Below are 128,803 nucleotides of genomic sequence, written 5' to 3' on the forward strand. Positions count from 1 at the left end.
TGAGGTGATCTCCCAACTTTTATGAAGGCTGTAATTTCAATTCCAAACAGATGGAAAACTTTTCAGAGACATTCAGTCCAGCCCTCCTAGCTCACCACCTGCCTCTGCCTGCCACACAGACATTTTACCTACTGTTCTTTGTGGTGTATTTTCCTGTCCTCTTTTCCATCTCTACTTTCCTTCCTTTCTGAATAGTCTGTGCATCCTGGGTGCAGAGCCCAGAGTCTCTTAAGGATGACTGGAAGAGGAAACATAGCAGACAAGCAAGAAAGAGAACAGGTTCTATTTTCCCCTAGTTTAAATACAAGTAATGTTCTGATTACTTCTGTGGTCTCTTCCCCATATTAAAACAACTGGAATTTTAAAAGTTCATTCTCTTGCTAAAACTGCCATGAGACAGCTGGAGATGGTAGGTTTACAAAAAATCCAGTTCTAGATGGCTAACTTTCAAAGTAAGATGACAGTGAAAAATGTGTTTCTTAATATCCTTTGCACTTTTACACACACACGTTAAAGTTTCATTCTTCGTGACCATTAGAAAAATGAATTATAAAATATAATGAAATACATGTTGATTTTGATAAGTGATCAAACAAGTTCTTCCTTGGATGGAGGATGAATTGAAGAAAGCTGGTGAAGCATATAGCCTAACAGTAGTAATAAACAGATTTTTTATTGTTTTTTAGACAGAGTCTTGCTCTATTGCTGAGGCTGCAGTGCAATAGCACAATATTGGCTCACTGCAACCTCTGCCTCCCCGGTTCAAGTGATTCTCCTGCCTTAGTTTCATGAATAGCTGGGATTACAGGCACTCACCATCATACCTAGCCAATTTTTGTGTTTTTTGTAGAGACAGGGTTTCACAATGTTGCCCTGGCTGGTCTCAAACTCCACAGTGCCTGGCCATTACATTACAGTGAGAGAGAGAGAGAGAGAGAGAGGAGAGGGGAAGAGGGAGAGGAAGGGGGGAGGGAAAGGAAAGAGGGGAGAGAGAAGGAGGGAGGCAGGAGGAGAGAGACAGACAAGAGAGATAAAGAAAACATATATACAGAGGCTGGGCGCAGTGGCTCAAGCCTGTAATCCCATAACTTTGGGAGGCTGAGGTGGGTGGATCATTTGAGGTCAGGAGTTCGAGACCAGCCTGGCCAATATGGTGAAACCCTGTCTCTGCTAAAAATACAAATTAGTCAGCCATGGTGGCACAAACCAGTAATCCCAGCTACTCGGGAGGCTGAGGCAGGAGAACTTCGTGAACCCAGGAAGTGGAGGTTGCAGTAAACCGAGATTGTGCCACTGCACTCCAGCCTGGGTGACAAAGCAAGACTCCATCTCAAAAACAAACAAACAACAAATATATATAGAGAGAGGGTGTTCAAATCTGTTCAAGTGCTTTCACGTACATATCATCTCTTTTTAAAATCCCACCCAGCTCTGTTGAGATGAGAAAACTGAAGCTCAGAGAGGTTGAGTAACTTGCCCACGCCCCCGCAAAGATAAAAGAACTGCCAACAGCCCATATTAATTTCCCTGAGATGAGATGTGATAGGGAAAGATACCTTGAAATTAAAGAAATGGAGAGCTGCGAGAATCATCTTTCATCTCCGCTGAGTCCCCCAGGATCTTCGCCCGGAGTCTTAAGGCTGCCCCCTCCTGATCCCGCACCAGTGCGGCTCCACACCCTGGAAGTGGCGCACGGAGCGTCCCGGTCCCCAGCAACAGCCAGCGATGGAGTGGGCAGGGCTGGAGATGGCAGCCTTTGGGCCCGGGGAAGCCGGACTCTGCGGAGGGGCTGGGAAGCGGGGAGGAGGAGGGGGCGGGGGCGGGAATTGTTCCGCCCCCTCCCCTCTGTCCACTTTCATTGGCCAAGGGCTTCCTGGTCCCGTACCACCTCCCGCCTCCAGGACGCCGCTTAAAGTGTGCGGAGCAGGTGCCTTGGGTGGAGCAGCAACTTTCCGAGAGTGACTTGGCTGAGCGCGGCGCTCATTCATTGCCCGCGGGCGTCCCTCCATCTGTCCAGCCAGCGGTCCAGCGAAAGGGGCTCCAGGCCGGACGCAGCCGCCACCCAGGGCACCGAGGCCAGCAGAGGGGCCGAAAGCGCGGCTCAGCCTTGAGGACTGGGGCAGGCGACGGTGGCTGCGGCCATGCAGTCCTGTGCCAGGGCGTGGGGGCTGCGCCTGGGCCGCGGGGTCGGGGGCTGCCGCCGCCTGGCTGGGGGATCGGGGCCGTGCTGGGCGCCGCGGGGCCGGGACAGCAGCAGTGGCGGCGGGGACGACGCCGCGGCTGGGGCCTCGCGCCTCCTAGAGCGCCTTCTGCCCAGACACGACGACTTCGCTCGGAGGCACATCGGCCCTGGGGACAAAGACCAGAAAGAGATGCTGCAGACCTTGGGGCTGGCGGTAAGGACCTCCACTGGCCCTCCGCGGCCTCCCCTCCGCCTGGCCCGGGTTCTGCCCGCGCGGCCTCCTGGCTCCCGCCCTGAGCCCTGCTGCGCTCCGCGTGCTCCCCGAACCCTGGATCCCGGGCCGTGGCGTGGAAGCGAATTCGTGCCTTTGGTCCTCGTGCCTTCTCTCACCCGCTTACTTTCTCCTGCACCCAGTCTTCGTGCCTCAAAAGTGTACATTTTTGAACCGCCCCAGCCCAAGTAGCCCTGTGGATGGGCCCTAACTTTGCAAGAGGAGGAAGACCCGCTGGTTAAGGTTAAGAGAGTGGGCTTACCGGCTAGCTCCGGTTGCAACTGAAATGCCACCCTGAGTGGCTGAATCGCTGCCCCGCTTTATGATTTTCTTTCCTCCAAGTGATTCTGGTTTGCTCAAAGTTTTCCTTTTCTCTTAAAAAGAACCCTAATTAGGCGATTTAAATGAGGTTCCCACAAGCCTTTGTAGTCGCAAAACACAGAAGTGACTCTTTTAACTCAGAGGCACTTTCCCCTGTCTTGCGTTTTAATTTTAGAGCATTGATGAACTGATCGAGAAGACGGTCCCTGCCAGCATCCGTTTGAAAAGACCCTTGAAAATGGAAGACCCTGTTTGTAAGCGACTCGGCTTATTCTACTTATTCTGGCCTGTTTGCCTTTTGTGGTCTCTTGAAGGTCCAGCTCTGGGGTTAGAATTGCTCAGGACTGGGAATATGTGGATTAAAGTAAAACAGTGGTGGGTACCTCCGGAGCCGCGAGAGGGTGGGATATTTGGTTCTAGAAGCAGACAGTTAGACAGTTCGGTGCTGTAGAAGGGAGTCGATGTTGTGTGGTTCCTGGTCTTTATCCGAAGGTCCCTGCCAGCTTCCCTAGGGTTTTGTAGCAAGCAGACTCCCCACTTCCCAGGTACCCTCTCACCAGCCATGGTTCTCTCCTACTTTGGGTTGAGAGGTGTCATCACCTTCGCAGATCTGTATAGACTCATAAAGGATCTAGGAAATGCATAAGTTCGTGTAACTGGGGAAGTGACCAGACATCTGGCCTCCCTTCCCCAGGGCTTCTTTAGATTTCAGTAGCTTCCAATTGTTTTCTTATCTCATGTCCAAATTTTATTATTTACCACTTGAAAGGCAGCAGTACTTTTCGGATCTGAATGGTTTTTCTTTTCTTCTCCTTTTTTTTTTTTTTTTTTTGGAGACAGTGTCTCTCTGTCGCTCAGGCTGGAGTGCTGTGGCATGATCTTGGCTCACTGCAACCTCTGCCTCCTGGTTCAAGCGATTCTCCTGCTTCAGCCTCTTGAGTAGTTGGGATTACAGGCATGTGCCACCACACCTGGCTAATTTTTATATTTTTAGTAGAAAAAGGGTTTCTTCATGTTGGCTAGGCTGGTCTTGAACCCCTGACCTCGTGATCCAATGGCCTCGGCCTCCCAAAGTGCTTGGATTACAGGCACCAGCCACTGTGACTGGCTTCGAATGGTTTTTTTCAGAAAAACACACAAATAAGATTTACATTTGGTTAAGAAAGGTCAGCTTAGTCATAGACTTTCTTAGAATTTTATTTTAGGTTTAAAATATTTTAGAGTCTCGCTGTGTTGCCCAGGCTGGAGTGCAGTGGTGCAATCTTGGCTCATTGCAGCCTCCTCCTCCCAGGTTCAAGCAATTCTCTGCCTCAGCCTCCTGAGTAGCTGGGATTACAGGTGCCCGCCACCATGCCCTGCTAAATTTTGTATTTTTTTTTTAGTAGAGATGGGGTTTCACCATCTTGGCCAGGCTGTTCTTGAATTCCTGACCTCGTGATCCACCAGCCTCCCAAAGTGCTGGGATTATAGGTGTGAGCCACTGGGCCCAGCCTCACAGGTATTTTTATGTGGATTTTTGACTTCCATGGAATGGGGAGACAATCCATAAGTCAAGGGCAAAGGCAGAGCTCTTTAAAAAAAAAAAAAATTAATCTGGTTATCTCACTTTCAATCATAAAGATACTTATATCTTTTTCTTCTAGAATCAAATGAAGAGAGAGCAGCTGTTTTGTTGCTATGATAGAAAGGATAGGCTGGGCGCGGTGGCTCACGCCTGTAATCCCAGCACTTAGGGAGACCGAGGCGGGTGGATCACGAGGTCAAGAGATCGAGACCATCCTGGTCAACATGGCGAAACCCCGTCTCTACTAAAAATAAAAAAAATTAGCTGGGCATGGTGGCGCGTGCCTGTAATCCCAGCTACTCGGGAGGCTGAGGCAGGAAAATTGCCTGAACCCAGGAGGCGGAGGTTGCGATGAGCCGAGATCGCGCCATTGCACTCCACCCTGGGTAATGAGCGAAACTCCGTCTCAAAAAAAAAAAAAAGAAAAAGAAAGGATATAGTGTGCAGATGGCAAACTTTATTTTGTTTGAAAGTGGACGTTTGCGGTATAGCGCCTATCTGCTTCTGGTTGGCTAATGCTCAGGCTATACTGAGGGCTGCTGCTTTGTTGGTTTCAAATCTGATAGTCATTGAAGAAAATCTGCATGTTTTGTTAAATTGAGCTAGTTGAGATCTAGGGATAGCGAAAGAAGCGTTATCTATTTTCATTTTAAAAAATCAGAATCCTAGCTGGAGAAGGTGGCTCATGCCTATAATCTCAGCATTTTGGGAGGCCTAGGCAGGTGGTTTGCTTGAGGCCAAGAGTTTTGAGAACAGCTTAGACAACATGGCCACACCCCACCTCTACAAAAAATACAAAAATTAGCCGGGCGTGGTGGTGTGCACCTATAATCCCACCTGCTCTGGAGGCTAAAGTGGGAGGAACACTTAAGCTGGGCAGTGAAGGTTGCAGTGAGCCAAGAGGGCTCCATTGCACTTCAGCCTGAGCAACAGAGTGAGACCCTGTCTTAAAAAAAAAAAAAGACCATGTGTGGTGGCTCATGCCTATAATCCCAGCACTTTGGGAGGCCAAGGTCGCAGATCACATGAGGTGGGGAGTTCAAGACCAGCCTGACCAACATGAAGAAACCTCGTCTCTATTAAAAATGCAAAAAATTAGCTGGGCATGGTGATTCCAGCTACTTGGGAGGCTGAGGCAGGAGAATCGCTTGATCCCAGGAGGCAGAGGTTGCAGTGAGCTGAGATCGTGCCATTGCACTCTAGTCTGGGCAACAATAGTGAAACTCCATCTCAAAAAACGAAAAAAGAAAAGAAAAGAAAATCAGAATCTGATTTATTGGATGTGTGAAGGGTGAAGAGCTATGTATCTTTAAAGCAGGATATTTTAGGTGCATATTTGAACAAGTGAATTCCTTCTTGAGACTTTCAAAGTCAGGCAACGTTTAGGTTAGCTATTTTTATAATATATATGCTCTAAAATATAATGTTCTTTTCGGAGCGTTAGAGCCTGGGAAACGTGGCAAAGTTGTGTATCCATTTTTAGTTCAGTTCTTGGTTCCAGCTGAATAATTTGAACATCAAGGGATTCTGATTCTTCACTCTGGAGGTGGATTCCTGAAAAGTAATTTGCAACTTGAGTATAAACGTTATTATCTTTTGAGACAGATTCTTGCCCTGTTGTCCAGGCTGGAGTGCAGTGGCACGATCTCGGCTCACTACAACTTCTGACTTCCCTGCTCAAGCGATTCTCCTGCCTCAGCCTCCCAAGTAGCCGGGATTAGAGACGTGCGCCACCACTCCTGGCTAATTTTTTTTGTTTGTTTGTTTGTGTTTTGAGACAGAGTATCTTGCTCTGTTGCCAGGCGCCAGGCTGGAGTGCAGTGGCGCAATCTCGGCTCACTGCAATCTCCACCTCCTGGGTTCAAGCAATTCTCCTGCCTCAGCCTCCTGAGTAGCTGGGACTACAGGCGCGCGCCACCATGCCCGGCTAATTTTTGTATTTTTTAGTAGAGACGGAGTTTCACCATGTTGGCCACGATGGTCTTGATCTCTTGACCTCGTGATCCGCCCGCCTCGGCCTCCCAAAGTGCTGGGATTATAGGCGTGAGCCACTGCGCCCGGCAGTTTTTTGTATTTTTAGTAGAAATGGGGTTTCTCCATGTTGGCCGGGTTGGTCTCAAACTGCCGACCTCAAGCGATCCACCCACCTCAGCCTCCCAAAGTACTGGGATTACAGGCATGAGACACCACACCCGGCCTGTATAAACTTTAAACCTAGCAGCTTCTGTGACGTTTTGGGCTTGTTCCATCTAGTTAGTCTGAGATGATTCACACAGAAAATATTGCACCATCAGGAGTCTCCCCATGCCCTGAAATGGACCAGCTCTTCAACAAAGCTTGCTTCTTGGAATAATGAGCTGGGGGTGTTGGGAGAGTGGCAGAGGATGCAAAGGATGAATTTTGACTCTGAGGTGTGTGTGTGTCATGGTGAATGAATGTTCTCTAGGTGGGGAGAGCAAATGGGTTCATGTAAGCTCTGGCAGTAGCATTTCCATTGAATAGCAGAGCACCATTACTCAAACTTTGCTTCATGGGAATGCCCCGGTTCTAGTGTAGAGAGGAATTCTGGATTAAATATTTGTGCCGGGCGCGGTGGCTCACGCCTGTAATCCCAGCACTTTGGGAGGCCGAGGCGGGAGGATCACGAGGTCAAGAGATCGAGACCATCCTGGTCAACATGGTGAAACCCCGTCTCTACTAAAAATACAAAAAAAAATTAGCTGGGCACGGTGGCGTGTGCCTGTAATCCCAGCTACTCAGGAGGTTGAGGCAGGAGAATTGCCTGAACCCAGGAGGCGGAGGTTGTGGTGAGCCGAGATCGCGCCATTGCACTCCAGTCTGGGTAACAAGAGCGAAACTCCGTCTCAAAAAAAAAAAAAAAAAAAATTGTTTACCATGTACAGAGATAACTGTAGTGAGAGCTAGTTATAGGAGTCTTAAATATCCTCAATGCAGAGTAAAGATTGTGAGGGTTGTAATCAGTGTGGAAATACCTGGGTTACTTATTACACATAACTCAGTAATCTCAGACATTTACATAGTGCTTACCATGTACTGGGAACTCTTTAACATGCTCTTGTGTATTAATGTATATTACAACCCTATGAGGAAACCACCATTAATACTTCTGTTTTAAAAATGAAGAAACCGGCGGGGCGTGGTGGCTCACACGTATAATCCCAGCACCATGGGAGGCTGAGGCGGGATGATCATGAGGTCAGGAGATTGAGCAACCTGGCCAACATGGTGATACCCTGTTTCTACTAAAAGTACAAAACAATTAGCTGGGCTGTAATACCAGCTATTTAGGAGGCTGAGGCAGGAGCATGACTTGAACTCGGGAGGCGGAGATTGCGAAGATCAGGGGTCGAACCATTGCACTCCAGCCTGGTGACAGAGTGAGACCCTGTCTCAAAAAAATAGAATAAGATAAATAAGTAAATAGATAAAAATGAAGAAACCATGATATACAGAGGATGCGTGACTTGCCCAAGGTCATAGCTGGTAAGCGGTGGAGGCAGAATTCAAACCCGGGCAGCCCAACTCCACTGTCCACACTCCATCCACTACTTTGCTCTTTTTTCATTTTGTCTTCTGCAAGGTAGTGGGTGTACAAAGTGGAAAACTTCTGTCCTGACTCATCTGGGGTGTCCAGTTACAGATCTGCACACACCTAGTTGCGCTGGAATCGCGCTGCCATATGCCAACTGCTCCAGCAGAAAAGCGGCAGCTTCCTGGCGCACAGATGTGGGAGCACTCAGGCCTGCTGACGGGGCGAGGGAAGGGGTCACGGAAGTGCAGTACGGAGGCTGCACGTTGAAGAATGAGCAGTGACGCTCTGCTAGGTAAATCTAGGGGAGGCTGCTGCAGGCAGTGGACTAACATGTTCAGGACAGAATGGCTAGACAGAACCAGGGAAGGACGGGTGGTCCATCAGTCAAGAAGCATGCTCCCCCTCTTCTTGGACAATTCAGGAAGTGCCTTGAAGAGATACCTTGATAATGAACTGGCCGATAAGTCAGTCATTATTCAAATAAACAAGCAAAACTACTCAGTTAAATCCTGTCCTGCTCAAGTGAATCCCCCATTCTCCGTCCACATGCACTCAACAACAACAAAAGGACTAGAAGGGTGTGTGTCAGTGGGGATACTGGTTTCTCTAAATGGTGCCCTCATTAGTGGTTTTAGCTTTCCTAATTACTTTGCAGTTTGTGGATTTTCTGCAGTGTAGGTATTCATTTTATAATTAATTCAAAGTTAAAAATTACTTTATGACCAAAGCCAGTTACTTTTAGCTTTCGTGTGCCCAGCTGTGTAGTCTTTTCAGCGCATTCATCTCAAGATAACTAGTCTGAACTGGACTGAACTAATCTTAGATAAACTGCAGGGCTTCACATTTACACAAAATTGCACATTGCTCGTGGAAGAGAGGGGAGAAATTAAACCCTCTAACATTCACATTATTCAACTAGAGCCGAGGAGCTGAGTTGTCAGAATGATGGACTTGTGCCAGCTGAATGTTCCAGAGTGATTTCTATTAAATGGTTAATGGAAGGCAGGGGGCAGGGAGCAGAGGGGGAGGGAATGTTGTGTAATGTAACTGCAGGTGTTGGCTTTGTCACCCCACTTGGGTTGAACGCTCTCCTGAACTGACCCCAGGGGCAACTAGGCCGGGGCAGCTGTTCCCCAGGCCGAGGCCATGACTTGTCTTTAGCCATGTGGTGCCCATTGCCAGGTCCTGCCTGTAGGCCCCTCAGTCTGTGACAAGGCTTTCCTTTGGACATTCCTGGCTCATTTGATTCCCAGCTTTTATGAATTATGATTTCTTCTTTAGGATGATTCCAATAGATTTTCATTAAATGACTGTGGAAGTAAAGACCAGCTAAATGAGAGATGCAAAGGCTATTTATTTATAATGAACTTGCTATAGCAAGGGAGTCAGACTTGCATTTTGACAGTGGAGAGGAAAGCTTTATTGTGGAAAAAAGGGAAGGGTTTTGACTGGAGGTTGTTTACAATGAAAGTTGTCTTAGGGTTAACTAGAAGTTGGACATCCGATGTGATTGGTTATGGATACATATTTGGCTTTACCTGGTTGGTCCTATGTTGGATATGGGACAAAAATTGGGGAAGCTATCAGTTATTAATTAGGTTCTAGCCCTTTGGGGCCAATTGTTAGGGAAGTTATTGTTCAGTTTTCTGGATTGTCACTAGAGATAGCAATCTGGCTTTCTCTGTAAGTCTAAGTTGTAGCAGGCTGGCTTCCTCCATTGTTTATTGTAAGTAAGCGTGTTAGTTTTCTGGACAGGTGTGGGTGAAGGCTCTATTTTAAAACATGGTCTGGTAATTGCCCATTTGTGTATGTAGTTAGTCCCTCACAGCAGAATCTGTCTTGTCCTTATGTTTTCGTCATTAATTGCTCATTAGGCAGATACTTGACTGATAACCTTGGACAGTCACCCTGTTGCCTAAATTGTTAAATGTTTACTGACTACTATTGGAAGACATTCTGAAGATATACATTTTCTTTTTCTTTTTTGAAATGGAGTCTCACACTGTTGCTCAAGCCAGAATCTAGTGGTGTGATCTCAGCTCACTACAATCTCTGCCTCCCAGGTTCAAGTGATTCTCCTGTCTCAGCCTCCCAAGTAGCTGGGACTACATGCATGTGCCACCATGCCTAGCTAATTTTTTTTTTTTTTTTTTTGAGACAGAGTTTCACTCTTGTTTCCTAGGCTGGAGTGCAATGGCTCGATCTTGGCTCACTGCAACCTCTGCCTCCTGGGTTGGAGCGATTTCTCCTGCCTCAGCCTCCGGAGTAGCTGGGATTACTGGCATGCGTTGCCATGCCTGGCTAATTTTGTATTTTTAGTAGAGATGGGGTTTCTCCATGTTGGTCAAGCTTGTCTTGAACTCATGGCCTCAGATGATCCACCTGCCTTGGCCTCCCAAAGTGCTGGGATTACAGGCGTGAGCCACTATGCCTGATCAATTTTTGTATTTTTAATAGAGACGGAGTTTCACTATGTTGGCCAGGCTGATCTCAAACTCCTGACCTAGTGATCTGCCCACCTCTGCCTCCCAAAGTTCTGAGATTACAGTTGTGAGCCACTGCACCCGGCGAGACCATACATTTGAATAAACATAGTCACTATCTCCAAGGAGCTTACATCTTAACCTTCTTTATAAAATAGGTCAGACAGTGAAAAAGTTCCAGGTGCCATGAGAGCTGTGGATAAAATGTCATGAGTGTTCAGAATTACGTGAAATGGGACAGAAAGACAGAGTTAAGAGTTGGAACATATCTTCTCAATGTAAAGAAGCAAAGATGTAAAGCAGAGATGTACAGAAGCAAAGATGAGGCTGGGTGCAGTCATGAGCCACGGTGCCTGTCCTGTTTTGGGATTTTTAATTTTATTTTTGAGACAGGGTCTCACTCTGTTGCCCAGGTTGGATTGCAGTGGTGCAATCACAGCTTACTGCAGCCTTGACCTCTTGGATTCAAGTGGTCCCTCACCTCAGCCTCCCGAGCAGCTAGAACTACAGATGCATGCCACCAGGCCTGGCTAATTTTTTGTATTTTTTGTAGAGACAGTCTTACTGTGTTGCCCATGCTGGTCTCGAACTCCTGGGCTCAAGAAATCCTTCCGACTCTGCCTCCCAAGATACTGGGATTATAGGTGTGAGCCATCTTGCTGGGCCAACTTTATTTTTTAGAGCAGTTTTAGGTTCACGGCAAAACTGAGTGGAAGGTACAGAGATTTCCCATTAAACCCACCTCACAAGCATAGTGTTCTCTAATTATCAGCATTGCCTACCAGAGAGGTACATTTGCTACAATTGAACCTAATTAATGCATCATTATCACCCAAAGTTTTTTTTTTTTTTGAGATGGAGTCTCACTCTATCACCCACGCTGGAGTGCAGTGGTGTGACCTCGGATCACTGCAACCTCCACCTCCTGGGTTCAAGCGATTCTCCTGCCTCCGCCTCTCGAGTAGCTGAGACTATAGGCATGAACCACCATGACTGGCTATTTTTGTATTTTTAGTAGAGATGGGATTTCATCATGTTGGCCAGGCTGGTCTTGAAATCCTGACCTCAGGTGATCTGCCCACCTCAGCCTACCTAAATGCTGGGATTACAGGTGAGCCACTGTGCCTGACCTAACCCAAAGTGAAGATTATTTACATTAGAATTCAGTCTTGGTGTTGTACCTTCTAGGGGTTTAGACAACTGTTGTATAACATCTATCCATTATTATCATTTTTATTTTAAAATATTTTATTTTTATTTAATTTTATCTATTTTATTTTTTTGAGACAAGGTCTTGCTATGTCACCCAGGCTGGAGTACAGTGGTGTGATCACAGCTCTGTACAACCTTGACCTCGCCGGCTCAGGCAATCCTCTCACCTCAGCCTTCCAAGTAGCTTAGACCACAGGGAGGACCATCATGCCTGGCTAATTTTTAAAAATTTTTTGTAGAGGGGGTCTCAATATGTTACCCAGGCTGGTCTTGAACTCCTGGACTTAAGTGATCCACTCATTTTGGTCTTCCAAAGTGCTGGGATTATAAATGTGAGCCACCATGCCCAGCTCCTATCATTATTATTTAGAGACAGGGTCTTGCACTGTCACCCAGACTGGAGTACAGCGGTGTGACTATAACTCACTCTAATCTCAAAACATATGCAGTGCTATCAAAATGAAACCTGTTATACTGCATTATAAATATAGTGTGATTCTTGAGGACTATTATGGTGCATAGGACCATTTGCCCATAAATAAAGTGCCCTAGACTACTCAGCTTTTGGTTTTTCAACTGGTATTTACTATCACCTTTGTTATCAGTGGGTTATTAAGCTACTATTGCCAAATCTCCTTCTACAGCTTTCTCCATCTTCTTCCATTCTGCACTTATTGAGAGTCAGTTGTAGAAGTTAAGATACTGCTTTAGGCACTTGGTGTACAAAAGTCAGTTGGTCAAAGGTGATAAAGATATGATCCCTAGCTATAGGTTGCAACTTATAAGGAAATAGATGTTGGATAGCTTGATGGGTCTGCAAATAGGAGGGAGACTTAGTCTGAAGTTATGACATGAGCAGAGGCATGGAAGTGTGGAAATAGATGGTGATTTGAGGGATGGTGAATAGGCCATGTGGTTAGAATGTTAGATTGCAGAGGGGCATGAAAAACAAGGTATGGGTCCACAATATGGAGGGCTCAGAGCCAGAGAATTTATTTTTCTTCCTCTAAGTAAAAGGTGGACATGAAAAGTGAAGTGGAAGGATTGATTCTGTGTTTTGCAGAGTGCCTCTGAGATCAGAGGCAGGGAAACCAACTGGGAGACTTTCCATGTGAGATGTAAATGTGCATTAGTTCAGGTCGACTGGGAAGCAGACACCAAGATTATGTTAGATACACAAGACATTTTTATTGGGGGTAGAAGCAGGAGAGGGCAGGGGAAGCCTCTAAACCAATGCAGGTCTAACTTTGGTGGAAGGAGAGAGAGATAGAAAGAAGACTAGGTAGAAAGAGTCTTACAGTATAGAACAGATCTAAGAGAGTTTCCACCAGACCCACATGGAGTCCTGGAGCTACAGCTGCCCATCGGAGGAGTCTAATGTCTCCAGAGAGTGAATGAGTCTGCATTAGTGTTCCTACAGAGCTTAGTCACAGGCTTAGGCATCCCAGTAGAAGCATGATTTTTTTTTTTTCTTTTTTGAGACAGGGTCTGGCTATGTCACCCAGGCTTGAGAGCAGTGGCACGATCTTGGATCACTGCAACTTCTGCCTCCTGGATTCAAGGGATCCTCCCTCCTCAGCCTCCCGATTAGCTGGGACTACATGCATGAGCCACCATGCGCAGCTAAATTTTGTATTTTTTGTAGAGATGGAGTTTTGCCATGTTGCCCAGGCTGGTCTTGAACTCCTGAGCCAAGCAATCTGCCTGCCTCGGCCTCCCAAAGTGCTGGGATTAGAGACGTGAGAAGTGTGGGTTTTTTTTCATTTTGAGACAGAGTCTCACTCTGTTGCCCAGGTTGGAGTACAGCGGTGGGATCCTGGCTAACTGCAGCCTCCACCTCCTGGGTTCAAGCGATTCTCCCACCTCAGCCTCCCAAGTAGCTGGGATTACACTTATAGCTCATTGTTGTATTTTTAGTAGAGACAGGGTTTTGCTGTGTTGGCCAGGCTGGTCTTGAACTCCTGGCCTCAGGTGATCCATCCTCCTCAGCCTTCCAAAGTGCTGGAATTACTGGTGTGAGCGACCATGCCTGGCCAGAAGCATGGTTTTCATATAGACATGGTGATTGATCCAAAGAAGCTGGAGGTCAGGCTGTTAGTCAGTTTCTAGATGGGGTAGTGATGTTGATGTCATTCATTAACAGAGGGGGAACAGGGAGAAGAGGAAGGAGAGATGGGGTCTTGCTTGAGCAGAATTGGGCTTGAGGTACTTATGGAATATGCATTTGGAAAAGTTGAAGAAAGTTGGAAAGTAGAGACTAGAGATCCAGAGAGAGAGAGAAGAGATGGAGTTGCAGATTTAGTGAGTTTTCTGAACAAATTCATGAGAATGAGTGAAATTTCCCAGGGATGGAGTGTGGGGAAGAAAGCAGAAGCCAGGATATTGGGAAATAAAACATGCAGAAGGAGAGAGCCAGACAGTCTGAGATGAAGTTATCAGAGGCAGGAAGATATATTTTCAGGAAGGGAGTTGTGGACCCCTGTGTCATATTCTGGACCTTTCTTAGGCAGAAGAAGGAAGTCTGCATAAAGACATAAGGATCCTCTTAGGTGGGAGGAGTTGAGGTGCTGCGTGTCTGACAATCCTTCTGGATGAGAAACAGGAAGACTGAGACCGAGCACTAAGGAAAAGTCAATTTCAGAAGAGCTACTGTGCGCATCTGGGTGGCAAGGACCGTTGATTGGCCTTCAGGGAGGGGCTGCTGAGACTGAATTGCAGGAATTTGTAAGGCCTGTTTAAGTGTCCTCCACCCCACCCACCATCGGTCAGTGACCTGGAAGCAGGAACAGAGAAATGGTGTGACTGAGTTCAGCTGAGGGGAGGACTTCAAGGTCCGCTAGTCAGCTCAGTGAGGTTGAGAGAGAGGTGGAGCAGCCCCACCCACATTCTGTCTGGACGCTCAGTGACCTGCCTCAGGAGACTGGGAGTGAGGGCCCCGGCTGCACGGGGTGCGTGCTAGAGAACAGGGATGTGAACTGCTATGAGCGAATCTGTGTTCTGACTTCCATTCTTCATGTCCTCTTCCCACCCCACCAAATAGCCCTATGTCTTGCTTTAATAATACTCAGTTACACGATGCATGAATAACTTTGATTTCGTTTTGGCTCCAGTTTGCTTTACTTTTTGTAAGTCCAGAGTATTTATATAAAAATGCAAACTAAGAGTTTTAGTAAGGATTTTCAATGCCTATATCATTAACATACTAACTGACTTGAAGAAATAAATGTAGACATTGCATTATTTTATACGACTTTCTTTTCATTTATTTATTTTTTTAATAAAATGGGGTTTCACCATGATGGCCAAGCTGGTCTTGGACTCCTGACCTCAGGTGATTCACCCACTTCGGCCTCCCAAAGTGCTAGGATTACAGGCGTGAGCCACAGCGCCCGGCCTATTTTATTTTTTTTAAGACGAGGTTTCACCATGTTGGTAAGGCTGGTCTTGAACTCCCGACCTCAGGTGATCCACCCGCCTTGGCCTCCAAAGTGCTTGGATTACAGGTGTGAGCCACCACGCCCAGCCACAACTTTCTTTCTTTCTTTTTTTTTTTTTGAGATGGAGTTTCGCTCTTGTTACCCAGGCTGGAGTGCAATGGCGTGATCTTGGCTCACCGCAACCTCCGCCTCCTGGGTTCAGGCAATTCTCCTGCCTCAGCCTCCTGAGTAGCTGGATTACAGGCCTGTGCCATCACATGAGCTAATTTATTTTATTTTGTAGAGGCGTGGTCTTGCTATGTTGCTTATGCTGGTCTCCTGGGTTCAAGCCATCCTTCCCCTTAGCCTCCCAAAGTGCTGAGATTACAGGCGTGAGCCACCGTGTCTGGCCCATATGCCTTTGATCTATAAAAAATTATGTTTTCCTCAAGCATGATAAATTGTTTGCGATAGACTTTTAGGACATAGCCTTCCCTTCTTGTTCTTGCCCCGCAGGCCATGACAGTGTACCTTTGGGGCAGCAAAGAGGGAAAACAAATACTCTGAGACTTCCACTGATTCTCATTTCAAACTCAGCATTTGCCCTGATTACATAGGTCAGCTGGTATTCCAGATAAATACTATGAATTGCAATGTTTCTCTGTACATTTCTTTAAAAAACATTTGTAGATTAAATGAAAAGAGGCCTCCCGCAGGAAGGAGTATGATCCAAGTTCAAGGAGTAAAATAACAGACATAGCATCCCTTCCCACTCCCCACTGTGAATGCTGTTTTGGTTTTGGTACAGCTGGTAGGATCTTGAAGCTGTGCATCTCTCGGGTGATCAGGAAGAGCTGCAAGGACTGCTCACTCATACGGAGACAAGGGACCAAGGAGTCATCAGAAACACAGATGGGACATGCCTCAGCTCCTTTTGAGTGGAGGTGTCCTGAGGAGGGCGGTAACCCCTGAGGGTCATCAAGGACTGAATGAGGCTTGGTATTAATTGGCTGCACAAGATGACAGGGAAGAGCCTGGCAGGATTAGAGCAAGGAGACAGCCCCAGGTTGGGCCTGTGTGCTGCTACCCTGATGAGGTCCTTACAAATGGCTCAACGCTGCCTGTCTTCAAGGGTTTGCAGTTCAGTTTCCTCTGTACACTGTGCAGAGCATATGGATTGGATTAGCTTCCCGTAATGATTCAACACATTCTGTGACGCAGCTGACTTTGGTAGTGAAACCTTCTCTGCCCAGGGAGGAAACTTGACAAATAATAGGGAATTGGGTCTATGGACTGGGTAAGTGGGCTTGTTCCAGGTGGCTATGAGGGAGAGAAAGGAGTGCTGTAAATGACTGGGTGATGCTGGGGAAAGGCTCAGCATGCAGATGGAATTTGCATCCAAATTCTGACTTCCCTTCAGAAAGATGAGAAAGTCCTGACACGCTGTCATTCATGGTCTGTTTATCTTGATTGACACCCCAGCCCCAACCCCTGGTTCCTGTGCAGCTCTGCAGCCAAGGATTAGGATCCTGAGTAGAAAAATCTGCCCAGACAGTCTCTTTCCTCACATTCTGGCCCCAGCTTTCCCCTTAGCCTCTAGCAGAGAAAGGCCTTTCTCAAACTGGTGACATGGGGCAAATTCAAATATGAGTGTGTTGGTTTTCAGTCCTGATGATTTCCTTGGAGACCTTTTCCTAGTGTCTTGCCAAGCACATGGAGGGCGAAGAGTGAGGGAGGCTCTGACGTGGTTAGTGGCTGCTGTGTGCGAGGCATTGCTGTCTGGGCTGCCTGGAACTCGCTCTGTGGATAGCCTGCCAGTGTCGAGGACCGACAGGGTCTACACCCATGTACTCATGTATTTTACAAGGAGGATTTCATTCTAGATGCAACATTTTAATTTAATTTTAAAATAAATAATATAAGCACATTGGTCAAAACTCAGAAGCACAAAAAGATATACAGGGAGGCCAGGTGGGGGTGGCTCATGCCTGTAATCCCAGCACTTCGGGAGTCTGAGACTAGAAGATTACTTGAGGCCGGGAGTTTGAAACCAGCCTGGGAAATATAGTGAAACCTCATCTCTCTCTTAAAAAAAAAATGCCTATACAGGGAAAAGGAAGCCTCCCTCCCATTTCCATCATCTTCTATTTATTATCAATTTCTTGTGAATCATCCCAAAGATGTTCTGTTAATATATAAACATATGCATATATATTATTATTTTAAAAACACAAATGATAGCATAATATTGTGTGTGTGTAAATGTATATATGTATATATATATAGTGTAAAACTTCAGGCATAGCATTTTTAGATTGTCGAAGCAAAGAGCAAAACCTGAATACATTTTTTCCTTACAATTTAGGCCAAAAAGAAATAGTAGGGTTGTGTTTAGGGTAATGGGTTAAGGATGGGAAACAATGTGTGTGTGTGTGTGTGTATGTTTAGTTGCAGCAGGTATCTTGACTCATACAGATTGCCTGCCCATTTTAATGACATTTCCCCAGTTCTTGTGCAAATTCACATAAACAAGATATTAAAACCTAGTCCTAGTAATGTATTGAAAATTTAACAGCTATTGAGAGGCTGAGGCAGGTGGATCACCTGAGGTCAGGAGCTTGAGACCAGCCTGGCCAATATGGTGAAACTTCATTACCACTAAAAATACAAAAATTAGCTGGGCGTGGGGGTGCGTACCTGTAATCCCAGCCACTCAGGAGGCTGAGGCAGGAGAATCACTTGAACCCGGGAGGCGGAGGTTGCAGTGAGCCGAGATTGCGCCATTACACTCTATTGGGGTGACAGAGTAAGACTCTGTCTTAAAAAAAAAAAAAAAGAAAAGAAAATGTAACAGTTAATCATCTTACTACATTGGAAAGCATTTATTTGGTGTAGTAGTTGGTTCAAAATTCTTGCTGTTTTAGGCTCAGTGGCAAGGGAGTTGCTATAGAATGGCTCTTATGTGGAATGATGTAAAGAGGAAGCATTAATTCTGAATTCTGAGAAGCAGCAGCAGTGCAAGTTCTTACCTGCAGTTTCTTAGGAAGTGATGCCCAGAGGCCACTGAACTCTGTTCTTGGTACATTAGGACCAGGAGATTATGCAATGCTCTGAGGCAGAGTAATAAACAAGGTCAGAAGCAGGCATTTATTCTGCAAGAAAAGAACTTACTGTGTAGGCTTCTGAAGGATTGCCTGAATTCCTTCATGGCGGAGAGTGCAAAATAATGCACAGCCACTGGTTGCCCTGCGTAGCTGTAGGTAAGGATCTGGAAGATAACAGCTTGCCTCCAAGCGTTTTTTTCCTTTCCTTTAGGCAGGGTCTTGCTCTGTCACAGGGGTGGGAGTGCAGTGGTGCAATCACAGCTCACTGCAGCCTCGGCCTCCTGGGCTCAAGCAATCCTCCTGCCTCATTTTAAAATTTTTTTGTAGAAACGAGGTCTCACTATGTTGGTCAGGTTTGAACTTCTGGGCTCAAACAATCCTTCTGTCTTGGCCTCCCAAAGTGCTGGCATTTAGGCGTGAGCCACTGCCCCCAGCCTTCAAGTGTTTCTTAATGGATGACCCCCTTTCTCATTTGGTCTCTTTCCCCCCCGGTTAGGTTCTTTGTAGTTCCTGTTGAGGAAGATAGCTACAGGAATTAGGCTTATGCACTGGAACCAGCTGGTTTTGTCCAGTTGAAAGGAGAAGTGTGAGGAATGTGCTCTGCTGTGAGATTTGCTGGGGGGTAGGGAGACACTGTAGTTTTCTTTTTCTCTTTTCCGATTTGCTGCCCAAGGCACAATCACCTTTTCAGAATCCTTCTTTTTTTTTGAGACCGAGTCTCATTCTTCTTGCCCAGGCTGAAGTGCAATGAAGCTATCTTGGCTCACTGCAACCTCTGTTTCGTGGGTTCAAGAGATTCTCCTTCCTCAGCCTCAAGTAGCTGGGATTACAGGCACCTGCCAACACGCCCGGCTAATTTTTGTATTTTTAGTAGAAATAGGGTTTCACCATGTAGTCCAGGGCAGTCTCGAACTATTGATCTCAGGTGATCTGCCCACCTCAGCCACCCAAAGTGCTGGGATTACAGGCATGAGCCACCATGCCCAGCCAGGACCCAATACTGTTTCCTCTAGAAAGGGAGCTCTTTTCCATGAGAGAAGAGGAGTACAGTGGTGGGAATTCTGTGCTTAATTAGGGTTTGAGGTTTTATTTAGACATCATCATGTCCCCCTTAACTTTGACTTGAAGACTGGATTCTGCTAAGTTCAACTTCAGGTTGGTCCAGCAGGTAGATCTCTGATTGTGGACTTCTGTGTCTTCTCTCCTTTTCTCTGCATCTATTGCTGACTTGACATCAAAGTAACTCAAACTCTGGGCCTCTAAGAACACTGGATTGGTTCTTCTGCAGATTTGGCCAAAGTGATAGATATTTTATGAGTGAATTTGAGAAATGGCAACCAGTGAACAAACATTTGAAACAATTCAGACACTCACTAGGCTGTATGTTTGGGGAATTGTTTTTATTATATGTGGCTGTGGAAGCCTGAGGTCTTAGATTTTTATCAGTAAGAAGCGGTTTACGTCTCTGTTCATCAAGTCACAGACTGTCTTGGCTTCTAGCTGGGAAGTTTGTGCTGGGAAGTTTTGTAGTGTTGGGTGATGGACGAGTGAACAGGAAAGAAGCATGACTAGGGACCTAAACTTAATGGCTCAAAAGTTCCATTAACTTGTTGTATAGGGGACAGCTCATTCTATTAACTCACTTTGTTCTCAACAGAAGGTAAAATTAGGCATAACGACTAGGCTATCATGAGAACTAATCCAGGAAAATTCATATTAGCCCCAAGCTGCATAGGGACAGAGTGCACAGGTGCTTGAGAAGTTTGGCTGGTCCTATAGAATAGAGTATATATTTGTTGACTTAGAAACTTCGTTGTCTCATGTTTGACAGTTTTTATGCTTCTGAGTCTTACCTATAATTAATATTTTGTTCTTTATTTAAGCTAGTTTGCCTCTTAAATTTTTCAGGCATTTGATTCAAGTGTATAAGACATCAGCGGCTGCTCTGAAGTATGCTGATTTGTGTCTGGAGACCCTGAACTGATGCGGATTGGGCCAGTGAGTTCCTGGCTGGTCTGATGTGGTGTCTTCACTTCCTTTTTTATTTATTTATTTATTTTTATTTTTTTTGCTTGGCTGAATCTTTTTTTTTTTTTTTTTTTGAGACGGAGTTTTGCTCTTGTTACCCAGGCTGGAGTGCAATGGTGCGATCTTGGCTCACCGCAACCTCCGCCTCCTGGGTTCTTAGTTTCTTTACGTTGGGCTAGGACATGTTCTTTTAACTCACAGAAGTTTCTTATTATCCACTTTCTGAAACCTAATTCTGTTATTGGAACGCACTCGTTCTCCATCAGGCCTTGATCCCTCGTTCATGAGGAACTCTGATCCCCTGTAGAGGGAGAGGCATTCTGATTTTGGGTATTCTCAGCCTTTTTACGCTGGTTTCTTCTCATCATTGTGAATTTATCCACCTGTCATCTTTGTAATTACCAACTTTCAAATTCGACTCTGAGTGGATGTCCAACTTGTTGATTCCCAGCGCCAGAATCTGAGCAACCCACTGCGCCAGCTAAAAGAGCGGTGTTAAGATTGATGGTGCTTTTCTGCCGGGGAATCTCTGGTCTGGCTTCCTTCCTGAGTTCCTTTTTCAATCAACTGAATAGGCTATTCTGCCTTCCTGGAGCTCCAAACGTTGACCAAAAGGGGACCCAGTCCCGTTTACTCTGCACCAAGAACCGCCGCACCAGGGTGCCGGCAAAACCGCCGCACCGGCCACAAGAGTCGCTCTGGTGACCCGTGGGGCTCCTCCACTGGGGAGCTCCTGGTCCGTGACCAACAAATATTCGTCTGAAAGTGTGGCGTCCTCTCGTTCTCTGAACTTTCACTGGGAGCTACAATCCTGAGCTGCTAGTAATCGGACATTTTGGATCCGGCTCTCTTCCTTACTGTTGAGGACATGGGGCAGTGTGGGACCAGGGCCTGAGTGGCAGAAGGTGACAGAAGGGAGGGAGATGGGAACTGGGCTGTAGTCAGGGCTCTCTCACAACAGGGCTTGACCCTTACCTATTACCTCCTGGACAGCTGTGCAGAAGAGAGGTATGAGAGAATGGGTTTTCTTTTCTATTTTTTTTTTTTAAGATGGGGTTTCACCATGTTGGTCAGGCTGGTCTTGAACTCCCGACCTCAGGTGATCCACCCACCTTGGCCTCCAGAGAATGGGTTTTCTTGTGAAAGGAAAATTCAAATCTCTCTTCTACTTGAGAATTTAGGGACTCCACACATCACCATCCCCCATAGAAGCACTGATGATTTTCACATTTGAATAAAACACTTGAAATTTTTAAAAGGCCAATTAGTAAAAATGAAGAACAATGTAATTAATTATAAAGACCCAGAGGCATAAAAGTGGTCAATCTTGAAACACAGTGGCAGGCGCCATCTTGGTTCTTGTGTTCCTTCTTCTGTCAAGTGAAAAAATAAACCACCATTTTTATTTTTTGCAATACTCCCATTCAATTGGGCTGCTTCTTTTTATTTTTTTATTCTTTTTTTTCAATCCTGCTCCTTCTGTAGGCAGAATTGAATTGAGCTTCTTGACTGGTCTCCTGGAGCTAATTGTCAGGATTAGGGTGAGCCCCACCCCTTCCTGGGATCCTAGCCTTCCCCTCCTTTGGGTGAGAGCCTGTCTACTCCTTCCCAAGAGGTGGCCTCTGCTCCAGACCCATGAAACTTTAACCCTACATTTCCTTACCAGTGGGAATTAACGTAACAGCTAGGGCCACTATCACAGGAGTGGAAAATAAAACCATAGTAAAGAGACCTTCTGAAAGTCTCCACGCAAAATCAAAACACATTAGAGCACCTCTATATGGGGCAAGAGCAGTAGATTTTTGCTGGAGGGAGGTGGGGGGGGCATCATGTGTTCTCAGACGGAAGAGATCTGGAGTTTGGTTTAGTTCAAGATTCTTCTCAGCTTCTAGCCCTGAGCTCCAGGGCTTCTATCACCTCCCTCTGAGTCCTTGAAGTGCTTTTTTCAGAAAACTTGACCTACTGAGGGACTGTAATTGTGGCTCTTGGCACAATAGCCAAATTCCTATCTCTCTAATCCTGTTTTGTCTCCTGGGGCCAGGGTATGAGGAAGGAGAGTTCTGCACTGGAAAAATTACGTTAGCAGTTTCACTCACTATGAAGACTGTTTGTTTAAATAATCCTATTGGCTCCCACCAATGTCCACAATGTCCATTTAGCTATTTCTAATTATTTCAATTACTATTATGTTACTTTTCCCCAGGCATAGAGCCAGTTAAAAGTCAGCCATTGAGTTGGTTCTCTTAGCCGTGCTGCTTGTGGAACAACATGGCTGCAAGACAGCACTGCTTTCCTTTCCCATGCCAGGCCGTGTGAGTTAGAGAGTGATCAGTACAAACCTTTGGACCGGATGGTTGGTGGTGCTGGTTTCACCTCGGCCGCATCACTCTGAGGGACTGTGGGGGAAGCTGCTGCACCCCTCTGCACAGACTTCCGACACATCCCAGAACTGTAGCACCAGCTCTCTTAAGCCAGTGGATAATGTTGATTAGTAAAGAGAATGCTACTGTTGGGGTTGATTACTTCCACTAGTAGAATCTTAACTTTTATTTATTTATTTATTTTGGAGACAGTATCTTGCTCTGTCGCCCAGGCTGGAGTTTAGTGGCGTGATCTCAGCTCACTGCAACCTCCGCCTCCAGGGTTCAAGCAATTCTGCTGCCTCAGCCTCCCAAGTAGCTGAGATTACAGGCACACACCACCACACCTGGCTAATTTTTGTGTTTTTAGTCGAGATAGTGTTTTACCATGTCGGCCAGGCTGGTCTTGAACTCCTTGACCTCAAGTGATCCTCCCGCCTTGGCCTCCCAAAGTGCTGGAATTACAGGTGTGACCCAGCGTGCCTGGCCAACTGAGCTTTTTTTAACTGGCCAGCTGGGCCCAAGAGTATTACCATATCTCCTAAAAATGGCTGATGTAGTTTATTAGTTTCCTACAGCTGCCATGTAATATAGTACCACAAACTAGGTGGCTTTCCTTTCCCATGCCAGGCGGTGTGAGTGAGAGAGCAATCAGTGCAAACCTTTGGGCTGGATAATTGGTGGTGCCAAAAACAGCAACCTGTTGACTACCAGTTCCATAGTCAGAAATCAAGATGTTGGCAAGGTTGGCTCCTCTCTGGAAGCTCTGAAGGAAGATCCGTTCCCTGCCTCTCTCCCAACTTCTGGGGGTTGCTGGCAGTCGTGGCACTCTTTGGCCTGTGGATGCATCGCTGCAGTCTCTGCTGCCATCATCATATGGATTCTTCTTGCGTGTGTTTCTGTGTGTCCCAATTTTCCTCTTCTTATAAGGACAGCAGTCATCGGATTAGGGCTGACCTTAATCCAGCATGATCTCATTTTAACTTGATTACATCAGTGGAGACCCTATTTTCAAATAAGGTTATATTCAGAGGTACCAGGGGTTAGGATTTCAAAGTATCATTTTTAGGAACACAATTCAACTTGTAACACTCCTTACCCATCCCCCTCCTGGACTATAGCGCTGGCCTCTTACTGTATCTCCCTGAAGCCAGGGTCTCCCCTCAGTGACCTTTCCACACTATCAGTAGAATTATCTTTCTATATCGTAAAAAGAATCATATTCTCCAGCTTGATTTCCAAAGGCTAATCTCAGTTTGACAGACAAAGCCCTTCACAGCCCATTGTCATTTGAGAGTTGGACCCTTTGTCCACATGGTATAATGTGGAACAGGGACCTGTCCCCCCCATGCAGGGTCATAATTGAAGTTGGACTCGCCTACAAGGCACTGCTAATTAATCTTTCCTCCTACTGGGTGTCTGAATCATTCTGCCCCTAAGAAGATTATTTGGGAAGTGATTGGACTTCTTGCATAATTGTTTCCAGGGATGCTGTCCTTGCCTATCTTCTCAGATGTGGGTTTATTGTATTTTTACTTATTTCCTAAACTTTCCGTGGAATAAGGCAAGATCATCTTCCATAAGGTAGTTAGATTATATTAACTGATGAAACTGATATCTTCAAGACTACCCTTTCTTTCCTTACTCTACTCTGGCTAAGTACCAAATCTCCTGTGAGTTTATTTCCTGGGAAAGCATGTGGAGTGGGGAGTGTGTGTGTGTGTGTGTGTGTGTGTGTGTGTGTGTGTGTGTGTGTCTGTGTGGTGGAGGATGAAAGTACTTTACTTGAGGATAAAGACTGATGCAAATAATTTTCAGATAGAGCTCAATAGGTTTAAAACAATGTTAAGTGTCTTCCTTGCCAGTTTGCTGTCTTAGATTTTTCTGTACCTACATTTTTCTCTGATAGAAGAACAATAAAATAAATCAATTCCTAGGGTTAAGTGACTGAGTCCCTAAGAAGATCTTAAAGAAGACATTTTCCTAAGTAGCCAAATTCCAGTTAAATTTCAGTAGCATGATCTATATCTACGCAGAGAGGCAAAGAAAGAACCATATGATGTCATTTGTATCTAAAAAGTACCCTTACCTTTTTAGGTAAGAGCTGTTCATGTAGCAGCACTCAACTTAGTCCAGTGAGTTACAATGTGGAATCTGGAGTTATAGAGACTGGATTAGTAATCCTTTAATTTAAAGTCATGTGACCTCAGCCAAGTGACTATCTTCAATCCTCAGTGTCCTAGGCTGCACGAAAAGCATATGGTACAATTCCTGGCAGAATAATATTCAATAAATGTCAAATGCTGTTATTACTTTGTTGTACGAATGACCCGAAAAAGGGTCCCACCTGCATCCAAGTACATTTATGCTTCTTAATTAATGAAAATGCTGGTAGAAACTGCATAAAGGCATTTGTGTGTGTGTGTGTTTTTGAGATGGGGGTCTCACTCTGTCATCCAGGTTTGAGTGCAGTGGCGCCATCTTAGCTCACTATAACCTTCACCTCCCAGGCTCATGTAATCCTCTCACCTCAGCCTCCCAAGTATCCAGGACCACACGTGCAAACCACCATACCTGGCTAATTTTTTGTATTTTTGGTAGAGACTGGGTTTCACCATGTTGCCTAGGCTAGTCTTGAACTCCTGAACTCAAGCAATCTGCCCACCTTGGGCTCTCAAAGTGCTGGGGTTATAGGTGTGAGCCACTGTGCTCAGCCCTGCATGAGAGTCTTCTATTACAATCGATATTTTCTTTTCTTTTCTTTTCTTTTTTTTGAGACAGAATCTTGTTCTTGTTGCCCAGGCTGGAGTGCAATAGTGTCATCTTGGCTCACTACAACCTCTGCCTCCCAGCTTCAAGTGATTCTCCTGCCTCAGCCTCTTGAGAAGCTGGGATTACAGGCTTGCGCCACTACACCCAGCTAATTTTTGTATTTTTAGTAGACGTGGGGGTTACTCCATGTTGGTCAGGTTGGTCTTGAACTCTCGACCTCACGTGATCTGTCCGCCTTGGCCTCCCAAAGTGAAGTGCTGGGATGACAGGCATGAGCCACCATGCCCGGCACAACTGATATTTTCTACTGTTGGGTGATGGTGTTTTTATAAGTTGCCCTTTTGGTGACAGAAAGGAAGAATGTGCAACTGAGTAGAACAATTTTAGAGAAAAATGTAGATTATGTGTTAATTAGACTGAGGCCGTGCCTACTTCCGGAGAGTGTAAGGCAGTTTAGAAGGTAAAACACAGTATTTCTTTTTTTTTTTTTTTTTTTTTAGTTCTGTGACTCTAGCCAAAGAAAAATACAGTATTTTGCTGGGAGTAAGACAGAATTTTTATTTAGCTATATACAGCAGAAAAAGAAAAGGAGTAGAAAAAACCTGGAATGAGGCAATTAAAATGGGCAATTCTGGCAAACAGAACCGAATAAGGAAGAGTTAAAACAATGATGAGGGGCAAACCTTGAGGAGAAATTTAGTGTTGTTTGGGGATTTTTTTTTTTTTTTTGAGCTGTCACATACAGTACTTAGTGTTGGCTGGATGGATGACCCTTATCTTTCCATATGGTTATTCTCTCATAAATGTTCAAACAAAATGAGGGTTTTAAACTGTAATTAGAGCTCCTTTCTGAGATATATTCTCTCTGTAACATTTCTCTCTTTCCCACAATCAGGTGAAAATGAAATCCTTGCAACTCTGCATGCCATTTCAAGCAAAAACCAGATCTGGAGATCATATATTGGCATGGGCTATTATAACTGCTCAGTGCCACAGACGATTTTGCGGAACTTACTGGAGAACTCAGGATGGTAATGTATTTCTCAGTTCAAGAACAGGGCTACTGTGATTTGCGTAATTCTCTCCATCCTCCACCTGTCCCCATGCAGTCTCAGAACCTCCACATGGCACCCACTCCCCAGTGCTGTCTCCAAGCTCTGGGAACCTAACAGATTTCTCTGGATTGGGAAGTGTTCTTGTGCAAATGTTGAGAAACTAGAGGTTTCTTCCCACTTCCAGTCCCATGACATCTGCTAGGATGCTAAATTGTGGATCTGGTCGTCTCTTTCTCTTCTCCAACTTAATTTCTGTGCTGTATTTGAGTAAGATGTGAAACCTGCAGGTGGGCTTTACTCTCCTTGGAGACGCTGGGACTTAGGCTACTTCGGAGCTAACTCAATGAGTCAGTAGGGGAGTCTGGGAGAGAATCTTGGTCCGCTGTCTTCTGTTAGGATTTCCTTGACCACCCAACCTAGATGGAGTCTTGCTCTGTCACCAGGCTGGAGTGCAGTGGGTGATTTCAGCTCACTGCAACCTCTCCCTCCCGGGTTCAAGCGATTCTCCTGCCTCAGCCTCCTGAGTAGCTGGGATACAGGTGCCCGCCACCATGCCCTGCTAATTTTTGTGTTTTTAGTAGAGACAGGGTTTCACCATGTTGGCCAGGCTGGTCTTGAACTCCTGATCTCAGGTGGTCTGCCTGCCTCAGCTTCCCAAAATGCTGGAATTACAGATGTGAGCCGTAGCACCCAGCCTTTCTGTTAGGATTTTTAAGGGGGATGGATAATCGTGTTCCCTTACCCTCCCACCCCCCAAACTTTCGATTCACAACTGACTGACAGACATGTGTTGGAGATCATAACATAAGCTGTATTGCTGGCACTTTATGGAGAAAGAGAACACGTGCGTTCTGTAGACAGGCTCATCTAGAAAAGATGAGAAAGGCCTGAGCTATGCGTGATCAGTTACTTATTCCAGTCCCACCTCAACAGTTAGGTAAGTAACTCCTACTTCTAGATGTGTGTGTGTGTGCGTGTGTGTGTTTGCATGTGTGTGCATGTGTATCTGTCTGTCCATCTGTGTCTGTGTCTCCTGCCCACTCCCGCCCTCACTGACAGAATAACACAGAAAGCATTTCTCCTGCATTTGAGAAAATAATTCTAGTCCACTTCCATGCTATTTCATTATTTTCTGTTGCTGTTTGCTATATGATGTAAAGAACCAAATAGGCCAGATGTGGTGGCTTACGCCTGTAATCTCAGCACTTAGGGAGGCCAAGGCGGGCTGATCACCTGAGTTCGGGAGTTTGAGACCAGCCTGATCAACATGTGGAAACCCTGTCTCTACTAAAAATACAATATTAGCCAGGCATGGTGGCACATGCCTGTAATCCCAGCTACTCAGGAGGCTGAGGCAGGAGAATCCCTTAAACCTGGGAGGCAGAGGTAGCAGTGATCCCAGATGGCGCCATTGCACTCCAGCCTGGATAACAAGAGTGAAACTTTGTCTCAAAAAAAGAAAAAGAGAGAATCGGCTTGAATCTGGGAGGCAGATATTGCAGTGAGCGGAGATCACACCACTGCATTCCAGCCTGAGTGACAGAGCGAGACTCCGTCTCCAAAAAAAAAAAAAAAAAAAGAAAGAAAAAATGGCAAAGACCACAGCTGCCTGGGAAGACTGAAGAATGAAATTTCAGAAGAATGTCAGGTGAGGAGCAAGGTCATGCTAGGTGAAAAAGATTCTAGACTGAAGGGACACCACAGAAAAGAAAGCATGGAAAGGCGTGGCTTGAGGAAAATGAGAGGAGTCCTGGGTTTGTCCTCAGGTCGGGAAGCTGAGGCTTGAAGAATGAGCAGATAAGAGAAATGGAATGCCTGCCATCCTCAGACCTGTGTCCAATACCTCTGTCCATGCATCATCAGGCAGATCAACATCCAGAACACACTTCACTTTTTTTGTGCCTTTTTTTTCTCATGGAGGAAGAGGTTTGTAGTAGTAGCAGTGTAATCTGCAAGGCCAGGCTCTAAAACCAACCAGTCTGCTGAAAACCTAAGCTACTTCAAGCCAGAGTTTCTTTTTATAAGTGTTAAGAAAATTTGAAATATATATCCAACATCTAATACTTGAAATAGATAACTGATACATAATATTTGAAATATATAATATATCCTCTTTTTTCTTTTTTTGAGACAGTTTCCCTCTGTTGCCCAGGCTGGAGTGCAATGGTGTGATCTTGGCTCACTGCAACCTCCGCCTCCCGGGCTCAAGTGATTCTCATGCCTCAGCTTCCCTAGTAGCTGGGACTACAGGCGTGCACCAGTACTCCCATCTAGCTTTTGTGTTTTTAGTAGAGACAGGGTTTCGCCACGTTGGCCAGGCTGGTCTTGAACTCCTAGCCTCAAGTGATCCGCCTGTCTTGGCCTCCCAAAGCGCTGGGATTACAGGTGTAAGTCATTGTACCCAGCTATGAAATATATAATATATCCTTTAAAGTTCTTTTTATTTTTATTTTTGTAGAGATGAGGTCTTGCTATGTTACTCTGGCTGGTCTCGAACTCTTGGGCTTAAATGATTTTCCCACAGTCTCCGAAAGTGTTGGGATTACAGGCATGAACCACCACACCCGGCTATATATAATAACACACATATATGTAACGTTTATGTGCAGTTTTAAGAATAGCAGAACAAACCAGGCATGGTGGCTTACACTGTAGTCCCAGTACTTTGGGAGACCAAGGCTGGTGGATCACAAGGTCGGGAGTTCAAGACCAGCCTGGCCAATATGGTGAAACACCGTCTCTACTAAAAATACAAAAATTAGCCAGACATGGTGGCACTTGCCTGTAGTCCCATCTACTCAGGATTCAGCCTCACTCTGTCACCCAGGGTGGAGTGCAGTGGTGCGATCTCAGCTCACTGCAACCTCTGCCTCCCAGGTTTGAGTAATTCTCCTGCATCAGCCTCCCAAGTAGCTGGGATTACAGACGTGCGTCAGCATCCCCAGCTAAGTTTTGTATTTTTAGTAGAGATGGGGTTTCGCCATGTTCGCCAGGCTGGTCTCGAACTCCTGACCTTGTGATCCGCCTGCCTTGGCCTCCCAAAGTGCTGGGAATACAGGCATGAGCCACTGTACTCAGCCGATCTGATGGTTTTATGTGTTTGGTAGTTTCCTCTGTGTGCATTCTCCCTCCTGTCGCCTAGTGAAGGTGCTTTGCTTCCCCTTTGCTTTCCATCATGATTGTAAGTTTCCTGAGGCTTCCCCAGACATGTGGAATTGAGTCAATTAAACCTCTTTCCTTTATTAAAAAAAAAAATAAAGAGAGAGTGAAAGAAGCAAATAGAGGTTTACATTTCAATACCAAACAAGAAAACACCTTGGACCTCCCTTGACAGGCAGAAGCCATGGTTCCAAAAGTGTCTGAGGGCAGTTCAGGACATCTGCCTCTTCTGTTCATTGGGAAATAATGTCTAACTGGAGGAGGAACGGTGGGCTCTTCTTTCCCATGTTTTTGGATTGGTGCCATTTTATACACCAGAAACTTTGAGTTGAAATTTTATTTTAAATGATGCATTAGTCTTAAAAGGAAGACATCTTATTTGAAAATATAGGTGCATACTTTTTATTTCCAGTATGGAAACAAATCAACCATAGATGGAGTATGATGATAATTCCTAGGTGATTTTTGATGTTAGTTTGTGTAAGAGGTAACTTTAATTTCTAGCAGGATCATTACAATGTGAGGACAGAATAGTTACCTCTGCAATTCAAAGGTATTCCTAGCAAGGGGCACAGATTGTCTTTCAGATTAATGTATGTAAAAACCAACTTTACTAAAGGGAATGTAAGCTTCCCTAAATGGGAAATCATAAGTTGCATCAACAGGAGCTTTTGAAATATCCAAGTACATGCTGTCAATCAATGAGTGTTAACAATTTGGTCAACACTTTGCATCTTTGCTTTTCCATCATTGCAAATGTAGTCCTGGTGCATGCACGTGCTTTGTCCTAGGTGCAATTATTTTCATCATATCATTATAGGAGCTGAATCTCTCAGTACAGTCACTCCTGTATTGCTGTTCCTGCACATAACTCTTAGCTTCAATATGCTCCACTTCTTTATTAATAAGGGGACAGGAAAATCAAATAACTAGTTTCTCTGTAGTGTATGTCAATGCATTTGCATTGATGAAGGCTTCTTTTTCACTGTGGTATCGGTAAATATTTGAATGGTAAACTCCGAGGTTGATTTGAAAAGAAAATGGCCTGTTTCTCTTCCCCCTTAAGAAAAGCCTCAAAAGTACATGAATGGGCTGCAGCGTTCCAGCCATCTGAATACTGGCCAGTAGCCCTTGCTCTTGGTGGCTGTACAGAATATTCACCATATTGCTTTCAGGCTGTGGGCAGATGTTAATTTACTGTAGGAGCAGCCAGTGTTTTGAGAAGGAGATGACGTTGTCCTGTACTTTTCATTTGCTTTTCGGGTGCATTTTAAATACTGTTTCATTCTATTCTCTGAAAGCTGATCTGAACCAGAGAGTGATACCGCACCCCACCAGCACTGATAGGGAGGGCTGTGCACATGTGGGCGGTAGACTTCACATTATCATCCTTCTGAATGGTTTCCATAGAGATGGAACCAACAAATTCCGGTGACGTGAGGGGAAAATAAATGGATAACATAGCCTTGAAAGAAAACAAATGTTTGGGCTCCTGAAAGAAAATTTACATCAGATCTAGAATTTATTTTATGGGGTTCACTCTTGCGTATTTTCAACCACTGATAACATCAGAACATTTACATTTTCCTCATAGCTATTTCTGTTTGGTATAATTTTGGCAGCAGGATTAAAATGAGAGAATCTCAGGAGTGTTTGTCCTGCAAACCCCCATGACACCCTTTCCCAATTCCAAAGAAAGTCACAGCCAAAATGATAGAGAACACTGATTATTTTGGGTTAACTGTTAATGCCATGTTGAATATATCAAGCATCCTATTTGAGCTAAACTAAATGCCTTCTTGGACGTGCAGATACCTTTTTATATTTTAAAATATATTTAGAAACAAACCAATGGAGTTAGTCAGTTGGAACATAGACATTATAGACACATTTTATTACTCACTATGTTTTACTTAATTGAGTCAAACTCTTGTAAGCATGACAGCTAGGCCTTTTGATAATAATTTTCTCCTGAAATGAGGGTTATGTATCGTCCCTCAGATCTGAGGCTTACTGTCCTTTAATAGATCATTGTTAAGAGCATTAATACCCGTTTTATTTCAGTAGTGCCAAAAACCTGTTGACTAATAGAAGAAGTTTACATGTAAAAGGAGTGAGATTACATATTTATCATCTTTGCAAGACAACAATTTTAAAGGTCTCTACCTTTAGCAGTGATAAACAACATTAACCTCACCTTGGACTTATAAAAGGGTTGAGAGAGAAATATTACATAAGGGATGAAAAGGATGTAATGAATTTGAATAAAAAATCGTTTTTAAGTGGTAATATCTAATAATATCTAAATTGAATTCTGGGGAAGTCCTTTTGGGAAAGGCCTATCAGCATATGCTTTAAAAAAATTTTTTTGAAGATGATAACAAAAAAACCCCCAACTTTTCAAGAGCCAATGGGTCACTGAAAATACTGATCCTAAGTCAGGTATGTTGGCTTATGCCTGTGGTCCAGCTCCTTGGGAGGCCAAGGCAGGAAGATCACATGAGTCCAGAAGTTTGAGGCTGTAGTGCCCAATCATCGCACCTGTTAATAGCCACTACACTCCAGCCTGGTCAGCGTAGCAAAACCCTGTATACAAATAACAGAAAAGAAAATACTGTTCGGGCCGGGTGCGGTGACTCACGCCTGTATCCCAGCACTTGGGAGGCTGAGGTGGGCAGATCACTTGAGGTCAGGAGTTCAAGACCAGCCTGACCAACATGGCAAAACTCTGTCTCTACTAAAGATACAAAAAAATTAGCCAGATGTGGTGGTGGGTGCCTGTAATCTCAGCAACTCGGGAGGCTGAGGCAGGAGAATCACTTGAATCTGGGAGGAGGAGGCTGCAGTGAGTGGAGATTACGCCACTGTACTCCAGCCTGGGCGACAGTGAGACTCCGTTTCAAAAAAAAGAAAATACTAGTTATATACTAAGTCTTTTTTTTTTTTTTTTGTAAGACAGGGTCTCCATCTGTCACTTAGACTAGAGTACAGTGGTGCTGTAATAGCTCACTGTAAACTGGAGCTCATGGGCTTAAGTAGTCCTGCCCAGCCTTCTGAGTAGGTGGGACTTACTGGTGTAAGCCACCTCGACAGGCTAATTTTTTTTTTTTTAATAGAGACGGGGTTTCACCATGTTGGCAGGATGGTCTCTATCTCTTGACCTCCCTTGTGATCTGCCCACCTCGGCCTCCCAAAGAGCTGGGATTACAGGTGTGAGCCACCGTGCCCGGCCCTAATTTTTTATTTTAATTTTTAATAGAGACAAGGTTCTTGAACTACTTGCCTCAAGAGATTTTCCTCCCAAAGTGCTGAGATTACAGCTGTGAGCCACCACACCTGGCCTGTATACTGAGTCTTAAAACACATATAGACAGACACGTATAGGCAAAAGCTAGGGATTTTAAAAGTTTTTGAGTGTCCTTATAAGTGCAAAAGAATCTACAGATGCTAATTTACAGTTGCTATTATTCACTTGAATAACCTTTGGAAAGTACATTAATCTGATTTGAGCATTAAGAAAAGTCTCTCATATAGGCGATGTCATTTCCATTGAGAGCCAAGAGATATTGGCTAGAGTGAGGTTTAGCTATTTGTCCCAGTTCACAAGTACACTCATGCCCTGTGTAGTGATGTTTCAGTCAGTGACAGATTGTGTGTATGACATTGGTCCTGTAAAATTATACTTCTATATTTTTACTGTACCTTTTCTATATTTAGAAACACAAATACTTAACCATTGCATTACAATTGCCTATAGTATTCAGTACAGTAACGTGCTGTACATGTTGGTAGCCTGGGAGTGATAGGCTATGCCATGTAGCATAGGTGTGTAGTAGGCTATACCTTCTAAGTATGTGTAAATACACTCTGAGGTTCACACAACAATGACTCAATCACCTAATGATGCATTTCTCAAAACATGTCTCTGTTGTTAAGCCATGCATGATTGTAGAAAGTAAGATTAAGGCTTGGCACAGTGGCTGACCCCTGTTATCCCAGCAATTTGGGAGGCTGAGGTAGAAGGATCACATGAGCCCAGGAATTTGAGACCAGCCTGGACAACATAGTGAAACCCTGTCTCTACAAAAAAGAAAAAAATTAAAACCCAGAGCTTCAGCTGGGCATGGTGGCTCATACCTGTAATCTCAACACTTTGAGAGGCTGAGGTGGGTGAGTCACTCAGCCTAGGAGTTTGAGACCAGCCTGGCCAATGTGGTGAAACTTCATCCCTACGAAAAAATGTTAAAATTGGCTGGGCATGATGGTGCATGCCTGTAGTCCCAGCTACTCCAGAGGCTGAGGTGGGAGGATTGCTTGAGCCCAGGAGGTGGAGGTTGCAATGAGCCAAGATCAGGCCATTCACTACAGCTTGCATGACAGAGCAAGACCCTACCCTGTCTCACAAAACAAAACAAAAACCCAGTGCTTCTTAATACTTAGTATTTTTGAAGATGCAGGGAAATCTGTGAATTGTACTGCTTAAGAGAATACAGAAAGATCTGCTCTTTCTGAAGAGGAACATGGCGCTATGTGCTGGGAGCCTTAGAACTAATTATCAGGCTGGGCAAGGTGGCTCACACCTGTAATTCCAGCACTTTGGGAGGCCAAGGCGGATGGATCACCTGAGGCTGGGAGTTCGAGACAAGCCTAGCCAACATGGCAAAACCTCATCACAACAAAAAATACAAAATTTAGTTGGGCGTGGTGTTGCGTGCCTGTTATACCAGCCACTCGGGAGGCCGAGGCAGGAGAATCGTTTAACCCAGGAGGCAGAGGTTGCACTGAGCCGAGAACTAGCCACTACACTCCAGTGTGGGTGACAGAGCAAGCCTCCATCTCAAAAAAAAAAAAAAAAAAAAAAAAAACCAATTATCATATGATTTGGAATTCTACTTCTAAGAATTTATCCTAAGGAAATAAGACAAAGATAAGGATCTTCACTATTATGCTATTTCTAATATTTGAAATCAAAAGTAATATTCAACTGGAAGGAACTTGTTAAATAAATCAAGATTTACATGAAGAAATTATAACTTAAATAATTTATTTAAGTTACAATAAATATATTTATAAATAAATTATTTAATACCATAGAGCAGTTAAAATTATGTTTTTGAATAATATTTAAAGATGTTAGAAAGTGTTTATGGAGTAATGTTAACTGAAAAATGTTAGGATACAGAAATTTATTTTATTTTTAGTAGATACAGAGTCTCACTATGTTGCCCAAGTTGGTCTCGAACTCCTGGTGCAAGAAGTGATCCTCCTACTTTGGCCTCCCAAAGTGTTGAGATTATAGGTGTGAGCCTTCATGCTTCTAAGTATATACTTCTAAGTATAAATAGATTATGATGTAGAAAGGGATTGAAAAAAATGCACCTGAATGTTAACTGTAGTTATGTTAAAGTTTGGGGATTATGAATGATTTTATTTCTCAATAGTTATCTGGGTTTTCCAATTTGTTACAATGAACGTGTGTAATGTAATCATTAAAAAAAGTAGTAAATGTGTTCCTGACACATAGGAGATGGTTAATGAATGGTAGCTGGTGTCTTTTAACACTTGGAACATACAATAAATAGAAAATTTAGGGTTAATCATTTCACCACCCAGAGAAAACTGGCTTACATTTTGGTTCACCTACTTTTTTTACAAATTTATAAAAACGAGATCATTTTGTATTTTAATTATTATTATTATTATTATTATTTTTGGAGACAGGTCTCACTCCCATCACCCATGCAGGAGTGCAGTGGTGTGATCACGGCTTATTGCAGCCTCAACCTATCCTCCAGCCTCATGTTTTTGCTTTATTATTATTATTATTTTTGAGACAGAGTGTCACTCTGTTGCCCATGCTGGAGTGCAGTGGCGCAGTCTCGGCTCACTGCAACCTCCATCTCCCAGGTTAAAGTGATTCTTCTGCCTTAGCCTCCCAAGTAGCTGGGACTACAGGTGGGCACCACCACGCCTGGATAATTTTTGTATTTTTAGTAGAAGGTTTCAGCATATTGACCAGGCTGATCTCGAACTCCTGACTTCATGATCTTTGCGCCTCAGACTCCCAAAGTGCTGAGATTACAGGTGTGAGCCACCACGCCTGGCCTGATTTTTATATATAGAGAGAGAGGTGAGGTCTCATATGTTGCCCAGGCTCGTCTCAAACTCCTGGGATCAAGTGATCACCCGCCTCAGCCTCCCAAAGTGCAAGAATTACAGATGTGAGCCATCGCTCCCAGCCTCCATCTACTTTTCTTTCTTTCTTTTTTGAAAGCTTTGAAACCAATGTCTTATCTCTGACAGGGAGTGTGGGGGGGAGGTTGCCTTTCCAAGCAGTACAATGTCAAGACTTTGAAATAATTTCCTGATATTTGTTTGTACTGGTGTGTATCTGTTTGTATGTGTATGTGTGTGCGTATGTGAGAGAGAGAGAGAGAGTGTGTGTGTGTGTGAGAGGGAGAGATAGAGAGTGTGTGTGTGTGTGTGTGTGTCTGTATACGGCAGAATGGATTTTTCTTGAACAGCCTGGTTTAGCAATTGTAGATTAGTTTGCCAAATTCTAAGTGGGTGGTGAACTGGAATGAATGAGGCACACAATACATGGTGCTGGCAAATAGAAAGGGAAATCTGAACAGAAATGGGGTCATACAAAAGGCATAGACAGCAGGCAGGCAGTTGTGATCTCAAATCAGACAAGGTCTACACACACGGCTTGACACCTTGAAGACAGATGTGGCACTACTCCAGCCAACTACTTAGATTGCCTGGCTAATAAAAAACTTTCATTTTACTCAGAGTCATTATTTGCCATGTAGAAACACACACACGCTCAGGTATACACACATACAAGCTGGTCCAGCTGATAAATAGGAAAGACTTAGTATATCCATAAAGACAGGCCCAGGATATACAATAGGAAGAGAGAGAACAATGCTCCAGAGAACTGATGATAGCACAGAAAATAACAGGAAAAACAAGAAAAGTGTCTGCTAAAAAGGAAATGGTAATTAGACAATATGTATATAATACTCTGCATTCACTGAAAATGATGCTGTAAAAAATATTTGCTGATGTGGGAGATGTTCACGATATACTAATTTTAAAAGTAAAATAGGCCGGGCGTGGTGGCTCTCACCCATAAAGATGAAGGAACCAAATTGGTTAACTCACATATCGAAAGCCACATTCTTGGCTAATAATTGAAGGAGTTAAGTTAGAATCCATGTTTATGCTACCTTCTAAATATTTCTGTCTTAGAATTTCAATAGCTATGGAGTTAACTGCCACAGACTCTTAGTAACTAGATAGTGAGAATTCTTAAATAGACCTCTATTAATTTCTTAGCATGTAGAACTTCTCCAGATTATAGCATAAAATAAAGATTTTAAATGAATAAAGAAAATGTTTTGAGTATTACCTGTTAGATTATTGGATGCTTTCCTATCACAAACTTTGAATAAGTTCTTCTTTTATCTAGGGGAAATATAAACCAAGTGAAATTTCTGTTTATAATATTATAGATAGGCTCAAGTGGATTTTAAGAGCCAGCTCATAATAACACACACACACACACACACACACACACACACACACAGAGATTGTTAAAAATAGAATATTAAAAAAAAACAGAGGGAGGTCCAATGCAGTGGCTCATGCCTGTAATCCCAGCACCAGCACTTTGGGAGGCTGAGACATGTGGATTGCTTGAGCTCAGGAATTGAAGACCAGCTTGGGCAACATGGCAAAACCCTGGATCTACAAAAAATACAAACATTAGCAGAGCCTGATGGCATGTGCTTGTTGTCCCAGCCGCTTGGGAGGCTGAGGCCAGAGGATCTCTTGAGCCTTAGACATTGAGGCTACAGTGAGCCGTGATCATGCCATTGCACTCCAGCCTGGGTGACAAAGCGAAACCCTGTCTGAAAAACAAAAAATACAAACCAAAAACAAGAAAACCAGAGAGATAGGAAAATAAGTACTGCTTATCCCCAAACAAAGGGTAATATTGTTACTATGATTTAATTTAAGCTTCTTTACAAAGGCCAAAAAGAAGCTTACTGATGTGTTATGTAATTCTCCTCAAGGTAGGCAAATTATTTTCAGGTACTGAATCCTAAAATGAAAGCATTTCATGTGCCTCTGTAAACAGCAGAGTCAGAGTCTGTACAAGACCTTTTGTTTCCCTTGCAGGATCACCCAGTATACTCCATACCAGCCCGAAGTGTCTCAGGGGAGGCTGGAGAGTTTACTCAACTACCAGACCATGGTGTGTGACATCACAGGCCTGGACATGGCCAATGCATCCCTGTTGGATGAGGGGACTGCAGCCGCAGAGGCGCTACAGCTGTGCTACAGGTAAGAGGCTCACCCTGAGATGCCTCCAGTCTCTCTCCAGCACGGTCAAGCTCCACAGTACCTGTCAGTGCCCAGTGACGTCTCTCTCTCTCCCTTTCTCACTCACTCTCTCTCTCTCCCTTTCTCACTCAATCTCTCTCTCTCTCCATCTCTCTCTCTCAAACACACACACACACACACACACACACACACACTCTTATTAAGTCCGGAGGTAATGTTAGGCTTAGGGATGTTTATGGCAACCCCAAGATTTTGTCAAGGAACCATGCTCCTCTCACTCCACCATCTCTGTGATGCTTTAACCCTGCTAGAAGACAACCTCAGGAGTTCTAGCCTAGCCGTGACTTATGCACCCAGGAAAATCAGGGAAGGGTAAGGGAGACTTGTAGCTAAATAAGCCCTCTTTAAACAAATGTTTGGAAGCCCCACTCAACAACTTACACTTCATTGGCCACCCCTTCCTGCAGGTGACCTAAAGAAAGAACTTTTTAGATGGGCACACTGCTGTTCCCCCCATGTATTCGAGTCCTGTTCATTGGGGTGAAGGGAGGAATAGATAGGTAGGAAGTGGCAATCTGCAATGTAATAGAAAATATCACCGTCTTTTATGATTATGAAGAATATTGTTCTTAGGTTATATTTGTTTATAGCTTGTTTTGTTTGTTTGTTTGTTTTTTGAGATGGAGTCTTTCTCTGTCGCTCAGGCTGGAGTGCAATGGTGCGATCTCAGCTCACTGCAACCTCTGCCTCCTGAGTTCATGTGATTCTCTTGCCTCAGCCTCCTGAGTAGCTGGGATTATGGGCGCGTGCCACCATGGCTGGCTATTTAGGCCATTTTCATATTTTACTAAAATACGCCATATTGGCCAAGCTGGTCTTGAACTCTTGATGTCAAGTGATCCACCTGCCTTGACCTCCCAAAGTGCTGGGATTACAGGCCTGAACCACCACGCCCAGCCTTGTTTTCTTTTTATAGTATATTGTGAATATTTCTTTAGTCAGCTTTCTAGAGTATGACTTTTTAAAGAAACTGAAAAACTCAGAAGTTCAAAACCTAGGGGTTGGATATTTCCTCCTGGCAGCCGCCCACTGTGAGTACCCACAGAGCCCCCTGCCCAGGCACAGGGTCCTTGCTGTGCGCATGACACCCCTTGATGGCCTCCGTATTTTGAGAGCTCCCAGGGTCCTTCTGGGTGTCTCCATTCGGATTTTGGTTGGGGTGGGGGAAGATCAGACAGGAAGGCCGGGGTTGGCAGGTGGGGGTTGAAGACATCAGCTCATTTGGTGAGGGGACTATTTTTGGAAGGAAGGAGATGGAGCCGGTGCCAGGTCCCCCACTGGGAGGTGCTGGCATGGAGGAGCAGCTGAGTGCAGGCCTGGGGGCTGTGAGGGTAGCTCCAGGGGCCAGGAGGGTTGTTCAGGGGACAGGGAGAGGTCAGATAGGGCAAGGCAGTGAGGCTAGGGCGGCAACGTGATCTTAAGCAGCTGACTCGGCGCCTTGCTTTGGGAGGGCAGAGGGCAGGAGCAGGGGAGGGGGAAGCCCAATTAGGAGTGGACTTTAGATAGATGTGGCTGGGAGTGGGGGTGAGGGTGCTGCTCCCAGGGCGAGTGTGGGTCAGATGTGAGGATCCCCCCATAACACACACACACACACGACTGAACACCCGGGAGCCTCCCCATTGTTCCAAACCTTGGCAGTAGAGCTGAGTGTAAAGGTGTGAGGGTCTCTGGTTGGGGTGTGACAGCATAGCGACAAAGGTCCTGGCACTGGCCAACGGTGGGTTCTCAGGCCTGTAGTGTAGGACTTCTGGTATCTCCATGGCACTGGCATGGAAATGCCATACTTTATTTACTCTCTCATCTATTACACATTTAGTTTGTTTCCATCTTTTACTGTTATTAATAGTATTTCATGTGCATCCTTACAATACATCTTTGTTAAAACTTCTGATTGTATCCTGAAGAGCCATTTCTAGAGGTGGAGTTACTGAATCAGGATGGAAATCCACAGTGGTTCTCCAGTTCATCCCCTTCCTTCATTTGCCTTGCCAGTACTCAGGAGTGTACCTTCCTGGTAGAATTCTCATGTAGATGGTCATCTGGTTGGGAAAGGTGCCCACATGCATGCTGTGTCTTAGGTTTTGTGCCCCTAGTCCTGAGTGCCCATGTAAACCTCGTTTTTGGCTTCTGTAGACTTGGGGTGAAGAGCGAGCCCCATGCTTGCTCAGCAGGTTTACGGGCCTCTGGTGCATTCCAGCCATAGGCCTTTCTGATTCCTGAATGGCTGTTGGGGGTGGGTTCGGGTTGTCCCTTTTGTCAGGGACAGACAGCAACAAAGGAGTGCCGTCCACCTACCTCTGGTTGTTATTCTCAACTTTTCACTAATTTTCTTTTTTTTTTTTTTTTTTTTTTGAGATGGAGTTTTGCTCATTACCCAGGCTGGAGTGCAATGGCGCGATCTCGGCTCACCGCAACCTCCGCCTCCCGGGTTCAGGCAATTCTCCTGCCTCAGCCTCCTGAGTAGCTGGGATTACAGGCACGCGCCACCATGCCCAGCTAATTTTTTGTATTAGTAGAGACGGGGTTTTACCATGTTGACCAGGATGGTCTCGATCTCTTGACCTAGTGATCCACCCGCCTTGGCCTCCCAAAGTGCTGGGATTACAGGCTTGAGCCACTGCGCCTGGCCTCAACTTTTCACTAATTTTCATCTTACCTCTTTTTTAGAAAATTGCTTTTTATCTTATTTATTTTTTTGAGGCAGGGTTTGACTTTTGTCACCCAGGCTGGAGTGCACAATCTCAGCTCACTGCAGCCTTGACCTCCCCGGTTGAAGTGATCCTCCTACCTCATCCCCCCAAAGTAGCTGGGACTATAGGCCCATGTCACCATGCCCATCTATTTTTTGTAGAGATGGAGTCCCAGCTGGTCTTGAACTTCTGAGCTCAAGCAATCCACCTGACTCAGCCTCCCAAAGTGCAAGGATTACAGGTGTGAGCCACCATGAGCAGCCAATTTTTTTTTTTTCATACAAAAACTGGCTGGGCATGGTGGCACATGCCTGTAGTCCCAACTATGGAGGAGCAGAGTGCTGAGGCGGAAGGATCGATTGAGCCTGGGAGGTTGAGGTTGCAATGAGTTGTGGTTGCGCCACTGCACTCCAGCTTAGGTGACAGAGTGAGACCCTGTCCCCCCTAAAAAATTAAATAAAAATAAATAAATAAAATACTTAATTAATTAATTTATATATGTATGTATGTATTTATTCGAGACAGAATCTCACTCTGTGGCCCAGGCTGCAGTGCAGTGGTGCAATCTCAGCTCACTGCAACCTCTGCCTCCTGGGTTCAAACAGTTCTTCCTCAGCCTCCCGAGTAGCTGGGATTACAGACAGGCGCCACCACACCTGGCTAAGTTTTGTAGTTTTAGTAGAGCTGGGGTTTTGCCATGTTGGCCAGGCTGCTTTGAATTCCTAACCTCAGGTGATCCACCCGTCTTGGCCTTTCATAGTGCTGGGATTACAGGCGTGAGCCACTGCACCTGGTCAGTTTTCACTTGTATCTAATCCATTTCATTTGTTTTATTTTCTTTTTCTTCATGGTATATTTTGAAACATTTGGAACCATTTTTAAAAAATTGTTATTGAATAAACATAGAAATTGAACCATCTTGAGACTGACTTTCTAAACGGGGTTTGAATGGGAATTGGATCTGTGAGGAAATGCTAATCAGTAAATGCTATTAGTTACTGATGACTCAGTATTTTTTATACTGTGCTTACACTTACCCTAGGTACCGTGTTTGCTTTGCATTCTTAGAAGGTAGTCTGATTTATTTAATGTTCATGTTAGAATGTGCTTTTTCTTTTCAACAGACACAACAAGAGGAGGAAATTCTTTGTTGACCCCCGTTGCCACCCACAGACAATAGCTGTTGTCCAGACTCGAGCCAAGTAATTAATTTTATTCGTATTTTAAACTCAAGATAATGTTGTGTTCATCTCCTGCTGTGTCTTTGTCTTTCTCACTTCCAAACTCATTGGAGGTAAATCTGAAACAGGCTTTTTTGCTGTTTAAATTGGGGTTGCTGAGTTTTGCCTTCCCTCTCACTTTCTTCCAGGGATCTCTGGTAAGTAAACTGTGTTAGAATTGAGCGGGGAAATACACAGTTTCCACTGCTTTATACAGCGGTGGCTTACACCTGTAATCCCAGCACTTTGGGAGACCGAGGCAGGTGGATCACAAGGTTAGGAGATTGAGACTGTCCTGGCCAACTTGGTGAAACCCCCATCTGTTCTAAAAATACAAAAATTAGCTGGGTGTGGTGGCATGTGCCTGTAATCTCAGCTACTCGGAAGGCTGAGGCAGGAGAATCGCTTGAACCAGGGAGTTGGAGGTTGCACTGAGCCAAGAGGGTGCCACTGCACTCCAGCCTGGGCAAAAGAGTGAGGCTCTGTCTCAAAAAAAAAAAAAAAAAATTGTTTTCATCAAGTCAGGTTTTGGAATGTTTGAAAAACAGAGAGAAAAATGGGATTCAGATACAACCGTTAGGATTTTGTGTGTATTCCTTGCAAATGTAGTTTACAGAGGATGCCCACAGTCCCTAGGTGAGATGCGATGTAGTTTAAAGTGTAGTGCTCCTCTTTAGTGCTGTAATCAGGTAAAACAAACCTGGAAACGACCACCATTTGTAGATATTTGGTTTCTCCTTTGTAAAAGTTGAGCATTCTTCCACCTACCCATTCCACTGTCCCTTCAGAGGGGGATTTCTGACATATAATTGGCATTAGATAGTTTCAGGAATCTAAGGAAGTTCTTCCTCCTCGTCTTACTGTTGGTTTTCCTTTCACTGAAGAGTGATCCCTCGTGAAAGAGGTGTTGGATCTGTTGTTACAGGTATTGGCTCATTAGCCCTAGGAAGCGATGTTCCCGATCCTCTCTCAGGAGCAGATTGTGACAGGAAAGGGCAAAGGGGAATCATAGGATAGAAGGGGGGAACAGAAGCAGAGCAGTTGGATGTGCTAGAGTTGCTGTAACGCAGTTACCACTGAGGGGCCTGGTGTGGGATGGGATGGGGGCAGGGGTGGGACGCCATTGGAGGGCACAGAAAATGAAAGCTGTCTTACTGAAAAAGAAGTGTTAGTTAATTAATTTCCCTTTGTAATCCAAAACCATGAATGTTTTTTGTTGTCTGTCTTCCCAGATATACTGGAGTCCTCATTGAGCTGAAGTTACCCCATGAAATGGACTTCAGTGGAAAAGATGTCAGCGGAGTGTTGTTCCAGTACCCAGACACGGAGGGGAAGGTGGAAGACTTTACAGAACTTGTGGAGAGAGCTCATCAGAGTGGGGTAGGCATACCTTTCTTGTGGGGGTCTATGGAGGTGTATCCCAACTTGTGTTTGTCTGTCTGTCTCTGTCTCTGTCTCTCTCTCTCTGTCTTTTCATGTGCTTTAATTTCTTTACCATTATCACATGGTAAGACTCTCCTTCCTGCCTCCTTGCTGCAAATTTGTTCTGTTCACTGATTCCTGGCACATGGTGGGCACTCACTGCATATTTACTGAATAAGTAGATGAGCAAATGGAGTTCACAGGATATGAATACACTCTGCCAGTCTTCCTGTAGTTAAGGTAATTTGCTACTCTCCCACTAATCTCAGGGAAAGGTAGCAACCTTATTCCTTTTCTCTCATTTCCTTTCTAGAGCCTGGCCTGCTGTGCTACTGACCTTTTAGCTCTGTGCATCTTGAGGCCACCTGGAGAATTTGGGGTAGACATAGCTCTGGGCAGCTCACAGAGATTTGGAGTGCCACTGGGCTATGGGGGACCCCACGCAGCCTTTTTTGCTGTCAGAGAAAGCTTGGTGAGAATGATGCCTGGAAGAATGGTGGGGGTAACAAGGTAAAGGGGCTCATGTTTCTCTCCTTTTATTGTGATTATGATTTCCCCGATTCCTTCTCCTGATCACGAATGTTGATTTCTCTCTGAATTCAGTCGGGCCATGTTGAGTCAGTTAAGGAAATGTACAACGTAGATTCAGAAGAACAATTCTGTTTGGGGTATGAGCTAGTACTTCTCAAACACCATAAATCTGTAAACTTTTTGAAAAATTTTGTGTATAATTTACAACGTAGTTATATTGAAGTCATATAACATATAACACATTTGCTTAGGTTGATGGAAGCCTTGAAAGACTAAGTATTTTAGGCATGTTTTGTATCTAGACAGTTCCTTTCTTAAAAGAATTATGCCACATGGGTCTGTAAGCACAAATGCAAAAAACGTCTATAAACCACATGCTTAGTGCCCTCTGCGTTCCTTCCTAGAGGCTTCCGCCACATGGCCATTTGAGTAATTTCCAAATGTGCTTTCCTGATTGCTTCTCATTGGTGAAATCTCTCAGATTAAAAACAGATGTTCAGTAGTAGTCTTTGTTCCTTAAAAAAAAAAAGGAGAAAAGGAAGGGGGGGCCTAGACACATGCCAGGATTATTACTAGGGAAATTTAGCTTTATCTCTTTGAACTTTGATAAAAGCTGGGCTATTAACATGAATGAGTAGCCTGAATTAGTGAATGATGTGATGATAATATCAAGTTTTTAAAAAATTATATTTTAAAAATTATACCAGATGGCTTTCAAAAAGTTTAGTATATTAATTATCGTTGGCTGATTTTTTTTTTTTTTTTTTTTAAACGGAGTTTTGCTTTGTCACCCAGGCTGGAGTGCAGTGGCTGCTCACTGCAGCCTCCATCTCCCGGGTTTAAGCAATTCTCCTGCCTCAGCCTCCTAAGTAGCTGGGACTACAGGCACCTTGCCATCATGCTCAGCTAATTTTTGTATTTTTAGTAGAGATGGGGTTTCACTCTGTTGGCCAGGATGGTCTTGATCTTCTGACCTCGTGATCCACCCGCCTCATTGTCCCAAAGTGCTGGGATTACAGGCGTGAGCCACTACGCCCGGCCTATTGGCTGATTTTTATAATGAACTTATTTTCCTGAAAAATGGCCCAAGAGGCTGATGAAATAAAGTTGAAGACTGCTGAATGTTGGGTTTATTCAAATTTTTTGTATTAGGGAGGGAAAAATTTTGAGACAAATGGTAAGACTATTACTTCTTCTTTTTTTTAAATAGCCGTAAGGTCGCTTTGTATTTCCAGCGTAGTTGTCCCATATCTGTAGAGGATTGGTTCCAGGACCCCTTTCTCCATGGATGCCCAAATCCATGGATGCGCAAGTCCCTTAAATAAAACAGTGTAGTATTTGCATATAACCTGTGCACATCCTTTTTAAGAAAGGATGTCGCTTTGTCACCAGGCTGGAGTGCAATGGCGCCATCTCAGTTCACTGCACTTCCACCACCCAGGCTCAAGCAATCCTCCCACCTCAGCCTGCCAAGTAGCTGGGACTTCAGGTGTGCACCACTGCATCCAGCTAATTTTTTAAATTTTTTTTGTAAAAACAAGGTTTTACCATATTGCTCAGGCTGGTCTTGGGGCTCAAGTGATTTGCCCATCCAAGTCTCCAAAAATGCTGGGATTACAGGTGTGAGCCACCACGCCTGGCCCCTGTATACTTTAAACCATCTTATAACACCTAAGGCTATGTAAGTAGTTGTTATGCTATATTGTTTTTTAAAAATTTGTGGATTTTTTTTTTCTGAGGCGAAGATTGCAGTGAGCCGAGATCCTGCCAGTGCACTCCAGCCTGGGTGAAAGAGGGAAACTGTTTAAAAAAAAAAAAAATTCAGTCATCCTGTTTAGATTAGAAATTGTTTCTTTATGAACTTGCACTCAAGTATATTTGCTGAATTCACTTCTAGCTGGGAAGGAAAGAAGTAATTCTATTATTTATAGCAGCCCATGGTGCTGTGATTATCTGTGCTAACTGGATGCCTTATTCTTGGTCCAGAGATGCCACTGGGAAAGAAGTGTATCGTCTTGCTCTTCAAACCAGGGAGCAACACATCCGGAGAGACAAGGCTACCAGCAACATCTGTACAGCTCAGGTAAATCACATGTCTGACCTGACCACTGAATGCCTTACGATAGAGAGAAATGAGCTACTCATTCATTCATTCATTCATTTATTCACCACCTCCTGAGCAGTGAGCACACCAGAAATGGCAAGATCTTATTGGTGTAAAAGGCTCATTGTCTTATGAGAACCAAAATACAGTGTTGGCTGGGTGTGGTGGCTCATGTCTGTAATCTCAGCACTTTGAGAGGCCAAGACGGCAGATTACTTGAGCCCAGGAGTTGGAAACCCACCTGGGATACATGGCAAAACCCTGTCTCTATGAAAAATAAAATAAAATAAATTAGCCAGCAGTGGTGGTATGTGCCTGTTGTCCCAAGTACTAGGGAGACTCAGGTGGGAGGATCACCAGAACCTGGGAGGTTGAGGCTGCAGTGAGCCATGATCATGCCACAGCACTCTAGCCTGGGTGACAGAGAGAGACGTTGTCCCCTACTCCTGCCCCCGAAAGAAGTTAAAAAAAAATGCACTGTGTTTTACTGGTGTTCTTTATATGCACACCCTTTGCCTATGCATTCTCTTCATATAAGTGTTTTAATATTAAAAGAACATTATTAGTTTCATTTTACCCATAAATTAAAATATATGTAAATAAAAAGATGGATATCAGGATCTCTAGCGGTCTTGGCTTTGGGCCAGATTTGTTACAGGTGGCAGTTGAGACACCCTGTCTTAGGGCTGAGATGGAGCCTCTCCAGGAATGGGTTGAGGAAGTCACCGTGAGGGCTTTGAGATAACTGTGCTCACGAGGATGGTGGTGGTCCCGAGGCACTCTTTCTGGGAGGTCATAAATGGTATTCTTTTAAAAGGTTGGGATAAAGCAGGAAGAGCTTCCTGGGTTCTGACCAGGGTTCTGGGTTCTGCTCCTTGAGTTGCTCCAGGGCTTAGGTCAAAGTGTTTGTGAAACTCAGCCAACCCCTCGGATCAGTTGGAGGACCACTCCTGAGCATAGGATCCATTCTAAGTGCATCTCCTGTTTTTTTTTTTTTTTTTTTTTTTGAGACAGAGTCTTGTTTCTCCATCACCCAGGCTGGAGTGTGGTGGCACAATCTTGGCTCACTGCAATCTCTGCCTCCCAGGTTCAAGTGATTCTTGTGCCTCAGCCTCCTAAATAGCTGGAATTACAGGCACATGCTACCACACCCAGCTAATTTTTGTATTTTTAGGAGAGACAGGTTTTCATCATGTTGTTGGCCAGGCTGGTCTCAAACTCCTGACCTCAAATGATCGGCCTGCCTGGGCCTTCCAAACTGCTGGGATTATAGGTGTCAGTCATGACACCTGGCCTCTTTTTTTTTTTTTCTTGAGACAGATTCTTGCTCTGTTGCCCAGGCTACAGTGTAGTGGCATGGGCATAGCTCACTGCCGCTTCAACCTCCAGGGCTCAAATTATCCTCCGGCCTCAACCTTCTAAGTAGCTGGGACTATGGGCACGTTCTGCCATGCCCAGCTAACTTTCAAAAACTTTTTTGTAGAGACGAGGTCTCGCTTTGTTGCTCAGGCTGTTCTCAAATTCCTGAGCTCAAGTGATGGCATGAGCCACTGTTCCTGGCCATTGTAACTGCATCTCTTCTATGAAGAGTCAGAGATACCACAGATACTTCAATGGGAGGTGTAGTGTTCTTCCATCTCAGGGCTTTGGCATCTAGAACCACTGCTGAAAGGCTTCCCCAGGAAGGCAGTGGACAATAAAATCTTCTTACAGTTGGTTCTGCAGCCATTGGTCTTTGGAGCCGTTTCCTCAGTTGGTCATTTTGTATTATGTTTTACCTCAGGAAGGTGCTGCTGCTTTTCAGATAAGAGCTCTTCCAGTATCACAGGAAGGCAAGCCGGTGGGCACAGCCTTTTCCTCTGTTGAACAGCAAGCTGATCTTTACAGGATGACCTCACATTCAGTAGTTTACCCTCCATGTGTTGAATTCTCTGCTTACGTTTTCCCTTTCTGTGCAGCTGACTGCTCCTATCTTGCTATTTCTCCCCATGTTTTTCCAGGTTTCCCTCTGATCCTAAGTCCATTTAGGGCCTCAGTTTTCTGCCTCTAGGTTCATGTTCCAGGTAAATGTGGGCTGTCTGCAGTGAACCAGTTATGTTCCTGTTTCTTAATTTCTTCCAGTTCATGTATAGCTGATAATTCATTATTCAACTTGTGTTGAAAAGGTCTGTATCTTTTCCAGCAATTGTTAAAATGTTTGCCCTGGAGACAGGCATACTCCAGCTTGTCTGATTTTCATCCTCTTATTTTGATGCTCTTCTAACTCTACGTTGTCTATTTCACTGCATATATGCCTTTTCATAATTGATTGCATAAAAGAATTACTCATAACTCCAGTTTCACTCTCTTTGTAAGCGTGCACTTCTCCCTGTTTTGTCAGGAGATGAGTGGTGTCTTTTGAGTTGCTCATTTTGCACTGTATGTCTTTGACCCCCGCGTTCTGTTGTAGCAACTGTTCCGCGTTCTTCTCACTCTTGCTCTTCTCGCTTGGCATTGTGGGGGTCCACTTTTAGTTATGCATCATTGATGGGGCATGACTTTTTTTTAATCTCTGAAAGTATGTTAATGAATTTTTTTTTTTTGAGATGGAGTCTGGATCTCTCTCCAGGCTGGAGTGCATGGCGCAATCTTGGCTCACTGCAATCTCCGCCTCCTGGGTTCAAGTGATTCTCCCTCCTCAGCCTCCTGAGTAGCTGGGCTTATAGGTGCTCACTACCACGCCCAGCTAATTTTTGTATTTTTAGTAGAGATGGGGTTTCACCATGTTGGCCAAGATGGTCTCCATCTCTCAACCTTGTGATCCACCCACCTTGGCCTCTCAAAGTGCTGGGATTACAGGCATGAATCACTGTGCCTGGCCAATGAATTCTTTTTTTTTTTTTGAGACGGAGTTTCGCTCTTGTTACCCAGTGCAATGGCGCGATCTCGGCTCACCGCAACCTCCACCTCCTGGGTTCAGGCAATTCTCCTGCCTTAGCCTCCCGAGTAGCTGGGACTACAGATGTGTGCCACCACGCCATGCTAAATCTTTGTATTTTTAGTAGAGACAGGGTTTCACCATGTTAGCCAGGATGGTCTCGATCTCCTTTCCTCATGATCCGCCCATCTCAGCCTCCCAAATTGGGATTACAGGCGTGAGCCACTGTGCCCGGCCAACTTTTCTTATTTTTAATGTAAAACATTTTTAAAACTAGAGATGCTAATCTTACTTTGTTGCCCAGGCTAGTCTCAATCTCCAGGCCTTAAGCAATCCTCCTGCCTCAGTCGCCCAAAGTGTTGGGATCACTGGTGTGAGCCACTGCATCCAGCCTTTTTGGCTTTTCTAAAGTCAGGTGTAGTAAGGAATAATTTATACTTTATTAGCTTTTTTTATTGAGATGTAACTCACCATAAGTTTCACCCATTGAAAGTATTCAGCTCTGGCTTTCTTTTTTTTTTTTTTTTTTTCCGAGACGGAGTTTCGCTCTTGTTACCCAGGCTGGAGTGCAATGGCGCAATCTCGGCTCACCGCAACCTCCGCCTCCTGGGTTCAGGCAATTCTCCTGCCTCAGCCTCCTGAGTAGCTGGGATTACAGGCACGTGCCACCATGCCCAGCTAATTTTTTGTATTAGTAGAGATGGGGTTTCACCATGTTGACCAGGATGGTCTCGATCTCTTGACCTCGTGATCCACCCGCCTCAGCCTCCCAAAGTGCTGGGATTACAGGCTTGAGCCACCGCGCCCAGCCTCAGCTCTGGCTTTCACTGTATTTACAAGGTTGTGCAACTATCACCAGTATTTAATTTCATAATATTTTTATTATCATGCCTGTAATCTCAGCACTTTGGGAGGCCAAGGCAGGCAAATCACAAGGTCAGGAGTTCAAGACCAACCTGGCCGACATGGTGAAACCCCATCTCTATGTAAAGTACAAAAAATTAGCTGGGAGTAGTGGTGGGTACCTGTAATCCCAGCTACTCAGGAGGCTGAGGCAGGAGAATCGCTTGAACCTGGGAGGTGGAGGGTGCAGTGAGCTGAGATTGCCATTGCACTCCAGCCCAGACAACAGAGTAAGACTCTGTCTCAAAAACAAAACAAAATAAAGAATATTTTTATTATTCCTAAAAGAAATTCTATTCCTGTGAAGTAATCACTCCTCATCCCTCTCCCCTTCCTATAGTCCCTGGCAACTACTATTATACTTTCTGTCTCCCTGGATTTGCCTATTCTGAATATTTCAAATAAATGGGATCATACAATATGTGACCTTTTGTACCCAGCTTCTTTGCAAAAGGTTTTCAAGGTTCATCCATACTGTAGCATGAATGTGTGCTTAATTCTTTTCCATGGCTGAGTAATATCCCATTGTTTGGACATACCACATTTTGTTTATCCATTCATCAATGAGTAAACATTTGAGGTGTTTTAAATAAGGCTGCTCTGAACATTTCTGTGTAAATTTTTGTGTGGATGTAGTGTTTTCAGTTCTCTTGGATATATTCCTAGCAATAGAATTGCTGGGTCATATGATAATTCTACGTTTAACTTTTTTGAAGAACTTCCAAACATTTTCCAAAGTGGCTGATTATTTTACTTTTCTACCAGCAGCATATGAATGTCTTAATTTCTTCTTTTTCGCCAATGCTTGTCATTGCCTATCTTTTGGTTATAGCCATCCTATGGATGTGAAGTGATAATCTCACTGTGGTTTTGATTTGCATTTCCCCAATAACTAATGATTTTCAGCATTCATTAGCTTTTGATGCTTTTAAGTACCTTAATTGTATTGTTATTATTTAATTATTTTAGAGACAGGGTCTTGCTGTGTTCCCCTTGCTGGTCTTGAACTCCTGGGCTAAAGCAGTCCTCTTACCTGAGCCTTCTAAAGTGTTGGGACTACAGGTGTGAGACCAGCCCATTGTGTTTTTAAGTTTGTCCGAATTATGAAAGAATTAGTCATTTTTTATTATTTTATTAATTTTTTATTATTGGTCTCTATTTTAGTTTCTTGGTTCTTCTTTTGATATTCTAATGCTCTTTGAAGTTTTAAAAACTGGTTTAATGCTTCTCATCAATCTGTTGTTCAGCCATGTGATATAGTCTCCTGATTGTGGAAGGAGTCATCTCTGGATTAAAAAGGAAAATGAACCAATCCCTACAATGTGGTGGTGGAGGCTTCTGGGGCATTCTGTGAATGTCAGGCCTGTGTTTCTGTTCCCCAGCTACACAGTCATGAGCATTTGGGCACAGTGTGTTACCCATTCTTTACCTCTCCCTTGCCTTCTCCACAGCTGTAAAGTGCTATGGAGTTTCTGTATTTATTTCTGATTGTGGTAAGGGGTCCACAAGAGTGTTTATACTTTGTCTAAGACTTTTAGTACAAGACTGTCTATTTCCGTGTTTTCTGATGTCTCTTTCTCTTCATTTACTTCATTGTCTGCTGACTTCACCTTCTGGCATCTTTGGACACTGTTTCTTATTTTGCATTGGCTTTGTAGAGATTTACTCTAGTAGTCTAGCAGAAAAAAGATGTACCTAACAAAATGGACCCAGTATGGAACATCATTCAACTGTTTTTATTTTTTTATTGCATTTTAGGTTTTGGGGTACATGTGAAGAACATGCAAGATTGTTGCATAGGTGCATACGTGGCAGTGTGATGTGCTGCCTTCCTCTCCATCACCTATATCTGGCATTTCTCCCCATGCTATCTCTCCCCAACTCCCCACCCCCCGCTGTCCCTCCTCTATTTCCCCCGCGACAGACCCCAGTGTGTGATGCTCCCCTCCCTGTGTCCATGTGTTCTCATTGTTCAACACCCACCTATGAGTGAGAACATGCGGTGTTTGATTTTCTGTTCTTGTGTCAGTTTGCTGAGAATGATGGTTTCCCGGTTCATCCATGTCCCTACAAAGGACACGAACTCATCGTTTTTGATGGCTGCATAATATTCCATGGTGTATATGTGCCACATTTTCCCTGTTCAGTCTATCATCGATGGGCATTTGGATTGGTTCCAGGTCTTTGCTATAGTGAACAGTGCTGCAATGAACATTCGTGTGCATGTGTCCTTATAATAGAAGGATTTATAATCCTTTGGGTATATACCCAGTAATGGGATTGCTGGGTCAAATGGCATTTCTATTTCTAGGTCCTTGAGGAATCGCCACACTGTCTTCCACAATGGTTGAACTAATTTACGCTCCCACCAATAGTGTAAAAGTGTTCCTATTTCTCCACATCCTCTCCAGCATCTGTTGTCTCCAGATTTTTTAATGACCGCCATTCTAACTGGCATGAGATGGTATCTCAATGTAGTTTTGATTTGCGTTTCTCTAATGACCAGTGATGATGAGCATTTTTTATTTTTATTTTTATTTTTTTTTATTTGAGACAGAGTTTCGCTCTTGTTACCCAGGCTGGAGTGCAATGGCGCGATCTTGGCTCACCGCAACCTCCGCCTCCTGGGTTCAGGCAATTCTCCTGCCTCAGCCTCCTGAGTAGCTGGAATTACAGGCACGCGCCACCATGCCCAGCTAATTTTTTGAATTTTTAGTAGAGACAGAGTTTCACCATGTTGACCAGGATGGTCTCGATCTCTTGACCTCGTGATCCACCCACCTCGGCCTCCCAAAGTGCCTTTGCCCACTTTTGAATGGGCTTGTTTATTTTTTTCTTGTAAATCTGTTTTAGTTCTTCATAAATTCTGGATATCAGCCCTTTGTCAGATGGGTAGGCTGCAAAATTTTTTTCCCATTCTGTTGGTTGCCGATTCACTCTAATAACTGTTTCTTTCGCCATGCAGAAGCTCTGGAGTTTAATTAGGTCCCATTTGTCTATTTTCGCTTTTGTTGCCAGTGCTTTTGGTGTTTTGGTCATGAAGTCCTTGCCTGTGCCTATGTCCTGAATGGTTTTGCCTAGGTTTTCTTCTAGGGTTTTTATGGTGTTAGGTCTTATGTTTAAGTCTTTAATCCATCTGGAGTTAATTTTAGTGTAAGGTGTCAGGAAGGCGTCGAGTTTCTGCTTTCTGCACATGGCTAGCCAGTTTTCCCAATACCATTTATTAAACAGGGACTCCTTTCCCCATTGCTTGTTTTTGTCAGGTTTGTCAAAGATCGGATGGTTGTAGATGTGTTGTGTTGCCTCCGAGGCCTCTGTTCTGTTCCATTGGTCTATATCTCTGTTTTGGTACCAGTACCATGCTGTTTTGATTACTGTGGCCTTGTAGTATAGTTTGAAGTCCGGTAGTGTGATGCCTCTTGCTTTGTTCTTTTTGCCTAGAATGGACTTGGCTATGCAGGCTCTCTTTTGGTTCCATATGAAGTTTAAGGTGGTTTTTTCCAGTTCTGTGAAGAAGGTCATTGGTAGCTTGTTGGGGATAGCGTTGAATCTGTAAATTACTTTGGGCAGTATGGCCATTTTCACAATATTGATTCTTCCTAACCATGAACATGGAATGTTTCTCCATCTGTTTGTGTCCTCTCTTATTTCGTTGAGCAGTGGTTTGTAGTTCTCCTTGAAGAGGTCCTTTACATTCCTCATTAGTTGTATTCCTAGGTATTTTATTCTCTTTGTAGCAATTGTGAATGGCAGTTCGTTCTTGATTTGGCTCTCTTTAAGTCTGTTATTGGTGTATAGGAATGCTTGTGATTTTTGCACATTGATTTTGTATCCTGAGACTTTGCTGAAGTTGCTTATCAGTTTCAGGAGATTTTGGGCTGAGACGATGGGGTCTTCTAGATATACGATCATGTCGTCTGCAAATAGAAACAATTTGACTTCCTCCTTTCCTATTTGAATAACCTTTATTTCTTTTTCTTGCCTGATTGCTCTGGCTAGAACTTCCAATACTATATTGAATAGGAGTGGTGAGAGAGGGCATCCTTGTCTAGTGCCATATTTCAAAGGGAATGCTTCCAGCTTTTGCCCATTCAGTATGATATTGGCTGTGGGTTTGTCGTAAATAGCTCTTATTATTTTGAGATACGTTCCGTCGATACCTAGTTTATTGAGGGTTTTTAGCATAAAGGGCTGTTGAATTTTGTCAAAGGCCTTCTCTGCATCAATTGAGATAATCATGTGGTTTTTGTCTTTGGTTCTGTTTATATGGTGAATTACGTTTATAGACTTGTGTATATTCAACCAATCTTGCATCCCCAGGATGAAGCCTACTTGATCATGGTGGATAAGCTTTTTGATGTGCTGTTGCAGTTGGTTTGCCAGTATTTTATTGAAGATTTTTGCATCTATGTTCATCATGGATATTGGCCTGAAGTGTTCTTTTCTTGCTGAGTCTCTGCCGGGTTTTAGTATCAGGATGATGTTGGTCTCATAAAATGATTTGGGAAGGATTCCCTCTTTTTGGATTGTTTGGAATAGTTTGAGAAAGAGTGGTACCAGCTTCTGTTTGTATGTCTGGTAGCATTTGGCTGTGAACACATCTGGACCTGTGCTTTTTTTGGGTGGTAGGCTCTTAATTGCTGCCTCAACTTTGGACCTTGTTATTGGTCTATTCAGGGTTTCGACTTCTTCCTGGTTTAGGCTTGGGAGGATGCAAGTGTCCAGGAATTTATCCATTTCTTCCAGGTTTCCTAGTTTATGTGCATAGAGTTGTTTGTAATAATCTCTGATGATGGTTTGTATTTCTGTGGAATCTGTGGTGATATCCCCTTTATCGTTTTTTATTGCATCTATTTGATTATTCTCTCTTTTCTTTTTTATTAATCTGGCTAGTGGTCTATTTTGTTGATCTTTTCAAAAAACCAGCTCCTGGATTTATTGATTTTTTTGAAGAGTTTTTTGTGCCTCTATCTCCTTCAGTTCTGCTCTGATCTTAGTTATTTCTTGTCTTCTGCTAGGTTTTGAGTTTTTTTGATCTTGCTCCTCTAGCTCTTTCAATTTTGATGATAGGGTGTCAATTTTAGATCTTTCCTTGCTTCTCATGTGGGCATTTATTGCTATATATTTTCCTCTAGACACTGCTTTAAATGTATCCCAGAGATTCTGGTATGTTGTCTCTTCGTTCTCGTTGGTTTCAAAGAACATCTTTATTTCTGCCTTCATTTCATTGTTTATCCAGCTGACATTCAAGAGCCAGTTGTTCAGTTTCCATGAAGCTGTGCGGTTCTGAGTTAGTTTCTGAATTCTGAGTTCTAACTTGATTGCACTGTGGTCTGCGAGACTGTTATGATTTCCGTTCTTTTGCATTTGCTGAGGAGTGATTTACTTCCAATTATGTGGTCAATTTTAGAGTAGGTGTGATGTGGTGCTGAGAAGAATGTATATTCTGTGGATTTGGGGTGGAGAGTTCTATAAATGTCTGTTAGGTTTGCTTGTTCCAGGTCTGAGTTCAAGTCCTGGATATCCTTGTTAATTTTTTGTCTCATTGATCAATATTGACAGTGGAGTGTTAAAGTCTCCCACTATTATTGTGTGGGAGTCTAAGTCTCTTTGTAGGTCGTTAAGAACTTGCTTTATGTATCTGGGTGCTCCTGTATTTGGTGTGTATATATTTAGGATCGTTAGCTCTTCTTGTTGCATTGATCCTTTTACCACTATGTAATGTCCTTCTTTGTCTCTTTTGATCTTTGTTGGTTTAAAGTCTATTTTATCAGAGATGAGAATCGCAACTCCTGCTTTTTTTTGCTCTCCATTTGCTTGGTAAATCTTCCTCTATCCCTTTATTTTGAGCCTTTATATATCCTTGCATGTGAGATGGGTTTCCTGGATACAGCACACTGTTGCGTTTTGGCTGTTTATCCAATTTGCTAGTCTGTGTCTTCTGGTTGGGGCCTTTAGTCCATTTACATTTAGGGTTAATATTGTTATGTGTGAGTTTGATCCTGCCATTTTGATGCTAGCTGGCTGTTTTGCCCATTAGTTGATGCAGTTTCTTCATTGTGTTGATGCTCTTTACCATTTGGTATGTTTTTGGAGTGGCTGGTACTGGTTGTTCCTTTCTATGTTTAGTGCCTTTTTCAGGAACTCTTGTAAAGCAGGCCTGGTGGTGATGAAATCTCTGAGTACTTGCTTGTTTGCAAAGGATTTTATTTTTCCTTCACTTATGAAGCCGTGTTTGGCTGGATATGAAATTCTGGGTTGAAAGTTCTTTTCGTTAAGGATGTTGAATATCGGCCCCCACTGTCTTCTGGCGTGTAGGGTTTCTGCTGAGAGATCTGCTGTGAGTCTGATGGGCTTCCCTTTGTGGGTAACCCGACCTTCCTCTCTGGCTGCCCTTAGCATTTTCTCCTTCATTTCAACCCTGGTGAGTCTGACGATTATGTGCCTTGTGGTTGCTCTTCTTGAGGAATATCTTTGTGGTGTTCTCTGTATTTCCTGGACTTGAATATTGGCCTGCCTTGCTAGGTTGGGGAAGTTTTCCTGGATAATATCCTGAAGAGTATTTTCCAGCTTGGATTCATTCTCTCCATCACATTCAGGTACACCTATCAAACGTAGATTAGGTCTTTTCACATAATCCCATATTTCTTGGAGACTTTGTTCATTCCTTTTTACCCTCTTTTTCTCTAATCTTGCCTTCTCATTTTATTTCACTGAGTTGATCTTCGACCTCTGATATCCTTTCTTCTGCTTGGTCAATTCGGCTGTTGAAACTTGTGTATGATTCACAAAGTTCTCATGTTGTGTTTTTCAGCTCCATCAATTCCATTATATTCCTCTCTGAGTTGTTTATTCTCATTAGCATTTCGTCAAATCTTTTTTCGAGGTTCTTAGTTTCTTTGCATTGGGTTACAACATGTTCTTTTAGCTCACAGAAGTTTCTTATTACCCACCTTCTGAAGCCTGATTCTGTCAATTCATCATACTCATTCTCCATCCAGCCTTGTTCCCTTGCTGGCGAGGAGTTGTGATCCCTTGTAGGCGGAGAGGCGTTCTGGTTTTGGGTGTTTTCATCCTTTTTGCACTGGTTTCTTTCCATCTTTGTGGATTTGTCCACCTGTCGTCTTTGTAGTTGTTGACTTTCAGATTGGGTCTCTGAGTGGACGTCCATTTGTTGATGATGAAGTTATTTCTTTCTGTTTCTTAGTTTTCCTTCTAACAGTCTGGCCCCTCTGTGTAGGACTGCTGAGGTTCACTGCAGGCTCTGCTTGCCTGGGGATCACCTGCAGTGGCTGCAGAACAGTAAGGGTTGCTGCCAGTTTCTTCTTCTGCTATCTTTGTCCCAGAAGGATACCCGCCAGATGTCAGTCTGAGCTCTCCTTTATGAGGTGACTCTTTGGATATACAGGGGTCAGGGAGCTGCTTGAGGAGACAGTCTGTCCTTTATAGGAGCTCAAGTGCTGAGCTGTGAGCTCCATTGTTCATTCAGAGCTGCTGGGCAGGTAAGTTTAAGTCTGCTGCAGCAGAACTCATAAACGCCCCCCCTTTTTTTTCCCCCAGGTGCTCTGTCCCAGGGAGTTAGGGCTTTATTTATGAGTTTCTTATGTGCTGCTGGTTTTTTTCAGGGCTGTCCTGCCCAGCGAGGAGGCAGCCTAGTCACTGTCTGCCTACAGAGGATTTGCTGAGCTGCTGTGGGCTCTGCCCAGCGGCCCTATGAACTTCCCTGCAGTCCTGTTTATACGGGTGTAGTTAGAACTGTCTCAGCAATGGCGGCCCACCTCTATAATGGCTGACTCTCTCTGTAATGGCGGGCTGCCTCGGCAATGGCGGGCTGCCTTGGCAATGGCAGGCTGCCTCAGCAATGGCAGACTACCTCCGTAGTGGTGGACTGCCTCGGTAATGGTGGACGCTCCTCCCCCGCAGAGCCGGACCATCCTGGGTTCCGCTGTGCTTACTGTGAAACTCTCAATCCAGAGCATTTCCGATTGCTGTTTTTTTGTGGGGGTGGGACCAGCCGAGCCTGATCACCTGGCTCCCTGCCTCAGAGCCCCCCTTTTTTTTTTTTTTTAAGTTGAATGGTCGACTCTGTCTCCCAGGTGTTCCAGCCGCCTGTTGAAAAGGCACCGGGATCTGTGTGATTTCCCATGCGGCGACCCACTGTGCCAGCTGAAACAGCTGTGCTGTGATTCATGGCACTTTTTTGCCCGGGTATCTCCTGGCCTGGCTCCCTGTTTCAGTCCCCTTTTTAATCAGATGAATGGGCGACTCTGTGTCTCCCATTCATCAGCTAAAATGGCACCCAGACCCGTGTATTTTGTATGGAGAACTGCCGCACCGGGGTGCTGGCAAAAACAGCCATGCCAGGCAAACAGTCGTGCCGGCCAAAATGGCTGGGCTGGTGACCTGTGGGGCTCCTCCGCCTGGGAATCTCCTGGTCTGTGGGCAATAAAAATCTGCCTGGAAATGCAGTATCCAGTCACCCTCCACACTTTTGCTGGGAGCTGCAATCCTGAGCTTCTCCTAATCAGCAATCTTCCATTCAACTGTATTTTGCAGAGATAGGGTTTTGCATTGTCAACTGGGCTGGAGTCCATCCAGTGATGCAATCACAGGTGACTGTAACCTTAAAGCCTTAATTCAAGTGATCCATCTCAGCTTCTGGAGTCACTGGGACTACAGTTGTGCACCACCTTGCTCCCAGCTGAGTTGCACATTTCCATTTTGGCCAGTCCTTTGCCACAAATTCTACATTCAACCATCGTTGGCAGAAGTTCAGCCTCTATTGTTTTATTTATGGTTTTAGGAGAATTTTATTCCTGAAGCCCTTGGATGTTTGAACATTGTGAACATTGCTTGTTCCTTTTTATTCTTGAAGAACTGCCCAGTTGAGTGTAAAATTCTCAGATCTCACTTTTTCTCCCTGAGGTCTTTATTGCTTCACTGATATTGCTTCTTAATGTCTGATGGTAGTCTGATCTTTGCCCTTAAGGGTGACATGCTTTTGTTGCATGGATGAAGCCCTTTGTAATGGTCCAATGTGAAGGTTTAGTATAGTAATAACTCCAGGGTATCTTGGAGGCCATTTCACTCCACGTAGTTGGGCAGGTTATATACTAATTGTCTTCAACTATCAAAGAATGTAGGAAATCTGATCACCTTGTTTTATCCCTGTCTTCAGTTCTGGCATCCCAAGTCAGGTAATTACTCCCTCCCACTAATTGTCCTCCATCACATGATTCTTTAAATGATCCTTTAAATGTTCTTATCCTTTAGGCCCTCTTGGCGAATATGGCTGCCATGTTTGCAATCTACCATGGTTCCCGTGGGCTGGAGCATATTGCTAGGAGGGTACATAATGCCACTTTGATTTTGTCAGAAGGTGAGTTGGTAATCTGTCTAAAACTTTTGGGCATAATAAAACTGATAAAGTAGAGTAAGTAAAATTGAAAACATTGTATGTCCAATACTATTTGCAAAATTAAAAGTCAAATGAGAAACCAGGAAAGGTACTTTCAACATCTATGAGTATTTTGTTATTGTTGTTGTTTCTTTCTTTTTTCTTTTTTTTTTTTGAGATGGAGTCTTGCTCTGTCTCCCATGCTAGAGTGCAGTGGTGCAATCTCGGCCCACTGCAGCCTCCACCTCCCGGATTCAAGTGATTGTCCTGCCTCAGTCCTTAGGTAACTGGGATTAAGGTGCACGCTGCCATGTCCAGCTAATTTTTGGTAAAGACAGGGTTTTGCCATGCTTTCCAGGCTGGTCTCGAACTTCTGACCTCAAGTGATCTACCCACTTTGGCCTCTCAAAGTGCTGGGTTTACAGGTGTGAGCCACCATGCCTGGCCTAGACTGAGTGTTAGTATTTTTTTCTCTTTTACTTCTGGTAAGCTGTGATTTTTTTTTTTTTTTTTTGAGATAGAGTCTTGCTCTGTCACCAGGCTGGATGGAGTGCAGTGCCATAATCTCGGCTCACTGCAACCTCTGCCTTCTGGTTTCAAGCAATTCTCCTGCCTCAGCCTCCTGAGTGGTTGGGATTATAGGCAACTGCCACCAAGCCTGGCTAATTTTTGTATTTTTAGTAGAGACAGGGTTTCACCATGTTGGCCAGGCTGGTCTCAAACTCCTGACCTCGTTATCCACCTGCCTCAGCCTCCCAAAGTGCTGGGATTACAGGCGTGAGCCACACTGTGATATTTTTAATATGCAGAACTCTTACTCTCCCACCAGCCCCAAACATAAGAAAGATGAACTCCCTAATATAAAAATGGGCAAAGAACTTTAAATGTAATTTTAAAAGAAATAATTATAGAAATAAAGGGCCAATAGACATATATAAAATTTTAGCCTTGCTATTAATCAAAGAAATATAAAATAAAGCAATAAAATAGTGTTTATCCCATTACATTGGCAATCAGAAGAATGCTGTTATTTAGTGAGCTGGACATGGTGACTTGTGTCTGTAATCTCAGCTACTCTGGAGGCTGAGCCAGGAGGATTGCTTGAGGCCAGGAGTTCAAGACCAACCTGAGCAAGTGAGACCTCATCTCTATAAAAAAATTAAAATAGGCCAGGCGTGGTGGCTCATACTTGTAATCTCAGCACTTTGGGAAGCTAGGGCGGGTGGATCATAAGGTCAGGAGTTCAAGACCAGTCTGACCAATATGGTGAAACTACATCGCTACTAAAAATACAAAAATTAGTATGGTGGCACCCGCCTGTGGTCCCAGCTACTCTGGAGGCTGCGGCAGGAGAATCACTTGAACCCAGGAGGCAGAGGTTGCAGTGAACCGAGATCGCTCCACTGCACTCCATCCTGAGCAACAGACTGAGACTCTGTCTCCAAAAAAAAAAAAAATGAAGTGATTAAATCATGGTACATCCATATGTTTGACTATTATGTAGCCATTAAAAATGATTTAAGACAGTGATCTATAGGAAAGCATAGATGAGATCAAGTGTGGTGGTTCACACCTATAATCCTCTCATTTTGGGAGGCTAGGTGGAAGGATTGCTTCAGTTCAGGAGTTCAAGGCCAACCTGAGAAACATGGCAAGATCCCTCTTTTCAAAAAATTAAAAAAATTAGTGGCCAGGTGTGGTGGCATGGGCCTGTGATCCCAGTTACTTGGGAGGCTGAGGCAAGAGGATTTCTTGAGCTTAAGCCCAGGAATTTGAGAGTGCAATCAGCTCTGATCATGCCCCTGCATTCCAGACTGGGCAACAGAGTGAAACCCTATCTCTTAAAAAAAAAAAAAAAAAGGTATAATGAAATATAAATATATATCTGATAGTTCCTGCTCCCCCCGTTTCTTGAGATATAATACACCAAAATACAAGCAGTAATGTAATTTTTATCGAGATTTTCCTTACTGTTTTATATGTATTTCATAATTTTCTATAGCATAATAATAAACATGTTTAGTTTTTTTTTAAAAAAAAGCAATCACCAAAACACTGCCCAGGACCAGCAACAGAGTCTAGTAGAATTTATCTCTTTATTACTCTGTGACATGTCAATGGCTGAGGAGCAGGTTTCGTTATCAGAGATTGGGGGCTCTCCCATCTTGTCTAGGTCTCAAGCGAGCAGGGCATCAACTCCAGCATGACCTGTTCTTTGACACCTTGAAGATTCAGTGTGGCTGCTCAGTGAAGGAGGTGTTAGGCAGGGCTGCTCAGCGGCAGATCAATTTTCGGCTCTTTGAGGATGGCACAGTAAGTCAAATTTTCAGTATTTTCACCAGTTTTTCAAATTCTCACATCCTTTCTCATTAAAAGCTTTCCTCTTTGTTTTTAAAAAGAAAACTTTAGGCACAGTCTATTTTTTCATAAACCAGTTTTATTTACAATATGCAATACTCTGATCTTTTCAGTAAAGGATCATTCACCCTCTGCTTTCTTTTAATACTTTATGTTTTCATATGTGGGACTGAAATGCACATATTTTGCTTATAATACTCTCTTCACAGTATGACTGATGGTTTAAGATAAAGGCTCTGATAACTGATATGGTAGTATAGGTAAAGGGAAGGAAAAGATAAGCATGTCTAGCTCTAACAGGGAGTGTCCTGCAACCATGGAATGTTAGAGCTCACAGGTGGCTGGCTAAACTCCCAGCCTTGTGAAGCCTGGGACTGGCCCAGCCACCTTCCTCTAAGCATTAGCTTGGATATAATGGTACCCTGTTATTTTGGAATGGTGGGATTTTGTTTAGCACCATCTCCCCTTTGACCTCTCTTGGGATTCCTCCACTGATCTTGCAATTTAGAGTTGATGTTTTCCATTTTGTTTTTTGTTTCTGTAGCTTGGTATTTCTCTTGATGAAACAGTCAATGAAAAAGATCTGGACGACTTGTTGTGGATCTTTGGTTGTGAGTCATCTGCAGTAAGTAAAATAAAAACATGCATTCCTCGTCATGACTATTAGAGATGGTAGCAAAGGTAGCTTATCCTCTGAATGTGAGGGAGAAGGGACCCAAGTGGGACATTGGTAGCTTGCTGTTAAAATTACTCCACTGACTGTCCCTTGTTAGTCACTGCTGACAGCTGGAGGTCACTACTCTAGGGCTCCAGCCAGTATTATGCAGCTAGGCTAGTTGGAAAGATTGTTAATGATATTTAATTGAAACTGCCTCTAATACAAAGATTCAAGATGTTGGCATCTTGGTTATGTGATTCATTGGAAAATTATGATACTCATTTAATACATATCTATTGAGGACTCAATATATGCCAGGTGCTATGCTAGGCCCTGAGGATACAGTGGTGAATTAGACATGCTTTCTGTCCTCATGGAGCTTACAGTTTCTTAGGGATTCAGACAAACAAGCTCAAGATTAGAATCCAGGTGGGTGATATGTGAAGATGTTTTGGGAATTCACAGGATGAGCTCCTTACCAACAAGATGAGCAGGAGTTATCTAGACCAAGATGGCACAGTGAAGGGAAAGGAAGAGGGGTCTGAGTGTGCTAGACGCTGGAGAAAGCAGTCACAAAGGCTGGGAGAGCAGCTACATGAAAGCTATAAGCAGTTCAGTGTAATGAGTTGCTTTCTAAAATAATGAAGTAGCAGGGACAAGCAAGAGAAGAGTTACCATTTCATGGCATGAGAGTGAAAGAGAGCAGACAGTAGCTGCCTAGACCTGTGACAAGGAGCCAATCACAGCAGTCTACAGCCTGGTGTGTATTAGTCACGAAGTAAATATTTGTTGAATGGATCGATTAAAGGAAGTAAGTAGAAATACCTTCAAGAGTGCTGAGTGGTGTTGTCTTGGTTATCTGTGTCCTCTTTGAGAGACGACTTCAAAGGATTATGCCAGATAACATTCATAAATCATCAAAGAAGCATCACAACGTTCTCTTTCAAACTTCAATTAATAAGCAGGACTCAGCTCCTTCTCTGTGGAACTCTGCACTACATTTAATCACAGATATTTGGTTAATGCATTTGAGAAATGTTTCTGGAGCATCACTAAGGGGTCAAGAGGGCCATTGTTTTAGTTCATTTGCATTGTATAAAGGAATATCTGAGACCAAGTAATTTACAAAGAAAAGAGGTTTATTTGGCTCACAGTTCTGCAGGCTGTGCTGTGCAAGAAGCATCTGCTTCTGGTGAGGGTTTCAGGAAGCTTCCTCTCTTGGAGAAAGTGGAAGGGGAGCAGGAATTACATGGTGAGAGAGAAAGGAAAAGAGAGAGGAGGGAGGTGCCAGGTTTTTTTTAACAATTACTTCTCATCAATTCTCATGGGAACTAGTAGGGTGAGAACTCACTTATTACTGTGAAGACAGCACCAAGCCCATCTTCAACATTGGGGATCACATTTCACCCTGAGATCTGGTGGGGACAAATATTCAATCTGTATTAGCTGTATTATTAGCCTGGGGAGGAATAAGGATCAAGCCATGTATTCATTATATATGCTGGATATTCAACCTTTATCAGATACATGACTTACACATATTTTCTTCCCTTTGGGTAGTCTCTTAACTTTCTTGATAATGTTCTTTGATGCACACACATTTTAAATTTTATTGAAATTCAATGTATCTAATTTTTTTGTACATTTATTGTTATTCCTTTGGTGTCACATTTAAGAAACTATTGCCAGATCGGTCATACAGATCTGCCCATGAGATTTAGTAGTTTTCGCTTTTAAGTTTATATCTTTGGCCAGACACAGTGGCCCACACCTGTAATCCCAGCACTTTGGGAAGCCAAGGCAAGCAGATTGCTTGAGGCCAGAAGTTCGTGACCAGCCTGGGCAGCATGGTGAAATCCCATCTCCAGAAAAATACAAAAATCAGCCAGGCGTGGTGGCATGTGCCTGTAGCCCCAGCTACTCAGGAGGCTGAGGCAGAAGAATCAAGCCCAGTAGACCGAGGCTACAGTGAGTCGAGATTTTTGTGTCACTGCACTCCAGCCTGGGTGCCAGAGCAAGACCCTGTCTCGAAAAATAATAAATAAATAAATAAATAAAATTATATATTTGATCCATTTTGAGTGCTTTGTGGCCCAGCCATTCAGAAGCCTGCATGTCCACACGTGGCTCTAGATACATCTCTGGCCCATTGTCTCTGTTTCTCCTTCAGGAACTGGTTGCTGAAAGCATGGGAGAGGAGCGCAGAGGTATTCCAGGGTCTGTGTTCAAGAGGACCAGTCAGTTCCTCACCCATCAAGTGTTCAACAGGTTTGTGTGTCTTGTGTGACTTCTGCGTTTTGTGCCGTGACAATCCGCTAGGGAGCTCGGCAGAGAGCCGCTATTGACTTCGTCTGCTGTGGCCTGGTTATTGTCACTCAGCCATGGCTCATAAGTATCTTATCCTGGTAAGGATCCCGTTCCTGACTTGGGAAAAGTACACTTCGTTTCCTGGCGGCTCTGCTCCCTTTGCACAGTCAAGAAGCAGGGATTTAAGATGAATAATTGCCAGGCTGAAGTTCATTCCCAGGAGCCCTAAATCCTCTTCTTCCCAACCTTTAACGCATGCCCACAGGCAGCTTCTTGTCCAAGGCAACCTCAGAGGTTTGTGGGAGTCTGTGCACTTCTCTCTGAGTGTAGTTGACATATTGCCCACGGCCAAAATCGATCTGCATTTTGAAGGTAGATTTCGGTGTGTCTTATATTGCAGGAGGATGTGCATGGACGCATATCTGCTTTTTGCGACCCTAATTCTGCATTTTGTGTTCACAGCTACCACTCTGAAACAAATATTGTCCGGTATATGAAGAAACTGGAAAATAAAGACATTTCCCTTGTTCACAGCATGATTCCACTGGTAGTTATTTGTGGCCTTTTTTTTTCTCATTTCAAAGCTACCGCAATCCCACCTCTTTTGTTCCTACCTAAAACACTCCAAGAGCGACGAAGGGGTGGCCATGCGGGGAGAGTGGAGGGTTGATTGATGGCGTATAGAAAATCACTAACTCGGTACATTTTGGATGTGCTTCTTTAAAGGGATCCTGCACCATGAAGCTGAATAGTTCATCTGAACTCACAGTAAGTAGCTCACTTCTTTAAGTGGATACTCAGCAAGGGGCGGTGTTCTAGCATCCACTGAAGCTTAGAACTAGTGAAATCTACTGGGACTGTGATTCTGTGATTGAAGAACTATTTTAATAAGTATTTACGTTGCTATTCAACAATCTTGGAAGACACCTTGTATTTCTCACAACTTCATCATTTAAATGTATGGGTAAACTTTATTTTATATATATTTTTTGAGACGGAGTTTCGCTCTTGTTACCCAGGCTGGAGTGCAATGGCGCGATCTCGGCTCACCGCAACCTCCGCCTCCTGGGTTCAGGCAATTCTCCTGCCTCAGCCTCCCGAGTAGCTGGGACTACAGGCGCGTGCCACCATGCCCAGCTAATTTTTGTATTTTTAGTAGAGACGGGGTTTCACCTTGTTGACCAGGATGGTCTTGATCTCTTGACCTCGTGATCCACCCGCCTCAGCCTCCCAAAGTGCTGGGATTATAGGCGTGAGCCACCGCGCCAGGCCAACTTATTTTTTTTTTTAATTAATGAAATGTATATGGTATTATATGCCTTTCTATCCTATCCCTCACCTGCTCCCACCCCCTTTTAAACCTGCCATAGTAAAAGCTTTTTAAAAAAATTTGTTTATAGTTCTAAATCTCAGGTATAATTAAGAAGCTTAAGCCTTCTTTCCAGAAATCCATTCCTGTATCAGAAAGATAGGAGTTCAAGTCAATGGAAGATTTGCGTAACTCGCTCTTGTGGTTGACAAGTATCTTTACTAGGCCAGGATCCATTTTAGCAAAGCTTTTTTTTCTTTCATTTCTTACATTTATTCTGATGTGGCAAATCGTACTAGACAAAAGAAATCATTTTATATTGTGATAAGACGATTTCCCTCCCCATTCATTTTTTTAAAAAATAGAAATTGTGTCTTGCCATATTGGCCAGTCTGGTAGCCTGAAGCAATCCTCCTACCTCAGCCTCCTGAAGTTCTGGAATTATAGGTGTGAGCCACTGTGCCTGGTCTACCCATTTATTTTTGCATTTGTTTCTTGTTCCGCTTAGTGAAGAAAGAGAATAATATATGTGCTATATAAGAGTTTATGTCAATCATACCTGAAGCAACTCATTGTGTTTCCTGGAAGGAAATCTATTTTGGAGGCTTTTCTTCCCTGAAAAGTTAGCAAAACATTATATTTTTTATAAGTTCCCTTTTTGGGCAACTGTGTCCCATTTTAAATGAAGACAGTAATGGTACTTACCTTAAGGTTGTGGTGGAACTTAAATGAATGAACGTATGTATAGTGCTTAGAACAGTGCCTGGCACATAGCTTTTCTCATCATCATTATTAAAGTTATTATTGCTATTCTAATATGTATATATGCTTTTTTTTTCTTCTTTCTTTTCAGCCTATCACATGGAAAGAATTTGCAAACATCCACCCCTTTGTGCCTCTGGACCAAGCTCAAGGATATCAACAGCTTTTCCGAGAGCTTGAGAAGGATTTGTGTGAACTCACAGGTTATGACCGGATCTCTTTCCAGCCAAACAGGTAGGGGGTTAATTTTCCTGTTGTTACAGCAGACTTTTGTTGTATAGCGTACACCCCACAGCTGAAAGGCTTAAAACAACAACTTATTGGCTAGGCAGTTCTGCTCCACTCAGGAGGTGTGGCTAGAAGGTGCCAGGTGTTCTCCCTCACATAGCAGGTGAGGAGGTGTTGGCTGCAAGTGCATTTGACGATGTTCACCAGAGCCTTAGTTTTTCTTGATATGGGGCTCTCCTGTGGTTCCTTGAGCTTCTTTGTTCCTTACAGCACAATGTCACGGTTGAAAATGAATGTTCCCAGATGAAGCATGCAGAAGCTGCAAATCTCTAATGGCCCAACCTCCTAAGTTACACGGCATCCCTTCTAGATTAGTCTGTCTATTAAAGCAAGGCACAGGACGAGCCCAGATTGCATTGGGGAAGGGCCAACACCTGGGTGTGAATGTTGGGAGATGTGGTTCATTGTGGGTGTCTTTGGAAGCTGCTTACCACACCTATCAGTGACACAGCCTAAGGAGAAGAATCAAGCACACGTGCTGAATTTGAACAAGTGTCTCAGTCTATCAGGGCCAGGAGAACCCAGATAGTGCTTTGGTGATGTCACTAACTTTGAAAAGTTCCTTCTCCTCTTCCAGCCTCAGTTTCTTTGTAAAGGAAAAACTTTGAAGAAGAACAATGATTTTCAAAAGCAACAGGGTCCAGCCAAATCTCCTAGGTACTTGTTAAAAATACAAATTCCTGGCCCCACTCCAGACCTACTGATCATAACCTCCAGGGGTTGAGACTAAGAACCTTTTAGTCTCAAATATTTTGTTTATAAAATTATTTATTTATTTATTTTTGAGACAAAGTCTTGTTCTGTCGCCAGGCTGGAGTGCAGTGGCACAATCTCGGCTTACTGCAATCTCCACCTCCCAGGTTCAAGCGATTCTCCTGCCTCAGCCTCCCAAGTAGCTGGGACTACAGGTGGACACCACCATGCCTAGCTAATTTTTGTATTTTTAGTAGAGACGGGGGTTTCACCACGTTGGCCAGGATGGTCTTGATCTCTTGACCTCATGATCCGCCTGCCTCGGCCTCCAAAAGTGTTGGGATTACAGACGTGAGCCACTGTGCCCAGCCCAGAATCTTTAGTTTTAAGAAGCAACCAAGTGATTCTAATGCACAGTCAATTTGGAATCCCCTGGATTTGCGATCTCTCTGCCTTCATGAGGATAGATGACAGATAAAGATAGATAGATAGATAGACAGGCAGTGATCATGTTATCAATGTGTGAGTTTACATCTTAGAATATCTTCAGAAACTGAGTTATGGTATCTGCCCCTAGGTTCTCCACCTCCTACTGCTCAAAGTATGGTTCTCCACTAGCAGCCTCAGAATTGACCCCTTTGAGAGCTGGTTAGTAACGCAAAATTTCTGTTTCAAGATGCCCTCCCTCCTGTTTTGTAACATTGACTGCACAGCAAAGCCATGTATTTTGTAAAAACGATACACCCTATAAAATACAAGCCCTCTGGGAAGAGGGTATGTGGCAAATGAAAGGACACAGTGTTCTCAATTGCATCTGAAAGTCTCACTTCATAAATAGGTAGGAGCTGATAGCATGAAAGTCAAGCTTTAGTAGACCTTTGTTAGAACTTCATTACTTTTTTTTTTTTTGGTTTGTTTTTAAGAGAGGAACCTCAGTGAATTCTTAACCTTGAGGCAATGATAGTTATTAAATGTTGAAAATGAAGAAATTTCGCCCTCTAGTGACGGAATATGATCACATCTTCACTGTCGTAATGGAGAGTGGTTTTTCAAGACTCTTTTAATTCTGGTTATTAGCTCTTGCAGAAAATTGTGATCCCAGCCAGGGTTCCAGAAGACTGACCTAAGAATCAATATTTGTCTTCTTAAAGCAGTGGTTCACAACCTTGGCTAGAAATTAGAATCTCATGGTGACTTTATAACATTCCTGATGTCCAGATCACAATCTCAGATTGAATCATAATCTCAATGGAGAATGACTGGTGTGAGGGAAGGGACCCAGGTGTGAGTATTTCACCTGAGTCCAGGAGGTTGAGGCTGCAGTGAGCCATGATCATGCTACTGCACTCCAGCCTGGACAACAGAGTGAGACCCTGTTTCTAAGAGAAGAAAAAAAGAAAGTACTTTGCAGTGAATCAAAATGAAGATACAGCATATCAAACATCATGGGCTGTAGCTAAAACAGTGCTAATAGGAAAGTTTATAGCTGTAAATAACTACATTAAAAAAGAAGAGGAAAGAGCTGGGTGCTGTGGCTCATGCCTGTAATCCCAACACTTTGGGAGTCTGAGGTGGGAGGATCACCTGAGCTCAGGAGTTCAAGACCAGCCTTGGCAACATAGTGGGACCCTGTCTCTACAAATTAAAAAGTTAGCCAGGTGTGGTGGCATGCATCTGTGGTCCCAGCTACTTAAGAGGCTGAAGTGGGAGGATCACTTACACCCAGAGGTCTAGGCTGCAGTGAGCCATGATTACACCACTGCACCCCAGCCTGGGTGACAGAGCAAGATCCTATCTTGAAAAAAAAAAAAAAGAAGAAGAAGAATAATCCTGGACTAGATAGTGAGACTTTGTCTCTACAAAAAGTTAAAAAAATTAGCCGGGCACGGTGGTGTGTTTCTGTAGTCCCAGCTACTCGAGAGGCCAAGGCCAGAGGATTTCTTGAGCTCAGGAGGTTGAGGCTGCAGTGAACTGTGATAGAGCCACTGCACTGTAGCCTGGGTGACCCTGTTTTAAAAAAAGAAAAAAGAAGAAATATCTTAAACCAACCAACCTAACCTTCCACCCTAAAACATCACAGAAAGAAGTAAATTAAACTCAAAGCAAGTAGAAGGAAGGAAGGAATCAGGATTTGAGCCAAAAAAGAGACAGGAGCCAGGGAGGAGGGGAATTATAAGAAAATAAAATGTATTGAAATAAAATAAAATTTAGAACAAGAGATCTTAGTTGTGTAAAACTGTGTGTGTGTGTGCAGAGGCATAGGTGGAAAGATGTATAGAAGGATGGGACTCAAACAGTTGTCTCTAGGTGGTAGAATATCAGGTGATTTTGCTTTTTTGTTCTTATGTTTTTAGGTTAAAGTTTTTAAAGCCATGATCATATGTAATTTATTCAATCCAAAAAAGTTATTTTTATGGTGGAGAACATGTGTATAACCAACATGCGTTATACAAATGAGCATTGCACCTGGTTCTCCTGATCTCAGAGGGTTTCTCCATCAGCTGATGGTGTGATAAAGTTGGTTTTGAAGGTTGCCCTGGGGTTGGAGGCAAAACATACCACCTCATAAAAATAAACATTATAGACGCCTCATAAACATAAATGCAGTGAGGAAGTCTCCCAAAGCTCCCAGTTTAAGCTATGCAGAATAGGATATTTAACATCAACTCTTTGTTAACAAATGACCAAGTAGGAGAATAAAATGTAACCTCTGGCCTGAGCCTGGATTTTCCTGTGTGTGGCCCTGCAGGCTCGGCCTCATCCTCGCTGCTGCACCCTTCCGCGCTGTCTTCTCAGCCAGGGCATTTCTGTGTTATGTGCACGGAAGACTTTTGTTCTTTCTGTGGTCATTCTCTGCCCACATGTATACTGCAGCAGGGACCTTTCTCTTCAGTGATTTGTTTTTTTTTTTCTACAAGAGAATTCAGCAGCTTAAGGGAAAGGTTAAGATCTAGAACATGTGAGGTCTTCGAAGGCTCTGTTATGTGGCTTCCTACCAAGTAGTGCTGTAGGATTCTCCCCTACGCAACAGAAAAGTGAATGAGATTTAATCCGGGAATAGACAGTAAATATGGATCATAAAAAGGTTTTATAAGTGCTATAGATTGAAAGTTTGTGTTCTTCAAAATTCACCTATTGAAATCCTAACTCCAGGGCAGGCACAGTGGCCTGTAATCCCAGCACTTTGGGAGGCCGAGGTGTGAAGATCACCTGAGGTCAGGAGTTTGAGACCAGCCTGGCCAACGTGGTAAAACCCCGTCTCTGCTACAAATACAAAAATTAGCCAGGTGTGGGGGCAGGTGCCTGTAATCCCAGCTACTCGGGAGGCTGAAGCAGAACAATTGCTTGAACCTGGGAGGCGGAGGTTGCAGTGAGCCAAGATTGTGCCATTGCACTCCAGCCTGGGCAACAAGAGTGAAATTCCATCTCAAAAAAAAGAAGAAGAAGAAAATAAATTCTAGCTCCAAGGTGATAGTATTAGAAGGTGGGAACTTTGGCAGGTCATTAGGTCTTTAGGATTGTGCACTCCTGAATGGGACTAGTGCCCTTATTGTAAGAAAGACCCCAGAGAGCTCCTTACCCCTTCCTTCCACCATGTGAGGTCACAGTAAGACCACAGCCATCTATGAACTAGGAAGTGAGCCCTCACTAGACACTAAGTGTGCTGGCTTCTAGGATCTTGGACATCTCAGCCTCTAGAACAATGGGAAATAGCTTTTTGTTGTTTATAAGCCACCCAGTTTTTGGCATTTTGTTATAGCGCCTGGATGGATTAAGATAATAACCATAAATTTTGTCAAGAAAACTTTGATGTAGCCAAGCCTTCGCTGGTCTTCCTAGTTCCTTAGGACATTTAGGGGGTTTGAAGGGCATGAAAGAAAAAATGTCAAGAAGCTTATCCAGTGGCTGGGCGAGGTAGCTCACACCTGTAATCCCAGCACTTTGGGGAGGCTGAGGCGGGCGAACCACAAGGTCAGGAGTTTGAGACCAGCCTGGCCAATGTGGTGAAACCCTGTCTCTACTTAAAATACAAAAATTAGCTGGACATGGTGGCGCACACCTGTAGTCCCAGTTACTTGGGAGGCTGAGGCAGGAAAATCGCTGGAAGCTGGGAGCAGAGGATGCAGTGAGCCGAGATCATGCCATCGCTCTCCAGCCTGGGCGACAGAACGAGACTCTGTCTCAAAAACAAAACAAAACAAAAGCTTATTCCTATTTTCTACTACTTATTTGTTCAACCCATAAACCCTGGGGAGGATTTCCAGCTTGGCGTAGAAAACAGCCAAATAATATTTAATTACCTTTTATTTCCCACTGAGCCCTGCGAGGCTTGCTTCAGCTTTTTCTCCATAACACTTTGCCACTCTTAAAATCATTCAGCATCTGACAAGTACATTCTAGGAACTGCTGGTTTAGAATTACAATGTGATGTTTAAGGCTGACAGAAAGAGTAATTAACACCTCCCATGGATGTGTAAAGTGAAAGACAAGTTGGAATTATTATTAGCTCACTAGGCTTAAAAAATTGAGGAAGTTGTTTTTGTCCTTAAAAACTGCAAACTGTAATTGTGAATGTGACTGAGCTGACCACTGCTTTTCCGAGACTCTCCTTCCTGGAAAGATTCTTAAACTGAGGTGTGAACAGGGCTCTCAATGGCTGTCAGAATTAACTGTGCATGAGAATCACCTGGAGGGCTTGTGGAATTACTAAGCCTCACCCTCCAGAGTTTCTGATTCAGTAAGTCTGGAATAGGGCCCCAGAATTTGCATTTTTAACAAATTCCCAGGTGATGCTGAGGCTGCTGGTTTGTCCACCACCAGCCTGTGAAAAACACTGGGTTTACAGAGGTTCTCAGACCTGGCTGCATGAATTACCTGGGAAGACTTTGAAGAACACAGATATTCTACCTACTGCACAAACCAATTACATCAGAATCCTCACTGGGGGTAGGAGCCCAAGTGGGAGAGTTTTGGGTTTTCTTTTTTTCCTTTTTTTGAGACAGAGTCTCACTCTTTCACACAGGCCGGAGTGCAGTGGCGTCATCTCGGCTCGCTGCAACCTCTGACTCCTGGGTTCAAGCGATTTTCCTGCCTTAGCCTCCCTCAAGGTTAATTGGGACTACAGGTGCCCGCCATCACACCCAGCTAAGAAGTGGGCGAGTTTTTAAGCAGGTGATTCTCATGTGCATCAGTGGGTTGGAGAGCAATCTGGCCTGGAGGAACACTAAAGAGGGAGGTGTAGACAGATGGATGTGGCTTTCGAGTGCATATCACAAATAATTTAGAGCAGGGAGGGTCAAAAGCCCACTAGCTATTTGCCATCTCGCTCCCTTCCTGAGCTCGTGGTTGACATCATTGATGGTCTCTGGTAAGTTTTCCACCGAGCCAAACAGACTGCTCTGGGGTCCAAATATGAGGGACCTGTGAGCCCTCTCTGATTTCCCAAAGAAATGCTCAGATCGCCAGGAAGAAGAGAAAGCAGGGTGAGGGGTGAGGAGAGCCATCTTTGGGGAAATGTAAGGCAGTGAGGACCTCCTCTCTCCCAGTCTCCTTAACTCTCAAAAGTATATTTTGATGTTTGTAGTTTGGTAGACTTTAGGGCAGTAGTTCTAACATTGGACTGCACCCCAGAATTTCTGATTCAGTATTCCTAGACTGGAGCGTACGAATTTGCATTTCTTTTTTTTTTTTTTAAGGAGTCTTGCTCTGTCACCCAGGCTGGAGTGCAGTGGCATAATCTCAGCTCACTGTAACCTCCATCTCCTGGGTTCGAGCCATCTTCCTGCCTTAGCCTCCGAAGTAGCTGGAATTACAGGCGCCTGCCAAAAAGCCCAGCTAATTTTTGAATTTTGAGATGGGGTTGGCCAGGCTGGTCTGGAACTCCTGATCTCAGGTAATCCGCCTGCCGTGGCGTCCCAAAGTGCTGGGCCAAATTTGCATTTCTAACAAGTTCCCAGGTGATGCCAATACTGTCTTTTGTCTGGGGTCTAGACTGAGCACGAGAACCACGACTCTGAGGCGCTCTTCTGATACCAGCTGATTTGTCTATGTTTTTTGACTAGATAGTAAAGGTAATTATGAAATTAAACTTATGTAAGAACATTACAGAATGATGTAATGAGGGGTTTTGATTTTAAACCTATAGAGATAGAGACCTAGGTAACGTTAGGGTACTTGAGACATGCCATACAAGGAATTAGACTGGTGAAAATCATACCGTTTCCAAGGTATTTGTACTGTTAAATTGTTATTCACCTGTTTTTTCCACCTGGAAGATAGGAATCTGCACCAATTTTTACCGTATTTTCTTGGGAGTGGTCCTCTGAAGTTGCCATGAACTGAAGTGGGTCATTTCGACAGTGGTTGTTAGGATCATTTTACTGCCATCATTTTTACCATATCAGCTTCTCGGTTAATGTTTCACTTGCCTTACTTTCGTTTCTCAACACTTGATGACGGTATTTTCAAAGTAAAGGAGAGTTTGGATGAGGGGAGTCTGACATGAAAGATGTCCAACACCAAACCCTTGTCTGTGACAAGAAACTGAAGTATTTCCTTCTGGGGAGTGACAGTGGGCAGAATGGATGGGGGTTGCTTTTTGCTTTTTTTCTTCTTCTCCTTTGGAGTCTCACTCTGTTGCCCAGGCTGGAATGCAGTGGTGCTCACTGCAACCTCCGCCTCCCGGATTCAAATGATTCTCTTGCTTCAGCCTCCTGAGTGGCTGGGACTAGAGGCATGTGCCACCATACCTGGCTAATTTTTTGTATTTTTGGTAGAGACGGGGTTTCACCGTGTTAGCCAGGATGTTCTCGATCCCCTGACCTGTGATCCGCCCGCCTTGGCCTCCCATAGTTTGTTGGGATTACAGGTGTGAGCCACTGTGCCCGGTCTTTTTTTTTTTTTTTTTTTTTTTTAAAGACAGAGTCTTGCTTGTTGTCGAGGCTGGAGTATGGTGGCCTGATCTCAGCTCACTGCAACCTACATCTGCCGGGCTCAAGCGATTCTTTGCCTCAGCCTCCTGAGTAGCTGGGATTACAGGCATGCGCCACCATGCCCAGCTAATTTTTGTATTTTCAGTAGAGACAAGGGTTTCTCTATGTTGGCCAGGCTGATCTCAAACTCCTAACTCAGGTGATCCACCTGCCTTAGCTTTCCAAAGTGCAAAGATTATAAGCGTGAACCACTGTGCCTGTGCCCACGTAAACGTATTCTATCATAAAAATTTTAAGTTCACCTGTGAAATAGGTAGCATTATGTTCATGTGATCCAGAGGTCCAGAGGAATATTTGCTTGGAGCCAAACAGCTTTGAAAAGGGGCAGCAAATAAGAAACAGATTTTATATTACAGGCAATTACACTCCAGGGTGGCTGTAGAAACTGTCTGTGAGATCTGCTTGGGAATGAGTGACTTTAACACACCATTGTTGTAGGAAACATTTAACAATATGTGCCACCTAAGGGCTCCTGGTTGCAAACAACAGAAAATGGCTTGTGTGAACTTAACCAGAAAAATAATTTACAGGGAAGTTATTGGGCAGTTCACAGAGCTGATGGAAAAGCTGGAGAATTAAACTTCAGCAGTGAGCAAGACCCAAGAGAAGCTGGCAGCAGAGAACAAAACAGAGTCTCGCTATGGGAAGAGTCACCATCCTCACTGTGGAAAATCTCTTTTTGAGACGGATTTTCACTCTTGTTGCACTGGCTGGAGTGCAGTGGCGTGATCTCGGCTCACCGCAACCTCTGCCTCCCAGGTCCAAGCAATTCTCCTGCCTCAGTCTCCTGAGTGGCTGGGACTACAGGCATGCACCAACATGCCTGGCTAATTTTGTACTTTTAGTAGACATGGGATTTCTCCATGTTGGTCAGGCTGGTCTCGAACTCCTGACCTCAGGTGATCCTCCTGCCTCAGCCTCCTAAAGTGCTGGGATTACAGGTGTGAGCCACTGGGCCCCGTGGAAAATCTTTAACTGTCCCATTCCTTTGGGACAAATATAAGAAGTAAAATAGGTCCACTGCTTATAAACAACTTCAATGAGAGCTTCAGTGAAATCATACACTAAAGGTGGCCATCCGTGCACAAACTATAATAGTGTGTTAAAAACTATAAAATGATTTTCAGAATATTTAGGGAATATTAAAGCTAAAATAGATCTGGTCAATCTAGATATTTGGTAATTCAAACATATACAAGTCTTAATTTGTTGGTACTATAATTTTTAAAACTTTGGAATCCATGGCATTGTCTTTTCTTTATGGCACATTTTAAACATCTTTTGACTTGTATAAAAATACAGCATTGGGCGCGGTGGCTCAAGCCTGTAAACCCAGCACTTGGGGAGGCCGAGGCGGGTGGATCACGAGGTCAAGAGATCGAGACCATCCTGGTCAACACGGTGAAACCCCGTCTCTACTAAAAATACAAAAAATTAGCTGGGCATGGTGGTACGTGCCTGTAATCCCAGCTACTCAGGAGGCTGAGGCAGGAGAATTGCCTGAACCCAGGAGGCGGAGGTACGGTGAGCCGAGATCGCGCCATTGCACTCCAGCCTAGGTAACGAGAGCGAAACTCCGTCTCAAAAAAAAAAAAAAAAAAAAAAAAAAACAAAAAAAACAGCATTTTACTTGGGAATACAAATACTGTTTTCTCTATATAATTACAATATGATATAGTGGGAGTTTTGGTGGCTGCTGGTGTTCACCATGAATTATTACTTTAGTGCATTCTGTAATCTTGCAAAATGGGTTTCATGTTACTTTTTGCATATGTAAAAAGCACATAGCTACAGTGACCCATCTCCAAGTATTCCAAAGCAGCCACCATCTCACCATCTAAGAAGTTGCTTATGGTGTCTATAAAGTCAGCCACGATGTGTTATTTTTTTCCTTCCCATGAGACTGAGTCTCACTCTGTCGCCGAGACTGGAGTGCAGTGGCGCTATCTCGGATCACTGCAGCCTCCACCTCCTCAGTGTAAGTGATTCCTCTGCCTTAGCCTCCCAAGTAGCTGGGATTACAGTTGCATGCCACCACACCGGGCTAATTTTTGTGTTTTTAGTAGAGATGGTGTTTTGCCATGTTGTCCAGGTTGGTCTCGAACTCCTGACCTCAGGTCATCTGCTCGCCTCGACCTCCCAAAGTGCTGTGATTACAGGCGTGAACCACAGCGCCTGGCCTACAACATCTATTTCTAATTATCAATGTGTTTGGCTAGGGTTCTTAGTAAAGGGAAAATAAATTAATTTTAAAAATCTTTAAAATTTATTTTGTCTTTGAACTCCTGTTCTAACCTTGGCAAAAAGACTTTTAGCTCTTCTGAGCTAGCACCCTCACCCTATCTCTGCCATGTTATCTACAAATTCTTTTTTTTTTCTAAGTTCACATTGAGTATTTCTCCTGTTAACTTGCACACCTATGATGATACACTGGTACTGAAAGCGCCTAGGTTATAGTCATCACAATAGTGTTGAATTCCATCAACTCCAACTTATTTTCACCCTGTGGGTTCTTATACCTGTTTTGTGGTTGTTCTACTTTTTCTAGTCTATTGAATTTCTTGGGGATTCTTTGTAGAATGAGTCCGGGTTTTGGAAGAAGTTGTCTACTCAATTTCTGCATTCTGCCTTAAACAGCAGTTCCTTCATCAGCCTGAGTGAATGCCATACACGTGAGGACCTCGTTTTTCTTTCTTTCTTTTTTTTTTTTTAATTTTTGAGATTGAGTCTCATTCTGTGGCCCAAGCTGGAGCTTAGTCACACAATCTTGGCTCACTGCAACCTCCTCCTCCCAGGTTCAAGCAATTCTCTCACCTCAGCCTCCCAAGTAGCTGGGATTACAGGCCTGCACCACCATGTCTGTCTACTTTTTTGTATTTTTAGTAGAAATGGGGTTTCACCATGTTGGCCGGGCTGGTCTCAAACTCCTGACCTCAGGTGATTTACCCGCCTTGGCCTCCCAAAGTGCTGGGATTACAGGCGTGAGCCACCGCGTCCAGCCTGGAAGGCTTTGTTTTTCTAAGACAGTTTAAGCTGCACTAACATAAACTTGGCACTTCTGAGGCTCCCTGTCCACTGGCCAGCCCTGCAGCTCCAGACCATTCACTACTTCATTTTAAACAATTGTCAGAAAAGCACTGTCCTAGCCTCTCGTCCATATATAATAGTTTGCTGATGGTTGCTCAGTCTGGGTTATGTAGATAAGCAATTACTTTTCATAATACTTTTCTACCAACAGGTGGCACTAACAATTTGTTTTAATATCCCAGTAGTAATCCTGGTGTCACATTTGAATACATCATTTGAACTTTTTGAGTTGAAACATAGCTGATTTTATAGATGTTTAAGGGCAAAAAAAAAAAAAAAAAAAAGGCAAGAGAGAAATCCAGCATTTCTGATCAAGTCTTTAAGCATGTCGCTTTTCTCCTGCACTCCTGGCTCGCGGCCAGTAATCTGCCTCTTCCTTCATTCCTAGTCTACAGCTTGATTGGCCTTCCAAGAAAGTAAGATGAATAGAATTCATGAGAAATACATAGGAGTAAATATAAAATGCTTTTCTTGAGGTTCTTTACTGTACAGGAAAGGATGACATTCATATTGATTGCTTGGGATGGAGAAACTCAATTTTTAAAATATTTACTAAATATTTATTGCAGAACTACAACATGCAGAGTACTGTCTATATATTCCCTGTCAGAGGATGTGCAGAACTCTGAGAATTAGACCCTACTTTCAGAGGTTATTCTCTAATTGAGATAAGACAGGCACACAAAGTAAATGTGAGATCAGTAATAATTTTCAACGGCCAGTACATGTAGGTAAGGATGGGAATGTCAGGTAAGATTGTAAAGTGCTATGAGAATTTGGAGGAGGTACAGGATTATTTCTTTAATCAATCTATCAAATGTTCTTTATGTCAGTGTTCTTGTCACAGAGAATACAATTGTGAACAAGGTAGACAAGATTCTTGCCTTCAGGGAAGGCCTCTCTGAGGAAGTGACAAAGAGCTGGGCTGGTGGCTTTGGGGAAGGCTTTGCAGAGAGTTGGAGCCAGATGAAGAATGGATAGGATTTGGGTGAGAAGCGTTTGACATCGATGATGTCACTACTTATCACATCCGCCCTGCGCGATGGTACCCATGTCACAGGCACATAGGCACAGGGAGACAAAGTTGCTAGTGATGTGAGTGGTTTCCTGAAGCACGGCATATTCATTTCCTTGTCCTCAAAATAAAAAACCTCAAATAGGCTAGGACTTGTTTTTCAGAAGCCAGGAAAACAGAAGACGCAGTCTTTGCCTTTCTTATTGGAAGAGAGCGGAGAGAGCTACGGCTGAGTCAGTGCCAGTGACGGGGTAACCCGGGTCTTGTAAGACAGGCTTGCTTGCTTGCTTCTTTCCTTCCTTTTCTTTCTTTCGTTTTTTTTTTCTTCTTTTTTTGCTTTTAGCTAAACTCGCCAGTTCTATCAATCTGACAAGAATTCTGCTGTGAAGGAAAATCAGCGTTTGCTCCCACAACTCTCAATCCTTGGAGAGCACAGAGGAACGGCACTGCCTGCAAGGGGAGCCTGTCGCTCCGGGAGGCAGGCCGACTCCACACCCAAGCTTTCATCTGTCACTGTTGGCCATTTGGCATGTCGCATTCTGACCGCAGTTTCTTCATATGTAAAATGGGGGTGATGGCATGGAGGACATACACATTCTATTTTTCTTCTCTCCTATTTTCTGTGGGTCACATTTAAAAATTTTTTAATTTTATTTTTATTTTAACTTGTTTAAAGTTTAAATTTTTGTTTCTTTTTTTAGTATTTAATTTTTGCCTTCAGCTTCTGCAGACATACACATTTTGCATGGGACCGATACCTCTATTACTCATTTCCCTTCCCTTCCTGCACGGGGTGCTGAGAACATTAAATAACAGTCTACGATTGAGTCAGCATTGCTCACAGGAATGTTAGTCATTGCATTTGCCCTGAGGGTGGTGCCTTCCAAGACCCTTGAGATGAGGATGGCCAGCCCCTAGCAGCCATCTGCATGCGGGGCCTGGGAGAGCAGATCCTGAGACTGCCAGGAATGGTGTCACATTAAAAGTCCATCATTCTTTTGGGGCTGATCAGGCCCTTGCTTTGATATTTGGTGGTATTAAGAAGTCATAAAGAGTGACGATTGGTTTTCATGCTCATGTATGAGGTGTGCCTTCCTTGAACCTTGTTAAGATGTTGGTATAATACCCATTTAAAGGAGGAAAGAAAAGGGGGAAAAAAGGGAAAAAGTGAAAGTCATTGTTCTAGGTGTGACAACTGTGTTTGCAGTTTTTTAAATTTATATTTTAAGACAGGATCTCACTGTGTCACCCAGGTTGGAGTGCGGTGGTGCCATCTTGGCTTACTGCAGTCTCCACTTCCCAGATGCAGGTGATCCTCCCACATCAGCCTCCCCAGTAGCTGGGACTACAGATGTGTGCTATTGCACCAGGCTAATGTTTTTTACTTTTAGTGGAGACACTCTTCCACCGTGTTGCCCAGGTTGGTCTCAAACTCCTGAGCTCTAATGATCTGCCCACATTGGCACTCGGCCTGTAGATGTGCCAACATATATATTTTGAAGATGGGCATACAACAGCCATATTTATTTATTTATTTTAGAGACAGGGTTTCACCATGTTGGCCAAGCTAGTCTTGAACTCCTGACCTCAGGGATCTGCCCACCTCAGGCTCTCAAGGTGCTGGGATTATAGGCATGAGCCACCACGCCTGGCCTGTAGTTAAATTTTTAAAAACAATACTTACCTTTGAAGGCTGCATATTGACATTTGAACAGATGATAGGATGTTTGAAGTTTGCTTCAAAATATATAGTTCAGCATGAAAGTGGTTAGTGAGGAATATAATTGGAAACAAGGATGACCATAAACCGAATTGTTGCAGCTGGCTGATACACACATGGTGGTTCCTTTTGTTCTTCTCTGTATTTTGGTATAGTTTTGAAGTTTTTCATAATAACAAAAGGCTATTTTCAGTGTGTGGTCCTGAGCAAGGGTAGAAAGCCCCATCTTTGGGTAGAAGTAGTTGAGCTGTATTGCACAAATTGGATGCTGCTGCTTTGATTGTTTTGATTGTTCAAGACCTTTTGGCTCCAGCAGAGCTCCCCAGTGAGCTTCTCTCAGTGTCTGGACAGTGACCATGTGTCACGCGCTGGTGAACCCCTGGCCAGAGCCTAATGAATATTGAATGAGCAAAAGAAAGCCAGAAGACCTAACCATGATCCTTTTCTTCTTGTCTTTGCAAGCGGAGCCCAGGGGGAATATGCTGGACTGGCCACTATCCGAGCCTACTTAGACCAGAAAGGAGAGGGGCACAGAACGGTGAGTGTGGCAGGAGGTGGCGCTTTCTCACCATGCGGGGCACAGAGGGCCTAGCTCTCAGGGTCCCTTCTGTCGGACACTCCCTCCAAGCCTTCTTGGAAGCAGATGAGGGAACATACAATCAAGAAACAAATTTCTGTGAACTAGCCATTATGATCCTTGCTTCCAAGACATCCCACTTGACCATTTTGAGGGAAAACATTCAGAGATAAAAGACTTTTGCTCAAACCCAGAATGCAAACGTCAGCCAGTTGGCTGTGGAACTGCTCTCTAGGGAGCTGAGGGAGGAAGAGGGCAGGAATGTTGCCATTGCAAGCATCCTCTTCTTGGCTCAGCCCCTGCCCTGGGCCTGGATGAAGGGCAGAGACCACGTTTTAATTCTTCTGTAACCCCTATTGTGCTGAAGCCCAGTGCTGGTCATACATATGCTAAAAAAAAATTTTGAATAAATAAATTCTCTGTTAGATGATTCTCAACTTCAAGCACCAAAAAAGGCGTAAAGCAGAGTTCACGGTCCTGCTTCATTGTTAGCTTTGGATATGAGAATCTGGTCTCCAGGATCCCAGTCGCCTCTTGGGGACCACTGTGGGGACCAGCAGGTACTAATGGGCACCACTTGCCCCCAGGGGCAGCGCCTGAAGCAGTAACCTAACTCAGACCTCAGCTTGTGGCAGAGGTGGCCTGTGTTTCTGGTTCCTTCAGTCTGATGGCCAGTGCTATGCTAGAGTTTCCACTGAGCTGGAGAGTGGGTGATCTTAGTGGGAGCATCAGCTAGGAGCTGGGAGCAGGGCAAAAGTATCTGCTTGTCCTAGAGAGTTGGAGACAAAGGGTGTAGGGTGGTGCTGGCTGCCTCACTAAGTGGGGTGGAGTGGTCGTGGCCTAATCTTAGTCCATCTCTGGTTTTATTACCACTGGAAGGTTACTTATGGCCAGTTGCCTGGAATTTGCAATAAAGAATGTTGAAACTGTTTCACTTCCCTTTCATAAAAGGGGAAAAGAAAGAACTTTTCTTTCTCTCCTTCCCTTGCTTAGGTCATCCTGATTCCACAGGTGTGTCTTTCCAGGCTTTCATCCTGGTTGGGGAATACATTTTTTTTTTTTTTATAACTCACTGCAGCCTTGAACTCCTGGGCTCAAGGGAGCCTCCCAAAGTACTAGAGAGGCCAGGATTACAGGCATGACTGTCCTCACCTGGCCCTAGAATTCATGTCTAAAGATCTTTGAAAAACAGTCCATTTGTGAATTGAATAAATGATTAAACCCTGGTCATGGTCAAGGAGTGCTTGCCAGTCCAGAGAGAAGTGAAATGGTCAACCAGATAGGCATAGACCCTGAAATTCCCCCCCAGTTTATTCATTTGTAGTTTTGAACTCTTAACCTTCTAACGAATGATTAGTTTAGAACTATAATTGCTCTTGGGACCTGAGAGTCTCAGTACTTTCACAGAATCAGAAAGGAAACTTTGGAGTTCCAGGTGTCCAACCAGTGAAACAATGCCAGATGCTCCCTTTCCTATTTTTCCTTCACGGCTTCCATGTGCTGAGGTCATCCCTGGAGCTCCTCATCATTAGCGTCTTTCAGCATGAGGTGCCCAGGAGCTTGGGCATGGTGGAAAGGGAGCAGCCTGGCCTACGTGACATCTCCACCCCATTTCTCCACTGCTAAGTGGAGAGGCTGAAGAGAGTGGTGTTTGGAGAAGGCAGATGACTAGCTAATGGCAAAGGGCCAGCTAAATTCCAGATTCTTTCCATGCACTGATGCTTCTCACCCCTCACCATTTCCCAAATTCCCCAGTGTCACACCAGGAAGTAGCTGTCAATGTCCAGGAGATGGGGACCAAACTGGAAAGACAAAGGAGAAAGAATGAGAGGCCTTTGGGTTTGGCCTGGGTGGGGTGACTCACAGATTCTTTCTGGCTCCTGTTCCCTCCCTTTGTGTTTTCTGGTCCTCCTCCTCCTCTTCTCCACCCGCTGTGTGTTATGTTTCTCCTGACCCTGTTGCCCAAACTGCCATCACTGAAGTGTCACGAGAGGCCATTTCATTCTGTAGGAGGTAGAGGGGCTGGGTGCTGCACTTCAGGGAGAGTGGGAGAGGGAGAGGCACAGAAGACCCCCTCCCTCCAGCCACTGAGCTGGTAGAAAATACAAAGCTCATAAGCCTGGAAATGTTGGCATCCTTCTGAATCAAAAATTTTAATTAGCTTGGGCATGGTGGCTTATGCCTATACGTATTCCCAGCACTTTGGAAGGCTGAGGTGGGCAGATCGCCTGAGTCAGGAGTTCAAGATCAGCCTGGCCAACATGATCAGATGGCCAACATCTCCATCATGGCAAAACTCTGTCTCTACTAAAAATACAAAAATTAGCCAGGTATGGTGGTGCATGCCTGTAATCCCAGCTACTTGGGAGGCTGAGGCAGGAAAATCGCTTGAACCCAGGAGGCGGAGGTTGCAGTGAGCTGAAATCGTGCCACTGGACTCCAGCCTGGGCAAGAGAGCGTGACTCTCAAAAAAAACATTCTTTTAATTAAAGCCAAGTTTCTTAGCTAGAGAAGAAAATGACTTATTATTCACTAATCAGGGAAGATTTTTTCCCATCACTGATGTCTGTGGCAGCTGCTTCCACACAATAGATTCTAATGGAATCCAGCAAAATATATCCTTGTTTTTTGAAAGGGAATGTGGGGAAATCATGTGCTGCAGAAGTGCCTGGGTTCCTGATGGGTCTCTTCTTTCAAGCTGCTTTTTGAAGTTATTTTCACATCTTCTCTTAGGTTAAATTTCAGAGGTTTCTAAAACGGAATGCCCAACTTCTTGATTTATGAGTTTAATTTGGGAGAATAGAATTTATTTAACAAACATTTATATGTCAGTTACCATGTGCCAGGCCTGGTCTTTAACACTTTACAATTAATATTTCAACTTGTTAGTCAAATACTAACTTAATCAGCAGATCACCAGATCAGCAGATCTTGTGAAAAAATAAAAACTCTGAAGAAAAACAAGTTTGCTGTTCAGAGTCTGAGTTTCCTATACAAAGGGAAGACATTGACCAAAGAAAAAAAATTATGCATATATGTAAATCACCAAAGAAAGCTCAAAACCTGTATAGGAATATCTTTTTCTTCCCAACTGCCTGAGACTAAGTAGTGGCCTACTTGTCAGATTTTACCAGTGGTAAGATGTCAATTTCCCTTGCACAGGAAAAGTCCTCAATCCCTCACTCATTCAACAAGTTAGAGGATGACCTATGCCTGTTCTATGCCATGCAGCACCCTGGGGAGTTCAGAAAATATAGCACCCTCCTAAATGGGCATCAATGCACCAACAGCTGAATTTGCTTTGGATAAACCAAAGCTTCAAATCTGGGTCCTATTACTTCCATATCCCTCACAACAATACAATTTTTTGTTTTTTTCCAAGACAGAGTCTCTCTCTGTCATCTAGGCTGGAGTGCAGGGGCATGATGTTGGCTCACTGCAACCTCTGCCTCCTGGGTTCAAATGATTCTTGTGCTTCAGCCTCCCGAGTAGCTGGGACTTTAGGCATGTATCATGACACCTGGCTAATTTTTGTATTTTTAGTAGAGACAGGGTGTCACCATGTTGGCCAGGCTGTCTTGAACTCCTGGCCTCAAGTGAACCACCTGCTTCAGCCTCCCAAAGTGCTGGGATTACAGGTATGAACCATCACGCCCGGCCAACACAACAACTTTAAACTGAGAAAAAAATTAACATTATAGAGAATAAAGTCCTCTAAATCCTCATAGAAAACCAGAAATGTCTGACAGTAACATATAGGGCCTTGACAAAGCCACTGAGACTTCTTTTTCCATCACTCTTTGTACCAGGATGTGTAATAGTTTCCTATGGCTGCTGTGATAAATTACTACATGCTTAGTGGCTTAAAACAACACACATTAATTTTCTTATAGTTGTGGAGGCCAGGAGTCGGAAATTGGTTTCACTGGGCTAAAGTGAAAGTGTTGGTAGGGCTATTCCTTCTGGGGGAGGCGGGAGAATCTGTTTGCTTGCCTTTGCTGGCGTCTGCAGGCCCCCTGTGTGCCTTGGCTCCAGCTTCTTGCTTCAGTCAGCACATTTCCTGCTCTCTCTGTGGTCCCATCTCCCTCTGCTTCCCTCTGATGAGGACACGTAAGAATATATTTAGGGCCCAACCCCAAATCCAGAATAATCTTTCCATCTCAAGATCTTTCCTTACATGAATCCCATCTGCAAGTCCCCCTTGCCATAGACGGAAACGCCCTCAGGTTCTGAGGGTTAGGACAGGGATGTCTTTGGGAGCCCGTTATTCAGTACCAAAGGGTGGTTGATGTTTTTACATGTCTGTTTCAACAGAGCTCACCTGGTGTGAATTCTTAATTTTGGCTTTCTATGAATATTTTATATTCACTTTTGATATTCACTCTTCTCCTTCTTACCAATATTCTGCCCTGAAGGGATCCTTTCATCCAGTGATCCTTTTGTAGACTCACAATACCTTGTGAGAGAGGACAGTGCCTCCCGCTTGAGTCCTGAGAAATTAAAGAAAAAAATTCACTATAGAAGGGAAGCATTCAAACAAGAAAAAGATTTGAGGACAGCACGACATAACCAGTATGAGACCAACAGCCATTCCAAAGGGGCAGCAACCTTCTGACAGCAGAATAGTGCAGAGTAGCCCATGTTTGCCTTTGGCTAACGTTCTCTCTTTGTACATGTGTATTTTTCTTAAGTAGACTCCTTGGCTGTTTTTGAGGAAAGAGCTGGAAGCTAAGGTTTAACTTCATAGCCTATTTTTAATAATGCTCATCCCTCTCTCTTCAGAGGGGTTGCAATATGGGCTATGGGATAAAATATAGGAGGATTATTTTCAGGGTAATCATGGCTTCTCCTTGATGCTTTTTGTTGGGGAAAACCTTGTGACTTACGTTCCTATTGAGACACATCATCAGTTCTACAAGAGCATGTGTCTTGGCCTGTGTCCACATGGTTGTTTGGAGGAGATGAAGGATGATTTGAGTCTGAGAATTCTAGCACTGCACCTACTGTCCAGCTTCCATAAAAATTCAGTGCAGCTGTAGGCTCTAACTTAGGCTCACTCTTGAGACACTTTCCTTGATTTCCTTAACCTGAAGCTACACCCCCATCTCCATGTTAGTGCTTCTCCTCTGGACTCTAGACAGTCATTCATAGGCCACCATTGTCAGCGGGTGAGTTGTGTGAACCCAGGGCAGGAGTTGATCTTTTTTATTTATTTATTTTTGAGACAGAGTCTCACTCTGTTGCCCAGGCTGGAGTGCAATGGCTCAATTTTGGCTCACTGCAACCTCTGCCTCCCAGGTTCAAGCGGTTCTCTTGCCTCAGCCTCCTGAGTAGCTGGGACTACAGGCATGTGTCACCATGCCTGGTTAATTTTTGTATTTTTAGTAGAGACACGATTTCGCCATGTTGGGCAGGCTGGTCTTGAACTCCTGACCTCAGGTGATGCTGCCTGTCTCAGCTTCCCAAAGTGCTGGGATTACAGGCGTGAGCCTCCACACCCTGCCAGGTTGAATTTTTTTTTTTTTTAGATGGAGTTTCACTCTTGTTGCCCAGGCTGGAGTGCAATGGCACCATCTCGGCTCACTGCAACCTCTGCCGGTTCTCCTGCCTCAGCCTCCCAAGTAACTGGGATTACAGGCACCTGCCATCACACCCAGCTATCTTTTGTATTTTTAGTAGAGACAGGGTTTCACCATATTTTCCAGGCTAGTCTCCAACACCTGACCTCAGGCAATCCATTCGCTTCAGCCTCCCAAAATGCTGGAATGACAGATGTGAGCCACCACACCCTGGGGTTGATCATTTTTAATGCTTAGTTTATGGTTCTTATAGTAACTAATAATTTATTACAGAGTAAGCATCCAATAAATATTTATATAATTGGTGTATTGGTACTGGGAGGCCTTGGAATTGTGTCTGTCATTATCATCTGTCCTGGATAAGCCAAGCAGAGCACTGAAGCTGTGATGTGGGAACAGAGTCCTTGGGTTTAACTTCCAATCTCATGTTCTTCTAAGGTGCTTTCTGTACATCCTAACCAAGACAAGGTTAGAATAAGCCCAGGCCTATTTTTAGTGTGCTGGGATAAGGGAAGAGTGTATTGATTTTCTGAGCATGTTTAGGGAACAGTATTCAACTGGAAACTCTTCTTTTGGACATTGTTTTGCAATGACAAATAATTAAATTATAGCAGATTTTAAAGCACTAGTGTTCAGCTTAAATAAAAACAGGTGATGTCTAACTTGTGCTATAATCATGTTGTAGGACTTTTCTCTCATTATTCATAGTCAGATGGTGACTTTCCTCTTACTTTGCTTCCTTTCTATTCCTCAGGTTTGCCTCATTCCGAAATCAGCACATGGGACCAACCCAGCAAGTGCCCACATGGCAGGCATGAAGATTCAGCCTGTGGAGGTGGATAAAGACGGGAATATCGATGCAGCTCACCTCAAGGCCATGGTACTTGTCTTCCCCTTAGCAGATGGGAGAGCCTGGGGTGGGGAGCGGTGGTGGGGATCAGGGATTTGATGGATTACGTAAATGTCTTCTCTTGCATTCTAATGAAAAGTCTGCAGTTCTTCCTTTGACCAGAGTCTACTCTACCCCTCCCATTACCAACAGGGAGAAATCCCGTTCTCTAATTCCAGCTTGTGTAAGAAACTGAATGAATTATTCATAGTGGTCATAAGAGTACTCCTTGCAGGACCTGTCTATCTCTTTCTGCCCAATCTTCCCTCTCCTTCTCCCCTTCCTCACTTGATAATCAAAACGGCAGTCACACTTGCACTCAATCTTTGTGTCAGGAATTGTAGCACAAATGACAACTTTGCAAATATCCATGACTCTGTTAGCCCCAGAGTGCTGCATTCCAGGCAGCATGCAGCTTGGTTTCCACCAACCCCCACTCTCAACCTCCCAACCTCCAGGCAGAGGTTGCTTAGCAACTGTATCTGCTTCCCACCAGCGGACTGGAGGCTGCATCTTAAGAGGGAAGGAAATCAGTAGAATAGCAATGTGATTTTGATGGTGGTGTTATTAGGCATGGAGACTGGGAATGCTATGCAGTTGCTTTCCAAAGGAAGCTGAAAATCCAGAATGCTGCACCTCTCTTCCATCTACCCCTACCCTTCCATTGCCCCACAAAGTCTTCCAACAAGTGTGCCAGGCCAGAAGTTGAAATTATTAAGTCCCTCTGTTATAGTAATACAGGACATGACTCCCCTGGCCACCCCCATGCCTGCTCTGATATGCTGGCGGGAAAAACAAAGAGGGACACGACTTATATACGCTTGCCTTCTGTAAAAAGAAAGAATGAAGGAGACTTTTATTTAAGCAGAAACTCTCCTTGTGGAAATTCTTTTTTTTTTTTTAATTCCTGTTCTTTATCTTTTTAAATGACAATAGTTGTACATAGTCATAGGGTACATAGTGATGTTTCATGACACAAAATGTATAGCGATGAGATCAGGGCAATCAGCATATCCATCATCTCAAGCATGTATCCTTTCTTTGTGTTGAGGGAATGTTCAATATCCTCCTTCTAACTATTTGAAATTATGTATTTTTTTTTTTTTTTTTTTTTGAGACGGAGTTTCGCTCTTGTTACCCAGTCTGGAGTGCAATGGCGCGATCTCGGCTCACCGCAACCTCCGCCTCCTGGGTTCAAGCAATTCTCCTGCCTCAGCCTCCTGAGTAGCTGGGATTACAGGCACGCGCCACCGTGCCCAGCTAATTTTTTGTATTTTTAGTAGAGGGTTTCACCATGTTGACCAGGATGGTCTCGATCTCTTGACCTCGTGATCCACCCACCTCGGCCTCCCAATGAAATTATGTATTGTTAAAGATAGTCACCCTGAGGTGGTATAGAACTCTAGAATTTACTCCTCCTGTCTAGCTATAATTTGGGAATTCTAACTTCAACAGAAGGCAAGTGAAAGGAATGGATATGAGAAGATGAGCAGAGAGATTCACTGTGAGAATGGGCGTGCCTAGAGCCAAGAACATCTGAAATCATTATTGAGATGACTTGAACCAGGGAAAACCACCTCAGAGAGTTGGGCCCAAAATACCCAGAAGTCTTATGAATAGTTCCTTTAGTCTGGACCATACAGACCTAGCCTAAAAGGATCTTATTATTTCTTTTCTTTTCTGTTTTTCTTTTTTTTGTTGTTGTTGTTGTTTTGTTTGTTTTTTGAGATGAGGCCTTGCTCTGTTGCCCAGGCTGGAGTGCAGTGCTGCCATCTTGGCTCACTGCAACCTTCCCGGTTCAAGCAATTCTCCCTGCCTCAGCCTCCTGAGTAGCTGGGATTATAGGCACCCACCACCACGCCCAGCTAACTTTGTGTTTTTATTAGAGATGGGGTTTCACCATGTTGGCCAGGCTGGTCTCGAACTCCTGACCTCCCAAAGTGATGGGATTAGGGGCGTGATCCACCGCACCTAGCCAGGATCTTATTATTTCTTTGGAATGATTTGTGAAGGGAGTAATGGCTGTGGATCTTTTATTGCTGTGATTGTACTTTGAGACAGTTCCAGGAATGTAAAGACTAAGACTTCATCTTTCTTTATTCTTTAAAATAAAAGACGAGGGTTTGGCCAAGAAAGAAACATATCCTCCCTCCATGTCCCTCTCTACCCCTTTTGCTCTCACAGGTGGATAAGCACAAGGAGAACCTAGCAGCCATCATGATTACGTACCCATCCACCAATGGGGTGTTTGAAGAGAATATCAGTGATGTGTGTGACCTCATTCATCAGCATGGAGGACAGGTCTTCCTCGACGGGGCAAATATGAATGCTCAGGTGGGTACTGGAGAGAGCCGCCCTTAGTTCCCACTGAGAAAATGGATAAGTTAAAATTTTTTTTCTTTGACTTCCTGAGAGGTTCCCTGCCTGAGGGAACTCAGACCCACGACCCGGCCAGTGGTGGCTATTGATCTCTCATGGCCTTGGAAAGCCACTTATCCTCACTGCAACCTCCGACTCCCCGGCTCAAGCAATTCTCCTGCCTCAGCCTCCCGAGTAGCTGGGACAACAGGTGTGCACCACCACACCTGGCTAATTTTTTTTTTTGTATTTTGGTAGAGGCAGGGTTTCACTGTGTTGCCCAGGCTGGTCTTGAACTCCTGAGCTCAGGCAATCTGCCCGCCTCAGCCTCCCAAAGTGCTAGAATTATAGGCATGAGCCACCATGTCCAGTCTCTTTTTTTTCCTACTATTTTAGATTCTTTCTTTGCTTCTGATTCCTTTCACAAGTGTAATCCAGGGATTGTCTATTGCTTCTGTAGCATAAATGAATTGTGTCTTTGGCCACCATCAAAATTAGTCCTAACATTCAAGTGGTGGGAAGGCTACTGGGATATTGTGCCTGGTATCTGGATCATCTCAGGAAAGCTGCCAGTCTTGCTTTCCCTCTCTCAGTTCAGCCTCCTCTCTGGTGCCCCTATAGCCCCTACCATCATTGTGCCCAAAGGGGCCATTCGGTCCATCATAGCAAAGGTGACTGCGCAGCGGGAGGTAGCACTGCTCAGGGAAGAGATGTCTATTTCAACAGCACAGAGCTTCTGCCCTTTCTTTTTTTTAATTTTTTTTTTTTTTTAAAGAGATGGGGTTTCACCATATTGGCCAGGCTGACCTCGAACTCCTGACCTCGTAATCCGCCTGCCTCAGCCTCCCAAAGTGCTGGGATTACAGGCATGAGCCACCATGCTCAGCCTTGCCCTTTCTTGTGTTAGAGACACTTCTCTGTCGTGGTGTGGATAGTTAGGAAGAGACTGTGTATTTGGATCCATATTTTTAAATCTAAATTGGGCTAAATGGTCAGTTACTATTTCCATAGCAACCACAAGCACTCTGCCTATAGGATGCCAGGTTTCGACTACAGAACTGGGCTGGTCTAGAGGACACTGCTGTGAACACCATGGATGTGGCTCTGCCTGCTTTTCCTCTGAGGGAAGGCAGTGCCATCCAGCCACAGCCTTCATGCTGCAGGGTGCTTCCAAGCTCTTGACTTTGGCTTTTGGCCCTTGCCTTTGTGGTAGGTGGGAATCTGTCGCCCTGGAGACTTTGGGTCTGATGTCTCGCACCTAAATCTTCACAAGACCTTCTGCATTCCCCACGGAGGAGGTGGTCCTGGCATGGGGCCCATCGGAGTGTGAGTTCTGGGCTGCTGGTTTCAGAATGGCTTCAGAGATGGAATGGAGTGGCCCCAGATACACTACTCATCCCATCAGAGTCCTCATGTGTTGAGGATACCCTTGTTAGTGTAGTGCACTTGTAGGGGCTGGGGGAGGAGCAGCAAAATGTGTACTTTTAGGGGATGTCCAAAGAAAAGCGTAACTAGATTTTATTAACCTCAACATCTGGCCTCACTGAGACAGAGCAGGATTATTAACAGAATAATGACTAGAGAACTTTACCTAAGCGTATGTATTGGAACTGGAATATCAGCACTAGAAAGTGTCTTTCATACTTTTGGATTTCTAAGCAGTTTTTTTCTTTTCTTTTTTTAAATCAGCTAATGGCTCCATTGAAAGAGAATTAGATATAAGGTGTTGAGATAAGTAACAGATAAGTAAAGAAGAAGCAAACCTTATTACTAGAAACAATTGGATGAAGCCGGAGTAGGACTGAAGGAATATTTCTTAGCTGTTGATAACTTTTTACACTGAAATCAATTCATCTTGGGAAAATGATGATGAGAGCAGCTGTTTCCTGAGCTGCTTCAGTGTTCCAAAAATATACAAAGAAGCCAGTTTTCAGAGTTTCTGGAAGCTTGGCCTTCTTACTTTTTTCTTCTTTTCTTTCTTTGTCTTTTTTTTTCCTTTTTTTTTTTTTTTTTTGACTACTATTAAAGTGAGATTCATTTTGATGATTATTTCTAGTAAATGGGTTAGCTCCAGTGCTTCAGCTCAGGGAGGTGGGGAGAATGATGTTCATGTCAGCCCATGGGGCATCTTCTCATCGGCCCCTCGTACATTCATCTTGGGAAAGTGTCTAGGGGTGAGGGCCTGGAAGGGAGAGGGGAATGGGGATGGGAGGGGGAGGGAGGGGCATGGAACTCCACTGTTTCATGGCTGCCTGCCTCTACCAAGTCCTCCACCACAGTTCTTGGGTGAGTCCTGGGACACTGATGACTGGTGGACCTCCAGCAGAGGAGGGAGGGAGGAGAGGGAACGAGGGAGGGAGGGAGCGAGGGAGCGAGGGAGGAAGGGAAGGGAAGGAAGGATTGTTTCCTGAACAGCTGCCTCCCAGCAGGTGGAGGGTATCTTCTGCTGTCAGAGCTCCTCTGCTAAGAGCAGGGCTTCCTAGGAGGGCCCAGAACCTTCCCATTAGATTAAACTGAATCTTTTTACATTTTCTGAATTTCTACTTAAAAAATATATAGGAAGAAGCATCTTGCCCCATTTTTGCCCAATCATCCCATCATTTCACTAAAGCTGAATGAGGATACCCGTCCTGTGGGAACCATCAGCGCCGCCCCATGGGGCTCCAGTTCCATCTTGCCCATTTCCTGGGCTTATATCAAGGTGAGGCCTTGTACAGGTGGGTGGGGAACGTCAGGTATGGGTTGGGGCTGGAGACTGCAGACTTCCTTTTTGGCTTAAAAACAAAGAAATTTATCATCTGAGATGTGGTTCGAAGAATATTGCTGATGACCTGGGTGGAAGAAACCCTCCTAAAGAGATGAGCTAGAAATAATTTCATCTCTTCTTCATTACACTACCTCCTTTGGGTTTCTGGAGTGGGTTTAACATCAGAGAAACTGAAGCGCCAGATATATTTTTCCAGACACAGCTAAGTTCGATGAGTCATGGATGTTCTGGCCGCGTCCTTTGGTTTCCTGCAGGATTTATTTAGCCCCTTCCAAGTGAAAAGCAGTGCATGTGCTAATTACTCCACTTTGCTGAGATCCTGGGATGAATTTTAGGAGTACATCTCACTTTGCTGTTTATTTCTTGGGGGGCCTTGGAAGATAAGATGAAAAGTAGCAGAAATTTGCTTTTCTGGTGGTTTCCCAGAGCTCTGCGGCCTTTAGGACTTGTGGCACTGTTCTCTCGTGTAATTAGACTTTGTCAGAGAACAGGCTTCCTTCCTTTGTCTTACTGCAAAAAAACACCAGGGCCAGAGCTGATTTTCTACAGTTCTTGTTCAGACTGGCCTGCCCACCTCCTGGACTGACAAGACTGAATAGGAACACTTGTTCAGCCGCTAATTAGAGCAGTCTCCCCAAACCAGTGCCCTACTTTAAAGGAAGGGGGGCTCCCACTGAAACAAAACCCCCAAAATGCAGCGAATCATGCCAGAGGACTCTCTGGAGCTGGTTGTTTATTTCTGGAACAGGGTGGCATTTATGAGTCTTCATGAAAAGTTTCTTGGAAGCCAGAACAATCCTGTACCACAGAGATTAACACTTGCTTTTAAAAATGAGACTCAAGTTGTTTTGCAAACAACACAAGCAATCGGAATAAAGGTCTGCCTCTTTGTAAGCAGAATCAAATTCCCACTTCCCTTTTGATCTCTGGGTTCTGTAAATCTAGGTTATTTGTATGAACATATTTGGGTTGGAGATGATTTCCCACATATAGAAAATAAATGCCCCAAGTTTGGTTTGGCTGCATGCCTGGAACACCAGCCGGTGCCTCAGTTTTAAAACTAAATAAATAAAGTAGGGTTTAAGCTACCCCTCTGACCTTGGACCTTCTCTTATTTCAGGCTATTGTTACTTATCCCCTGGACTCTAGCATTAGCCACTTCCTTCCCTGCTGCAATTCCTACAGGCGCTCCTACAGGACTGCTAGACTCACTCTAGGCACCCACAGACCTCTCCTGGCTTCCTGTTGCTTTACCTGGTTCTCAATAGCCTGCACGAAATCCTTAGGGGATTCCTTCAGAATGCACATGCTTAGGCCCCATTCCACGGAGAACCAAATTGAGCATATGTAAGGTTGGACTTGAGCCGTCTCTATTTTGAAAATACCACCCATGAGACACAGGTTGAGAACCAGTGGCTGGCTGAAGTCAACGTCCTTCCTAGCGAAGGTTTGGGCTTAAAAATGGAGTCACAATTCACCTTGGCCTACATCTGCTCCCAGATGACAGTCCTGTGCCCTCCCCTTCCACGCCTTCATTTCCGCCATTCTTCTCACCTGGCGTGCCTTCCCCTTTCTCTTCCCCTATCTAAATTCTATTTATTTCTAAGTTGCTAGCCAAGTTCTGTCTCTTAATCTAGGAACCCTTCTTTGACCAGCCTGGAGCAATGTGGCCCCTTTCTACTTTGGACCCCCTTAATGATATCGAAGTACTACTATTGTTTTATTTGGTGCGCTCTCATTCTCTTTACATTAGTTATGTGTTTAATATATATGCCGACTCCATCACATGTGAGGTACTCTGGGAAGAAAGTAGCCCATTGGAATTGGTGCAGTCTTGATTTGAAAGCTCTCTGCTGGTGATGACGTGTATCCCTTATGATTGCAGGGACTGATTAACTACCAGGACAAGACTGATCAGTTTGTAAACATAAGCGGCCTTGACTAGGGACAATGGGAAACCATACAAAATTGCTTCAATGGGGAGATACTGGCCAAAATCCCATGGGATTCCTGGCAATTATCAAGACCTCTCAAATTTATAGTAAACAAACAAAAAAACCCCAAAACACAATACTATAATAGAAAACGTAAAACTACTATTAAAAGAAAAAGACAAAAATGTATTACAGGCTTAGAGGGATCTGACAGATGTCCTTGCTGGAATTTTCCACTCCTCTCTTCTCCAGAGTCAGGGTGGGCTGCCTTCCTTTGTGAGTGGAATTTACCTGGGGGTGTCTTTTGGTTGACGTCTAGACCTTTGGGTTTGCCCTTTCAATGGCTAATGGCTCTTTTTCCCTCTGTTGCAGATGATGGGAGGCAAGGGCCTTAAACAAGCCACGGAAACTGCAATATTAAATGCCAACTACATGGCCAAGCGATTAGAAAAACACTACAGAATTCTTTTCAGGGGCGCAAGAGGCAAGTACCAACTTTAATCTACCATTACTTTGTTTTTTTTTCTGGGCCAAACCAAGTTTGATCTAGATGTGCTTTTCTGACATGGGTAAGAGACTTCTGTTTCTTTGAACATATCAGAAAAAGGTGTAGCATTCTTGGAAATAAGTCTGCTTTATTTTTATTTTATTTTTTATTTTTGAGGTGGAGTCTTGCTCCATTGCCCAGGCTGGAGTGCAATGGCACGATCTTGGCTCATTGCAACCCTGCCTCCCGGGTTCAAGTGATTCTCAAGTGATTCTCCTGCCTCAGCCTCCCGAGTAGCTGTGACTACAGGCATGCATCACCACACCCGTCTAATCTTTGTATCTTTGGTAGAGACGGGGTTTTACCATATTGGCCAAGCTGGTCCCTAACTTCTGACCTCAGGTGATCCACCCACCTCAGCCTCCCAAAGTGCTGGGATTACAGGCATGAGCCATCACACCCGGCCATAACTCCACTTTAGTTAACAGTTTAGGAGTATTACTATATGCAAGGCTCCCCTAGTCTCTTAATCTACACAGCCCAGGTCAATAGAGTCCACAACACTGAAATGTGCACATAAATACCATGAGCTAAGTATTTACAAAGTGCTATGTCTATGCCCTGAAAGAGTAGAGTAACTCAGACAGGGTAGAGGCAGGGTGGAATGGTTGAGAGCACCTTCTTGTTGGAGCCATTTGAGATGGGCCTGGAAGGCACGTAGCAGATGAGAGCCTGAGTAAGCAGAGATGCAGGAGCAAACCAGAGAAGAGGAAGCTGTCTGGGTGTCTGGAGTGTAGGATGGGATTAGGGAGAGGGAACAAATGAGGTTGAGGCTGGAAAGGTAGCATGGGGCCTTGAAGGTCTTAGAAGGCTCTGGACTTCGCCCTTGATCCAGACAATAGCCATGAAAGGTTTTTGAGCAGGGGAGTATCAGGATTCATGAAGAGACTGTTAGAATCATTAAGGCAGTGGCAAGGGGTGAACATGCTTAGAGGTAGCATGGGGCTGGGGTGTTGGCTCACACCTGCAGTCTTGTGATCACACCTGTGATTTCAGGTTAGCTTCTAGGGCTTACAATAGAGGGAATCGTAGGCAGGGGAACAAAGTCACCCTGGAAGTGATGAGAGGGAACTAAAAACCAAGCAGCCATTTACACATTTGGCTGTGGGTTCAGAACATGATAGCTGAGTCTTGGAAGTGTTGAGGCCCCAGGAAAGAGTATTGAAGGTGAGAAGCCAGAACAAAACGCCTCAAGCAGATGGCTACATTAAGAGGGAGGCAGAAATCGGGTGCCTGGTGAGGGCACTCCACACCTGAGGCAGCTTTAGAACCCTGACAGCCCTTGGCACAGTGCCTCCTGTCAACAGCCCCTGCCTCGCCTTCCTGCTGCCCTGTGGCTCCGCCACCTCCCTGCAGCCCCTCTCCAGTGGAGTCAGCCAGTCCCTCCTCTTGCCCCCACCCCCACCCCATCCCTGAGCAACTGCTTTCCCACTCTGTATTGTCTGGCTATGCCCATCCAGGGTCCAGGAGAAGGGTGGAGGCTGTGCCTGCTTTGTTTCTCTGGCAGTCAACAGACAAATGCACGTGATGTCGCATAATAAGGAGACACACTGTAAAGGGCAGGTAGCTGATTTAACCTTACTTAAGTTTATTTATTTAGATTTTTTTCCACCTTGACTGAGGTATGATTGACATCTGATTTTAAATTATGAGTCTTAATAAGAACCTTTGTCTATAACAATTAGGAAGCCTTTGGTAGCATTTGAAAGTAGTTTGGGCACAGTGGTGAGGCAGATGCTGGATAGAAATGGGCTGAGACGTGACGGAGGTTGGGAAGGAGAGGGAAGGATTCCGCGTTTCAGGGGAGTTTGGTAGTGAAGGAGGAGGGTGCTGCTTCAGTAGGATGTAGTTATATTTTCTTTGTAACTATGAAAACAGTATGATTTTAAGCTACCAGGGAACAGGCTGTGAGAAGGGAGAGTGAAGATACCTTAGAGAGAAAAAATAGATGCAGGAACAAAGGAAAGGCTGGAAGGGAAAGGCTGAAACTGAGAACCAGGTACAAGTCCTTGCTATGGGCCCAGAGTGAGAGCAGGACAGAGACCAGGACCTGGAGCTTGAATCAGAGACAGACATCAGGAACCAGCCCACTCGTCCATACCTGGGCAACAGCTGTGAGGCCCTTAGGGGATCTTGGTTTCTCTGGCCCAGGTGGAATGTACCTCTATAGCTGTGATCTTTAATTTACGGCTGATCTTACCTTATAAATCTGTATCCAAAGTGGTAGTTCCACAGTTTGAAAAAGAACAGGACCAAATAACCAGAAGTGCTGGTTAAGAATGCTCCCCAGAGAGCAGAAAAGACAGTTGTGGGCAACATGTCTCTAAGCAAGACACTAAAATGCTTCTGAAGTGGGTACTAAAGAAGCGACAGGAGCTACTAACTGATTCAAATATAGTTTAGCTCCTGCTCTGTGAAATGCATCCCGCTTATGTACTGGCTTTAAGGAATAGCTTCAATATTTATTTTGTCTGATTATATAAATAATGTATGTATGCTCAGCATGGAAATTTTGGAAAATAAAGCATGACAAAGAAAACGTAAATAACCCATGGTTCCATCAGTCAGTTCTAGCCATTAGTAATATTTTCTATATTTCTTCTTCTCTTTATTTTGTACAATTGATCATATTTTACAGATAGTTTTATTAGTTGGTCGTCCAGGCTGAAGTGTAGTGGTGCCATCGTAGCTCACTGCAATCTCGAGCTCCTGGGCTCATGTGATCCTCCTAACAAATCCTCCCAAGTAGTTGGGACCACAGGCACAGACCGCCACACCTGGCTAATTTATTTATATTTTATTTTTTGGTAGAGACGGGGTCTTGTTCTATTGCCCAAGTTGATCTTGAACTCCTCTGCTCGAGTGATCCTCCCACCCCGGCCTCTCAAAGCGCTAGGATTATAGGCATGAGCCACTCCACCCGGCCTATAAATACAATTTTTAGCCTGTTTTTTAAGCGTATATTATGAACATTTTCCCATGTCACTAAATATTCTTTGAAAGTGGCAGTGTCACTTCCATTGTGTAGATGTGCCATGATCTAACCAATTGTATAGTTTTTCTCCCTTTCATTTTCATTTATTACAATGTGGCGACGAGTATCCTTTGCTTGAAATGTTAAATAATTTTGCCTGATAATTTCCTTAGGAGAGAGTTGTAGAAATAAAAATATTATCTCAGAGGATATGAATGCACTGAAGCTCTTGACATGTATGGCTTCAATTTTTTTCCCAGAGACTTTGTGCCAATTTATCTCGTAGTGATAACATATGAGAGTGACCGTCACACGGGGGCCTAGTGAGGACTGAGAACTAGACAGAAGAACAACAGGAAAACAATATATCGTTGCCAGTTTGATAGGTGAAAATGCCCTTATTGTTTTAGTATATGCAGCCAGTATTCTCAATGCTTCCCCAGGCCGCAGCGGCAGCTTGCCCATTCAGGGTAACTGTTTGCCCATCTGTTCTCTCTACCATAGCTTCACTCTCCTTCACAGCCGACTCTGATTTCACAGCTTAAAATATAGTTGTTTCCAAATTTAAAAAATATATATAACTGCATCCTATTGGTTTTTTTCTTTAATTGCTTATTTCTTCATATTTTAAACTTCCTTACATTTAATTTTATTTAGTAGTGGCCGGGTGCGGTAGTTCACACCTGTAATCCAAGCACTTTGGGAGGCTGAGGCGGGTTGTCTAAAAGTATGGCATGTACAATTATATATAGTACCTAATACTTAATAATGATAAAGACTGTGCTGCTGGTTTATGCACTTACTATATAATGCTTTTTAATATTATTTTATTTTTTTGAGACAGAGTCTTGCTCCGTCACCCAGGCTGGAGTGCAGTGGTGCGATCTCGGCTCACTGCAACCTCAGCCTCTCAAGTTCAAGCAATTCTCCTGCCTCAGCCTCCTGAGTAGCTACAACTACAGGCATTCGGCTGATTTTTATTTGTTTAGTAGAGATGGGATGTCACCATGTTGGCCAGACTAGTCTTAAACTCCTAACCTCAGGTGATCTACCCACTTCAGCCTCCCAAAATGCTGGGGTTACAGGCATGAGCCACTGCATCTGGTCCCCATCATTATTTCAAAGTGTATTCCTCTACTTAAAAACAAATAGGTTAACTGTAAAACAGCCTCAGGAAGGTCCTTCGGGAGGTATTTCAGAAGAAGGCATTGTTATCACAGGAGTTGGCAGCTCTGGGTCTGTTACTGTCCCTAAAGAACTTCCAGAGGGACAAGATGTTGGAGTTTGGGCTGGGTGCTGTGGCTCATGCCTGCAATCCCGGCAGTTTGAGAGGCCAAGGCAGGAGGGTTGCTTGAGCCCAGGAGTTTGAGACAAGCTTGGGAAACATAACGATACGTCTGTCTCTGCAAAAAAAAGAAAGAAATTAACCACCATGGTGGCGCATACCTGTAGTCCCAGCTACTTGGAAGGTTGAGGCAGGAGGATGACTTGAGCCTGGGAAGTTGAGGCTGCAGTGAGTTGTGATGGTGCCCCTGCACTCCAGCCTGGGTGACAGAGACCCCGTCTCAAAAAACAAAAAGATGTGGAGGTGGAAGACAGTGATATTGAGCATCGTGAATCTGTAGGCCTAGACAAAAGTGTGTGTTTTTGTCTTAGTTTTTAACAAAAAAGTGTAAAAAGTAAAAAATTAAATATAGAAGAAAGCATATAGAATAAGGATATCGAGAAAGAAAATATTTTTGGACAGCTGTACAATGTGGTTGTGTTCTAAGTGTTATTACAAAAGAGTCAGAAAGTTTTTTAAAATTAAAAAGTTGATAAAGTAAAAAAGTTTCAGTAGGCCGAGCATAGTGGCTCATGCCTGTAATCCCAGCACTTTGGGTGGCCGAGGCGGGCAGATCACTTGAGGTCAGGAGTTTCAGACCAGCCTGGCCAACATGGTGAAACCCTGTCTCTACTAAAAATACAAAATTTAGCCAGGCATGGTGGCAGGCGCCTGTAGTTCCCAGCTACTCGGGAGGCTGAGGCATGATAATCGCTTGAACCAGGAAGCAGAGGTTGCAGTGAGCTGAGATTGTGCCACTGCACTCCAGCCTGGGCAACAGATTGGGACTCTGTCTCAAAAAAAAAAAAGTTACAGTAAGCTACGTTTAGTTTATTATTGAAGAAAAATTTTTTAAAAATAATATAGCCTAAGTGTACAATGTTTACAAAGTCTATAGTAGTACACAGGAATGTCCTAGGCCTTCCCATTCACTTGCCCCTCACTCACTGACTCATCCAGAGCAACTTCCAGTCCTGCAAGCTCCATTCATGGCATGTGCCCTACACAGGTGTGCCATTTTTAATCTTTTCTCTCATATTTTTGCTGTATCTTCAATGCTGAGATATGTTTAGATACACAGATTCAGACCATTGTGTCACAGTTGCCTACAGTATTCAGTACAGTAGGAGCAAGAGGCTGTACCATGTAGCCTAGGTATATATAGCAGACTTTACCACTTAGTTGTGTAAGTACACTATGTTGTTTGCACAGTGACAAAGTCAGCTCGCAATGCACTTCTCAGAATGTATCCCCTTCATTAAGTGACACATGACTGTATTCTGCTAGAGTAAGAAAGGAATTATCTAGGTAAGATGATACATTTTTAAAGGAAGAATTGCAAAAATCCATAGCTGTCTACTTTTGTGGGAGGCAGAGGTCACTGTTTGATCTGAATCAAGTTCCCATTAGTAGAAGATGACTTTGTTAGTATCCCAATATTTTCTTTATGTTTTAATTTCTTATATGCCTATCTTTTTTTTTTTTTTAAACATCAAACAAACCCAACTCTTCCTGCAAATACCTTTCCCTGCTGAGGTTTCCAGGTGGCCCTTGCTGTAGGGGTGGGCAGGGGCCTCAGGGGCTGGGCCCTCACGTCCTTGGCTCACAAGTGGCCCTGCTCTGTCCCACTTACCTGACCTCATTCTCAGGGAAACCTCATTCTCAGCTTGAACTACAAGGCAACAGCCAGGAGGTCTGATTCATTCTGTTAGTCATGGTCTGTGGATTACAGCTAAAAGGATTGACCAAGCATTGATTGCCCAGTAGAACTTTACAGAGTATTTACTTAGTGAGTTTCATTTATTCCTCAGTAGCCACCTTGAGGATGGGGGATAAGTAAGGTCTGGTCCTTTCTCTCAAGGAGGGATTTGAGAAGCCCGATTTTTCCACAGCACATTCCCATGTTGTTCTTACCCTCAGAAGACAATCAACATATGGGGGCGGTGGTTCCTACTTAGACAGCCATCCCACCCCCTCCTGTCCTCCTTGCCCCTTTCACGTGGCACCTTCTCTGCTATAGTCATGGTTAGGTCCAGCAGAAACACATACTCTGTGAACATTAAAACTTGGAACTGAGTGGTTTATACAGTTTCCACTTGATATGGCCCCAACATTGCCCTATAGCAGGTTTTTGTGTCTTTTCTCCTAAAAGCTGCAAACAAAGAACATCTTAGGATCTGGCTTCTAACAGCTACCAAGATGAAATTTCATCCCTTTCAGGGCTCATGTAGAGATGGAGAGAGAGATGCTGGAATTCACTACAGTTTTTATTTGAATGCAATAGAGTGTGGATTTAGAAAATAACATCTGAACCTCATTTAGAAAATGGAGCTCTTCCTAAACCTCCTGGCTGTGGTGGGGTCCTCTTCGGATGGCACTGTGGTATTAGCAGTGCTGTGTTGAGCTTGGCTGGATGGTGCCTTTCAGCTATTACCGGACCTCTGCTTGGAAGACTCTCCTCTTATCCTGCCAGCAAGAGTGCCTCCTCTCCCACTGTGTCCCTCTCCTCCTCCCCTCCCTGCCACCCGGTGTCATTCCGTGCAGCAAGCTTCCACTAGCCTTCTTCCTTCAATCATTGTCATAGTCAGGGCATTTTTTTAAGACATAGTCTTGCTCCGTTACCCAGGCTGGAGTGCAGTCACCTTATAGCTCACTGTAGCCTTGATTTCCTGGGATCAAGTGATCCTCCCACTTCAGCCTCCTGAGTAGTTGGAACTACAGACGTGTGCCACACACCTGGCTAATTTTTAAATCTTTTGTAGGACAGGGTCTTGCTTTGTTGCCCAGGCTGGTCTCCAACTCCCAAGCTCAAGGGATCCTCAGATGAGTGTTTAAGAGTCCTGGTATTAATACTTGTTAAAAGTCTAACCTTATGATTTTCCCCTTGAATATTCACTGACTAGTCTGTTTAAGCATTTTCCCCTATGTTTACCCATCCATGAATAAGATTTTCCACGTTTTTTTTTTTTTTTTTTTTTTTGAGAAAAGGTCTCACTCTGTCACCCAAGCTGGAATGTAGTGGTGCGATCTTGGCTCACTGCAGCCTTGACCTCCTGGGCTTAAGCGATTCTCCCACCTCAGTCTTACAGGTAGTTGGTGCTACAGGCAGGTACAACTGCACCTAGCCTTTTATTTTTTTTATAGAAACAAGGTCTCACTATGTTGCCCAGGCTGGTCTCAAACTCCTGAGCTCAAGCAATCTTCCCACCTTGGTCTCCAGAAATGCTAGAATTATGGGTGTGAGCCACTGTGCCTGGCTGAATTTTCTGCTTTTGAATCACACTCCTTACAAATTTATTCTCCATCATTGTTAGAAAGCATGTTTTGCCTGGGCACGGTGGCTTATGCTTATAACCCCAGCACTTTGGGAGGCCGAGGTGGGGGGATCACTTGAGCCCAGGAGTTTTGAGACCAGCCTAGCCATAGTGAGACCCCATCTCTACAAAAAATGCAAAAATGAGCTGGACATGGTGGTGCATACCTGTAGTTCCAGCTACTTGGGAGGCTGAACTGGGAGGATTGCTTGGGCCCAGGAGGTCAAGGGTGCAGTGAGCTGTGATGGCACTACTGCACGCCAGCCTGAGTGACAGAGTGCTCAACCCTGTCTCAATTTTATCTTTTTTTTTTTTTTTGAGATGGAGTATCACTCTGTTGCCAGGCTGGAGTGCAGTGGCATGATCTCTGCTCACTGCAACTTCTGCCTCCCTCAGGTGATTCTCCTGCCTCATCCTCCCAAGTAGCTGGGACTACAGGCATGTGCCACCACACCCAGATAATTTTTGTATTGTTAATGGAGACAGGGTTTGATCATGTTGGCCAGGATGGTCTCAACCTCATGATCCGCCCGCCTTGGCCTTTCAAAGTGCTGGGATTACAGGCATGAGCCATCATACCTGGCCCCTGTCTCAATTTTTAAAACTTTTTTTCCTTAAAGCGTGGTTTAAAAATAAGCAGTTTCAGTATATTCAGAGTTGTGGGCTCATTTTAGTTTTATTTTTCAAACAAAATTACTTCTTTTTTTTTTTGTTTTCCTGAGACAAAATCTCACTATCTCCTAGGCTGGAGTGTAGTGGCCCCACCTCTTTCATATTTATTCATTCTATAAGCAGCAGAGCAGTTCATAGACTGTCTTCAGGGGCTGTTACTGGAGCTATTCTTCACAGACTTGAGAAGTTGTTTGCTCTGAGTCTCTGTAAGTGAATTCATTTTTGCTGAAAGTCAGGAAAGTGGGTTAAGAACGAGTACATCATTATCTCATGAGTAGATATTTTCCTGGAAGGAAATTCATCAGTTGGTGGACTGTGGAATTTGGAAAGCCCCAGAGGAATATTGGTCTCTTTGTTAAAATGCTGACTTAATGGTTTATTCCTGATGATGGTTGTGTGGTCAGTAGCTCATTCTGGGGAGCTACTGGCAGCCTGGATCTAGAGAAAAAGTCTATTTATGACCTACAGGTTGAATATCCCTAATCTGAAAATCTAAAACTCTTTCTAAATATTTGTATTTAATTTTTTGAGACAGGGTCTCACTCCTATCACCCAGACTAGAGTGCAGCCCCGACCTCCCAGGCTCAGGGGATTATCCCACCTCAGCCCCCCGAGTAGCTGGGACTACCAGTCTGGGCCACCAAGTCTGGCTAATTTTTTGTATTTTTAGTAGAGATAGGGTTTTACCATGTTGCCCAGGCTGGTCTGGAACTCCTATTCTAAAGCAATCTGCCTACCTCAGCTTCCCAAAGTGCTGGGATTACAGGCATGAGTCACGGTGCCTGGCCTGAAAATCCAGAACTTTTTAAACGCCAACATGAGGGTCAAATAAAGATCTATAATTTCAAATAAGGGACGTATCATTGGTAGAACAAAGTGAACTGAGTCTCAGATTTTGGCCTCATTAACTCCTTGTTACTTATGGTTTATTGTTTGGCATTGCTTATTTCTAATTCTTTGTTTGCAGCCTGAAACCAAAACATCAAAAGGTCCTTCAAAGAACACATAAAATTCTGTATGTGTCTTATGGATATGTGTTTAATATATCCATATCTATACTTACACAAAAGTAGTTGTTATTTGATGTTGAAGGTAAAGTTGCTGAAAAGTTGTCAATGGTTCTATAAATATTTTGTATAAAAGGATCAGGACTATACAATGCATTTAACTGTTCCAAGTAGCTTTTAGGTCCGCAGAGTAGAAATAAGCTCATCCCAACACCTCCCTTAAAACGTTCCAGTAATGCCTCCCACCTGTCGTTGGCCACAATCAGGTTCACAGGTCTGTAGTGAGCTAAAGGGCCCAATGTGCTAAACATTTTTATTTGTAATGAGACTAGATGATGTCTTTATTGCCAACGATAAACTTACCTGGTGTCCATGGCTTCTCGGTCCTCACTGATACACACAGAAAGCTGATGTACTTATTCATTAAATTACTTATTCATTTGTTTGGGTAAAACAATAAGCTGATGCTAATCTTGAGCTGAATGGTTTACCTGAACAGGTTATGTGGGTCATGAGTTTATCTTGGACACAAGACCCTTCAAAAAGTCTGCAAATATTGAGGCTGTGGATGTGGCCAAGAGACTCCAGGATTATGGTAAGTGGCTTTTGACGTTCTTGCCGCTGCCCATGCTGGCTGTGGACCACTTCCTAAAGCACAGATGGAAAGTGCAGGCACCACTGTAAACTGATCTGGGGGATAAGTGGGGAGTTCAGGATTCTTGGCAATCTCCAAAATAATAGAGAAAAAAGTTTCCTTATGACTGCACTGGTCCTGCCTTTCAGAACATATTAAAATACACATCTTGAATCCATTAACAGTCAAGAAAAGAAGTGTTTATGATTAAAATTAAAATCCCAGTGAGTTGCAGTGAGTGTAGTGGTGAAGGAAGCAGAGCCAGTAACCCATCGAAGTGGTACAAGTGAATGGCATTGAAGCATTATAGCCACCTGTCATGGCATAGCTGTTTCAGCTGACTCCAGAGATGAAGAAATAAGTGTAGTAGTTATCACAAAGAAAATGCAAGTTTCTTTGAAGCATTTCGAAAGACCTGAACCCTTTATCTGTGCACTAGAGGTGTTCATTCAGCTCAGCTCACTACATTTTCCTAGTGAACAATGTTATTAATATTATAATATTAAGATCATATTACTTTTTGGGGGGTTGTGGAGACAGAGTCTCACTCCGTCACTCAGGCTGGAGTGCAGTGGTGTGATCTCAGCTAACTATAACCTCTGCCTCCCAAGTAGCTGGGACTACAGGCGCATACCACCACACTCAGCTAATTTTTTCTATTTTTAGTAGAGACGGGTTTCACCATGTTGGCCAGGCTAGTCTCAAACTCCTGAGCTCAGGGAACCCACCCGCTTCAGCCTCCCAAAGTGCTGGGATTACAGGTGTAAGCCAACACACCTAGCCGATATTACTATTATAATATTAAAGTGATAATAATATCAAGGATATTTCAATTATCAGAAAGGCTAAGTTGGGGAGAACTCTGCCATTCGATGGATATGGAGGCTTATCTGAGTTTTAATGACTTGTTTTGAGAAGAGAAAAATCTTTTAAATTTAATAGTTTCACTACTGCATCATAATGGGAATCCCATGTGTCTGACTCATTCCTCTCTCAAACAAATGATCTTATTATGCAGATTTATTCTGATAATAAATGGGAAAGCCAGAGAAAGTCTTCATTAATGAAATTACCAAGCCAATCCTCAAGATCTCCTCTGGGCAACTCCTGTCACCTGACAGTAGAACTCCTTTTGTCTGACAGCCTCCCGGCTAGTGACTGCATAATGGCCGATTCAGGAAAACACATTCTCTTTGTGGATGCCTTGCCTACTTCACACATCTCACTGCAGCAGTAATTTGCAAGGAGGGAGGAGCGGTTCTCAGTATTTCTGAGTCATGTTCTATCTCCCGACCTTGATGTTATTTTGATGATGGATAGAATGGTTTCCACACTTCTCCAAATGCCCAAAATTGTCTAGATGCCTGGCACATAGTAGATACTCACCTTGTGGTGTTAATAAATAAGAGACCAGGGCTGAGCACCATGGCTAACGCCCGTAATCCCAAATGCTTGGGAGGTCGAGGAGGGTGGATCACAGGTCAGGAGTTAGAGACCAGCCTGACCAACATGGTAACCCCATCTCTACTAAAAATACAAAAATTAGCCAAATGTGGTGGCATGTGCCTATAATCCCAGCTACTCAGGAGGCCGAGGCAAGAGAATGGCTTGAACCCTGGAGGTGGAGGTTGCAGTGAGCCGAGATTGTGCCACTGCATTCCAGCCTGCGCGACAGAGACTCTTGTCTCAAAAAAATATATAAATAAACGAGAGACCAGATGAATAGCTAAGTCAAAAAACAATGAACATGACAACACAGTTTACAGGTCTTAAGCATACCTGCTGAACGTGAATTTTTAAGGAAGAGGGTTTATTATAATCTGTATATTTAACATGGAGTTTCTGTATGAGTATTCTTAGATGACTTTGATGCATCCTGCCTTAGCAGTTTCCAAGCTAATTATCAGACCAATTATCAGAATCACCTGGCATGTTTTATGACTCATAGATTTTTGGGGCTTACCTTCCTAAATCAGGGTCCAAATGCAGGAATTTGTGTTTTTGCAAGAAATCTCAGGTGGTTTGAAATATTGGAACCACTACAGCAGGATATGTTGGATTGAATTTGCTCACACATAGAATTAAGGGGAGACTTGATAGGTAATCAGCTTGTTGTCTTTAAAAAAAAAATAAAAATCCGTCTGGTTTGAGTGACAAAAGGTGTAGGCATTTACCAAAACTCATTAAATGGTACAGTTAGGATTTGTGCATTTCACTCTAAGTTTTATCACAAAAATATGTGAACAGATGCTGAATTCTAGTTCATGATATGGATGCTGAAGAGTTTAAGAGTTAAGTGTACTAATGACTGCAATGTACTTTGGTGTTTTTTTTCTGGAGACGGAATCTTGCTCTGTCACCCAGGCTAGAGTGCAATAGCACAATCTTGACTCACTGCAACCTCTGTGTCCTGGGTTTAAGCAATTCTCCTGCCTCAGCCTCCTGAGTAGCTGGGTTTACAGGCATGCGCCACCATGCCTGGCTAATTTTTTGATTTTCAGTAGAGATAGGGTTTCACCATTTTGGCCAGGCTGGTCTTGAACTCCTGACCTCAGGTGATCTACCCACCTTGGCCTCCCAAAGTGCTGGGATTACAGGCATGAGCCACTGTGCCCGGCCCGACTGCAGTGTTCTTAGAAATGCATCAAAAAGTAAGATGGATGGCTGGATGAGTAAGTATATGATAAAGCAAACAACAGTATTGTAGAATCTAGGTGGTAGGTATATGGGTGCTCACCTACAGTTTTTTCAACTTATCTATTATTAATAGAGACAGGGTCTTACTCTGTCGCCGAGGCTGGAGTGCAGTGTTGTGATCTTGACTCAATGCAGGCCTTACCTCCTTCAAGTGATCCTCTTACCTCAGCTTTCTAGCTGAGACTACAGGCACACACCACCACACCCAGCTAATTTTTGTATTTTTTGTAGAGACTGGGTTTTGCCATGTTGCCCAGGTTGGTCTCAAACTCCTGGGCTCAAGCAATCTACTGGCCTTGGCTTCCCAAAGTGCTGGGATTATAGGTTTGTAAGCCACAGCGCCTGGCCTGAACATTTTAAAATAAAATGTTGGGTAGAGAATTCCTTAAATCATGCAGATGTGACTCTAAAGTACCCCATGTAATTATGATGTCACCAGAATTTGAGAAGCACTGCACACTAGGACAAGATTAGTTCAGAGGTGTATCAACCTGGGAGTTGCTCTTTGGCTTTTAAAAGTTTCTTAGGCCCGGTGTGGTGGGTTATGCCTATTATCACAGCATGATGGGAGGCAGAAACAGGCAGACTGCTTGAACTCAGGAGCTGGAGACCAGCCTGGGCGACATGACAAAACCCTGTCTCTGCAACAACAACAAAAAAATTTAGCTGGGCATGGTGGCATGCACCTGTGGTCTCTGCTACTTGGAAGGCTTAGGTGGGAGGATCACTTGAGCCCAGGGGGCTGAGGCTGCAGTGAGCTGTGAATAGTGCACTCTAGCCTGGGTGACAGAGCAAGACCCTGTCTCAAAAAAAAGAGAAAGTTTATAGAAAAGACATAAGAAATGGAAAATGTTTTTGACCTCTGTCCTGGAAGTCTCTCTTGACTATGTGTCTTGTTGCATCACCTTACATGTGAAAACCTTTGGAAACATAGAAACACACTGAGCCTATGTTCAATGTAGAGGCAAAGGCTTTCCACATACTGGCCAAACTTCAGTTTTCTTATCTTATAAAATGGGGACAACAAAATTTGCTCCAGGGTCCTTAACACTTGTTATCTCACTATTTAACTTTTGATATATAATATTTGCATTTCTCTTAATTGCAAGTAATACATGATAACTACTGAAAGATTCTAAAATATAATCAAAGTGAAATAAAAATCCCAGTCTCATTTTCTGGCCATATTTACAGTTAACATTTTGTATTTTCTTCAAGGCATCTTTTCTCTCTCTGTCCTTTTATTTATATCTAGAAATGGGATATCATTTTGTGGCTTGCTTTTTTCACTTAATATTTTTGAATGTTTAATCAATTTAACAAATTTACATACTTTTGAATGGTTGTCTACTGTATGGGTGCTCTGTAAAATTTGCTTATCTGATCCCCCACTGTTGGATATTAGGTTGTTTCCTGAGTTTTTCTTCTAAAATCAGCATTGAGTTAAATCCCCAAATACATATAATTGCAAAGGTATCTGATAATTTTCTTAGGATAAAGTGTAAGAGGGGATGGGAACTTTTCTTCCAAACTGGGTAGGCTACTGACTTTCGGTGAGGCAAGTTCTCCTGTCTCCCTTTGCAGGATTTCATGCCCCTACCATGTCCTGGCCTGTGGCAGGGACCCTCATGGTTGAGCCCACTGAGTCGGAGGACAAGGCAGAGCTGGACAGATTCTGTGATGCCATGATCAGCATTCGGCAGGAAATTGCTGACATTGAGGAGGGCCGCATCGACCCCAGGGTCAATCCGCTGAAGGTGCGTAGGCCCTGGAACTTTGTTTGAAATGTTCCTTAAAGTAGAAAATGGTGTCTGGACAGTGTACCAGCAACTCCTGAACTCTCCTCTGAAGATGATGTTCTTCCCAAGAATGAGGTAGTTCTCAGAAGATAGTTATTTGAAGTTTGCATCATCTTGAACAACAGTTACTCAAGGATGATATGGTTGCAGAAGCTGTCCACAACTGTCTAGTTGGAGAATTTGTAACATTCTGTGACTCTGTTTGATGTAGTAACATTATGGCATAAATGAAATTTACATATTCACATTACAAACTCTGTCAAAGCACATATTCTTATGTTAGAGCAGTTATCTCTGAGAAAACCGGATTGGCACCAGGCACGGTGGCTCACGCCTATAATCCCAGCACTTTGGGAGGCCCAGGTGGGCAGATCACGAGGTCAGGAGATCAAGACTATTCTGGCTAACAAGGTGAAACCCTGTCTCCACTAAAACTACAAAAAATCAGTCCGTCGTGTGGCGCATGCCTATAGTCCTAGCTACTCGGGAGGCTGAGGAAGGAGAATCATTTGAACCTGGGAGGCGGAGGTTGCAGTGAGCCGGAGGTTGCAGTGAGCCGAGATCATGCCACTGCACTCCAGCCTGGGTGACAGAGCTAGACTTTATCTCAAAAAAAGAAAGAAAGAACTGGATTGGCATTTGGACTAAATGTTACAATGTTTATGCCGCATGTTGGGGAAAAGTTGGTTGGGCATTACTCTGCCTCATCCAAAACATGTTAATTGTATATCTGTTCAGAGTCTTAAGTTTCTTGTTAGTCCAGATATTAAACTGGAAGATCAGGAATGGAGAATATCAAGAAGGCTATGGTTGTGTCTTCATGGCTATAAGCCATAGAACAAGTCTGAGATGCCTGCAGCAGCTGGCAGGGGTCAGCAACTTGCAGAAGGCAGGCACCTCGCTAGCTGTGAGTTTCACTGAGTAATGGAGGCATACAAGATGATTATGTTTACCATCATTTACTTCTCTTTTCTCTCTGGAGACTTCTTCTTTTAGGATTTAGGCTATTTTTTTTTTAAATGGCAATAAACATTTTAAAGAGCATAATAGTGAGATATAATACAAGTGGGTAATACTATTCATAGGATGATACCAGAATTATGGTATATGCTGTTTATTAACATACACAGTAATAGTATAATAGCATGATGAGAATGGTAAACACCAAATCCAGAAGAGTGGTTAGCTCTGGGAAGGGGATACACAGGCATCTCCAAGTGTATAGGTAATTTTTTCTAGAAGGTGAAGCAAATATGACAGAATGTTCATTAGACTTTGCTGGGTGGTAGATGTGATTATTATTACCATGACATTCTGGTATTTAAATTACACAATTACAAATCACATTGTACCCCCTAAATTGAAAGAAAACAACACCTTTCTCTGCCTGGTCTCCTATCAGAAGCTTGATGGCTGAGGTGCAGGGTGGGAGGAGAAGAGTGTATTGCTCTGACCCCTCCTCTGTCTGTGTTTCTGTCTCAGATGTCTCCACACTCCCTGACCTGCGTTACATCCTCCCACTGGGACCGGCCTTATTCCAGAGAGGTGGCAGCATTCCCACTTGTAAGTTCTCTGAATCTGAATGTGCCAGCTGGGAAGGCACAGGCCAGCTCATATCCTGAGGGGTGTACACTCTTAGCCTCCTCATTATAGAAACCATATATGGGACACCTTGTGAAATGTGGGTCTTTATGAGAAATGAGGAGCAAAGAAATTGGCTTTCAGAGGCAAGGTCACAGAGTATCAACTACAGGTCTGGGAAGCCATAGGGAACGCAGTGGGAGAAAACTGAATAGGAGTCCTGCCCAGTGGACCAATGCATTTTCCTCCACTGTGGGACAGGGAGATGGTGCCCAATGCAGCCTTCCTGTCCTGATTCTTATATGGAGGAGAGAAGGTTCTGTGTCTGAGTGAGGTAGGGAGAAGGCTCAAAATGTGCCAAATTATGCTATGTGCTATTAATGAATCTGTGCAGTGATGGTATAAAAACATAATGAGAATAGTAAATCCTATATTCAGGATAATGGTTGTCATTGGAGAGGAGGGCAAACAAAATGACACTTTTTAAAAAATTGTTCACATTTTTATTTTAATGCACAGTATGAGAAATTAACTTTTAAATCAACTGAATTGTATGGAAAATGACATGGCAAATAAATTAGAACTATGTTAAAAGAGAAGGTCAGCTAAATATCGAAACTAAAGTAAAGTAATGTAAGGTTAGCTTTTAGGTTCTCAGAATATTTGTTGACCTGATGGTGTCTTACTTAGGCTGTGGGAATAGCATTTGCCACCTCCTTTTCCCTAAGATAAACCTCTCAAAACATCTCACAGCATTTCCATCTTTTGTCCTTTGCAGCCCTTCGTGAAACCAGAGAACAAATTCTGGCCAACCATTGCCCGGATTGATGACATATATGGAGATCAGCACCTGGTTTGTACCTGCCCACCCATGGAAGTTTATGAGTCTCCATTTTCTGAACAGAAGAGGGCCTCTTCTTAGTCCTCTCTCGCTAAGTTCAAAGGACTGATTTGATGCCTCTCCCCAGCAAGAAAGATTTCATCTCACACCCCCGCCTCAAGTAGGGGTCTTATATACTATGTATATATATCTTTGTAATCTCTGTCAAGGTAAATGTAAATACAGTAGCTGGAGGGAGCTGAAGCTGACTGTTGGAAGATGGATTTGCTTTGGTTATTTTGCTTCCACATGTGCCGGCTGCCTGGATTGGGAGCCATTTTGGTTTTTTTTGCATAGAAATTCTTAGGAACTTAAACTTTCAATGTGGCAAGTTTGCAGACATAGAGGCTATCCTGCTCAACAGACTTGTATTTGTTCCAAAAAAGTCCGTGTGGACTGTGCCATCTGTGGGAAATCCCAGGGAAAATGTTTACATTTTGTATACCCTGAACAACTCCTTTTCCTCTAATATGCCTAATCTGTAATCACATTTCTGAGTGTTTTCCTCTTTTTCTGTGTGTGTGGGGTTTTTTTTATCTGCATTTATTAGTATTCTAATAAAAGCATTTCAATTGGAAGAATGCCTTTCTTTGGTTTACTTTTTATAGTTTTAGAGGGAGCTGAAGGGCAATGAGAACACCCAACCTAACAACCATTGTTACATCATCAATCAATCAGTTTTGCCTTTGGCTGAAGAAACAGTTGCCTTGGTCAACAGTGAAGGCCACTTTGGCCCTTTTTGTTAGAATTGAGTTAGACTGCATGTAACTGAACGCCAGCTATGGAAGTTCAAGCAAATAGCAATTTATCTTTTCTCATTTAAGTCCAGAGGTAATATGCCAAGCCCTGCTGTGCCTTCAGTTTTCATCCACATGGTCTCAGGATGGCTGTTGCCTATCCAGGCACCATGTACCCATTCTAGTTTTTGCTTTTTTTTCCTTCTTCTTTTAAGCTCATCAGCTATTGTTAGTATATGTTATTTGTGCCCAAGACAATTCTTCCAATGTGACTCAGGGAAGCCAAAAGATGATTGGACACCCCTGCATATCACTGTTCCTATGGGAAATACTCATACAAATTCATACAAACAAAAGATTATTTCATTTTCAACTTACATCAAGACAAAGATCATGGCTTTCATTCTTTCACAAATTAACTTCTGGAACAAAGCCGGGGATTGCATGCAATTTCTTCTGAATTTAGCAGAATCTATGGAGGATTGAAAAAAAAAAAACTGTAAATTGCTTTTTAAGTGGAACTGCATGAAAGGAAACAACTCTCTGGTTGCTGTAAGAGGTCTAGGGTTTTCAAAACTGACACAAGTGAAATCTTAGTGTGCTTTTGATCTGTTGTTGCATTGTTACATTTAGTTTAACCTCACTAGTAAAGTATTTGTACAGTTCTGGGTATAACATTTCAAATTTCCTATAAAAGAGTTGTGAGAACATTTGAAAAGTCAAAACAGGCTGGGCGCGGTGGCTCACACCTGTAATCTCAGCACTTTGGGAGGCCGAGGTGGGTGGATCACAAGGTCAAGAGATCGAGACCATCCTGGTCAACATGGTGAAACCCCGTCTCTACTAAAAATACAAAAATTAGCTGGGCATGGTGGCGTGTGCCTGTAATCCCAGCTACTCAGGAGGCTGAGGCAGGAGAATTGCCTGAACCCAGGAGGTGGAGGTTGCGGTGAGCTGAGATCGCGCCATTGCACTCCAGCCTGGGTAACAAGAGCGAAACTCTGTCTCAAAAAAAAAAAAAAAAAAAAAAAGTCAAAACAAAAAACTCAGTGAGATTCAGAAGACTTAAGTGCTTTAAGTAATAACCAAAATAATAAACTCCCCCAAAACAGGCTGGAATCCAACAGCTCTAGGAGTGAGGTCAGTCATCCTAAAAAAAATGCAGACTTCCCCCACCGGTGCTGCCACTGGGAACTTGATTGAAAACTGCTACCCACAGCAGAAGGAGCAAGCAGCCAAAGTTGAACTCAATGCAGATTCTTTCTTTAAAAGTCTGGCATACAGAACGGAAAACGGAAAAAAAAAAAACTTGCTTGTGTTCAAGACATTTAATCCAATATGAACTATAAAGGAATATCAATGTTATGCAAAATACAAAATGTAGATGTTTTTATCGGTTAAAAGAAGCTTACTGGTTAAATGCATTCCAAAAGACAATGAAGAAAATTCTATCTGTGGATGAGGCAGTTGCAGTAGGCTACTATAAACCTGCAAACAGCAAAGGAATGAGTATAGTCTGTGGTGTCAGACATATTGGGAGGGTGGGAATGGAGGGTTATCTAGCAAAACTATCAAAAAAAAAAATCTCTCAGGTTGGAGTACAGTGGCACAATAAGGGCTCACTGCAGCCTCGACCTTCCTGGTTGAAGCGATTCTCCTGCCTCACTTCTGCTAAGCAGCTGAAGACTACAGGTGCATGCCACCATGCCCAGCTAATTTTTTGGAATTTTAAAAGGCACAAGGTCTTACTAAGTTGCCCAGGCTGGTCTCAAACTCCTGGGCTCAAGCAATCCTCCCGCCTTGGCCTCTCAAAGTGCTGGTGAGCTACTGCATCAGTCTAGCAACATTATTTTTATATTTTGTAAAAAAGACAGCCATTAGCCTGAGTGTCTGCCATTCATAGAAGTGCAGTCAATCTGAAGTCTAATGCTACCAAGCATGAGGGTATTTTGGGAGAAGAGGCTGCAGGAAGGTACTAGTTAAGCAGGCTTAATACAGTCTTAAACAATTATTTCCCAGAAGTAATTTGCCTTTAAGAATAAAGCTTGGCCAGGCATAGTGGCTCATGCCTGTAACTCCAGCACTTTGGGAGGCTGCGGCAGGCGGATTACTTGAGGTAAGGAGCTTGAGACCAGTCTGGCCAACATGATGAAACCCCATCTCTACTAAAAATACACACACACACACACACTAGCCAGGCATGGTGGTGTGTGCCTGTAGTCTCAGCTACTCAGGGGGCTGAGGTAGGAGACTCGTTTGAACACAGGAGTTGGAGACTGATGTGAGCCAAGATTGCACCACTGTACTCCAGCCTGGGTGACAACAGCGAGACTCGGTCCCCCCATTAAAAAAAAAAAAAAAGAAGAAAAGAATGAAGCCCGTGATAATTATTGTATGAAAATAAGAGGAGTCTCTCAAAGAAATATGCATCATGCAACAATCATTGTCAGGTATTTTTTAGACAAAATTTAGTCAGGTTGCATATTAGTTCTCTGTAGCAAGGAGGTCTCCCTATGTTGCCCAGGCCAGTCTCAACTCCTGGCCTCAAGCAGATCTTCCCACCTCAGCCTCCCAAAGCCCTGGGATTATAGGTGTGAGCCACCATGCCAGACCACTTCTGTTTGGAATACTGTCCAAACCTGATGTCAAGGGCAAAACGATATAAGATAAATTAAAAGTAAATTATTGAGTAAACAACTGAACAATAGCGAGGCAGAAAAAAATTGTGCAAAGTAATATATAGCTTTGAATTTAAATTCTAGCCCCACTAATGGCTAGCTGTGACTTAGGGCAAGTGGTTAACTCTCTGAAACTGCTTCCTTATCTGTAAAATGGTGACAAAGACATTTACCTGAGTGCTGTTGGTATTGTTCACACATTATTTTACTTATAGAGGTGAATAATACCAACAGCACTCATTTCTCTTTTTAGATACAGACTGAACATATATGGGAAATATTCCCATCCCTACTTCAAAGACATGGACATGCTGGTAAAATATTCCTCTTTTCCTCACTCAAATTTCCCCAGTAAATACTCCTCTTTACCTCTTTTCCATAGAAAAAAATAAGTTCTAAAGGAAGAAAGGGAAGTATGCAGGTGATAGAAATAAAGAGGGAACACACAGAACTTGAAACCACATGGCCCATAGAGGTCCCTAGACTGGGTATGTTGTACCTTAGGAATTGGGAGTGTTTCAATAATGTTGGGGAATGGATGTTAAGAATTGAGGCTGCAGTCACATTGGATAGTAAGGAGCAGAAATGGGCACATTTAGAATTGGGAAAGCCCTGTTCCAATATGAGGACTGAAAAATCAGTATCTACTAGTCCAGGGTCATTGCAAGAAACAAGTTCCCGATCTCAGGTCATCGGTTGAAACAAAGTCATCCAAACAAGAGGCGTGGTTGCATGTGAATACAGAAACCAGTTCATACTATCTGCATGAAGGAGTCCCATTTAACAAAACATAACATTTGGTTCAGCTTCAGAAAACCATATAAGGCCCCAGCAGAAAAGACCTAAAAATTTCTCCAAAGGAAGCAGCTGCATCCATAACCAAGCCATGAATGAAACTTTCTCAAAAGAAAACTCCTATAAACTTCCAGATACAAATTTATTTATTTTTAAATGAAATGTAATGTTAAGGACCAACAAATGGCAAAATTCTTAAAGAATCAGAAATGAGAGAAAGATGGGGGGGCGGCAGTGATGGAGATAGCAAACCACCATGGCATGTATGTACCTATGCAACAATCCTGCAGGATGCAGATGTGCACATGTACCCCGGGGCCCAAAGTACAACAACAACAACAACAAAGAACTTTGAAAGAAGTATGCTGAAATGCAAGAGATCATGGACTAAAATCCATAAATAAGAACAGGAGGTTATGAAATAAGAACAAATAAACTTGAAAACAAAATAGTTCTCAAAAGAAAAAAAACTTATTTAGATCTTATTTTGACAGGCTAAACTGAAGACTAGACACAATTAATGAGAAAATTAAGAAATTGGAAGAAAGAAAATTTAATGAAGTGGGGAAATCACCTAGAACACAGCACAGAGGGAGGATTTATTTTATTTTGATACAGTCTCACTCTGTCACCAGGAACCAGGCTAGAGTGCAGTGGCATGATCTCAGCTCACTGCAACCTCCGCCTCAGAGGGAGGATTTAATAGATGTTAAGTTGTGCAGGGTAGATGAAAGACTTCTAAGACATCAAGAAGGACATAGGATGGGAAAGGAGAAATATATTTAAAAGATAATAAGAAGTGTCCAGAACTAAAGATATATACTTTCAATTAAAAGGGAACAATGAAGTCCCAAACAGAACAAATAGATAGTAATACATACCTAGACACATTTTAGTGAAACTCAGAAACTACTAGAAAACACACAGCCTTCAAAGAAAAGACAATCAAACTGACATTCAACTTTTTTCAGCAACAATAGATGCCAGAACAGTGGTATATCTACAAGATGCTGAAGAAAGGTAACCAGCAACCTAGAATTTTAATCTAAACCCCGCCAATTTAACTTTCTAAAACCAGTGTAAAAAATGAAGGTATTTTCAGACCTGCAAAGATTGAGAATATTTACCGTTCAAAGACTGTCACTGTGAGGCCAGGTGCGGTGGTTCACACCTATAATCCCAGCACTCCGGGAGGCCAAGGCAGGTGGATCACCTGAGGTCAGGAGTTCGAGACCAGGCTGGCCAATGTGGTGAAACCCTGTCTCTACTAAAAATACAAAAAATTAGCTGCGCCTGGCTTTATTCTTTAAGAAACAAATACCTAAACAATGACCAATATTAAATAGTCTGCATGCTACAGTATTTGTTGTTTTCCATATTTTAAAAACAAAAACCTCAAGCACACAGCATAGCATAGATGTTACTTTCCATTTGCTGGCTGAGTGTATTTAGCTATAATAAAAAAGAAATAGCTTATTTGTTGGGTTGTTGGGAAGTTTGTCATATAGTACAGATGCATAGGTGTTTAATAAATGTTAGTTTTCCCAGGCCAGGGATGGTGGCTCACTGCTGTAATCCCAGCACTTTGGGAGGCTGAGGCAGGCAGATCATAAGGTCAGGAGATCGAGATCATCCTGGCTAACACAGTGTCTCTACTAAAAATACAAAAAATTAGCCGGGTGTGGTGGCACGTGCCTGTAGTCCCAGCTACTTGGGAAGCTGAGGCAGGAGAATCTCTTGAACCTGGGAGGCAGAGGTTGCAGTGAGCTGAGATCACGCCACTGCCCTCCAGCCTGGGCCACAGAGCAAGCTTCTGTCTCAAAAATAAAATAATAAAAAATAAAAATAAAACATTAGTTTTCGCTGAAAGAGTGTGGTAAAATGTTTTGGTTTCTTAGATTAAAAATCTGTCTTTGAAAGGTTGCTTTGGGCACTTCAAATTCCACACAAGATGGAGACAAGTATATTCCACCCTATTCCTCTTGCTAATTATAAATAAAAACTAAGCACTCTGGGGTATGTAGAATATCCTGGGAGTAAGCTTCCTGGGATCTTTCCTATACTTGCTTTTTGCCTTCTTTTGCTTTGTTTTGGCTTGGGTACAGTGGAAGCCTACAACCAGAAAACATCAATGGATACAGACAAAGAAAAAAACCCTGCTCTCACAAGCCAAATGAATGGAAAAAGGGGTGACCCTGAAGGAGAAAAAACTGCCTACTCTACATGAACACACTGGGAGAAAACCACACCCATTCTTCCTGGTCACTGGGTCTGGCCAAGACTGTGGAGTGGACCCTTGTAGACCATGCCTGCCCTGTACTGAGTGATTGACTGCAAAAAGGCAGCTTCCCATCGACTCCAAGTAGAGATTGAGGTGGAACTGAAGAGAAAAGGGAGCTAGAGAAATGGATTCTTTAAATCTTTGCAGGAAATTCTGGGAAGACCCCGAAGTAGATCAACGCATCACATCGACTATAATTCAACACAGCAAAGTGAACTGTGAGTGGCTATAGTTCAGGTTTCAGATTGGCTTCTAGGTAGCATCCAAGTGAGGCAGACTAGAAAACGCTGCAAAGGCTTTGAAAACTAGATTGACATAGAAACGCAGCCTACAAAAGTGGGCCAGAAGATGCATTCTGAACCTAAACTGTTTGACTTCCTTCTAAAATAGAAGATTTAAATAGAAATTAGAGTTTCATAGTACTCAAAATGTCCAGTACACAACGGAAAATTACTTATCCTATCAAGAAACAAGACAGTCTCAACTTGAAAAAAACATTACAAAGACCTAAATGGAAATTTCGGAATGGAAAAATATGCCATTCCAAATAAAAAACTTACTGGATGGGCTCAACAGAACAATGTAGACATATGAATGAATTAGTGAACTCAATCACTGGAAATTACCCAATCTGAACAGAACATAAACCAAATAAAAATGAACAGAATCTCAGAGGCTTTTGGGACAGTAATAAAATATTTAATCTTTATGTCATTGGAGTTCCAGCAGAAGAGGAAAAGGAGTGGAGGGTTGAAACCATATTTAAAGAAGTAATGGCTAGAAACTTCCCAAATTTGACAGGAGATAAACATCTGGATTCAAGAAGCTGGCTGAACTCAAAACATGATAAACCTGAAGAAACTCGTTCTCAAACACATCATAATCAAATTTCTGAAAACTAAAGACAAAAAATCTTGAAAGAAGCCAGAGAAGAGCAATGCATTACCCATAGGGGAAAAAGAAAATGAATAACAGCAGACTTCTTATCAGAAATCACAGAAGCCACTAAGAAGTGGCAAAATATTTTCAAGCGCTAAACAAAATGCCAATTCAGGAAAGTGAAAATATCCCTTAGGAATGAAGGTGAAATGCCCATTCTTGCATGAAGGAAAAATAAGACAAGTTGTCTCTAGCAGACCTGATCTAAAAGAATTACTAGAGTTAAGTTCTTCAGGCAGAAAAGAAATAATAGAAAAAAAAACTTAGAAAATCAAGTTTGGAAAGAGCAATGGCAAGGGGAACTATCTGGGTATTAAACTATTCTTCTCCTTCAAAGTTTAAAAAATTATGTTTGACACCGAAAGCATGATCCATAAAATAAGACGTTGGTGAATCAGACTTCATCTAAATTAAAATATTTTTCTCTGAAACACCCTACTGAAAGGATGAAAATTCAGCTAACATAACAACAACAACAAAAATGCAACTAGTAGACTGGAAAAAAATATCTGCAAGTCAAGATATTTTTGCAAGTCAAAATATCTAACAAAAATATATGCTGGGGAAAAGACAGTCTCTTCAATAAATGGTCCTGGGAAAACTGAATACCTATGTGCAGAAGAATGAAACTAGACCCCTATCTCTCACCATACACAAAAATAAAATAAAAATGGATTAAAGACTTAAATCTAAAACCTCAAACTATAAAACTACTAAATGGAAACAATGGGGAAACTCTCTAGGACACTGGTCTGGGCCAAAATTTCTTGAGCAATACTCCATACAAGCATAACCAAAGCGAAAATGGACAAACGAGATCACATCAAGTTAAAAAGCTTCTGCACAGCAAAGGAAACAATCAACAAAGTGAAGAGACCACTTACAGAATGGGAAAAAATATTTGCAAACTACCCATCTGACAAGGGATTAATCATTACAATATATAAGGAGTTTAAACAACTTTACAGAAAAAAACCTATTAATCCGATTAAAAATGGGTAAAAAATTTGAAGATTTCTTAAGACATACAAATGGCAAAAAGGTATATGAAAAGGTGCTCAGCATCAATGATTATCAGATAAATATTACCTCACCCCAGTTAAAAAGACTTTTATCCAAAAGACAGGCAATAACAAACGCTGGTGAAGAGGTGGAGAAAAAAGAACTCTCGTACGCTATTGGTGGGAATGTAAATTGGTACAAACATTATGGAGAATAGTTTTGAGGTTTCTCAAAAACAAAAAATAGAACTACCATATGATCTAGCAATCCCACTGCTGGATATATATATGAAAGAAAAATCTGTGTATCAGAGATATCTGCACTCCTATGTTTGCTGCAGCACTGTTCACAATAGCTAAGATTTGGAAGCAACCTAAGTGTCCATTAACAAATGAATAGATAAGAAAATGTGGTACATATACACGATGGAGTACTATTCTGCCATAAAAAAGAATGAGATCCAGTCATTTGTAACAACATGGATGAAACTGGAGATCATTATGTTAAGTGAAATAAACCACACACAGAAAGAAAAACACTGCATGCTCTCACTTACTTGTGGGATCTAAAAATCAAAATAATTGATCCCATGGACATAGAGAGTAGAAGAATGATTACCAGAGGCTGAAAAGGGTAGTGGGGTCAGAGGGGAGGTGGGGATAGTTAATGGATACAAAAAATTAGTTAGAATAAGGCCTTCTATTTGATAGCACAATGTGGTAACTACAGAATAATTGTATATTTTAAAGTAACTTAAATACTATAGATTGTTTATAACTTGAAGAATAAATGTCTTGAGGTATGAGTAACTGATTCCCTGTGATGTGCTTATTTCACATTGCATGCTTTTATCAAAACAGCTCATGTACCCCATAAATATATACACCTACTATGTACCCACAAAAATAGAAAACTAAAAAAAATTTAAAACAAAAGACCAGTATTCCGAATGTATAAGGAATTTTAAACTCAACAGAAAAAAGAAAACAAAACAATCCCATAAAAAGTGAGCAAAACAGTTGAACAGACAATTCATGAACATATAAAATGGCAACTAAACACATGAAGAGGTAATTAAGTCATCGGCCATCAGGGGAATACAAAATAAAACCATGATGAGATAGATACTACTACACACCTACTAGAATGGCTAAAATAAAAATACTGACCATACTTAGTGCGGACAAGAATGCAGGGCATTGGAACTCACACATTACTGATGGGAATGTAAAATGCTACAGCCACTTTGGGAAATGTTTTTTCTTTTCTTTTTTTTTTTTTTTTTGAGACAGAGTTTCGCTCTTGTTACCCAGGCTGGAGTACAATGGCGCAATCTCGGTTCACCGCAACCTCCGCCTCCTGGGTTCAGGCAATTCTCCTGCCTCAGCCTCCTGAGTAGCTGGGATTACAGGCATGCGCCATTATGCCCAGCTAATTTTTTGTATTTTTAGTAGAGACGGGGTTTCACCATGTTGACCAGGATGGTCTCGATCTCTTGACCTCGTGATCCACCCGCCTCGGCCTCCCAAAGTGCTGGGATTACAGGCGTGAGCCACCGTGCCCGGCCCCAGGAAATGGTTTCTTATAAAGCTAATCATATACTTATCATGCAACCTAGAATTATGTCACTGAGAAATGAAAACTTATGTCCACACAAGACTCTGTACACCAATATTTAGCAGCTTTATTTATAAAAGACAAAAACTAGAAACATCCCCAAAATCCTTTAAGGCATGAACAGATGAATAAATTGGAATACTATTCAACAATAAGAAGGAATGAAACTATTTGATATATGTAATAACTCAGATGGATGTCAAGGTTATTGTGCTGTGGAGAAAAAAATCCAATCTCAAAAAAGTTACACGTGATTCCACTTATATTGCATTCTTGAGATGACAAAATTATAGTGATGGTGAACAGAACAATGGTTGTCATGAGTTAGGGTTGGGGGAAGTTGTGACTCTAAAAAGTAGCAGGAGATAATTAACTTTTTGATGATGAACAGTCCATCTTCTATTATGGTGGTGCTTTATACCACTACCACTCTATGTATATATGTATAAAATAAATGTATATATGTCATAAAATCCCATAAAACCATACATACATACACCTAAAAAATGAGTTCATATAAAAATCAGTGAAATTCAAGTAAGCAATTACTTAATATTATTGTACCAGTGTCAATTTCCTGGTCTGGACAACTTACTGTGATTATATAAGATGCTATCCGTGGGGGAAACTGGGAGAAAAGTACATAGAAATTCTCTGTACTATTTTTGTAGCTTCTTGTGACTCTACAATTACTTCAAAATTTTTAAAAGGCCAGGTGTGGTGGCTCACCTGAGGTCAGAAGTTTGAGATCAGCCTGGCCAACATGGCGAAACCCTGTCTCTACTAAAAATACAAAAAATTACCTAGGCATGGTGGCACATGCCTGTAATTCCAGCTACTCGGGAGGCTGAGGTAGGAGAATCGCTTGAACCTGGGACGTGGAGGTTGCAGTGAGCTGAGATCCTGCCATTGCACTCCGGCCTGGGCAACAAGAGTGATACTTTGTCTCAAGAATAAATACATACATAGAATTTTTAAACATAAATTGAGGGACTGTTTTTTATAGAAATGGAGCTTTGTTAAATATCTGTGACCCAAATAAAAATAGTTTATGTTGGGGGTTGGGGGGGTACTTTAGTAGTCGGTAAATATAAGCCCAAAAGCTCATTTAAGATTTACTATGGGCCAGGTGTGGTGGCTCATACCTGTAATCCCAGCACATTGGGAGGCTGAGGTGGGCAGATCACGAGGTCAAGAGATCGAGACCATCCTGGCCAACATGATGAAACCCTGTATCTACTAAAAATGCAAAAATTAGCTGGGTGTGGTGGCACGCACCTGTAGTCCCAGCTACTTGGAGGCTGAGGCAGAATTGCTTGAACCCGGGAGGCAGAGGTTGCAGTGAGCCAAGATCACAGCACTGCACTTCAGCCTGGCGACAGAGGAAGACCCCATCTCAACAAACAAAACAAAACAAAAACAAACAAACAAAAAAAAGATGACATAATCTAGGTAAATTCAAATGATAAAGTATTTAAACAATCTAGTTCACAATCTTCCACACAAGTAGGTAAGATCTTAATTGAGTAACTAGGGTGATGTCATCCAATCTGGGGCACTTTAAAGAGGAAAAGCAAATAGTATTCATAATTTTGGAGCAACAAATACAAATTCAGTCTTTCCTGGGCAAACTGGCACTCAGGGGCTCCCTATCTGCATTAGTAATCTTTTACTGCATAATAATTACACCAGGGCTTAATAGATTAAGACACCAACATTCATTATCTGTTTCTATGTATCAGGAATCATGGAATGACTTAGTTGGATACCTGTGGCCGAGGGTCTCTCACACGGTTGCAATAAAGGGCTGAAGTCATCTCAAGCTCCCCCTGGAGAAGAATCCACTTCCAAGCTCACTTCTGTGGTTTTTGGTAGGCTTCATGACCTTGCTGGCTGTTGGCCAGAGACCTCTGTTCTTTGCCACATGTGCCTTTCCATTTTGCAGCTCACAGCATGGCAGACAGCCTTCCCCAGATTGAAAGAGAGAGGGTACTCCAAGTAGGAAGGCACAGTATTTTTGTGATCTAACCTCAGAAGTGACATCTGATTAATTCTGCTGTATTTTGTTGGTTACAACAAAATTTAAGTCCAGCCCACACTCAAGGGGAGAAGATTATACCAGGGCATGAAGAGCAGAAGTAGGAATAACTGGAGTCCATACTAGAGGATGCCTACTATACTACCAACCAATTTATGAATAGCTTAGTTAATTGAGCTGCATATTAAAGAATTAGGTCTAAAACAGTGAAAGTTTTAGATTCAATATTAAAGGACAAATTAAATTCAATTCCAAGCCAGGTATGGTGTCTCATGCCTATAATCCTAGCATTTCTGGAGGCTGAGGCAGGTGGACTGCTTGAGCTCAGGAGTTTGAGACAAGCTGGGCAACATGGTAAAACCTTATCTCTATTAAAAATAAAAATAAAAAAATTTAGCCAAGCGTGGTCTTGCATGCCTGTAGTCTTAGCTACTTGGGAGGCTGTAGCAGAAGGATAGCTTGAGCCCAGGAGGTCGAGGCTGCAGTGAGCTATGAACGTGCCACTGCGACAGAGAGAGACCTATCTCAAGAAAAAAAAAAAAAAAAGGAATTCAATTCTGTATCTGCTGTTAGGCTGAGGAAGTCAGGAATGTTTTTATCAGTCAAGTTAGGCTAGGTCATGCTGTGCTAACAACCGAGAAACCTTAGGGGCTTGGATTTACCTCTCTTTCATGTTGCATGTCCACCACAAGTTAGATGGGTACTCTGTATCATTCTTATTCTGAGATCTAAGCTGACAGAAAAGTCCCATCTGGATTGTTACTGGTCTCCATGGAAGGGGAAAGAAAACTTTGGAGGGCAATGAAATGCCCTCCCTATAAGTGATATACAGCATTTCTGCGCACAACTAACTGGTCACATGGCCCCATACAAACACAAGGAAGCTTGAAAGAACAATCCTAGCACACGCACTTGTGAGCCAAAGGTACCTGATGAACAGTACAAATGGCTACCACAATCCACTCTTCTGTCGCCAAATATGCAACTCATTCTTGTGTCTCAAAGGAGTTATACACCCTCTAGAGTGGTTTATATGACAAAACCAAGTATTAGTGAGGATGTGGGGCAACCATGACTCTCATACACTGCTGGCAGAAATGTAAAATGGTATAAACCACTTTGAACATGTTATTTTTCTCAAAAATTAGTGAACACTGATGGGTTGTAAGGTAAGTACGTAATTTTATAAGAGTTTTCCAAAGACTTACAATGGCTCACAGCATCTTTGTAACAGCAAAACCCTGGAAACAATCCAAATATCCATCAGTAGATGAATAAACCGTGTCATATCCATATATAACAGATTACTCAGCAATACATTCAAATTTTGGCACTATCCAATTTTTTCATCTGTTGCACTTTGTCTTCACAATCATGTTTACTTCCAAGAATTTTAGCCTCAAATTACTCTTCACATGTCAGCCTGTTTCATTCTGTCAACGCAACGCAATTTCATACTTGTGGACCTAGTCATGCAATAATAAGAAAGATCTTATTCTTTTATACCTGGTCTGCCTGCATGGTCCCTCTAGATAGGCTCTCGATTTTCCTATATCCAGTGAAGGTATTTAATCTTTTTTTCTGTGTAGGATTAGATTAAGCCAGGTTACTAAATATAATTTCCTTCAGGAATTATGACAGTCTAGTTAGTTGTAGGGACCAGACAGAATGCTCAAGCAAGGATAACTCTTTCCAATGTAAGCTTGTGGTCAATGGGCCATATCAAGCTCAATTCCTGCAATAAGGGCTGTCCTTAAGAATTGGGAAAGGTTTGGTCCTTAATAGGCAAATAGTAGATATTAAGCATCAGAGCAGATCTCTACTCAGCTCTTCTAAGCAGGATCTATAATGAAATCCAAAGCTTTAAGTATATAAGGAGAGCCCCCTTTCTGTTAGCTAAATGTTATAACAGGGTTGTGAGAGAGCTAAAGGTATTTAGATAGCCAGTTTCTGAAAGTTTGCCAGCTTCTGAAAGTTTACCAATATATTCAAACACTAACATGCATATATGTGTTGAGTGAACCATATTACTTAGAAGTGAGAAAACTAGAGGCCCTATCTAATAATAAAACAAAAATTATCAAATGGAAGTGATTAAGTACTTGACAGTAATCACTGTAACCTACCAAATGTAGTAAATTCCAGTTTCAAAAGCTTATATTTCAAACTGGGGACTGAGAGAAAACTAGGTATTATGTACCTCCTGAAGGATAACAAAATCACCTATGAAAAAGTTTTATTCAGTCCCCACACCCAAAAGTCAAATCTGAATCTGGTCATGCTTTAATTCTAAACTATTAATTAACAGAAAATAAAGAGAAACATGTTAAACTACACGACAGAGTTCCATTAGCTAAATATGTTCTGCCAGAAATGCTTCAGAAGAAACAACTCAATTTCAACACACAAATTGCAAAAGGTGAAGAGGGGGAAGAAAGATTGAGGGGATGTATATGGATTAAAAGACTCAAGAGATAGCAATTAATCACAATGTGAGATCTTTATTTGGATCCTGATTCAGACAAACTAACTGAAAACCAAACAGCAATTTATGACAACTGAGACTATGGAAATTGGAACGTTTACTAGATACTTGATGATGTAAAGAAACTGTTAATTTTTTTAAACATGTTTAGGAATAGTATTGTGATTATGTGTCCTAAAAGTCCCCATTTTCTAGATATCAACTGAAATATTTATGTAAAAGAACCCTGATGATTTAAAAGTTCAATAATAAATAATTGCTTAGCTTTGGGCCGTTCTTCACATCTGTGAATATGCTAAGCTACAATCAGCCTTCTTTTCTAGTCTGTCATGTTATAGCTAGAGTTCAGACAATACAAAGCAGAACTGAGAATCTCCTATTTTGTGAATCAAAGTGGTAGAAATAAACCAGTTCAAGTAGCTGAAACTGGAAGCTATTTCTCACTCTTCATGCAGAAATGTGGCCAATACCTCAGGGGATATAGTACTGAATGATGCAATTTAATGATTCATTTTCAATTTAAGAAGGTCTTACTTAAATGAAATGCTTCAAAATAAAAATGACTCCAATATTTAGATCTAAGAGACAATAGTTCCAAGTGTTTTCCACAACTTGATTTGGAATTTAGTTGAATGTAGGAAAAGCACTGAAACTAGTTGGCTATATATCCAAGGGTAAGGGCCTATATAGCAAAGATTACCAGCTCTGGACTCAGACTGCCTAAGTTTATGGCACAGATCCGCCTTCTGGATGTTGTATGACCTTTGGTCAAATTACTTAACCTTTTTGTGCCACTGATCTTCATAAGATGGGGATAATACCTGTTGTTGGTAGGATTCAATGAATACATATAATACATACAAAGTGACTAGTACAAAGTATTCAATGAATAATATTTATATGGCTGTGAACTTAGGGGTGGAAAGACTGACTGGATCACATTAAAACTTTCCTCTGATGGAAACAGTGTTTTTTTTTGGGAGGATGGGGTGGGGAACAGGGTCTTGTTGTCCCCCAGGCTAAAGTGCAGTGGTGTGATCATGGCTCACTACAGCCTCAACCTCTTAGTCTCAAGCAATCCTCCCACCTCAGCCTCCCAAGTAGCTGGGACTACAGGCACACAACACACACCCTGCTAATTATATTTTTTTAGAGACAGGGTCTTGCAGTGTTGCCCAGGCTGGTCTTGAATTCCTGTGCTCAAGCAATCCTTGTACCTTGGCCTCCCACAGGGATTACAGGTATAGGCCACCGTGCCTGGCCTAGCAGTATAATTTAGAGAACAGAATTATGTTTTAAAACATTCTTATGTCTGTGAAATAAGTAGCACTGATTAAACTAAACCTGAACATAGGACAGAAACTACAGGCAAAATAGTCACTAGGTGACTATTTAAAATTTTTTTCCTATTAGAATAAATTTTTTTAAAAAAATGAGGAAGAAATTTGTTCTTAGTGCTTAAGATTTCACTCTCATCTTTGACAAACCTGACAAAAGCAATGGGGAAAGGATTCCCTGTTTAATAAATGGTGTTGGGAAAACTGGCTAGCCATGTGCAGAAAGCAGAAACTGGACCCCTTCCTGACACCTTACACTAAAATTAACTCCAGATGGATTAAAGACTTAAACATAAGACCTAACACCATAAAAACCCTAGAAGAAAATCTAGGCAAAACCATTCAGGACATAGGCGTAGGCAAGGACTTCATGACCAAACCAACAAAAGCATTGACAACAAAAGCCAAAATAGACAAATGGGACCTGATCAAACTCCACAGCTTCTGCATGGCAAAATAAACAGTCATTAGAGTGAATCGGCAACCAACAGAATGGGAAAAAATTTTTGCAGTTTACCCATCTGACAAAGGGCTGGTATCCAGAATTTACCACGAACTAAAGCAGATTTACAAGAAAAAAACAAACAAACCCATTCAAAAGTGGGCGAAGGATATGAACAGACACTTTACAAAAGAAGACATACACTTTACAAAAGAAGACATACATGAGGCCAACAAACATGAAAAATGCTCATCATCACTGGTCATTAGATAAATGCAAATCAAAACTACACTGAGATACCATCTCACGCCAGTTAGAATGGCGATCATTAAAAAATCTGGAGACAACAGATGCTGGAGAGGATGTGGAGAAATAGGAACACTTTTACACTGTTGGTGGGAGTGTAAATTAGTTCAACCATTGTGGAAGACAGTGTGGCGATTCCTCAAGGACCTAGAAATAGAAATGCCATTTGACCCAGCAATCCCATTACTGGGTATATACCCAAAGGATTATAAATCGTTCTACTGTAAGGACACATGCACACAAATTTTCATTGCAGCACAGTTTACAATAGCAAAGACCTGGAACCAACCTAAATGCCCATCGATGATAGACTGGACAGGGAAAATGTGGCACATATACACCATG

The 128,803-nt window shown here is 43.2% G+C and overlaps 1 protein-coding gene and 1 non-coding gene across 3 annotated transcripts; both read left to right on the forward strand.

Moving 5' to 3' along the window:
* The first annotated feature begins 1,911 nt into the window (after positions 1-1,911).
* On the forward strand, positions 1,912-112,379 carry GLDC (glycine decarboxylase). Of its 2 annotated transcripts, XM_064381851.1 has the most exons (25): positions 1,912-2,396; positions 2,950-3,028; positions 26,162-26,297; positions 37,671-37,835; positions 41,710-41,787; positions 43,038-43,185; positions 43,541-43,737; positions 45,745-45,841; positions 58,956-59,061; positions 61,253-61,392; positions 61,982-62,062; positions 64,266-64,363; positions 64,865-64,949; positions 65,129-65,170; positions 66,565-66,707; positions 80,731-80,806; positions 87,179-87,304; positions 89,498-89,647; positions 90,885-90,997; positions 92,231-92,372; positions 94,745-94,856; positions 104,710-104,805; positions 109,126-109,298; positions 110,823-110,903; positions 111,700-112,379. In XM_064381851.1, exons 1-25 carry the CDS (start codon positions 2,142-2,144, stop codon positions 111,841-111,843), a joined length of 3,063 nt encoding a protein of 1,020 aa, XP_064237921.1. In that variant the 5' UTR covers positions 1,912-2,141; the 3' UTR covers positions 111,844-112,379. The 2 variants fall into 2 exon arrangements, with proteins under 2 accessions (XP_064237921.1, XP_064237925.1); XM_064381855.1 differs by lacking the exons at positions 1,912-2,396; positions 2,950-3,028; positions 26,162-26,297 and adding an exon at positions 27,780-27,969 and having other exon boundaries at positions 111,700-112,378.
* On the forward strand, positions 79,585-79,684 carry LOC135277459 (small nucleolar RNA U13). The gene has a single exon (XR_010345066.1). It is a non-coding gene; the product is annotated as a small nucleolar RNA U13 (small nucleolar RNA).
* Positions 112,380-128,803: the final 16,424 nt, after the last annotated feature.

Source organism: Aotus nancymaae, unplaced genomic scaffold (assembly GCF_030222135.1).
Source record: "Aotus nancymaae isolate 86718 unplaced genomic scaffold, 86718_ANA_hifiasm-v0.15.2.pri h1tg000003l, whole genome shotgun sequence".
Lineage (NCBI taxonomy): Eukaryota > Metazoa > Chordata > Mammalia > Primates > Aotidae > Aotus > Aotus nancymaae.

Excerpts from the sequence above, each read along its gene's own strand:
- GLDC (XM_064381851.1), top strand. The coding sequence starts at position 2,142 with ATGCAGTCCTGTGCCAGGGCGTGGGGGCTGCGCCTGGGCCGCGGGGTC. Across the intron at positions 43,186-43,540 it reads AGAGAGCTCATCAGAGTGGG|AGCCTGGCCTGCTGTGCTAC; the intron begins GTAGGCATACCT and ends TTTCCTTTCTAG. Across the intron at positions 62,063-64,265 it reads TTGGTTGTGAGTCATCTGCA|GAACTGGTTGCTGAAAGCAT; the intron begins GTAAGTAAAATA and ends TTTCTCCTTCAG.